Source organism: Lissotriton vulgaris, chromosome 7 (assembly GCF_964263255.1).
Source record: "Lissotriton vulgaris chromosome 7, aLisVul1.2, whole genome shotgun sequence".
In the NCBI taxonomy this organism is placed as follows: domain Eukaryota; kingdom Metazoa; phylum Chordata; class Amphibia; order Caudata; family Salamandridae; genus Lissotriton; species Lissotriton vulgaris.
In genome coordinates, this window is record NC_141695.1 from 270,318,375 (window position 1) to 270,462,553 (window position 144,179).

The 144,179-nt window shown below is 46.3% G+C and overlaps 1 long non-coding RNA gene across 1 annotated transcript; it reads left to right on the top strand.

Moving 5' to 3' along the window:
• The first annotated feature begins 2,760 nt into the window (after positions 1-2,760).
• On the top strand, positions 2,761-111,771 carry LOC147701367 (uncharacterized). Its single transcript, XR_015297177.1, has 3 exons — positions 2,761-2,940; positions 45,814-45,863; positions 111,735-111,771. It is a non-coding gene; the product is annotated as an uncharacterized LOC147701367 (long non-coding RNA).
• Positions 111,772-144,179: the final 32,408 nt, after the last annotated feature.

The following is a 144,179-nucleotide window of genomic DNA, read 5'->3' on the forward strand; positions in this document are numbered from 1 at the left end:
TCGCAGATGCTCCGCTGTTGACTCGGGCCAGCGAGGACACACGGCAGCACCTTGGAGAAATGTAGATTCTCCATGGGTCTCCGGCTATGCGCCGAGCTGAACACAATGTTGAAGGGACGATCCTGGGGCAGATCACACTTGAGGTGTAGCAGACCTCACAACAGGCCCCATCTGTGTGCCGTCATGTACACCGAGTCTCAGAGACAATCCGAGGAGCAAAATCACAGATCGGCAAATCAGTCTTCACGAAGGGCACATGATGTGCTCAGAGACATGCACACAGCAGCTTAGAGGATGTCTCCTGGAAACTTTTATCTCCCTGAGTTTCCACAACAGGAGGCCAGCTCTCATCAGGCCTTTGGAGCTTTTTCACTTTAGAGGGACAAAGCACACAGCACAGTTCCTCTTCAAGTATGCGGGACTAGGCACACAGCAGACACTCCTTTAGTCCCATTCCTCAGCAGATACAGCAACTACAGGTCAGCTTCCAGACACACAGCAATGGCAGCACTTTTCCTCAGTCTTCTTCAGCTGTTCTCTTTGGCAGGGATTCCTTCTTGATCACGAAGTTTCCTAGTGTAAGGATTTGGGGTTTCAGCTCTGATATTTATACCCCAAAAGTCTTTGTTCTTCTTGTGTGAGGGGTCCTGGACACAGTCCAAACCAGTTCTGTGTGCATTCTGCCAGTGCACATCTTCTTCCTTTGTGAGTGTGGGCCCAGGACATCAGACACGCCTCAGGAGGTGGAGCCAGCATTGTGGAAGGCAGGCAAAGCCCAATTCAGACCAGGTGCTACTCCTCCCACCACTCCAAATGCAGATAGGTCTATTAAGCCTAGTGCTGACTTGCCCAGCCTCCTGGAGCCATCCCAGCACCTGTCACTCACAAACCAGACAGTCAATTCACAAACAGGCAAAGGCAAACAGAAAGGTTGAGCAAGAAAATAGACACTTTCTAAATGTGCTATTTCCAAACACTGAATTTAAAAACCATCCTCCCTAAAAGATGTGTTATTAAATTCTGAGTTCAGGGATGCCAGATTCCAATTTTCAATCTTGCTGCTATGGGAAGGTATGCAGGTACACATGTTACACAGTGTTCCCCGTTCTGTCTTATGGGAAAGATAGCCTTTCAATAGTGAAAAACGAAATTGGCAGCTTTTCACTATCAGAACATGTTACCAACACTAGTACATGTCCTACCTTTCACATACACTGCAGGGCCCAGGAAAGTAACTTGGGCCTGTCATAGGGGTGTCCTAAGAGGAAGAAAAAGGGAAGGGTCAGGCCTGGCAAGTGTGTACACTAACCAGGTAAACATGGCAGTTAATAAACTGCGCCCAGGCACTGCGGTGGCAGGCCTGTGACACAAGCTTAGGCCTACTCCTGTGGGTGGATTTTACTAGGGACCTACTGGTAAAACAAATACGCCAATCATGGATAACCAATCACAATAATATTTTACACAGAGAGCATATGGACTTTGGAACTGATCAGCCGTGGTAAAGTGCCCAGAGTCCTACAGCCAACAACCAAAGGTCAGGTAAAATAGAAGGAAGAAGCAAATAAATGTCAGGCTAACCCTGATAAAAGGGCCATTTCCAACACCTGCCCACAGGGGTACCTTGGGTCTACTTTAGGGTGAATAATATGTAAGAAAAGGGAAGGTAGGGCCTGGCAAGTAGGTGCAATTGCCAAGTTGACATGGTAGTTAACAACTGCGCAGAGACACTACAGTGGCAGGTCTGAGTTACCTTTTCAGAGCCACTCATGTGTGTGGCACAATCCGTGCTGCTGGCCCACAAGTAGTATTTGATTTACCAGCCCCGGCAAACTCAGTGCACTTTACTAGGGACTGACCAGTGAATCAAATATGACAATCGGGGAGAACAAGTCATGTTTACAATTCACACACAGAGCATATGCACTTTAAAACTGATTAGCAGTGGTACAGTGCCCAGAGTCCTAAAACCAACAAGAACAGGACAGGAAAAATAGGAGGAAGAAGCGAAAAGTTTGGGGATAACCCTGCAGAAAGGGCCAAGTTCAACAAAGGTTTTTTTTTTTATTTCAGTAGTGCCACATATTTACTTTTTTAAGTAGTGGGTAAATCCTCTGCCATTATACTTTTTGCCAACAGCATTGCTATACTTACTGATGGCCCTGGTGTGGCAACGAGTGAATGTGGAGATTTCGCAAGATCCCAAATCGAAATGCTTAACATTCAAGGAAAGCTACTTTTTCAAACTTGTAAGAAGAATCAATACATCTCTTAAGTTGTATATGTATTAGGATATGGGGTGGATGGTTACTCATGAGCCCGTTGTCATTAACCTTACATACTACAAAAATGCAGCAAATTGCCACAGACGAGATTAAAGGGAACATTTTATTTTATTTTATGTCCTATGTGCTAATATCAATATATCCATGATAACGCATCGATTTATTTTGCTATTTAGTTACCATTTGGCTTCCTTCATTGTGGGTGACGGTAATATCCTCTTTCAAAAGCAGCACAACCACACACGAATTTGTCCCCGTTCCTTTCAGGGGCTACCTAGGCACTGCGTGTTTTTTTTTATATTAAAACATATTTTGCTTGTATGCAATGTTTTTAGGTTAGTAAGGGCACGGCAGCTTGTCCCACTGTGAACAAAACAGAACAACCTTTGGAAAGCCCCCAGGTTGGTAGTCGACGCTAGACTTACTGGCTTTGCAAAAGCCTGTTTAAGCACGAACGAGAGACAGGTGTTCCAAAAAGCCTGGCCGGGTGGACCCTGCGTGCAGGCTGCCTGGGGATAGTTCTTTTACTTGCCACACATGATTGATTGCTTGCAGGCAGCTGCTAATATAAACCTGCTGCTGAAGCAGGAAGACTTGTTCGTTGTTCCCTCCAGACGAGCAGACGGACGGGATCGTTCTATTACGTAAGACGCAGGTATGGTTACTTGTCTGTAATGTATACACAATTTTAAATACACAGCAGCTGTGTATTGTTTACGTACCATCAGGCTTTGCATATGCTCGTGTTTTCGTTGTAGTTTGATGGCTGAGATTCACATTACGGTCTAGTGATTCGAAATGACTCCTTCGAGTTCTCCTTCCTTCGACTGTCTATTGGACTTTCTGAGAGTTTGCATCTACTTTTCTCACGCAGTTCCTTTTTCCCCCCATTTGAATATGTATCAATGTTTTTTTCTCCTTTCGTACTGCATCTTCTCGATCCCTTCAGTGGTACATATTTGCTGTAGTCACCCGGTACCTCGTTTAATTGTTTCTTATCTCTCCTTCCCATAGGGTCCCCCCCCCCCCCCCTCTTTTTCACTTTATTTCCTCGTCTAATGCTATTTGTCCTCTTCGTACCTCTCAGATGCATTTCTACCTTAATTTTTCCTGCAGCAGTAATTGTCCCTCCTTTTGCCTCTTCCACTCCCCCTCGCAGTACTGAGATGTGGTAATAACCATCTAGACTCTCCTTACAAGGGCCTGGGGTAATACCTTTATTTATGGTGTGTGTGTACAAGTTTTGGAACTTGTAGTTCTAGTTTTTATAGTAAAACAAACAAGACTACAATGTCCCAGAATTCAAAGAAAAAACATGGACATGAGCAGCACTTAGCGCCCCCAAGGCCCTCGGAAATTTGGCAGGGCATAGTGCCAACATTCGAAAAAAATACCTGTGACCCTTTGCAGCACAGAGCTAGAAAGATCGTGTTTGTGTACCTGTGTGTGTTATAAAGCGGAACAGTTTCTGCAACAATATTACCCAGGACCAGGGATTTAAGTGCGATAAAAAAATGACTTGGGAGGAAGCGAGGCTCCGAAAGGGGCGTGGCCTATGCCATTAAAGGCGTGGCTTAAAACACATAGGGTACAAATCTGTGCTCACCATAGTGTGGTGACCGACTTAATTTGCTGTTTGTCATTGCATCCAAATATGATACAACAGGCAACCCCATGCCTTCAACAAGTCAGGACGATTGGCTTTTGTCAATGGTTGTTAGCTGCATAAGATAAATAATCACCAACAATGGCTTGTATATAATATTGAAAAAGCTTCCCATTTGCAGCACTGGTGACACAGGGACGATGTTGCTGCTCCTACGTTTCAAAAGAGAAGGGCAATCCAGAGAAAAAATGACTCTTTAGGATTCTCCTTCCCCCTACAATGCTCACCTGGCATGACGTCATGCCTTAACTTCTCCACTATGTGAGCAGGCACACATCGATGGGCCTGCTGTCACTGCAGTCCGGGAAAAACGGACCGCCTGTGCCAGGGCACAAAACTGAGCCCGATAGAGACCCGTTTCGAGGACCCCTTTTAACAAGCATTGGAAATGCAATAGGTCTCGCACCATTAGAGTTAGTGCTTTTAGAATTGTTTATGGGTTTTTTTTGTAAATGTTTAGCATTTTTGTTTCCTGTAGCCAATGCTAAAGTATTACAAATAAAAAAAGCCATAAACATTTCTAAAAGCTCTAACTGAAATGGTCTGAGAACTATTGCACTGTGTGAGGGTGAGGGTGAGCGTGAGTGAGGGTGAGGGGTTGAGGGTGAGGGTGAGTGAGGGTGAGGGGTTGAGGGTGAGGGGTTGAGGGTGAGGGGTTGAGGGTGAGGTGTTGAGGGTGAGGTGTTGAGGGTGAGGTGTTGAGGGTGAGGTGTTGAGGGTGAGGTGTTGAGGGTGAGGGTGAGTGAGAGTGAGGGGTTGAGGGTGAGGGGTTGAGGGTGAGGGTTTGAGGCTGAGTGAGGGTGAGGGTGAGTGAGTGAGGGTGAGGGTTTGAGGGTGAGTGAGGGTGAGGGTGAGTGAGGGTGAGGGGTTGAGGGTGAGTGAGGGTGAGGGTGAGGGGTTGAGGGTAATGTTCGCGCTATAAAAGTCGCATTAAATAAATAAATAAAAACGCCATTCGATCGCTACTCTAAAGAAAGTCTCTCTTCTCTGACCACGGCACCTCGCTCCATTGTTCATGTGAGTCTGTCTTTTGTGTCTATGACGGCAATCTCTAGCCCGGAAGCGTTACCAAGGAGACGATGGAAGTTTGTTCCTAGAAATGGAGAAGTACGAGCGGATCCGGGTAGTGGGCCGCAGGGCTTTCGGGTGAGGAGAGCTAAACTTGACGGGCGGGTGACTGAACCAATCGGCGGGAGGGATACTCTATGCTATTTGGAGCAGGGTTACGGACATTGGGTTGAAAGGGTGTTCTTTTCTGCCCTAGGGCGCACTATTTCTGATAACACCTTGACCCCGCCCTGTTCTTTAATGTGTTGTGTACATCTGACGACGGTAAAATTATTATTTGTTGAGGGATGGGTGAGACCGTAACATTATAGTACACGATATTTCAGAGTATACATTTCCCAAGTATGGTGACATTGGCCGAGGGGAGAGACCGAGAGTAAAGCTGTGATGGTATTTTGTCATCAAAATTCCACCTCCTAACGCGCTCTTTGTATCAGATGATACTATGTCATGGCATGGTTTCTCTGTTTGCCAGCTCAATACGCCGTATGACTATACAATCCATGCAGAAGAACTAGTGGCAGTAAAAGGTAAGCTAGATGTAGTGACTGGAATGCAGGGTAAGAGATCACACGGACAACATTACAATACTAAGTTAAGCTTTATTATACTTGCCCTTGCTTTTACATGTCCTCTGCTGCCACAGGCTGCTAAAGGCCAGTAAATGGAGGGAGAGCGGGCTTTAGCACGGCGTCAGTGTTGGCATTGATGGGGGGTAGGGAGGAAGTGGGGATTTAAAAAAAAATGCGACACGGCGGGCAGGGGAGGGGGCGGAGCGGGTAAAATAAACAAACGAGACGGAGGGAAGAGAGGGGAGGGGGGAGGAGAAATGCGACACGGCGGGAAGGGGAGGGGGCGGAGCGGGTAAAACAAGACGGACGTGCACGCGCTTTTAAGCTCAATGCGCACGCGCATTGAGCTTAAAAGTCACGGGCACTGCAAGGAATCGCCACGATTCCTTGCAGTGGATAAAGAGTGGATAAGCCCCCATAGTCTCGCTTGCTCGATGCGCATGCGCATCGACAGGCGAGACCTAAAAACTGCCAGTGCTGCGCACCGTTGATACCTAGCCCACTTAAAGCCCTGCCCAGGACAGTCTCCAACGTGCCGGGACTGTCCCTGCAAAAACGGGACCGTCGGCAACTATTGCCGGGCTGCCTTCAGTCACAGGAGGGTCACTTTTGCTGCTGGTCTGAAGTTCAGAACTGATGTTAGACTGTTTAGCAGCTATGACCCTCTATGTATTTGTGGGGCATTTGCTCCCTAACTGCCCCGGTAGTATTTCGCCATACTATTTTTGCTTTGTGTTTTATAGCTAGCTTTAGGCAGTGTGTTTTCTATGTCTAGTTCCAGTTGATCAGATCCCCACTCCTTCCAGTGTAACTTTCTCACCCTTGCAGCCTGCATGCCCGTCCTGTCCGGATCTTATGCGAGGTGATAGCAAATCATTACTTGCCACCAAGAACACAACCCTCCAGTCTCTCACACTTATGCTATCCTGTACGTATGTCCCTTTTGCTTAATTTAATAGACTACAACTCCCATAATTCATTTCTTTTCCGAAATGAACGCCTCCGATATGAAATGTCTTCCGGGTGAAAGGAGCTCTTTGGAAACCCTGCTCAAACATGGGTCTGAGTAGCTCAGTAGAAATCCAAGAAGGGAGGACCCAGGGAGAGCCGTGCGCGAGCCGGTCTCTCCCTGGGTAGGTTAGCGCGGGTCAATGGCCACGACAGGTGGGGTTCGATTAGAGAGGGCAGGTTGGGTAATTAGGGTCAGCGCAGGGCAGGGGATCATTGCACACTAGGGAGGCGGGCGGCGAGGTTCGTTTTGTCCCACCCACCATCCCCTTTTTTCATTTGGGCCTTTTTTGTTTTTTCCAGTGCTTTACGTGCTGGTTTCATTGTTTTTTTTATTTTGCAACGTTAAGACAGGTTGTTTTTCTTTGTAGGCGGATTTTAGTGGGGGGTGGGCAGCCTGGAGCGGGTTGGTCCATCCTCAAAAGGCAGTTGTAGGAAAGGAAGGGGTATACATAAGAGTTAGGGGCTTCTGGTTTGGTTAGGGTTAACTTGGTGGGGGGTTTATCAGTTGGTAGGAATGATCTGTTAGGCTGAGAGCAGTTTTGAATTAACAATTAAATAAATAAATAGACAAGTTGTTTTGATGTGTTATTTCACACCTGTCTTAATAAACTGGCCTTTCTTGCTGACTAAGAAGTTGTGGACAGTGACTTTCTTGCGCGACAAGTATGTGCAGAATTTGTGGTGATTGAAACATTTTGTTGTCAGCCTATAGATAATAAACGGGCACCCGAGGGAAGGAATGCTCTCAAATCTTGGAAGGGGTTTTTATCATGAAGAAGAAATGCCAAGACTATCTGTACTGAAGACGGATTCCTGCATGGGCCATGTGCTGTCTCTGCCCAGACTTGCCTCTGCATGAAGGCGAATAGACGTCTTCAGGCGCAGGTTTCATCACAACTTTCCAGGGATGTTTTTGGCAACCTTTCGCAGGCTAGCAGCACCGGGCTGTAAGGACTTCAGTACTCTGGATACTTACGAGAGGCCACGACCCGCTTGAGTAGCTGTCACGGCGCTGTACCTCGGGTTGTTACCCACACACTTAGCTAACACTTGGCACTTGTATGCAGTGCTTTAAATGGACAAAATAAGTGCAGGTACTCACCAAAAGGAGCAGTGGGCAGAGTTTAGGGCGGGTACAAGGGCAGTGCTAACGTGGAACAAGGGGCGAGGTTACCTTTTTGACCATGCCAAGGTTGTATGCATTAATCTGCATGCATTGTTAGAATTTGGGATGTATCTGTCCATTATCTCACAAATAACTGTGTATCTATGTATCTCTCCCAAAGTTCCTGTGTCTCTCTGCATAATTCAAAGGCATCAAGCATTGGCATAGCCAATAGGTCTAGCCTTTGGAACCGTATAAGTATTTAGTTATGAAGTACAATATCCTTGGTGCAACAACATCAACTGTTGCATGGCTAAACACTTATATGGTCTCAAAGGCAAGACCTATTGGCTATGCCAATGCTTGTTAGAGTAAGCCTTGACTGATCGCCCTCGATACCTCTGCAGAGTCAAATGAACAGAAGGAGCAAATTAGTATCCATTGGAATGCAATTAGACGTGGGGCTGAGCCACGCCTGGGGTGAATGGAAATACTCACTACACAAACTGGCCACGGAAAATGCCTCATAAACCCAAAATCTAATCTAAATTACAAGGGACAAAACTTACAAGATCTCACAGGAAATTAATGGCGCCAGCGGCGCCCCCTTTCCTCTTCGCCCCCATCCAGGCCACATCCTTGTCTCTTAAGATTAAATAAATATCCTGCCAACACCTCCAGGTGCATCCATCCCACAGCAGTTCTAATAAGCATGTTTTTCGATGGACGATTACATCTGTCGCATGCATGTCACAAACTTTAAACATGACGTCAATATATAATGACCTTTCACTGTAGTTGGATTAGCAGCATAAACGACTGCATACTCAGTGCCTGCGTCATTGTTGAAAATCACAGACTGCAAATCTGTCTCTCACACTTCTTCATTCATCACACTGCTAAGATCTGCGTCCCATAACATGATACCTCAGTGGTCATCAGGTACGGCATAGAACACTTCCCACATAGGATGCTAACAAAAACACCACGCATCCAACAAACACAATACGCTGAGGCGCACCACCCATACACGCAAGCTCTTCAGCACTCTACACAGGGTTAGGAAGCGCTATATAAATGTTGCAATGCAATACAACAGTAACTGAAAATTCAGGATATTCAGAGGAAGTTTTATTGGCAATCAAGCAGCAGATATGAAAAGAGAGTATATCAGAAATTAATGCCACAGAAGAAATGGTCACCTTGAAGTTCTTGTCCACAAGAGGAAACTAAATTGAAGACAACAAACTGAACAAAAGTTGAACAGAATCCAAATACTGTAATTACTATGCATTCCCTGATGCATCGGAGGCACTTTCATTTTCTCAAACAATTACATTTATCCAGGCTTATTGAATACTATATTGCCCAAAGCAAAATTCAAAGCCTTCTACCCGAATAAGCAGGTCTGGAATCCAGACAACCGAAAAACATCACAGGCTTTGAATGTATGGCGCGAGAACTTTGTTTGGAAACGAGTTCTTAGAGCGAAAATAGTGCACAAGTCTACGAGCCAGGAAGGAAGGATTTCAAGGCAAATGGTCAGAATGGGGCGCGTTACACTTCTTTCTCATAGTATGAAGGCCATTCAAGACCAAATATACATTTAGGTGTCGCTACAGCTTTTGCTCTGTTCCCTGACCGATCATTTGCCAATGATTCTTTAAAATGTACAGAGTGGCTTTGTGTTCATTAACAGAAGTATTACTTTCTCACTCATGGCTGTTTCATGCATCATTTAGACTCATATGAAGTGCTTGTATTGCAATGTATGAGGTCCGATTTTAAACCTAAAAAGCATATTCGACCATCATCCTATTTTGTTACATTTAAGTTGTGGTTTCAAACCACCAATACAAACACCACTGACAGCAATATCATCACCAATACCACCATCAATACAAATACCACCACCAACTCAAATGTCAGCAGCACCACTGCAATCAACGCTACAGTGAGAACCAAATACCACAAGCAAAACCAGGAATATCCGCACTGCCAATACCACCATGAAAATGTTACTCCCTATTAGACCACCACCACCACCAATAAAACTCCCAGTTTCAACATGAACACCACCACCAATACACATACAACCACCAACACAAATGATGGAACACAAATGATGGCAGCACCACTGCTGTCACCTTTACCGTGAACGCCATATACCACAAGTGCGGGGAATGAGATTTTGGTATCTTATCTGATCACCTAGATACCTATCACATTCATCCAATTTTGGATCGATTATTGACTGTCATTGAGTAAAAGGCAAACCCACATAAGTTAAATCAACCCCATAGACTGACGCAACTCTGAAGAACCACTTACGACTGGTAAAGTTTAAAAGTTTAATATAAAACCAGCGTTAATTGCAAATACAATCCTCTCAAGATAAGGTTCAACAAGTATACAGGTACTAAAAGAAACATAAATTCCCTAAAGAATCTTAGTCTACAAAAGAAAATGATCAAAACCAATTCCAAAATCAACAAATTGAATAGCATAGACACAAAATGAATCTGCTGCGTCATTTACAGAAAATGAATAAACAAGTTAAAACTCTCCCTACTCTGTACTAGATGACATCCCTACTCAGCAAGTTCTTTACCTAAAAAGGTGTCAGCAGTTTGACTTCCAAAGAAGTTCAAACTCTCTTAGTCTCTGATGGAAACCTATGCCGAGAAGCAGTACCCTATCTGCCTACCCATCCGCTCTCTAAGGGTCCTCGGCCTACTGCTCTCTCTCCTTGCTCACGTCTTCCCTGCTCCGCTACTCAGGCCATCTGCTCTCTGTGCTCTCTCTTCTCCCCGGGGTGCTGTCCCTAAATACAAAATCACAGTATGGGTGGAACGCCCCTTTGAGACGCCCACTACGTACACATTTCACGTATTCTCGCTTCTGGGTTTTTCCATAGTTCGTCTCTTCGAGTCGTCTGTTAAGTTGACCTTGCTTCTCAGGCGCCATCTTCGTCATCGTGCTGGTAACCTCCATGACATTCCAGTTGACACTTTCAGTCCAAAGTTTATCACCTCAAACAGAGCTCTATTCATTACAGTTGTGATTGTAACCCTTTTGGTCCTGAGAACAGTCACTTCTAAACAAGACCCCAAATTCCAAGCGTCGCTTATCTCACTTAGGCCATAAACTTTGTCCAGCATTGTCACTTTAATTTAACGAGGCCTTTGACTCTTGTCTCGCACGTACAGATCAAAGCTATTCCCCTATCCCAGTGAGCCCACTAAATTATACGCAGTAGACTACACTCTTGCGAACACTTGGTCCGTTAGGTTAAAATCACATATGAACACACCATTCTAAAATTCCTACAAACTCTTCTAGACAGTATGACTTTTAACACACATATATATATAATCAAATTAACAAATCATTGATTATAATCGAATCCATGTTACATAAAATGCAACGTTATACTCTCGTACTTACACAGTGCTATATAGTCTGCACATTTCTTCAATTTACATTTCATCTTCTTTCTCCGTTTAATTATTGCATACATGAATTCTGTTCAGCACGTTCTACTGTTCTTAAGCATTTTCACACATCTCTACATTTAGCCCAACCTATATACGGGCCTTTCTAATTCTAATGCACATTCTAGAGTAAATACAGATACATTTTCTTATTACTTAAGTTACATATGCTAACGTTACGCTACACGCGTTAACTTTACGTGATAGGCTTGTAAATATGGTACAGACATATGTTTCATTCAAATTGCGCTCTCTCACAAGCAAAACCACGAATATCAGCACTGCCGATGTTACTATATACCACACCACCACCAATAACCATGTAACCACCACCACTGATAATACTACTCCGCACTCGAGCAGTGGCAGTCAATAGGTCTGGATGTCATATTAAACAGCAACTTCACTTTAAGTGCAGGATGTGCAAATGGCGAAAGGAATTTACATCTTCACTCCGTGTTTTTTTTTTTTAAGCTGTTACAATGAGCAATAGTTAAAGGAGGAAAAGTAACACAGAAATGAGGGACATGTCATTGTCACTCGTACGGGTATTATCTGCATGATCCCACACACATCAACAAAATAGGCCTGTTTCCAAAACGTGAACAGCTATATTTTAAAACCACAGTAAAAACGCTTCTTTCTGTGCCATCTACACAAAATATTCTGAACTCGCACAACAGAATTGCCCTTCTCCGTCCCTGAAATTAGAAGGACAAATTCTTTCTTACGGGGATGGCTGTTCTAGGCAGCTAGAATACAGAATACTCTTAATAACTTTTACTGCTCCCCCTGCACACAAAGAAAGATGCTTCCTGCTGTGTAAACTACCTAGCTTGCAGCAAACTGACCCATGTTTATGCTCTGGTAATAGACTAGAAGCATGCAGAATTAGCAGCGAAATCCACAGCCGAGTATCATATATTCCGATTGCGATGTGAAAATCGTGTGGCTCAAGCCCCTTTTAGTGGTAAAAATAGGAGATGTCATAGTGATCTGAAAAAAATGGGCAGACAAGAAGGCTGAGGGGGTCTATAGATATGGGCAGACAATATATCCCTGTTATTGTTAAAAAATGATACACAGAGGCATCTATATACAAGTAGTCCAAAGTGAGGTCAGGAATTAGATTTCCTTTTAAAAGATGATGGCGGATTATTACTGCATCATGTCATGCCAGAAGGTAACCTCATTATGGAGCACAACATGTTCTACGACTGAGTCCAGGGAAAAAGGCCACTGAAGAATCTGTATTTACAATGCAGGGCACTTTTTGAATCTGGGGCTCTAGCAGTGAAGTTCAGAAGTTGTATTCATTTGTTTGGGACTCTGGCAAACATGCTGTTACGGCAAACAATGAGAGGCATTTAATTATGTGTGCATTCTCACAAAGTTGGCTCAAGCCAAGGTTGCTATGCATACAACATAATGAAGGCAGGCTTCAATATTACATGGAACAAGACCCTCTTAAAAAGCTACCATAAACAGGACGATAAGCATGAGATAAAAGGGCCAGTGCTGGAACAGGACATCCAAACGATGCATTGGGGGAAGTGACCAGGGAATAAATAAGTTATAGAAGGGTCGAAGGAGTGGGCAGAAAAGAAGGGAGATGCAGTGAGTTGTCGCTTACAAAGTAGGAGGTAGGAGCAGTCCAGTAAGAAACACAGTGAAGGTAAAGCAGTTAAAGGAATCTACATTGCTAACTCAATAGTACCAGGGATAAGAGGTATATGTAAAAACAGTGAGGTGGGAGAGATGGCAGACATCATGCAAAGAGAAGTTGTATGGTAAAAGATTGCAAAGTTCTAGCACCTAAATGCAGAGGAGAATATGTCAAAATTGGTACAAGAAATGTAAAACAACAAGGCCCTCTTTCAGAGCCACAACACCCCCGTTCCACTTTTCGACGCAGGGATATATAGTTGATCACCCAATCAAGACGATTGGGAAAACTGGCGTCTGCTCATAAAATGGATATGTCTGTGTATGTTTGTTACCAATCAGAAAGACAGCAGTTTGTCTATTACTTGTTTACCAGTATTACTGACCACAGCAAAAATGTTTTTAATTTTGCAGATCAATTTATATCGCAAAAATGCGGGTTCAGCACTATACAAAGACTACTGAATGGCAAAAGTAAATTTCAAATCTGGGACGTCATTTAATGGTAAATTTACAAAACGTTGACCGTGTCAAAAGGCACCTACCACGTGGTAAATCTATTTCCCCACTCAGTTTGCGATGTGAAAATAAGAAACGTACATCACATAACCCTTAATGCCCTGTACTGGACTTGAAAAAAAGACATGTTTATAGTGCTGTGGTAACCTGCCTGGTCATTACTCTGTTGCTCCACCAGCCCTTTTGTTCAGCCTGGGTTTACGCTGTATGGAGATAATCTCTTGTAACATCGGGTGAATGTTTTGAATTTTTTTTTAAGTTGGAACATCATTCCGAATGTCAGTAAGGGAAATGGAGGAGTACGGCGCTTGCACTTTGCATTTCTATCATACAAAGGACTGGCACAAACGGGTATCAAAGGTATGCTCATTATACCCAGCTGAAGCCAAATTTGCTTCCGCACAAAATAACCTAGTCTCCGGAACCATATAAGTCTCCCAGCATACTAACTCTCCCATCCGATTTGACTTACTATAGATGAAAAAGAGGGGAGAAGGATTTTAAAGAGGTTGCAGAGAAAGTCTGAGCTGAGCACCAGCAGCCCGGCGCAGCTCTCCGCTATGTTGCCGGCTACAGTCACAGCACACGCTCTCAGTGGCTGTCAGTAAAAACCACCCCTCTAGACAATTGCATCCAGAACTCCATTCCAACTACACGCCAGGTACCCGGAAAAACACCACAACAAACATAAAGCTCTGCTCTCACCAGCCTCAAAATTATTTTCATTGTTATTAATTACAAGTACGCCAGATGCGCCAACAAGCTGGTAAGGGAGCCAGGCTAAGGCTCAGCACCGCCGTGAAGCGTGCAGACAATAATACTGGTCCCGTGACAACGCAGGGCCCAATCGGGGAACATAGGCTTTATTAACCACCGCTTCCAAAAACTAACATGAAGAAGACAAGCGTGCGCCTCCTTCGATGGCAGCGGGGGGGAGAGGAGAGAGGAGGGGGCCGGCGCGATTCCCTCACAGGAGCGAGGGACTGACGCCCTGATAATTGATAACATTTGGTGCCAGCTGCTCGCTCCCGCGAGTGAATAGCCAGACGTGCACGCGTTGCCATTGGAAGCAATGCAACGCGGGCATGTTTTTACTGGAAAGCTCTACCAATGGCTAAAGGTCTCTTTCCTCTGCAGCGCATGCGTGCTGCGGAGGTGAGACCTAAAAACGGATACAGACCACAAAGTTAGGTGCTGGTTTTAATCTTTAATGGTGCATGTTGCATGATGAATGGAGCGCTACTTGTGTTGAAGTCTGGTCCCCCATGAGTACCGGTACTCTCTTAGATCTAGAAAAAGTACCGGTACTCAAGAGTAGAAAATGAAAATGTGCCAGTACTATGTACCGGTGAGTACCGGCCCATTTAAAGCACTTCTTGTATCTAGTAACGAACAAGCTGGGAATGGAGAGTAACTTGGGTGGAACATCTACATGCATCGCCATCTGCTACTAGCAAAATGGAATACAAGTGCTCCGAAAACAAATATTCTGAAACATTAAAATACTGTCTTTGGAGTCGCACACAATGACTCCTCCATAACACTGCAATCACAACATTTCTAACTTTAGTAGTCTATGAAGTCAGGCCTAAGTCCTTTCTTACTTTATATAATTACTCCTGGACCAAAAGCTGCGACTGAAAAGGGGGGCTCTTAGCCACCCCCGCCTGCATGGCGGCGCGGCGACCGCCCCTCCTTCGTGCCCTTCGGTGGTGGGGTGTGCCCTTCCGGGCGTGCCCCACCACCGATTGGTTGGCACCCTCCCTGACCCGGATACCATTGTAGGATATCCGGGTCAGGGGGGCGGGGGGCTGGGTGGGGGGCGTAGCAGCCCCCCGCCAGGTCCTTGTGGAATAAAGGAGTTGGGAGCGCCCAGGAGACCCTCTTGTTCCCTGGACGCTCCCACACAGTGTGTTGGCCAGATCGTCGGTCAACAATGCTGGCCTGTGGCGGTAAGGTCATGACCGGTGAGCAGCTATTTTAGGTCTGAGGGGCGGGCATCATCCTATGGAGGTTCCCGCCCAGGGGGAGGAGGCCATTGGCCCCTCCTAGAACTCCAGGGGCAAGGTAACTGGTGATTTAAAGGGGCGCGGGTTGGAGTAGTCACGCTTTCCTTAGGCTGGTAGCCACCCCGCGCGCGTATACTTATGACGTCACCGGATGGCGCAGAGTAAGGGCCCTTCTTTAATGATTAAATGGAGTTCACGGCGTAGACCGGGTAATTACCGGGCCCGGCTGCGCATGCGCACATCTCTAGGTAAGGCGCAGCTTGTAGGACCTGACACCGGTTAGCGACCTTGCCATATGGCCAGAAATGTAGTGTACAAAAATCTAGATGATGATGTTAGATTCGGTTAGGAAAGAATCTGTATTAGAGTTTCTGTTAAGGTTAGTCTCTCAAACTTGTTGACAGTATTGTATCTAATGTCCTGCTGATTTTTGTATAAACTGTGTCCATTCAATTAAAACCTTTTTTAATTTCATATCTTAATAAATACGGCCGGGGGGTCTTGTGACCTCCCGCCTTCCAAAGATAACCCTGTCTCATGTTCATGTGTCAGGGTGTTGGTGTGGTCATATAGGGGGGTGGGCGGCAGCCAGTCGCTGACCATGTTTAAATTCGGGATGCCAGACAATTTGTTAGTATGAGAAATGGTTACATTTTAGCTCGTTTTCCATAGCTAAAAAATATGCTAATTCTGATTTGTGGTGATGATAAAGTCTTATGGCATACATGTATTCCTATATGTTCTTTTATAATAAGTTATGTGCATGTTGAAACCTGGGAAGCATACTACATACCTACCTCCCTGCATTAGTGCTGAGTGACAAGATATACAGCACTTGTCTTTCGCTGCAACACTTTTCATGACAATGGTAATTGCTATGGGGGTTCATGCTGAATAAACTTTTTGAATGGCTATCTATTTCCTATACTCTGAATTAGCTAAATGCCGTGCTGGTAGCTATCCTGACTGGAGTGAAACCACCAGGAGTGCCCCTGTTATCATGGCCTATTCAGCCTGTATTTTTAGACAGTTGACACATTTTTGTTTCTAGTAGCACCACTGTTAGACCTGGCACCATTGGCGTGGGTCTCCCTTCCATTTTTTTGCTGTTGCCACGTGTGTTTTTGATGGTGTTAGATACTTAGGGCACTGTGCTACTACTGTCCAGTGCCACAGTGTAAGTGCTCCCTATTGTAAATTGATGTATGAATTGGTGATTCCATAATTGACTGCTTTTGTTGTCTTGTCAGACCCTAGTACAGTGCACTGAGTGTGTTATGTTATGTTATACGTTCTTTTAAAGTGCTCGAATCACCCGGGGGCATCTCAGCGCTTGACTAGAACTAATTCCTGAGATTGGAAGAGGACCGAATGAATTAGAAAAGGAAGGCTTTTAACTGTTTCCTAAATGTGCCATAATTATCAATTTTACGCAGGAGATCTGGTAACTCATTCCAGTATCTTGGCGCTAGATATGAGAAAGCGTTTCCTCCCGAACGACTTATCCGTATACGTGGTATTTGTAGGAGACCACGCATACCACACCTCATGTTCCTATTAGAAACATGTTTGATAAGTCTGTTTTGGAGGTATTTAGGACCTCTACCATGGAGTGCTGTGTATGTAAGGCAGCAGATCTTAAAAAAAGGATCTTTTCCTCACCGCTGGCCAGTGGAGTTCATGCAAAAGGGGTGCTGATGAGGAGCCCTCTGGGCGATTCAGAACCATTCTGGCTGCCGTGTTCTGAATCACCTGCAGCCTGTTTAACAAGGTCTCTCCTGCTCCTGCCAGTAAAGCGTTGCCATAATCCAATCGACTAATAACCATAGCTTGGATCAAGGTTTTGCAATGAGCGGTAGGCATGAAGGGGAGGATTTTTCGCAGCAAACACATGCTATAGTAGTAAGAGCGGGTTATGATGGCGATATGGTCTTTCATTAATAGGGACTGATCTAATTTTATCCCTAGGTTTTTCACACAATGAGTGGGCACTGGGGCTGCTCCCAACTGGGCGGACCACCATTGATCCGACCAGCTGTCTCTAGCTTTGCCCATTAACATTATTTCAGTTTTACCAAGGTTCGGCTGGGGACAATTCTGCATCATCCAGCTGGAGATCTCAAGTATGGCTCTGGAAAACCTTGCTTTCTCTGCAACTAAGTCTGTACCGAACGAGAACATGAGCTGAGTATCATCAGCATACGAGATGATCTCAAAGCCCAGTTCCGCTCTCCTAGCTAGGGAGGCCATATAAACATTAAATAGGGTAGGACTTGGGCAGGATCCCTGAGGGACACCTCTGTATAAATTAATTGCATCGGACCAGTATGGGCCAAGCATGATTGTTTGGGTCCTATCGGACAGAAAATTTCGCAGCCATTTTAGGGCTGCAACAGGACTCCAGTCTCTCCGCTAGCATTTCATGAGAGATGGTATCGAATGCCGCGGAGAGATCTAGTAGTATCAGAATTGCTGAACCTCCCTTATCTATTTGTAGCCTAAGTGAGTCCGTGAATGCTAAAATGGCTGTCTCCATACTAAAGCCCTGTCTGAATCCAGATTGTGATGGATCTAATAGTTCGTTTTGCTCCAGATAGTGACTCAATTGTTTGTTTGATCATGCTTTCCAGCGTCTTGCCCAAAAGTGGTAGGAGGGAAATCGGACAGTAGTTACCCAATTTTTGTGGGTGGGCCGTAAGTTTCTTCAGAATCTGCCGTACAAATGCTTCCTTCCACATTCTTGGGATTTCCCCCAATTGTATAGATGAATTAAACAGTTGGTGAATGGCTGGCGCACAGCTGTTGGCTAAAAGGGCCATCATCTTCGGGGGGGGGGGCACGGATCAGAGGGGGAGCCTGACTTAGCAGAGAAGTGCCTTTGCAAATTTTTCGAGGGTGATATGGTCAAAGCAATCTAAGGTGCTACCTGTCCTTTTCTCGAGCTCCAAGTGTTTACGGGGATACTTCGCAACCTGTGAAGTATTGGATGGAAGTTGGCATAGATTCTGATGATCTTTTCTTGGAAATAGCTGGCTAGCTGGTTACAGAAAGAGTTTCTAAGAGGGATTTTCTACATGCGAGAGGCGACACAAATTCCTTTACTATGTTGAAGAGGATTTTAGGGACATTGGCAGCATCCTCAATTTGATTAAAAATAAATTGACGTTGTTCTAGTCTTAAATTTAGATGGTAGTTGGACAGGGTTTGTTTATACTGCGTTCTGTCTAGTGTCGTTTTACTGACACGCCAGAGTCTCTCCAACCTTTTGCGTTCGGACTTTTCTGTCTTAAGCTCGGTGGTGTAACATGGGGCTGATGGACGATTTTGCAATTGAACCACATTTTTCTTAAGAATCGCTGCATATATCCTCAGCATGTGCCCAAGGCGTGTAAATCCAAATGCTGATAGTGTTATTGTTATGTTATGTAATGTTATTAAATCATTTATTAAGCGCACTAACACTGATTAGTTTCTTGGCGCTAAAATTGACAGTAACACAATCGGAGGTAGAAAAGGTGGATTAAAAAGCTTGTCTAAAAAGCCAGGTCTTCAGTGCTTTCCGGAAAGGTAAGAGATCTTGGCAAGACCGGATTTCCACTGGAAAGGTGTTCCATAGGCAGGGGGCCAGCATTGCAAATCTGCGTCCACCAGAACGTTTAAGTTTAAAGGGAGGGGTCTGGAGAAGGGCTAGGTGGATTGAACGAAGGTTACGGGAGGGAACGTATCTGGTGATGAATTGATTAATAAATTTAGGGCTTTTGCCGTGTAATGACTTAAAGATCATACAACCTGCTTTGAAGTAACAATGTTGTATGACCGGAAGACAATGCAGCTTAATGAGAAGAGGAGTCGCCGCCTGCCATCTTGGTTGCTTCAGGATCAGCCTAGCAGCATAGTTCTGCACCATCTAGAGACGCTTGAGTAAATAGTTTGGGAGACCCAGGTAGATGGCATTCGCGTAATCCAGATGGGACAGGACAGTGGCGATCACAACCTGGGTAATCGCTTCAGGCGTTAGTAGTCTCCTGACCTTCCTGATTTTTTTTTTTTTTCAGCTGGTAAAAGCATTTGGAGACCATTTGTCCCACTTGTGCTTTTAGTGAAAGATCACTGTCCACAATGACTCCAAGCGTTTTAGCCGATGGTGATGGTTGCGGAGCTTGACCCAGATCTGAAGGCCAATAGTGAGGACCCCAGTACTTAGCACTGTCCCCAGTCAGTACCAGTTCGGTTTTACCTGGATTTAGTTTCAGCTGATTTTGATCCATCCAGGATTTAATAAACCTCATGGTTGACTGGAAACGACTCATAGATTTTTCGGAATTGTCAATGGTGAAGAGTAGCTGCAGGTCATCTGCGTAGTTAAAAACTCTCACCCGTTTGTCCCTCAAGGTTTGTATAAGGGGGAGTATGTATATGTTAAAAAGATGGGGTGACAGGGAGGAGCCCTGTGGCACTCCACATGGGATGGACTGTTTAACACCGGTCAAGTCCCCCAGGCGCACCGCTTGGGAGCGGTCCTCCAAGAAGGACAGGTCCAAAAGCACCAGGGCCTGGGAAGAACGTCTATCGGCGCAGTCTCGAAGTGTGTCCAAAACTGCAGTGACCACTGCCTCCGTAGAGTGTGCAGGCCGGAATCCAGCCTGACGAGGGTCAAAGCAAGAGGACTCCTCCAAAAAATTAGAGAGATTTTTCGCCATGTGTGCCTCTAGAATTTTTGCCAAGTAAGGCAATAAGGAGATGGGCCTGTAGTTTGTCTTGCATCCAGGATCCGCCCCGCGTTTTTTTAATAGAGGTATAACCGTGGCTTCTTTGAAAGTGGACGGGACTATGCTCGACAAGAGGGAGTCATTTAGAAGGGCAAGAACAGGGGTTGGATAAGTGGAGAAGCATTCTTTCATGATACGGGGGGACAGATATCCAGTGGGGAGCCAGATTTGACTCTCGTCATTATTTCCAGGAGCTGGCCATGGGTTATGGGTTGAAAATTGGTAAGGGTGGCAGAGCCCGTCTTTATTGCCATACCGGTCGTGATTGGTGTCTTTGGTTGGGGAATGCTAGTTTTTATGTCTGTGATTTTATCACTAAAGTAGGAATTGAGTGAGTCACACAGACACTGGGTGGGGATTACTTTAGAACGGACATTCTCCAAGTTCGTCAGTTCATTGAAAACAGAAAAGATATCTTTAGATTTGTTTGAGTCTAGAATATGAGAAGAGAAATACTCCACCTTTGCTGCAGAGATGGCATTCATATATTCCTTCCTCACCCTAGTATATTTAGTTTTTCCCTCAGTGTCATAATCGCGGCGCCACAGGCGCTCAAGATGACGGAGAGCCAGTTTCCTGCTTTTCAAGTCGGCAGAAAACCATCTGTTGGCATCCGTACGCCGAGCAAGTTTAATTTGTTTGTACGGGGCATGAAGATTGCTGGCCGCTTGTAGCCAGTCGGTTAGAGAAGAAACTGACAGATTTATATCATTATCCAAAGGAGGGACATCATTAGCTAATGACTGTAGAAAAGCAGTCTTATCCATAGCGTTCCAATTCCTAGCTAATCTGCCGGCAATTGGCACAGCGGTTTTGTTGTGAGTAACACAAATCTCAAATTTAAGGATAAGATGATCTGACCCTAGGCAAGGCAAGGTTAGCGGGGAGGTCACGCAAGTGGTGTTAGACCACACGTGATCCAATATATGTCCTTTATCGTGAGTGGGGGAGAGCACCAGTTGCTTGAAGTTGAGGTTAGACAGAAGGTCAGTCAGTTCCGCTGATTGAGAGCCCTCTAAAGGATCTTTGTACCAGTAATTAAAATCGACTAATAACATAACCCTGGCGTGATCCAGAGCTAGGTTAGCAACTTGCTCACTAAAGGCCATGGGGAACAATGGCATTGAGGTGGGTGGTCTGTACAAGAGAACACATGCTATAGTCATGTGAGGAGTGGCGATTTTTAGTACAAGATTATCCATGTTGGCTAGTGTCAGACCGGTAAGAGTAGTGACCTCCAGGCTACAGTGGATAATCGCCGCAACTCCACCTCCTCCTTTCGTGCTAGCGCGGTCTGCCTGGATAATAAAGTAGTCAGGTGGTAGGGCTGCTATGATATCGGGTGCTGAGGTAGGAGATAGCCACGTTTCTGCCAGCAGAAGGATGTCCGGTTTCTCCGTGTCAAGTAACAGAAAGATGTCCATCTGATGCTTGACAAGGGAACGGGTGTTGAGGTAAAGGATAGAGAGCGAATTGAGGGGTGGATTGGACGGAGCCAAACATGCTGCACGAGTGGAAAGGTGACACCCTTGGCTAAGAATACCATACTTACAGAGCTGGTAGAGGGTATCCTTTGATAGAAGTAGATGATCATTGTTCTTATTGCACTCCATAAGGTCAGCCCTGGAGTAATGGAAGGATTGGGTATTATGAGGTGCCCCTAGTCCCGGTCGGTCGCGGACGGGCGCAGACGGGCTTTCCTTAGGCGCGCCTTCGGCGCGCAATCGTCGCGCCCGCTGCGCTTGTCCGCTGCGCTTCCGGGGAAAGCACATGATTTATGGAAGAATGGAGTGATGATCGGTGGGCGTGGCCTCTGAAGGGGGCGTGGCCTGCGGGCTGAGCGAGGCGCTGGAAGCGTTCCACGCCTAGTTACAGGACAGCGCTGAGTCTGCCTTTCGAGCGTGAGAAGTGGGGGTGAGGGAGTTTTAAAATAGCACAAGTAATAACGACAACAATGTTAAAATGAGCTGCCTCCCGGCTTTCCGCCTCAGGAGTGTGTCACGACAAATGGGAGCGCTCGCAATCAGCGTCCCTTTAAAGTGACGATCGGTGGGCGTGGCCTCTGAAGGGGGCGTGGCCTGCGGGCTGAGCGAGGCGCTGGAAGCGTTCCACGCCTAGTTACAGGACAGCGCTGAGTCCGCCTTTCGAGCTTGAGAAGTGGGGGTGAGTGAGTTTTAAAATAGCACAAGTAACAACGACAACAATGTTAAAATGAGCTGCCTCCCGGCTTTCCGCCTCTGGAGTGTGTCACGACAAATGGGAGCGCTCGCAATCCGCGTCCCTTTAAAGTGACGATCGGTGGGCGTGGCCTCTGAAGGGGGCGTGGCCTGCGGGCTGAGCGAGGCACTGGAAGCGTTCCACGCCTAGTTACAGGACAGCGCTGAGTCCGCCTTTCGAGCGTGAGAAGTGGGGGTGAGTGAGTTTTAAAATAGCACAAGTAATAACAACAACAATGTTAAAATGATCTGCCTCCCGGCTTTCCGCCTCAGGAGTGTGTCACGACAAATGGGAGCGCTCGCAATCAGCGTCCCTTTAAAGTGACGATTGGTGGGCATGGCCTCTGAAGGGGGCGTGGCCTGCGGGCTGAGCGAGGCGCTGGAAGCGTTCCACGCCTAGTTAGTGGGCTTGCAGCACTGGTTGTGCCACCCACAGAAGCAGCCTTGTAAAATGTGTCTAAGGTCTGCCATTGCAGAGCCTGTGTGCAGTCTGGTACGTTCATGCTGACTGGGCAAGTGCACCCACTTGCTCGTCCTTAAACCTTCCATTTTCTTCAGATCAGACGCCCCTATGGTAGGCCCAAGGGCAGGTTGCATTGCAAGTATAAGGTAGGGCAAGCCCTGATGTGTGTGGCATGTCCAATTAGTGAATTACAGCCATTTTCGTTTTTCACTATTGCAAGGCTATCTGTTCTCCATAGGCCAGAATGGGCAGTTAGATTATTACATTTTATAATCCTAACTGACTCTGAGAACATGGTAGAAATTTGAATTTAGTATGGCTGGACTCGGAATGATAAAATTCATCTTTTAGTGAAGTTGGTTTTAACATTGTGTTTGAAAATACCACTTTTAGAAAGTAGGTATTTTCTTGTCTAATTATCCAAGCCTGCCTCTGCTATGTTGTGTATTCCTTGTCTGGTATTTTTGAGTGATAGGGCTGGGGGATTCCAAGAGACAGAACGAGTCAGCCCAGTGGTGAATAGAGATCTGCATCTAGATGGGTGGGAGGAGTTGCACCTGGGACCTGAATAGGGCTGTGCCTGCCTTGCACAATGCCCGCTCCACCTCCTGGGGTGCAACTGATGTCTCTGCCCTGCACAGTGAAAGAAGAGAAGGAACCTTGTCAACCAAGTGCTCCAAGGCTGTGCTTTCACTCTACAATGCTGGCTCCCCCTCCTGTGGGCCGTCTGATGTTTCTGCCCTGAACTGTGAAAGGAAAGGAGTCATGTAAACCGAGTGCTCCAGAACTGGTTTGGACTGGGCAAAGGCCCCTCTGCCCTCTGAGGACAAAGGATTTTGGGACCTTGATCCCAAGAAATTAGATCCCATTTGGACTAAAAGAAGAATTCTCTGAGGAGAGGAACCTGGAGAAACTGAGGATAGACCATCCCTAAGCTGAAGTGCTGCTTAGGGATTGGCCTGCTGTGGTAGCCTGACTGCCAAAGAGATGAGAAATAACTTTGTGTACTTTACTTTCAACTTGTGAAGGATCTCCAAGAGTTTGGAACAGAGCTTGCCTCCTGCTGAAGTCTCGGGGACAACAGACTATAACCCCCAGCCCCCCGGAAGTCCTTGGGAAGTGCCTGCTGCTGTTTTGGGCCTTCTGAGCGACTGCGTGTCTCAAGGAGCTGGAAGCGCAACTCAAGAAGCGTGTCACCGTCGCTGCTACTGCTGTCGCATCGTGGATGTCTTCGCTGTAGCTGTTGTATTGCACCACATCGAGCGAAGCGTCTCGCAACGAGAAAGAAGCGTGTTGCCATCGCTGTCGCATAGTAGATGTCGCCGCTGTAGCTGTCCTGTTGCACCGCATCAAGAAAAGCACCTTGCATCAACGGAGAAGCATGCTGCCTCGGAGCTGCTGCCATCGCATCTTGGATGTCGCTGCTGTAGTTGTCGCATTGAGCGGAAGCCTCTCGCAATGTCAGGGAAGAGTTTCACACCCGAGGCTTTTGCCGTTGCATCGCTGAACCAGGGTGTCGCTGCTGCAGCTGACTTATCGAATGGAGACTACTCGCATCATCGGAGCAGCGTGCCGCATCAGAAAGATCTTCACGTCTTTATTTCTTTGCACCGGAACTTTGCCGCATTTCCATCGCTGCAACACTGTTTGTTGTGGAAGAGTCACGCATCGAAAGGTACATAGACTTAGAAGTGTCGCAGTTTAGGAACTGAACAGAACTAAACTAAAACTACCATTTTAGTATATTGTGGATTTTTGTTTTTTGTGGTCTTGTTTTAGTCTATATGAAAAGTACTTATTTTTTATATAAAACCTGTGTGGTGTCCATCTGTAGTGTTACTTGATTACTGTATGTGTTCACAAATGATTTACACACTGCCTCTGAGCTAAGCCTGTCTGCTCGTGCCAAGCTACCAAGGGGGTGAGCTGGGGTTGTTTTTGGAGTGCACCCCTTTACCCTGACTAGAGGCAAGGGTCCCTATTTGTCAGAAGTACCTACCTGTGCCAACTAGAGACCTTCAAATCTAACAACCACATATCTACCTTTAAGTAGTGGGCAAGTCATTTCCCATTTTACTCGTTGCTAACAACATTGCCATAATTACTAATGGCCCTGTTTGGGGAATGCCTGCTGGCGAACGTATGGTCAAGGAAGGTGGATAATTGTCAAGAACCCACATCGAAATGCTGAATATTCAAGGCAAGCTACCTTTTCACACCTGTAAGAAGCAATATATCAAGTTGTAAAATTATTGGGATATGGGCTGAGCTGAGCTGTTAATTATTATTAACCTATCAAGACAACAATAATGCATCTGCTTGCCCCCATCGTGATGGAAAAGAGCTTTACATGAGTGGTTGTCCTATGTGATAATATCGATCTATACATGCCACCCCACTATGTCCTTTAAAATTGCATGTTCGTTATTTAAGTTTTGGAGGAGAAAGTAAGTGGATAGAAGGAATCTAGTTAAACCTGACGAAGTTGCTTTTGACCATCCACTGGACTTGCTCCATTCACGGCACAGCTCTGCCTGGTAGCTACTGCTGCCCCTGGTCAGGAGTTTGAGGCCTTCGTCCACCCACAGGCTCCTTCTTGCCCCTCTTTTCCAGTTGTCTAGTGGTAGAGCATCACTGCTCTGCTGCTGGGCTGCCCCTTGCTCTCTTTCTGCCTTCATTCCGCTTTAATATTCCTATTTTCCCTTTCTCTTTTTTTGTTCCTACCGCAGCTGCCCCTCTCCCCCACCCCCCCCCCCCCCCAGCAGTACTACTTAATGACTTCCAGACCAAAGGCAAGCCTGTCCGCACCTGGACAGTGTCCTAAACCAGGGTCACTGCTTCTCGGACTTTCCACCACTTCAACACCAGTATGTTCCTCTCCCTCCAATCTGGACGCTGCACCTCCTGCCACCTCACATCGCCGAAGGAGACCCAAGGAGCCTTCTCCTGCAATAACTGCAACCACATCTTCATTGACTCCACATCCTCTTGCAGACCAAAAGTGTTCCCTTCCAGGCTTAACTGCATCCTGCTCCACGTACTATCCCTCCATAAACTAGTCTCTAAAATCTGGGACCTCCTTGATGCCCCCCCTCTCCTGACATTGCCTTCTTCACAGAAACCTGGACCAACCCCTGCTTTAGCCCAGGCATTGCCACAGCCATCCCTAACGGCTACAAAAGCAATCTCAAGGACCAGACCGATCGACCAGGAGGAGACCTCGTCCAAAAGGACACCCTCCATCTGACCACCGACTCGAACAGCCCTTCAACAACCATGGAATACCTCCATTTCCAGATCCAGGCCTGCCCCCATACCACCCTCCTCTACAGGCCACCCAGAGCCTGCCTGTCCTTCAGACGTCATCATAGACCACATCGTGCCCCAGGCTCTCCTATCCAGACTACATCCTACTCGGCGACCGCAACTTCCACCTGGACAATCCCATTGACTAGTACGCCATGTCCCTACCGGACAACCTCTCCAACAACGGACTCAAGCAGCTCGTCACTGGCCCGCAGCCAGGTACATGCTTGACCCTTGTCTTCACTGGGAACATCAACTACAGCCACACCACTGAACTCCTCTGGACCGACCACTGCTGCTTTCATTTCACCTTCACCAGTCCCTCAGTCCCCTACCACCCTCACTGCCTCTACCATCACAGCTGGAACAAGGCAACTGAGGAACCCCTCACCACTACCGCAACATCTCTGTGCGTAACCTCCACCAATGGATCTCCAACTGCGCCGACACTCTGGCCCCCCTCAAGAGGGCTCCTAAGCCAGCAACACTCCAGGAAACCCAGCTGGTTCACTTCTGCCCTCCATGAGTTCAGGTTAACTTGTGACTTGAAGAGATGGAGGAACAACAAAACCGCAGAAACCCACGCCACCTTCTAAACTGCCATCAACACATGCCACAAAGAAAATGACCCTCCAAGACAGATTCAACACCAACGCACACAACCGCAAGGTACTCTTTGTCATCGTCAAGGAGTTCACCAGGCCCAACAGCATGACCATAGGTGCCCCAGCCTCCCAAGACATCTAACAAACTCAGCACCTTCTTCCACAACCAGGCAGCTCTACAACAGCTTTGACACCCAAGACCCTGCCTCGACACCCATCACCACTACATGCAACCACGACGTACCCTAACAGATCGTTCTCAACTTGACCCAGCTTACCACAAAAGCTGGGTCATATCAGATCTTCCATAGAGCAGCCATCCCCATCACCCCAGAGCTTCACTGCACCATCAGCTGCTCCATTGCAACTGCTGAGTACCCTGATGACTTGAAACACGCAGGGATCAACCCCCCTGCTGAAGAAGCCATTCGCTGACCCGTCAGACCTCAAGAACCTCAGACCCATCTGCCTCCTCCCCTTACCAGCCAAGGTCATCTAAGGCCATCATCTCATAGCTCTGAGTTAATTGAGGAAAACCACATTCTGGACAACTCTCCCTCAATCTGGCTTCCAACGCACTGAAATCGTTCTCGTCGCCACCACATTCGGCATCCGCTCCCTCCTCGACCACGGCCAAACCGCAGCCCTCGTCCTACTGGACCTCACAGCTTCCTTCAAATACCCTCCCACACTGCACCCTAATCATGAGACTACACGACGCCGGCATCGGCGACAAAGCCCTGGACTGGAACTACCGGCCATACACAGCGCGTCAGACTACCTCCATTCCTCCCGGATCCTAGCTGCGGAGTGCCCCAAGGCTCTTCCCAGAGGCCTCACTCTCTTCAACATCTACATGGCCTGTTAGACCTGGCATTTCATCTTGTGATTACCCTTGACTTTTTGCCTCTACCTCCTCTATTTTTGATGCTGCAATAGATGCCCTGGGCACTTTGCCACTGCTAAACCGTGTCAAAATGTAAGTGCTCCCTGTATAAAGTGAAATGGTAATTGGCTGTCCATGATTGATATGTTTACCTTACTAGTAAAGTGCACTGTGTTCCAGGGCTGGTTATGCAAATGCTAGTAGTGGGCCTGCCATTGCCGGGCCTGTGCGCAGTTTTTTAAACTGCCATGTTGTCCTGGCAGGTGCACTCACTTGCCAGACCTTACCCATCCCTTTCTATGCGCATCAGACACCCATAAGGTAGGTCCAGGGTACCCCCTGGGCAGTGTGATGTGCATGTGAAAGGTAGGACATGTACTGAGGTGTGTGCCATGTCCTGACAGTGAAATAAGCTCCATTTTGTTTTTTACTGTGGAAAGGCCATCTTGCCATTGGGATAGAATGGGAAGGCTGTGTAATGTTTTCCATGTTTAAGATGGAAAGGTTAAGTTTAGTATGCCTGAACTCTCAATGTAATAACACATCTTTTTATGAAGGTGGTTTTTGCATTGCTGTGGATTAGAAAGCGATAGGATCTGGGGAATGTCTTGACCCAGGGGAGGAGGTGAGACCGCAACAGGCTGACCTGCATCTGGAGTGTAGGGGGAGGAGTAGCCACTATAGGTGCAACTATAATACAATTGTCCCATTTCCTGCTGAGTGATTGAGAAGCCAGACCCCCACTAATCAAAGGAAGAAGGTGTCACTGGCAGGGAGGCACCCTGAACTGATTTGAACAGGGGTCAGTGCTCCCTGAAACACAGACTTCAAAGCCATTGAGGGCTATATTATGAGAGCTGATGTCCCTTAACTGTGGACAACGGCTTTGATCAAGTGTGAACAAGACTGAAGCTACGTCATGGTCAAGTAGACCTTTGCCAAGGAAGAAAGTAAAGAGACTGAATGATAGGACTGACCCTTGCTGTCTGTTCTGGGGCTGGCCTGCAGATTGCTGTTTTAACCAAGGAAAGGCTAAAGGGACTTTGCTGTGTGCTGTGTCCCCCTGCTTGAAAGGAAAGTGAGTCTCATCGATGCTGTGTGTGTTGTGCACGGCAAGACCTTCGTGACGTTTTGCCTTATCAGGTGCACCGGAGTTAAAGGGAGTCTATCGACGCTGTGCGCGTGATCTTCGTGCAGCGTGAGACCTGTCCTTGGAGTGTCCAGTGATCGTGCACCCGAAGCTTAAGGAAGACTCAGTGTTGCTGTGTGTGTGTGCTCTTTGGCAGCCTGAGATCTTCGTAACTGTAGCAGCCTGTACCGGCAGACCCAGAGGAGCTGAGTTGCAGGCCCGATCCTGCTGTTGCCAATTCGTGAAGTTGCGTTTGAAGCCCAGCTGCTAGACGAGGAGAGGAGTGGGTTTTTGCCCACCAGGTAACGTGTGACTCCTGGGGCATGGGCTCAGAGGAAGACTCTCTCAGCCTCTCTTGTGTCTGCAGCGCAAGCCTCTGTTTCAGTTTGGCTTGCAGCCCGTATTGCCAAGGGAGTGGCAGTACAGGGGCCGGAGTCCGGAGCTGCACGTTTTGATTACATCGTACCTGTGTTGAGGGCAACTGTTGAAAGTCTGACTACAAGTCAGAAGAAGAGACGGAGACACTGCTTAAGGCAAAGTGACTTGTGCCTGAGGGTATTACGCATTATTCCATTTCTGCATAACGGAGTACCTGACTGTCGTATTGCACATTGTATCATTTCTGCATAATGGAGCACCTGGCTGTCGTATTATGCATTGCATTATTCCTGCATAATGAACAACCTGATTATGGTATTGCACATTGTATTATTCGTACATAACGAATGGCCAGATTAGTGTATTACGCATTGCCTTATTTCTGCATAATGACATACCTGGTGGCTGTATAACGCATTGCATTATTTTACCTTGCAAAGTGCCTGATTGCAGCATTCCAAACTGTGTAAAATATTAGGATTACAGGAGAATGTTTAGAAGTGCTCATTAATACCTGCCAGAACTTACAAGGGCTGGCTGGCCTAACAACCGACCTGGAGAAATAGTACAAAACCTTATATGTTGGATTTATATTGTGTGGTCTTATCGTATATTTGTTTTACATAAACTTTATACACATTTTTATAAAACTCGTTTGGAGTCTATTTGTGGTGTCATCATTTTGTTGTTGTGAGCGTGGTTGCCAATACTTTACACATTTGCCTTGAAAAAGAGCCTGGCTGCTGGTGCCTAGCTAACGAAGGGGTGAGTGGGGCTATCTAAGAAGATGACCTTCCTTTCCCTGACGTTGGAACGTGGGTCCCTACTTGGCCTTAGGTGCCTACCTCACCCAACCAGGAATCCCGGGTCTAACTAACATGGCCCCTCCTGCAGCCACTAATAGAATCCACGCACTCCACATCAACCCCTTCACCAATTACACCCAGCTGATCCTTACCCTCACCAAGAAACCTACAGCGACAAGAACCCATTTCCACAGCGGGATTAAAGCTGTGGCCACGTGGATGAAAGATTGTTGCCTCCAGGTCACCTCAGACAAGACTGAAGTACGCCTCCTAAGACCGGCCCTCTAAGCCTAGGATGACACTTGGTGACCCGCCACTCTGGGAAACACTCCCATGGACAATGGACGCAACCTCTGCATCCCACTGGACTCCTCCCTCTCAATGAACCAACAGAATCTCGCTGTATCCTCCTCCTGTTTCCACACTCTCCAAAGACATTAAGATTGAGCCCCCACAGAATCCAGAAAGACTATCACCCACACACTACTCACGGGAAGACTAGAGTACGGCAACGCACTCTATCCCGGCATCACCTAGGAACAGCTCAGGAAACTTCAAAACGTCTCAGTCTGGTCCTCGACATCCCAGCCGAAACCACATCACTCAACTCCTGTCAACTCCACTGGCTCCCATTAAATAAGTCACCTTCAAGATCCTCACACATGCGTACAATGCTCTCCACGATGCAGGACCAACCTATCTGAGTAACCACATCTCTTTCCACTCACCCGCCAGACTTGTTTGCTCTGTCCAACTTGCCCTGACGACCGTCCCACGGATCCACAAGTCAAGAACTGGAAGAAGATCCTTCTCTTACCTTGCCGCCAAGACCTGGAACAACCTGCCCCTCCACCTCATCAATCACCCTTGTTGACCCAGTTCAGGAAGGATCTCAAGAACTGGCTCTTCGACTTGACCTTCAAGCTCAGATGGATCAGCAGTCTTCTCCCTACTCCCTCCTCCGTGCCTTCAGAACCTTATGGGTGAATAGCTGTACTCTATAAATTCCAGATTGATTGTTTGCTGAGGTTCTGCTTGAAATGAGTTGGGAATTTTGGGCTTGTATTTGCACTTTCCTAGTTTTGAGAACGCTTTTTGTGATCAGCCTAATCTTGCAGACCTTTTCTCTGTGGATGCTGGACTCATCCTATCATATTGCGGATTGAGGACTTTGTAGTGGGACATTCCCATGCCAAAAGACAGTTGGCCTTTCTGGAGCATTGATTCTGCATTTGATCTTCAGAATTGTCTTTGCTTGAAGGATCTTTGTTTGGGTGACTACCACTCTCCTCTCTGGGTTTTATGAGCACTACTTCCAGTTCAAGACTTTTGTTTGGCAACCAAATACTTTCTGGGTGTTGGTGTCGTATTACTTACTGGTAATCTACATTACTACTGGTCGTATTATCCTCGTCTCATTCATCACTAAGGAGGTATTTCTACCTCACAAGACTGAAAAAAAACAATAGGAATGCTTGTATGTACGCCTGTAAGGCTATATTTGCACAGCATTCCTCTTGAAATCCTAAGTCTACACAAACAGAAGGCCTGGTTGATTGGAGGAGCGTGATGAATGGGTCGAGGATAATATGAGAGAGTAATGAAGATTATCGATTTAGTAATGACCTTACCACAGAGCCCCCAAGTCCTCGTCCCATTCATCACTAATGAGGTCTAACAAAGCAAACCCCAGCCGTCTGAAAAGCTCGGCTGTAAGGAATCTTGGGTGAGTCTAGTCTTATAGGATGCTGCCTTGTGGGAGGAGAATATGCATAGCATTGTTCATGTGTGTTGTTGTGGTGTGTGTGTGTTTGTGTGTCCTATTTGGTGCAGTGATTGTAATGACCTGGAGTGAGGTGGTCACTGTAGTATCCCCTTAAATGTGTAGTATTGCTTTTAGATGGCATCACCTGACATCAGTCTAGAATTGTTATGTTTTCTATGTGCATTCTACATTCTCTATGTGGTGGTTTTCCTGTCTCCTGAACCTTGCTAGCAAGTGGTTGTTTAAGCTGTGTCCTTGGTACTCCATAAAGTACTTCCTCTGCAACCTGTGTATCAGTTTACTTCATAAACTGGCGACGACCGGGATATCATGAAGAAGGACTCACCCTCTGCCTAATGGAAGAAGTACAATTTTTTTTTTTTTATAATATAAAAAAAAAAGAAACCAAGGATCAGCGTTCACACGTTTTCAAAGGTATTTCACTTTTTTTTTTTTTTTTTCTCTCTTATTTGCGTGTAAGATGATGGCACCAGCGGCAGCAATTTAATCAAGTGCCTTGATCGCACCTGCGGCAGTGTACAGCAACGTGTTTCCCGTTATTGATTTTTAATTGCTGTGTCTTATTCCGTTGTTTCCCTTGACTTTGAATATTTTGCTATCCTGCGCTGTAACATTTTTATCGTGTTTGGTGTCATCGTAAAGGGAAGAAATTACAGCGCTAACCTGTTTATTTTCAAACTCGAGTTGACATTCTGCCGCGTGCGTCTCTGTGAACCTCAGCCTTCGCGTGGAGCTTCAGGTTCGCGCTGACGACTCCAGCTCCGCGTCTGCTCAATGTCAACATTCTACATGACGCGCTGAACGTATTAACCCCACGCATTGAACACGCAAAGGTCAAAGCGTCGTGTAGCGACCATTTTATGTAATTGTTTTTGATTCTACCTCACATCGTGTGCGTTCAGCCTTGCACACGTTGGTTGGGAACACTAAACTATTTTTTTTCTTGTTGTTTCTCTTCCCTGATTGGAAACTGTACAATGTACATCTACATTTATTGAACTGCTGGATTATTATTTTTCTTCATTTTGCTGCCTGAAGAAATTTCTTTCAAGAAATACTATTGACTATGGTAATTACCTTTGTCGCAATTCTCAAGAAACGAAGTTGACCACGGTGACTACGTTTATTTTATTAATTTATTATTTTCAATATGCACTCAAACGTTTGACTAAGTTACCAACATTGCATTATTTTCTCTCTCTCCAGTTTTAACTGTTTTCTTTTGTGCAGGTTTCCTCGTTATTACTAGAAATGTCAAATAACATTGCTGCTCCTTCTCATTTTTTACCCACTGCTGGGGAACCTAAGGTAGAATGGGACCTGTGGTATCCCACATTCCTGGCCTATGTGGATGTAGTAGAGGAGGATGGTTGCTCAGCTAAAAGGAAATTAGCCCTGTTAAAGAATTGCTTAGGGGGCGCAGGTCTTAAGGAGTTGGAGAACTTGCCTCCCATCGATGGAGCAGGTGACTTTAACATTTTTGAGATCGTTGTAAAACAGTTAGCCACTAGATTTGGCAGGAGAATAAATGTAGTTATGGAAAGGTTCAAATTTTACTCCCGAGCGCAGAAAGACGATGAGTCAATTGAGAATTACGTAGCTGCATTACGAACCTTAGCTACTTCGTGCGCATTTGAAACAATTAATTTTGAGCAGGTACTAAGAGACCAGTTAATGATGAAGACCAAAAGCAAAAAGATACAGGAACGGCTATGGATGGGTACCGAGTCTTCTCTAAATGCTGTCCTTAATATAGCTAAAGGGATTGAACAATCGGAACTCTTTGTAAGTGAGATCAGAGGTCATGATGTTAAGAGTAAAGTAATAATCCCAGAGGTTGCCTTAGTAAAGGAGGTCCATAACCAAAGGAAATTTCCTATTTCTCAAACTAGGAAAGAGTATTTCCCTAGAGACAATAGACCCTCTGGTAAGAAAAACCCTATTATTTGTTATAGGTGCGGTGCGAATGATCACGTTGGCAATTATAAGGGTTGTCCAGCGTGGAATAAAATCTGTGTTAAATGTAAAAAACAGGGGCATTTCAGTAAAATGTGCAGATCCCCACAGAAAGTGAACTTGTTAACCGAGTTTGACTATGAAGTTCCTGAAGAAATCCAAGAAATCAACACTCTGCTATGTGTTGGTGATTCTACATGTCAAGGTTTTCCCAAGGATAAGATTTTTATTAATGGTATAGAAATCACTATGCTTATAGATTCCTGTGCTTGGTACAGCATAATTGGTAGTGATATTTTTAACAGATACTGGAATTCCTCATGCCTACTACCATCAGATATTTGTCCAGGTGGATATACTGGTCGGAAGATTGATTTGCTAGGATACATGTGGGCGGATATAAGATTTAAAAGTAATAGCATCAAAGGGAAAGTTTATGTAGCATCCAAGGGTGCTTCTATTTTGAGTTGGCCACACCAACACGAGTTGAGAATTAAATTAGATCCCAATGCTTCTCCACCTGTATATATAGTATCTCCTGCTGAGGATGAATTTACAGTTTTGGTAAAGAACAAATTCCCTGAGATTTTCTCTGATGTCTTGGGTGAATTTGTAAATTTTAAACACAAAATCATCTTGAAAGAAAATGCAACACCAGTCCGACACAGAGTCAGGAACGTTCCTTTGGCCTATCGGGATAAATTAAAAACCATTCTTTCGGATTTGGTGACTCGTGGTATCATTGAACCAACCGAGTCTTCCCCCTGGGTTTCCCCAGTAGTTTTGTCAATTAAAAGTAATGGGGAACTTCGTCTGTGTGTAGACCTCCGCAGTTTGAACACTGAAATTTGGGTGGATAGACATCCTTTACCTAACATTCATGAACTAATCTCTACCCTTTCTGGTGCTTGCGTTTTCTCAACCTTAGATTTAGCTAGTGCGTATCACCAGGTCCTACTCCATGAGGACTCTAAATTCCTTACCACTTTCATAACCCCTGAGGGCATGTTCCAGTTCCGTCGCATGCCATTTGGCTTAGCCAGTGCGGCTTCGGTATTCCAACGTCTTATGAAAGAGGTTTTGGAGGGCTGTAATAGTGCCATTGCCTTCCAAGACGACATCTTGATATATGGAAAAGATCATGAGGACCATGACAGAAATCTGGACAAAGTACTGATGTCTGTCAAAGCTAAGGGTTTGACTTTGAAGCTTTCTAAATGCAAATTTAGACAGAGCACTGTGGAGCATTTGGGACACGAAATCTCCGCTCAGGGTATCAAACCAAAACTTAATCACATTTTAAGCATAACTAAGGCTCCTGCCCCTAGTAACAAAGAACAATTGGTGTCCTTTCTGGGCCTTACCGAGTTTTATAGCAAATTTGTCTCAGATTACTCTTCCAAAGTTCATGTTTTAAGACTGTTATTAAAAAAAGATGCAAAATTTGTTTGGAAAGGTGAACATCAAACTGCTTTTGAGTTACTTAAAAAGGAGATTATTAATGCCCCTTTCCTGAGGCCTTTTGACTTGGGTAGAGAATGCATTGTGTGTGTGGACGCGAGCAACGTGGGACTTGGTTCTGTGCTGATGCAAAAGAGTCAAGGTGAGGAATATGTTGTCTCCTATGCCTCTCGTACCCTTCGTGGGGCAGAATTCAACTATTCCACTATAGAGAAGGAACTTTTGGCGTGTACCTGGGCTGTCGAGCACTTCAGGCAATTTATTTGGGGAACAAGATTCCGTTTGCGAACCGTCCACAAACCTTTGATAAGCATGTTGGCCGCTGGTGGCGGTCGTACTTTGACAGCACGTTTGGCACGTCTGGCTGCTAAGTTACAAGAGTTTCAATGCGTTGTGGAATATGTCCCTGGTCGCCTAAATGTCCACGCTGACTGTATGTCCAGATTTCCTTGTGTTTCCTTAGTTGCTACAGACTCCCCTTGCGATGTTGATGTAGTCTTAACTATTGATGATGTAAATGATGCTAAATGCAATGCCACGTACAGTGTTATTTCTGAGTCTGCTTGGCGGGATGCCATTTCTCAGGATGTTTCTTTGTCCAATGTGGTGGATTTTCTGAAGCAAGGGTGGCCTGAAGAAAGGAAACTTTCTGGCGATGTTCTATCTTTTAGCAAAATAAAAGAAGAACTCATGTTTGACCAGGGTTTTGTAACCAGGTGTGATAAAATAGTACCTCCTTCCGGTCTACGTGAAAAAATAATTTCTATGGCACATGAAGGTCACATGGGGATGTCTAACACTAAAAGATGTATCCGTGAATTCTACTGGTGGCCTGGTATCGACAGGATGGTAGACAAATGGGTTAGTTCATGTTCTCCTTGCTCCAGTAGTGATAAAACTGCTAAACCCTTGGCTGCCAAATCTGATGTTTCACCTATTGAGTACTCCATGTGCCCTTGGAAAAAGCTTGGAATTGATATTGTTGGTCCTTTGGATTTGTCCGACAATAAATCTGTTTTAATTGATTACTTCTCCAAGTGGCCGGAGATAAAGGTTGTGGACAAGACTGGTTCTTCTCAGATTGTTGAATTTCTTGATGAGGTCTTCTGCAGGGAAGGAATTCCAGCCGAGCTGGTATCAGACAATGGTCCACAATTCATTAGTAGTGAGTTTTTATCTTTCCTTGACAGGTGTGGAGTGGTTCATAAAAGGGTGTCTAATTACAACCCTCAAGCCAACGGTCAAACTGAGCGCTTTAACAGGGTCATTAAAGAGTCGATACAACTTGCTATTAAAAGTAAATTAGATTGGAGGAAGACTCTTCGTGCTTCTCTCCTCATATCGTACCTCCCCTAACTCCGTTACGGATTTTTCCCCTTTTGAGCTGTTAAAGGGTCGCAAACCTGGTTCTAAATTATTACCTTGGTGGATGAAATTAAAAATTCCTCCTGTGCCTAGTGTTGAGCCCTCCTCCTTGGTTAAAAATAAGGTGTTGAAATATCAGGAGAAGATGAGATGTAATCCTACTTGTCCTGTTGTTTCTAAACCTGGCATCAAGGTTGGCGATTTGGTGCGAGTTAAGTTCGGGAGATCTGGTGGTTCCAGGTGGAACAAATGGTCAGATCCTTGTAAGGTCATTGAAGTCTTCAGTAAAGCTGTCAGAGTGGATGGTGGTAAAGTGTGGAATTTTCGCAGAGTCTCTTTGTGCAGAACACCCAATGTGTTGATGAATTCTCTACCTTCCTCAAATCCTCCTTTAATTTCTCCTGGCGATAATTGCCACTCCACTGATGACTGTCACCCCGCTCTGTTGGACACTTTTTGTAGTGATGTTCAAATTTCCTCAAGAAACAATGATGTTTCTGTCCCCAACAATGTTGTTTCTTCTCCCAATATTTCAACTCATTCCGGTCAGTTTTCTTCTGACACTATTGTTCCCTCTCATGATGTACAGTCTTCTGATGTACCCCTAAGGAGGAGTTCTCGTGTCAGATCAACTCCTGTTAAGTTACGCGATTTTGTTCACTAGTTTTTTTTTTTTTTGTTTTTGTTTTTTTTAAGGGGGGGAGGTGTGTAGTATCCCCTTAAATGTGTAGTATTGCTTTTAGATGACATCACCTGACATCAGTCTAGAATTGTTATGTTTTCTATGTGCATTCTACATTCTCTATGTGGTGGTTTTCCTGTCTCCTGAACCTTGCCAGCAAGTGGTTGTTTAAGCTGTGTCCTTGGTACTCAATAAAGTACTTCCTCTGCAACCTGTGTATCAGTTTACTTCAGTCACGCTAGTCTTTATTCAGAATGAGTATAGAGTAGAAAAGCAAATTCTAATTTTCCTAAACCACACCACACCATGGGTTTTGAACTGAGAATTTATTTGCCGAATTTAGTAACTTGTATTTGTTTATTAGGTGGCGCCTACTGCTTGATTCCTTCCAAGATGAAATTGACATTCAATAAAAGTCTTCCGCTGAGTTTAAAGCTGTCTTCCACACAGAAATGAGTAAAGGAACAAGGACTGCCTAGGCCTGTCAGACCAATTCTTCATACTATTGAATGAAGTAACACCATGACCCAATATCCAACACATGAAGGGACAGTGTACAAATGTCCCTTTAGTAGTGGGTAGATTTAGTAGCAAAAAGGAAAAGTTGTCAATAACTTATGGTGATGACCAAAGAAGGATTTAAAGCAAAAAGTGCCAACATTTAAAAAATGTAGCTATGCTGAACTAATTCATTAGAAAGACTAAATAAAAAATAAAAAAACATTAATTGTGCTCCAGATAGACCACGTAACTGGTAGCCTTCTGTTGCCTGGGTTGCTGCTTCCCCCCCCCCCCTCCCCCCCCGCCACCGCTGTCAGAACACCTAGCGGTCGCCGATTGGGGGGGGAACAGGACTACAACACCCAGAATCCCGGCTTGTTTCCCGCCCCTACATACAGCCACTTCCACACCGCTGTCAGAACACCTAGCGGTCGCCGAGTGGGGGGGAACAGGACTACAACACCCAGAATCCGCGGCTTGTTTCCCGCCCCTACACACAGCCACTTCCACGCCTGTACGCGCTTAAGACAATCAGGCTAAGCCCGGGTCCTCTTAGGCCCTCAGAGGCCAGAGGAGGCTGGGCTGGGACAATCCCTTTCTAACTTGTGGACCCATATCGGCCATTCGAACTGTAATTGAGGTGCGGGTCATTTTTCTATGCGATTTAGAACTTGACTTTGTTCCTGAAGGTGAAACTAGTAACAATCAATCCATTAGAATGGCTAAAGAGAACTCCAAAACAGGTTTGAGGGCGGTGGGTATGGGGACTCTTGATGGTTATCTGAAACGGGTAGAAACAGCAGTTGCAAAGGTAATTGAATTAGTAGAGCGGAGCTTGTCCTTGGAACCAATTAGGCAAACAGTCTCTCCGTCCTTAATTGTAGTGGAACCCGCCCCCACTGTTGCTCCGTTGGACTGCTCACACCCCCATCCAATATCAATTGGGTCAGTAGCAGCAGTTAGTCTTACGATCTCTCCCGCCCCCCTACCTGGAACTAGTGCAGCCCCTTCTCCCATGCCTATATGCACCAGGCAGTTGAGGGCTAGACCAGACATGATAACTAATCATAGTAAAACCGTACCAGGGAAAAGGAAGGCTAAAAACAACCCACATGGTAGCTGGCAACAGGCAAAACAGCCGAGAAATAGCAACTCCGCATCTGGGTTGGGTCGAAATGGAGTTAATGTCTCCCACCTAGACAATGAGGACAGGGGGGAGAGAAGAAATGATTGTATTGATTTAGATACTGAGAACAGCAGTGGGGGAATTATGTCAGATTTTGGATGCATGTTTCAGGTCGTTTACTTCGCCCTTAGTGGTTATGTTGGAGCGAATAGAGGACCGACTTAATGTAATTGAAAAACATCTTAACATTAAGGGTCCAAAGACTGGACCAAGCACATCGGCAGCTCACTCACTAAGTGCAGTTACAGCCTCAGTTAATAATTTGTTGGGCTCTATAATCACCCCACTCCAACAACCGGCACCTCAAGTGACTCCCCAGGGTGTAGGACTAAGTATTCCATCTTTAATATCAAAAGTCACTGGAGCCACTCGGGGTGAGAAACAGGGTCTTCGGGGTCCAGTGGGGAGATTAAGCCCACCAACACAGCCTCCCAAGAGAGAATTGGCATTACACCTACCAGTAGAGCCATGCCCTTATAAAATAATCCTTGCTAATGTTCCCAAAATTGAGGGCGGCCAAAATGAACATTGGACTTCACTAAAAATAAGGCCCTACGCTACCTGTCCAATAAAACAGTTTTGGGAGAACATTTAGATAACCACTTTATGATGATTAGTAGGGTGCCATGGGTGGGTAAGACTAAGAAAAGCTTAGAAGGCGACTGTGTCGCCATAAGCTTTAGATCCCCCAGGCTGGTTGATGACATATTGAGGCAGGCTGGGTCGGTCAGAATTCAAAAGGAGTATGTAAACGTACTCCCTTTGTTTTGTTTTTTATCCTCCACATAATATTAGGCCAGTGTGTAGTGATCTATTTAAAGGGAAAGGTCCCTATGAATTCACTGTTCCAGTCTTTAACAGATTTTATACTTTTTCTAATCTGGGAGAAAATTAGTGACTAGGGACCCAAGAAGACACTATTATCCATGTCACCCCGGTTACAGCCCCCAGTGCAGCCACATCGATAAGAAAGGCCCCCCTTGTAGATGGGCGTGATCAAGGGCCTAGGGGTACATCCATAAAACTGGTAACTTGCAATGTTGCTGGTCTCAAAAAAAAAATAGATGACCCAGTATGGAGAGAATTTATTGGTGTGGGTGATATTATAGGACTACAAGAAACCTGGGACACAGGGAATATCCTGAGTTTGGATGGTTACTCGAGCTATTTTATTCCTGCGCTTCCATCTAATATGGGGAGGGCGAAGGGTGGCCTGGTTACTCTAATTTCAGTTACCATTCCCGGTACCCATACCCAACTAGATACAGGATCACGAAACTGCCTAGCAGTACAAATTTCTCTGAGTGGGGTGGGAGATGTCCTAAATATTAATTTTTATAACTCATACGAAAGAGTCACCACGACTGACCACCTGGCCATGTTAAATCTTTTTTTGGCAGATAACCAGGAGGTCAATAAAAATCAATGATTTATTATAGTTATGGGAGACTTTAATATCCATGGCTGTCCGGATAAATGTTTGTCATTAGATCTATTAGGTCCACCGGAGCAAGGGGAGACTCATTTTGAACACTCTGTACAGGGAGATCTCCTTGAAACAATTTTGGCAGAAAATGGTCTGATGCTTCCATCCATGCTGGATGAGAAAACACCTACCTTTAAAGGGAATGGTAGTCACTCGGTTATTGACTATATCTTTATCAGCTTAGCACTGGGGGAATAGGATTCATGGATATTCGTCGGTTTGGTCACATTTCAGCGACCATAACCCAGTGGTCCTCAGTGTTTCGGACCTGATCATAATGCCTGTGATAGCTCAAAATAGAACGGACAAATCTGATATTCGTTCAATAGATCAGGCCCGTAGGATTAGATGAATACAGTCATACAGGGAGACTTTCATACCAACTTAATAATGAAGGTAGGATCAGAGCTGGACACGTGTTTGAACCTGGAAGCAGGGAAGGAGGTGGTCCTAGAGGCTTATTCAATAATTTGTACCCAGGTCTTAGCAGACCTTAGACGCATGGGGAAAGCTAGGGATCCTGCTGAGAAGGGGTGGTTTGACCGAAATTGTTCATCCGCCAATAAAAAGCTAAAGGCCGCCCTGAATTGTAAGCCAGTGAATAGGGCTACTGTGGCCTTATTAAGGAAAAGTTATAATAAAGTACTGGAAACCAGAAGACCGGAGATTCGGGAGGCGGCCTGGGAAGAATTCACCTTCGTAGATGTGCTCAGGAAGAGTGCCAAATTCTGGGCTGTCATTAACAAACCCTTTTTCCATGACCCTTTTAATGACCAATTAGACTGTGGTATTCAGGAACAGGTGTGATGCTCCCATTTTAAGTCAGTCTATGATGAAGGGGATAACTGTGGGGAGGCAACTATGCCTACCCCTATTTTTGATCCCTATACTTTAACAGTCACTAAGACTGAGGTGGCAGACGCCATCGGGAAGATGACGAGCAATAAGGCTCCGGATCCCGATGGCGTTCGAGCCGACCTCTTTAAATCAGATGTCAAGACCTGGTCCACAGTTTTAACGAATGTGGGGTATGTACAGCAGGCATTCCGGACACCTGGTCTGAATCTGTTATCGTACCCATTTTTAAGAGAGGCAACAGAGGGGATCCCAGCTGTTATCGCCCTATCTCTCTCATTGACTCTGCGGTGAAGGTGCTAGGCGAGTGTTCCTAGGCAAAATAACGTCCTGGTTGGAGGATACAGACACCCTTACATGCCTGCAATATGGGTTCAGGAAGGGACGAGGCAATATAGATCAAAGCCTCAACCTTCAGCTACTAATTGGAAAATACACCATTGCCAAAAGGGTACGCTATATTTAGCCTTTATGGACCTTTCCTCGGCCTTTGACCGAGTGAATAGGTCCAAACTTTGGGGATTGCTCCTTAAGCTTGGCATTGATAAAAACATTGTGTATTTTCTCGCCGATTTACACAGGGACCTTACAGCCACAGTTAGATATGATCTCCCTAGGTAACTGCACGGGCAAGATTGGGATCATTAACGGGGTTAGGCAGGGGTGTATTTTAGCCCCTCTACTTTTTACCCTTTATATTAATGACCTGGGTGCTGCTTTAACGGAGGTGTGCAAAGATATTCCAAGAGCTGGCAAGTATTCTATTCCGGCATTACTTTATGCGGACAAAGCCGCTTTAATAGCACGCACAGCAGTGGGGTTGCAATGTTTTTTAAACCTATTAGCTAATTTTACGAAAGCGCTGGATTTAAGTGTGAACTTTTCAAAATCCCATGTAATGATTGTGGGCAGCAAGCCCAAAAGGATCAAGACTATGCACTGTGAAGGGAATGTTTTATCTAGGGGTACAAAATTTCCATATTTGGGGGTTATTTTCGACGATAAGTCCACCTGGTTGCCCCAACTAGTTGCCAAACGAAATGCCTTTGCTAGGTCTATCCTGGCTGTCTTCGACTTCGCCCGTAAATTAGGGGTGAAGCCTCTACAGGCTGTGTTGAAAACATATGATGCCAAATGCATTTCGGAGCTGATCTGTGGGGGTTCAAAAATGTAAAGGCGCTGCAGGTGGCTGAGGATAAGTTCCTGAAATCTATCGTATCCGTCCCCCGGTCAACACCTGGATATTTTGTTCACCAAGAGTGTGGGGTAGAATATCTAGTAGACCGCATAGCCTTAGCCCCGCTATTGAAATGGATCTCAATATGGTTAAACCCTGAACAAGAGCTGAATCATGAGATTCTCAGGGATTGTTAAGCCCTTGAGTATGAGTACCATTCCCTGGTTGAACTATGTTAAAAAACTAACAATAGAAATGGGTCGTCCAGAATTGTTTGATCACCCAAATAATTTACGAAAGGGGGATGAGAAATGGGTGAAAGATACATACAGCAGTTGGTATATCTAGCAAGAGAAGAAAAGGAATTATGCAAACCAACAGTAAGGGCTCACCAGTTGTTAATTACCTCCAGTGGTATAGAACCCTACCTGAGAATTGTCAATAATATGAATCATCGTTATTTATTGACTAAGTTTAGACTGAACAAATTCCACCTTCTGCTTAACGAACGCCCAGGTTGGACTAAGGGGATGGAATTGGAGATTTGTTCTTGTGACAGATTCTCTATTAAAGATACTGTGCATTTTATTTTATTGTGTAAGCATTTGTGCCCTATTTGTAAAAAGTTCATAATTCCTCTTATTAAAGACAAGGGCTTCAGACAAGTTAAACCTGTCCTTTTGTACCTACAGATGTTGTCTAATACCTGGGAGATTTTTAATATAGCAAATTTCCTGACAATAGCAATGAGACTTAGGAAGAAGATTAATTGGTTATAGTGTACATAGTGGGAAACTTATGAATTCTGACAGAGCGCTTTGCTTCTTTTTAAATAGTTTTTCAGGTTTGTATTGGTCTTTTTAATGATTTATAATGTATGTGTTTTATAATTTATATTATATATTTGTAGTTTTGTTATATTTTTAAAGTGGTCTTGACGTTGATGTACTATTTAGTATACTTTTTATGGTTTTTGTTATGAACGGAATAAAGTATTTTTGACTGACTGACTGGTACAAAATCGCAGAGTTCTGTTGCAGTCACAGAAGAACTGGGTATTTCTCCGGGCCTAGCGGAGGCATTTAATAACACATAAATACATAATTTTTTTAAAAATTTTTTTAATATAGGCCTTCAAAATCAATTGGCTTATGCTTGCTCGCCCATTGATGAACATTCCGCCTCCAATTATAATTCAGAAAGAGGGTTGTGAAGTCTATTATCCATTAAACCTACTTTTTAAATGTGTTTTTCTATGTACAACACAGAAAAGACTTTTCAACAATAACGTTTACCGATTTAAAAGATCCACATTTAAAGCTACACAAGTAAAATTCTCCTTAAAACACTACTTTTTTTTTTAACTACGGCACTCTCAAGTAAGATCATACAAATGGTATGTGCACGTAGGCAATTGTGTTATAGATTAAGGACGCAATCAATGGGGCAAATTCCAATGACTGAAGTTTGATACATGGTCATCCAGAGCATGCCTTGTGTTTCTGCCCTCTATGAGCCCACCGTTGGAAAAAAAATACCCTGAATATGATGGGAGAATAAACAGACCATATCAAATACAACACCAGTACAAAAAGAAACCAGTAATGTTCCGCCTGCAGAGCTGGTACCGAAACGGCTATCCATCAACAAACCAGCATCGGCAATGTCAATAGGTCTGACTTCAGGAATGCTGTATGGAAATATGAAGCATAATGAGTAAATAGCCTAGGAATTATGTATTTGTGAGGAAGCTAAACTGTGGAATAATATTGGTATGGGTTAAAAGGCAAGGCTATAGTTGCACTGTCAAGCCAGACATAAAGATCCAAGTAGGTTAATGACTGACCTCCTCCCATCTCTGCTGATGCCAGAGAAGGGTAAACGCCATACATGATTTATTTAAGACCCTTTTACACCATGACCATGTCATGCGTGCACCCCTGCAAGCTCAAGTTCAGCCACCAAGTTAGATAAACAAACTAAATGATAGCATGGAGGGCAAGCCCATTTTTTGTGGCCATGAACAACTTCTGCCCAATCGAAAGCTGTAATCCTGGCCGCCAATATGTGGGCAGAGCTAAAGCCCCTTCTCTAATGATGCTCACATAACTGTCTGTGAACATGCAGCGCTGTCACGCCAGACCATAAATGGGTTTCAACCACTCTATTCTAATATTCCCTTTTTTTTATACATTTATTTTTTATAAAGTGACCCAATGTCACAATCCAGTTCAGCTTGTCCTTGATGCATGAGAAGGCCCTCTTTCTCACCAAATCTATTGGGTTACAATCTGGGAGTAGCTGATGACGATGTCCTGAAAGCCAACTTTTTGACTTCCATGATCATGGTTAAGTCAAAAACTATGCTTTTGTCATGCTGAAGACTAGATGTCGTTTCTTCTAGTAGTTCACCCCCAGGAGCCACTGATGAGGTGATTTCTGCTTTGTTCATGGGTTCCTCAATTTTTTTTTTTTTCCTTCCAAGACGTGGGCCATAGCATTTGAAGGAAATAGTCCTGGATTCTTTTATTTCTGGTGGTGTTCACATTCACACCAGACAAACATTTCTGTCATTTCACAGGGCCCTCATGCGGTTAGACCGTTTAAATTCCATGGCATCTAATTGGGTCTGTTAGCAGGACTTCAGTGCCGTCCCTCTGCCACAAATTCTGTGGCGCGAGACGCCAATGACGGGTGATCGCCGTATTGCTCTTTGTCACTGTTCAGATCCATCAACTGGATGCCAGATTGACGACTCCTCCCCTATGACCGCAGTTACAGTAATGACCCCACGAGATAATCTGTTAATGCCACTACTTTAGCTAACTCATATTTTCTATTGGTGTCCCCTCAAGATATATTTGTCACTTTTCACCTTCATTATGATCTCGTCTTCACAATGATCTGCTTTATGTCTATCTGTATTGGGGTTCTATATACAATAATCCCCTGGAGAAAAAATTGATACTGTCCTTCGATCAAAAGGTTAATAAACGAATGGCTCTCAGGATACAAGCGGGTTGCATTAGAAAAGTGGCTTGGTTGAAGGAGGGATATCAGTGGGGCAGCTGTGTGCTAGGTTACAGAACCCTTGGTAGCCATTTCTACCTTGTCTCTTCCCCTCAAAGTTTTTTTTAAATTTTACAGGTAGCATGCCATCTGAATAATGGTGCCAGTTGATGTTTCCTATGTGCGGGACATCCAGAGGGCTAACCTGTAGACCAGATAAAAGCGATTTCAGTATTCAAGTTTGAAGTCTTTTTAATGCTGTTAGAGTGGTTCCTAATTCACAATTTAGGTATGTGAGTGACGAAAATCAATATGGGCTTATGTAGGAAGTAGTTGTGTTGATTTCAAGATTTCCTGCTTCTAGTTATCTTTATTAATTGTGATTATTTAATTGCAGGGCTTTTAAAATGGACCGAAGAGGATTCATCATCCTTGCACTGACTGCAGGTGAGTGAATACCAGTATTGGATTGTGGGGACATTACTAGAAATTTGAGTTTAAATGGGGGAGATAATCCAAACAGTTTGCCAAAAAAACGAACGCACACATATGCTCAGGTACTTTGTGCAAATCCCTTTAATTCACTATGTTCAGCAGCCTTCCAAACAGCCACCACATGTCCACTCTGCGAAATGGACAGGATAAACCTCTTCTGCCTTCCTCTTTGTTAATGCAGCCTTTTAATATTCTTACTAACCTTTTCGCTGAAGGTATCTTGAACACGTTTAAAATCGCCATAAACAGAGTCCCATTTGAAACTGTGGAAAAAGGGGATTTAAGAATTTCTAAAGAATTCCCGGCCTACCAAGACAGCTTCTTTAATTGGATCAAAGCACTTCCATAGATTAGCAAATCCTAGAACACCAACCTGTATGCCCTAAAATACACAGCACTGCTGTTGAGCACCTTGCACTGAGACTGGCTCTCTCATCCTTCTTCTTAAACATTCTGATCACCTTAACTACATCTTTATTTCTAGTTCTCATCATCCAAACCACTGTGGTGTGTACCAGGGCTATGTAAATGTCAAATTTATTTTCAGCATGCACCTCTATAATAATCCTAAGGATTTAAATCCTTAAACCTTGTATGCTACAGTAAGGGGAACCACTCTGATGCTGCTGAACCACGAGCCTCATTTAGGTGTCAGTTGCTCTGCATTCTGCTCGTGCTTCTCTGCCATCTTTGGATGGATACCAATAAACCAGCTGAACCTATAGCAAGACCACTTATTCCTCTTCAGATCAATGATGCACATGGAACTGGTGATCCATGAAAGTTGATACTCCACTAACATCACCGTGCGCTGTGATATGCTTTTGAATAATCTAGAATTCTAACTTTTAGCCTCCAGACTAACAGTTGTAAAAAACGTCCTTCCACTGACCTCAAATCCAGTTCTTCATCCATGAACTCTTCTGGATTTTCCTCGCTGGACACAAGTGACCATCAAACTTGCACTCCCAGTATTTTAGTTTGTTCCACTCAACAATGTGTTACAAATGTTCCTGTGTCTGAAAGCAATGGACCAAACATCCACAGCCCATCTCTACATAACTGTGCTTTATCAACCAGTTAGGAGTGTCAACAATGCATTACTGGATGGGCTTCATGTGGAGTAGATTTTTCCTAACTCAGGGATAATATCCTTTCACAATTCAATCTAGATAATGCACTCAAAGACGCACCTTAGGATCAAAATCACAAATTGAATGTTAGAGCGGACACCATTGGGTGGTGTTCGCCCAAACATTTCCCCTTTTACTGAAATCGCTTGTGCTCTCTCCCTAAATCATTGTGTTAGACCTGGCATTTTTGGCAGGTCTCCCTCTTTTTTTGCTTCTGACCTACTGTGTTTTGAATGTGTGTTGCATTTTGTTTTTTGCTGGTTTTAGAACTCTGCACTCTTTACCACTACTAAAGTGTTCCCTGTGTACATTGTGGCTATTATTGGTTATTTCTGACTGGCATATTTCATTTACTGGTAAGTCCCTAAAAACACTAATTAATCCCAGGGCCTGTAAATCAAATGCTACTAGTGGGCCTGCAGCACTGATTGTACCACCCACATGAGTAGCCCTGCAACCATGTCTCAGGCCTGCCACTTCAGTTTTAAGCTGCCATGTCGACCTGGCAAGTGCACCCACCGGACAAGCCCTAATCTTCAATTTTTCTACATGTACGGCACCCCTAAATTAGTCCAAAGGGTAAGGTGCAGTGTATGTGAAAGGTAGTACATGTGCTGGTGTCTTGTACATGCCATGATAGTGAAATTCGGCTAATTTTGTTTTTCACTTTTGCAAGAACTAGCTTATCATTGGAGCTGTGGGTAACCTTTTTGCAAGTGGACATTTCAAATGGGAAAATATAGTGAGTTGGGGGCCTAGAATTAACACTGTAAAAATAACCCTTTTTATTGAAGTTGGTTTCTAAATGGCGGATTTGAAAATGCCACTTTTAGAACGTGTCAAAGGGGATTGTGACTCGTAGCTTACGCGTCTCTAAAGGATTTGCACAGCTTTATGCACATTTGTGTTGAATTTTTATGACTTACTCACTCGTAATTTCATCCATTTTATTTCAATACTTTATTCATTTTTTTTGTCCGTCACGTCACAGAAAACAAAGTTCCATATTTCACGCTTGTTAATTGCTCTTGGATTGTCCATCCAGGCTTATCCATAGTCTCCCATCCGGGCTTATCCATAGGCATGTAAAGAGAACTTCATCAGTCCGTTACGTATCTTTACCCAATGCATTTTTGTCTCGTGTTCGACCTTCCTCAGGGTTATCTACAATTATTAAGAATGCATGTCAGCCCCACATTTTTTTTACAAATGACTGTAAATAAGACACATTTATTTTCTCAAACCCAAAAATCATAATACATCCTTCTAAAATAAAGGTTTACTCCCCGCTGTTTACCTTCTGTGTGACATTATACCTACATTCACAACATCCTCCCCCATGGTTTTAAACAGAATCCGTTTCCGATATAGATGTAATAGCCCATCCTCCTCGCATTCCGCCAATTGGTTATACCACGTATCTTACTCTCCCCAACTCCCCAGATTGTACCTGTAGTCCATTTGTTGTGATTCCAAGAGATAACCTGTCCGTGCAGAACGCCATGTTGAAACCCGCATTTTTGCAAAACTCCCTGTTTGTACTACTCCCACGTGACTCACTAGACCCTCAAAGGACCTAACCAATGACCTTACTAAATCCCCAAAATGTTCCTCATCAGCCCTCTTTGCCATAAAAACAATAGTGTGTGCCTGCATGAGCCCTAGGCTGCCAAAATGGCGCAAGAGAAAAGGACAGGAATGCATCTATTGATAAATATAGCGCAATCCTGCCTTGTCCCTCTGCTTTTCTACTCTGCCCTGCTCCACTACAGTCATAAATATGCCCCTAACTTTGAATTGTAATACTTGGGAGCAATCTCCAAGCTACAAGAGAGCAAGCTACAAGCTACAAGCCCTGCTTTGTTCTTTGTTCTCAAACGGAATGCTGCAGCATTCAAGAAGCACAGAATCTGGCATGATCACATTGAGTGACACAAAGGATCCGCATCCTCGCGTACTATTTTGAAAGTCAAGCTTTTCCAATAGTTTAAGTCTACAGGTAGAGCTTTTTGACTGGTGTTAACCACAAGGCGTGAACAGCATCACGCTTTGACCCTCATCCACACCCTATTGCAGTCCGTGCAAAACATGCTTCGAAATACTTTCTACTTCAAACGTTGACATTGGTGCTTCCTGTTTTTTCTAGTTCTTGTCACTATCTTGTCTTAACTGTTTATAAAAGCGTTATTGCGGTTTCTTTAAAACTATTTTATGTGCAATATTGTTTCTTACATATTTCTTGGCTGATATTTTTCATTTTTGTAATTTGATTCGGCGATTTTCATTGTATTTTCATAACGCATTGTTTGGTAATGCCTAACTATAACCAATTTCGTGGGGGCCTGTGGGGTCTTGCTCTAGTCACCAGGAGATTCTGAATAATTTTGTCATGGAGTCCGCTAAAATAGTGTCTTCAATTTGAGGGATCCCCTCAAAAATGAAAAGGCAATGCTCCACAACCAATGAGCGTTTACTGTTCGTCGATGCTTGCACAATGCTAAAGTCATTTAATCTAATCTTTTAAGGACCCTCAACAGTATTGGTGAATTACGATCCCGACAACCACTCTTGTTTTGTAAGCTGTTCTATTCTCCTAAAACCTTTAGATGGCAGAGTGCTTTCGGTGTAGCTGAGTGTTTTTGTTTGCTGGGTCTTGCATGCCTGCACTGGCTAGCATGATAACAAAATTTGCTCTATTAACACAGAACTAATGGTTCCGCTTGGAAAAGTATGATCCCCGCACTTATCAGATCTCGGTTCGTATTCTATGAAATCCTGAGAAACCACCATGGGTTACACTTTTCAGGAGTTGTTTAAACATGCACGTAAAGTTTAAATATCCAAGTAGTTTGTGAATATCCGACAACCCCAATTATCAGTTCAAGGTTAGTTTGCCTGTGGATTTATAAACAGGCACTTATAAACTTGAAGTTTGACATCAGTTTCCTACAGCTTAGGTAAAAGTAGTACATTTAAACCCTACCCCGTCACAAGAATTATTTCAAGCATTAGCCTTTTAGTACGCGCACAATGTAACACTCACTACCCCTCCCTCGCCCCCCCAACTTCTGACATCTTTTCTGTGCCCGCTGGGGCCCAAGAACTTCCGCGGAATCAATCCGGTTAAGTTGTCCAAGGCATTGACTTTTATTTACATCAAATGATATAATTCACCACAAATCACTAGGAGAGAAAGTATTGTATTCTACTAATATGTACATATCATTATTCTCAGAATCGGACTTCAGTGACATCCACATGTTCAAGGCAGTAAGGAAAATTAGTCAGGACATTACAGTTGGATCTATAGCTTTGCCGTACACATGTACTTTAAAGTTCTTGGCCGACTCGGCCGACACTCAGCTATGCCCATTGTGCCAGCAGAACCCAACGCAGTACAGCAAACATTTGTATTACTTGACAACCAGGGCGTTGCATAACGATTCGGCGGCCCACTGGGGTACCTGAACACAGGCAGCCTGCCCAAGATTCTACACAGTCCATATGTTGCAGGTTAGGGCAGTAGAGTCCAGGACCACCAGCAGGTCAGTCCCCTTCTCCGATTATCCTCTGCACAGTTCCATCCTACCCCCTCCTGGGGTCCATCCAGTCGCTGAAACCTCCATTGCTGCACATGCCCCTTTTGCTGTTATCTGTCAGTGCTCCGCCACAGGGAGAGAAGCTTCCTGGCGCACTCTTCCCCCCACACCCCTCCCACATCCCCCTTCCCCTGGCGCTGACTGTGCTCCCCAATAGCCGCCAATGTAGGCTGGATAAAAATCGCTGTCCCTTTGGCAGACAGATGCACAACGTCCTGATGAAACCACTCCCCTATACCGGGATGTAGCAAGTTTTGCCGAATTGTATGCATTGCAGAACTGGCTAATATGTTCTTCATTGAATGATTCAGCTTTCTTACAGATTGATTCATGGCCTTGATCGGGGCCCCCCTGGCCCACTCTATCCACGGAATAACCTCCGACCACAATATTGTTACCTCTGATAAGCACTGTCTAAACCTAGACATGGCTGCATATAAGGCCTCTCACCCCTCGCTGTCCAAGTGCACCATATCACCGCCAGTGTGTATGACCAAAATGTCTGCTCGAGGGAATGCTCCAGATTGTAATGCTTAGTCAAACTGATGAAATAGCTCCTGCAATTTCACATTTCTCACCCCCAACCAATGATGTATACACACCGCAGCCTTTTGTGCTTCCTACAGACTGGATCCGCAGAATTGCTGCTCTGCTCTGCAAATGAAGGAATGCCTACACCAACATCTGGGAACTGGGCTATGTGTGTGCGCGTCGACAGAGAAAGGATTACTGTTAGAACCATGACTAATGGGTCCGAGCATCCTCCCCTGTCTACATGAGATTGAGCCTCCTGTACTGCTAAAAACATGCTGACCGGCAATGCCCCACTCTCTTAATTGCTGTTGCTGGCAGGCCAATTGCCGCAGCAGTGGTTGCAGCCCCTATGCGAAATTAATGGATAAACTGTGAGGAATCATCACCCAGGAATGCCAACGCCTGCCTACACACATTCGTGAACTGATATTGCGTCATTGGTGCCCCATCCTGGTGTACTAAAAGCCTGGTGGAGGCCACCACAGGGCGTCCCTTGAGGTAATCCCTTGCCAATGCCACTGGACAGAAAGCGGTGTCATGCGCCATATGCAATTTCATCCATGTGCCTTTACCTAGCGGGGCTGTTGTAGACCTACAGAGATGAATTGCCCTTACCATACCTCCACAACTCCAAGCTCCCTTCCTCCCCCCCACCCACCCCTCTTTTGATGATGCTACCAAATCCGATGCGCAAGGCCCCAAAGAAGGCCAGCTCGTAAGCAAGACTGAATAGCTGTTTCATACTGGGACCGGTACACGCTCTGCAAAGCCCCCAAAAGCCTACCCAGCCTCTTTGTTTATGGGTCAGCTTCCGGTAAAACCTGTCTGGGTGGGCGCTTGATCGTACAACCCCATGCTTTCTCGTACATATGTTTTGTCTTGGGTGCCAGCGCTGCTGCGATTAGATCTGTGGTAATGGGGCACCAAGCCTCCACAACTCCTCTGGGTACTCCGTCATCACTTTGTCCACCTGCAGCCACCGTGCCCTGAACTCTGCCAACTTAGATCGAGACAAAGCGTCAGCCACTGAATTAGAACTAATATTGTCATCACTATTTGGATCCTAACCATGTTTTATGTATGGTTTAAAGACTGTGGCCTAAATAAACTATGTTTTTCTCTCTCACTGTATTATCGACACCTGGTAAAGATTTTGCAGAAAAATGCATGTTAATCAAAAGACATAGGCGAATGAGATACATCAGCAACCGCAACACCCAGGAGCATATCGTGCTCTGGTTATTGATGGCCATAACCGCAGACATACTGTCCAACCAAAACATAATTCTGGTGTTCGCAATTGATGCTCCCCAAATGGGCAGGTTGACAATAATGGGAAACAATTCAAGGTAATGTTGCGCATGAGCCTGGACGCGATCCACTCTCCCGGCCAATACTGCATGCACCACCTGGAGCCCAACACTGCCCCAAAACCAATGCTACCTGCCACGTCTCTGTAGAGGGCCATGTCCCTGCTTCTCTGGGCTGGTTGCTGCCATATTGGTGTTCCGTTGAAATTATCTAGGAACCCCATCTATTTCTCCAAGTCCTCCCTAACTTCTGCAGACAATCTGGTGTAGTGGTGGTTTGCTCCTAGGCCGGTCATTGCTCGAGCTATGTTCTTTGAAAAAACTATTCCCATGGGAATAACTCCTAATGCAAAGTTAATTGCCCCACCAAGACTTACAGCTGATGTAGCATTACCTTCCTGGCTGCTAAGCAGGTGGTAACCTCATCTCTGAATGCCTTAACCTTCTCCTGTGAAAACCTACATTCCCCAACCATGGAGTCTAGCTCAATACCCAGGAAGCACAAACAGGTGGTGGGCCCTTCGTCTTGTCTTCAGTCAACGTAACTCCCAGTGCCTGAGCAAGGAGTTGGAAACCCAGCAGGCAACTCCCACATGCCCTGTCCCCGGGGGGACCCAGGAACAAGAAGTCATCGAGGTAATGCACATTGTCTGACACCAAATCCTTCACTGACCATGCAAGAAACCTGCTGAATGTCTCGTACACACCATGTTATGGAAAACCCCATGGGCATGCATAAGTCAAGGAAATACTGACCCGAAAACGTGAAATCGAGCAAGTGAGTATGCTCCTGGTGGACCGGTAACAGGCAAGGCTGACTGTCTGATTTTTGCCATAAGGGCCCCCCTTGCCTAATCTCTTCAGTTTTTTTAATGGCCTCATCGAAGGTGGTGTAGCGAACTGCGCAGAGTTCGGGGTCCAACCAGGCAGCAAACGATATCCCAGTTAGTTAGGTAAGAGAGGTTGTGACTTAAGCAGAATTTGCCTGCCTCTTCTTTGGAACGAAGCCCAGTGGTAAACATACCAAGGATGCGCACAGTGGAGAACTAAAAGGACCCACCACCCTGCCTGCATGAACCTCCCTTATAATCTGGTCCCAAACCAACTAGTGCTGCTGCACAACTGATTATTTGAGACTGATGTAGGGGGTGCATGGGAAGGAATGTGGAACCCGTCCCTGAAACCACAGTACAGCATGTGTGCATCCTCGTTTGAATATTTGAGTAAGTGCATGAAAACATGCAGGAGAATTGGGAAAGGAAGCTGCGCTCCATTAGTTGGGTAATTGACTTTTTGGGGTTGTTTTTCTGCCTGTGCTTGCTAAGCTTTTTGAAACACTTAAACTCTGGGTGTCCTTGACCCCGGCAGAAAGCCCACAGGTTTTTAACTTACATGCTGCCCCCTTGCTACATTCCCTCCTGTTGTAGTGCCAGCAGGCCAATTTTTTGTCTCCCAGACTTCTGTTGAGGCGAGAGGACTGAGCCGCTTTCCACTTTGCATGACCCGTATTGAATTCTGCATGCCAAATATTGATCTCCCTTTGGTCCCATGCTATTTCTGGCCTAAAACCTTTAATCTGCATGAACTTAATGTCGTACTGCAACCAGGCTGACCCTGGGAACTCGGATGCCTCCCATGTATGAGGGACATGTACCCAAATAATTGCGGGGCGAACAATGGTGTTTTCTTGGTGAGGATTGCAGTATAAATGGCAACCTGTCACCCAGTTTCTCAAAGACCACTCTAAACACACTGTCTTGGGCTTTGAATTGCTCTCCTTACCAAATTTGTGCCTAATTGGGACCACCCCCTCATGGATCAAGTCCAAGACATCCACCAATTACCCTTTTTGAATTTTTTCTTGTGTCTCGGCCGGAACATGCCATGCAATTGCTGAAGGAGGGGCCAGTACCAAGGAGGTCAACCCAAATAACAAGGGGGTCACGACGGGAGTAGATTGGACTACGCTTGCCCCCACCGTTGCCAGAGTGGTAGAAGGAGGAGCCACAGGCCACCCCCCCCTGTTTAGGCTGTTCCTCCCCCCACCCCCCTGAATTCCTGTCACAGACACCGGACCGGGTGGAGATGGAACTGATGCCCCCCCTCAACCGAACCGGCGACCCCCCCCCCCCTTGTGTTCCAGTAGACATGCCTGGTCCTTTAAGCTGGCAGCACCTTTGCCCCCCCCCCCCCTTTCAAGACATTACCGGGGTTGTTGCAGAACCGCAGTGCTCCCTGCTGCTTCTGTTACCACCGGTGCTCCCTCTACCTGTGGTGAACCCACAGATGCCACTGAAGTTGCAATCACCATTACGCTATGCCCCACTGCGCCCACATTCATGTTGAGGATGGGGCCCTGCACCGCATGGTCCGAGGTGCGAGCGGCCATGTCCTGAGCAAGTGACTCACCCCCCACTTTGGCCAATGCTGTAGACTGCGCACCGTGCTTGTCCTCTGCCCTCCCCCCCCCCCCCCCCCCCCCCCCCCCCCTATAACGAGCTGGGACTTTCCTCTGCAGCTTTGGTGTCTCCACATCAGGCTGTTGCTCCGGCTCGCCTGCCAACTTCTGTAGCGCAGCCTCCATTCCATGTCGCTTTACCGCCTTCCAAAGCTCATTCAGAGCGTAGAACTCCTCATGGGGCGCAAGCTTTCTGGGATTTTTACATGCATGCTTTGGCGCCATGCCTTGATCTCTAACAAAAGACCGCATGTTAAACTAAGACTAAACACTTAGCAAATTATGCGCTACATCACACCTGCCCACACAGTAAAACCCAAGAATTCAACCATTTAACCTGATGCACGCCACTCGCTAAGTTGAATAGCAAGGCTTGCCTAAAAAGGTGATTTATCAGACCCAAGCGCACGTGTGCAGAGAAAAGCGTGCAAAGGTGCCATATAAAGAAGCTTTTAATCATTCCTACGTTTTCTTGGGTTTTAACCCTTACAAAATAAGAAGTAAAAAATATTCCAAAAGATGTCCTTCATTATACCTACCCTCCTTTTTTCTACCTCACCCACCGAAAGCGGGAATCGAACCCCTGACTGCAGGCTCCATACCCATATGCCTGCAGACTTGGTAGATGCCTGTTTGCAGTACAGCCATGATACTACCTCTCGAGTGTGTTGCAACTTGTTTGGAGCAGCCAGCGCCCACTGTGGTACCGTAGTACCAGGCAAACAAAAGCGAGGAATCCCCTAATTGAAAGCAAAGAGGGGTGGTCCTCCTCTGAGCATTGCGCTGTCGTCCGCAGAGTGAAGGCACATTTCCCGCCATGGGAAATGGGAACTCCCCAGGGTGAATACCACTCCACTATTGTGGCCATGCCCATTCAGACACGAGCAGCTCTCATGCCAGAACAAAGGCTCATTCCTGCTAAAGGAAGCACGAAAGCCCCCGGGTAAAGACCACACTCCACCATTGAATCCCCGCCCAGCCAGTCTAGAGCGGCCCTCATGCTGACGCGGCAACCGCAAACGCATTACGCTTCCTGCCGCCAGTCCTGATCACACAACGGCGGTAACCTCCCAACTCAGAGCATTGAATGCGCGCTGCTACAAACTCTATTTAACAATACAGATAAAGAGAAAATTGTGTTTCTTGAGCCCCCATTTTTGAAAGTTAGTGCTCTGAGCATTGTCAATGACCAATGTTATAGTACTGTTTTTAGGTCGAGCAGACCTACGCTCAATGCGTGAGCATTGAGGTGTCTGCTTCATTAGGTCGAGCAGACCTACGCTCAATGCGTGAGCATTGAGGTGTCTGCTTCAGACCTATTGTGGCCCGTTAGTGAGAATGCCTAAAAACGGGACACCAATCTGTTACGAGCAGTTTTCCCCGCGGGAGCGCGCGTCTGACCCGCGCTTGCGCAGATCAAGTCACAGCCCCTGCTCGCACACAGCCAGCCCCCACCCCTCTGCATGCACGCATACACAGGCGCGCGTGCGCACACACACACACACACACACAGGCGCGCGCATGCACACGCAGGCATACGACACACATACAGGCTCAATCACACACAGTCACGCACGCGCGCACACACACACTCCCCCCCTCCCCTCCCAGGCATACACACAGGCACGCACGCACTTCACTTCAGCCCTGGGCCCCACTCACCGACTGCGCTCTTCCGGCGGGCTCCGCGCGGCGCGGCTCGTCTCCTCTTCTTAATCGGGCTCGCGGACCTCGGGAGGCGGGACTTCCGGTCGGCCGCGACCTGATTCGCCGGCCGGCCAAGAGCTTCCGGGTCGCAGCGGGCAGCGCGGCGGCTTCTCTCATGCTGGAAACCGATTGATAGCAGCTCCTGGATTAGTTCGTTTTGTTCACTTTTTGCTCTTTTAAGTAAATCAGGCACGACTCGCCTCTGTGGCTTCCGGGAACATCGATTGTTCCTGATAAATGCCAAGGTGGTTCTGGAGAATCTTCTGAACTGAAAATTCTCATCACGGACTGCCGTTCCCTCTCCTCGCACCCAAAATGCTCTGGTGCTATGGAAACCAGCAACAATAACCTAGTTTAGCTAAATGCTACATCTGGGGGCTCCGAGATGTTAAGTGTCGGAAACAGGTATGTTCTCACGAATAGCAAGCAGCGGTCAGGTATCATCCGAAACATAGAGACACGGATACAAAGATGCTAATTTGGCAATTGGAGCCTTTGGGTAAGAGTGAAGACTTACTGTAGGGCTAACCGCATTGATGCAGGGGTGGGAAGGTTTCTTACTTTAATTACTTATTTGATGTTTAATTTAAGGGTCTGTAACACACTGTCCATAATACAGGTATACACAGCTCACTAACCAAAGTAATCAATTGGACTTCAAGAGTGTGCGCTGCACTCCGAGGCAGATAAGCGCTAGAAACTCTGAATCAAGGCCTGGAAGGAGCCAGCTGCATAGAGTCCTCACACGTGATTCCTGGGATAAGGGAGTACTGCAGCTCGGCCTTTTATGAAGACACCAATCGGACGGTGTCCTGCGTCTCTGGGGTCTTTCCCTGCACATTTTAAACCTTGATAAGTCGTTTTTGTTATCACGTGTATGTGTGTGTTTGTTTTTGTTGTTTTTTTTTAATTTAAACAAAGTACTTTTTTCAAAAAGGTAGTAAAACTAAATTTGACAGAGGTACAGGTTTATAAAGTTGGTGCCCCGAGACCTGCTGTGTGTCTTTGAATTCGCTTCATGTAGTTTTCTTGATACTGGAAAAATTCACAAAAGATGTTGTTGAGTTACTAATTTGGCGTCTACTATGTACACATTGTATGATCCTTGGTTAATTACTTTAGATGGGAGTCCACTTTGTTTCGTCCTTTTATAGAACTGGGAAGCCATAGAATATATCGATTTTGCAGGGTGTGAAAAAATAAAAACTCTGACTATAGAAGTCTTGTCACTTTGCGAGCACAGTGCTTGGAGCGTCAGTGGAAAGGATACAAGAGTCATTTGTACTTGGGTAGATAGAACAAGACGTGTTATGTACATATCCTAGAGCTGAGCTGCACACCAATAGGCTAAAATCAAGCCAGGTGCAGATGTTGTGTGTTGAGGCGCAACAGCAGGGGAAGCTAAGGTGGCTCACAGTACCATCACTATTTCCCTTTGGGGGTGCATTCGGATAGTCTTCCACCTTCCCTCCCTCTGGAACTTGCTGCTCTGTTAGACTTGGAACACACAGGATCATTAGAACCAGCTGTTAGACTGGGGCTACGTATGAAGTGAGACATCCCGTAAGAGAGAAACACTGTCCAGGTAGCAAGGGCTGCAGGTGAGTGGTACACTATACTGAGTCTCGCACAGTGCTTCAGTCAAAAACGTGTTTTAAATACATGGCCATCCAATTCTTGGCCTCTTTACAGAGAGGGCACAGGGCAGTGGTCCGGTATTCAAGTTGTAATTGTGATTATGTGAAAATGAGCATGATGGGTCACCCATCATTGGGGTACACAGTCTTTAAAATGACGACGAGGTGAAAGTTAAAGAAAATGCGGTGCTCGCTACATAACAGTAATTCCTAACTTTTACGCCCTACCACTTTCAAACGTCACTAGTTCTCACAGCTAGCTTCAGTCAAAGACATCACCTTAGACTTTTTTTGTAAATGACACAAAGTGACAACCTTCCACCCATATCTGCTGGTCAGATTTTGAAATTCTCACAATGCAGATGTGAAGTTAAAATGTGGATGGGAAACGTCGGACCATGTTATTCAAGCCAAGTAAAGTTGGATTAAAGGAAAACAGTGAATTTTATTTCTGTATATGACCTTTCCGAAAAGTCATAGACTTTTAATTGATCCATTTTGCACAGCCATAATGGAGGAACAATTTGCAACATAAAATAAAGATATCATCATTAGTGTAGTTTCCAATATAGTTAAGATGAAAATTTACATTCATCAAGAAGTCTGCTTTCTGTATTTAGTATTCTGCAGAGCGATCCATATGTGTTACTGGCTGGGAATAGGAAGCCTGTGCAAGGGAAATAAAGAAGGAGGGTGATTATTGATAATAGCGAATGTGCAGAGCATAATATATTTGTTAACAACATTGAGTGTAGGCCAGGACCATGACTCCTGGGAAGGAAAACATTCTGTGAGTCCTTATGCACCGCCTCACAATAAAAAATGATAATAAATAGCATATTAATCTCTGTGTATCTACATATATGGTTTGTGCCATGGTATATTTGTCATGTGCGTTTGTTTTAACTCCTGTATTTAACCAAAAGCAGGACGCAAAGGGTTGCATTTGTGCAGCAAGAAACACGTACCACTGGGTCTTAATTGTTGTCTTAAATATTTTTTAGAGAAAAAATGCATGTTAGCAAGCAGCATAGTCCAAATAGAGGTTGATGAAAACGCAGTAAATGGAGTAAGTTTACACTCCAGTGTCCTCTGTAAAGTGTACTGATTAAGGGCGTAGGATCAGGTGGGGGCTCAAAGGGGAGATTGAACTCCTCCAGATGTTTAAGAGGAGAGGTGCAAGGGACAATACCGCCACCTACTGACTTTGGAGTGGAAACGGCAGAGTAAACCGTGTATGAACATGATTCTGAGGAAATGCTGGACACCACAAAAGCCTCTTCTGAGTGCTATATCCTGCTGAGTACCCACTGTCCATTAATTATAAAAAAAATAAGCCATTGTTATTTGTAATATCAATACATCTAAGTCACGTAAATACAACATATATTGCATTACAAATGCTATAGGTGTCACATTTGTGAAAGTTAAAACTATTGGCATTGTAAATGACAAAGCTATTAATTTTGCTATTTTCAAAACCAACACATTAATAAAAAAATTGTCATTTACAATACCAATAGCTCAAACTTTCCTAATGCGAGACCTATTGCATTGCAAATGCTTGTTCTTTTTGTATGCAGTGGAGTGATGCAATTTGCATAGGGCTATTGCCATTCATACAACCTCTTTTCCTCGCTGAAGAAGCAAACCACCATTTACAATGCAATAGTTCTTGCAATGACATGGTTTTGAGCTATGGGCATTAACAATTTTTTTTCTTTCCTTGGTGAAGCATTAATCCAGTAATGGCGTTGTAAATGACAGTGTCTTTTAACCCCTGTTGACCACCGCATACAGACCGACATAGAAACCGTATTACAAACGGGCACACATGCCTGCACACGCTGGGAAACACACGCACCCCATGAGACAGACACACTAATACATAGACGCGCACCGAAACGTGCTCTCACACAGGCACACTGAAGCTTTGGGTCTGAATGGCCCTGTTCAAATCTGGCTGAAGCCTGGTTCCGCTCCAGACATCATGATGATGATGATGATGATGATGATGATGATTCTTCATCTTCATACATTATGCACAATGCCTTGAATTGTATTCTCTGCGTGACTGGCAACCAGTGTAAATCTGAGAGTGCATGGGAGGCAAAAGAACTGCACGATCGCCGTAATGCTATTTTTGCAGCGATGGTCTGTGTTCTCTGCAATCTCTCAATCTGATATTGTGGCGAGTCTAATAGAGGATTACAATAGTCCAGTCTGCTGAGGATAGTGTTCCGAACTATCAGTGTTCTGACCTTCAATAGATTTTCCAAAATGCTCTAATCAAACTGAAACCGCTTCCAACTGTCTTGTTGACATGTTTTTCTAACGTCAATTTATTATCAAACCTGACTACCAGATTGCGTACAGCATTACTGTGAGCCAGTGAAGTACTAGAGGGAGTTAGCCAGAAGTTAGATGGAAGTGTAGAGGGGATTCTTCCTACTGCACAGTGTAGAATCTGTCTTCTCTGATTTAAATTGAAGAGTTCTCCCTGAGCCAGGTTGCTATATCCTGCAGACATGCATGAAAGTCTGTTGAAGACTGATTACTCACCCGCTAAAGACAGGAGGAGATGGGTGTCATCTGCATAGTTCACTAAATTAACATTATGAGATCTAATGATGTCAGGTAGAGGGCTCATATAAATGTTAAATAGGATGGGGCTAATTGCCGATTCCTGCGGGACACCATGCAGTATGTTGGAGAACTTGGACCGAAAGCGGGGAGTGCTACTGTTCATTTGTTGAAGTATGAATAAAACCACTTGAGGGTGGTGCCCATCACTCCCACCTCTTCAAGCCTAGACAAGAGAAGCCCATGGTTTACTGTTTCGAATGTAGCAGACAGGTCAAGGAGAACTATTACGGGTGACTGTCCTCTGTCTACTCTTCTCTGCTGGTCATCCATAACGGTCACCAGGGCAGTCTCCGTCTCATGGCTTGGGCGAAATCCAAATTGCACCTTGTCCAGAATTTTATTCATTTCTCAAAACTGGGAGAGTGCTTTGCTAACCACTCATTCCAAAATCTTAACTGGATATGGTAGGAGGGAAATAAGTCTGTAGGCCTTTAAACAGGCTGGGTCAAGTGACGCTTTTTTCAACAGAGGTGTCACCAATGCTGTTTCCAGCAGACCGGCACAGATCCATTCATCAAGGATTGTTTACAGATTTGCCGGAAACCGTTCAGGGGCCAGCTCCTCCCAAATTTTATGTGGCAATGTTTTCAAAGGGGATCCTGAGGATACTCCCACGGCCATTTTTTTTAAATCCCCTGCAGAGCGTGTCAAAATGGTCTGGGATTATTATTTCACCCTCTTCCTCCCCCCCCCCCCCCCCCCCCACCCCCACCAGCTCGTCTATCAGAAGGTAGCTCTTTGGACGTACCACCCGAATTTAAGCCATTGATAATGTTACTGATCTTATCCTCAAAGAATATTGCCAGTCAGTCACACAATTCCTGACTGATTATTCCAGAATGCTCAAAGAATGAGATTGTGCCCAGAGTATCTACAATCCTGAATACATTCCTAGTGCTGTTTTGTGCCTTCAGGATAGAATTTGCAAAGTACTCTGTCTTTGCTACCTGAATTTCTTTTCTATATTCCGCTATGGCAATCCTCCAGGAGGGTTTTTCCCCCTCCGTATAGGCCCTACGCCATTTCCTTTCCGCTTGCTTGCAACCAAGCTTCAAAGTTGTACGTTTTTCATGAAGCAACAGGGCTGATGGGTTGCCAAGTTTTTTTGTTTTTTAACTGGAGCGATTTGGTCCAGCCTGATGGTTATTTTATCACAGTAAATTGCATAATCCTCCTCCACCATCTTATTTATATATCACCTCTGTGGGCACAAATACTGGGGAAGCCGTTGCCTTCTTCAAAAGGCCCTTCCAATTCCTGCTTTGGAAGTTCCGGTCATTCTTAGAGCTTGAATTATTCAGTCTAAGGTTGTATAGCTGAAAAATAATCCAGTGGTGGTCCGACCAGCACAACGTAGGGCCTCAACTTGTCCCATTATCTGTTCATTAGAGAACACTAGGTCCATTATCCCCTCCCACCCTCTGTGTGGACTCCATAATCTACTGTTGTAAATTTAGGGTTTCACAGGATTGAAGAATATTATATTCTGAATCTAATATCCCATTAGGCCATAGATGGAAAGTAGTCTCGAATGAGTCCATGACGGTTGCTCAGAACTTCAAAAACCCTTGTTGAAATAAAGGACTAGCTGTTCCAGGGGGCCTATAGTCGATTAAGCCAGTTATTAGTTGTTCTTTTGGGTCCTTTATTAAAAAGCCCAAAAGTTCCATGCCCTCCTGCTCATCAATAATAAAAGGGGAAAAATCCCAGTTCTTTAAAAAAAATAACCCACCCACCGCCTCCGGTACCACCCAAACTAGGTTTATGGAAGGCTTGTATCTGGATGGAGAGGACAATCCAGGATGTGTCCATGTTTTCGTCATGAACAAAACTTCTAGTACATACATGTCTATGAGCAATTGGGTCTCCATATAGTGCTTTGGCAGGGACCTGACATTAAGCAGCCCACACCTCAGACTATCTCTTTTTACAAAGTCTGATTCCGACCCTGCGGGCTCCTCTAGTCTAACCCTGCCTTTCTTACCCCCACTGCCCCAATCTCAAGCAGCTGTTCCCTCAGGTAGTAGTACCTCCCGTTTTCCAGGAATGGGCAGCATGGCTGGCGCTGTGCATGGACTGGCGCAGATGGGCATGGCTTAAACGCGCCCGCGGTCACAGCAGTGTGTTGCTATTATGGATGTGGGGCTGAAAGACTAGACCGGCAACCTCAACATGGGCGGGTTCACTCTAACACGCGAGCACAGAGAGGTCGGAGAGAATCCGGTGAAGACAGAAATCAATTTTTAGCCTAAGATCAATTTTATTTTAAAAACAATATGGTACAATTTTAAAAATCATGAGTAAAGTGCAGAATGTGCAGCAGCAGCAAAACGGTCTCGCAATATCACTCACCCAGCACTTAATGCACCAACCAGTTGGTTACTGTGAGAAACCATTGATCAAGGGCATAGGCCTGATCTGTTTATTGTGTAAAGTTACTATAAAGGCAGAAGGCCTGACTGGGTGTGGCTTGCGCATACAACATGATTAATGTGCTCTAAACTAGCTCCACACTCAACCCCGGTTATCTATTGCTTATCCTGGGGTGAGCCCAACATCCGTCACCTGGGAATACCATCCCATGCTTCCTGATCATCCCGCTGTGCTTGCAGCTCTAAATGCCACTGTGAGCGGTGCTTTGGCGGTGCTGTAGGCCTCGTTGACTGGGCTTGGGGCCGGGTCTGCAGCTGGCATTGTAGGATTACTGCTTTGGGTTGCGGACTCAGAGGCAGAATAGAGGAGGACCTGGCGGTTAACCCGACGTTGGGACTGTCGTTCATTGGCCAGGGATGCCTGGAGGGTAGGTGCACTGCAGAGCGGAGTCACTTCTGTCTGCCCCATGACACCAATGGAGCGTGGATTTCACGGACTGAGGGGCTGTTATTGGAGATTCCAAGTGTGTGGTAGGTGGGTCCTCCCTGGTGCCGCCCCGGGGGCAGCACTCAGCGTGAGTGACTCTTGCCTCTGGAGTAGACACACTTCCCAGTGACTGGCACACAGCCGAGCAGAAGTGACCGTGGGACTAGTGTGCCCGTAAATGGAGGTCGTTGTCGCTCCATGCAGCGTGGAGGAGAGACATGTGCCAAGCTTGCCTTTGAACAGGCCTGGAATTGATTGGGCCCTACCCATGAATGCATTTTGCCCAGACAGTGCTCCCTAATGGAAGGTTAGGACATAGTGGTATTGAACTGCTGTTTTATCCCCTGGGGCCCTTCTGATACCTACACTGTTTTAACTTAATCCCTGCTGTGCTGCAACATTAGGGCTGTTCACCCGGTTCACTCCCAACTTACCACCTGCTGCATCCTTCTGTGAACTACTACTCCTCTCTATCCTGGCTGCTACACTTGGTAGAGGGTCCTGTTGTGCTGCGGTTGCTTGAGGCCGCTTGTGCGCTCATTGATGCTAAATGAAGCAGGTACACATGCTCTCCAACTACCATATCTTGACGGCTGCTACAGTAATACTGGCATGGTGCATGGCTTGCAGTAGGAGTTGAAGCTCCATGGCTTGCCTCTCTGGCCTCCTCACAGCTCCACTGCAGTTTTTGTATGCAGCAGCCACGTCTGTGTTCCTGAGGTCCCAGGGCTACTCGTGCTGCCTTGTGCAGCTCTTTGTGTGGTGCTGGCAAGCAGGTCCCGGCCAGTGGAGTTAAGTTGTGTAGCACAGATTTTCTGGAGCCAGAAGCAATTGGGCGTCCACATCCTGGCACCCAAGGTGCGCCGCACGCTCTTGAAGTTCTCCCCTGAACAGGGCCGCTTACCAGGCGACACTGGTTATGGTGATGACTCCTCTCAAGTGCCTTCTTTAAGCACAAAACCTATTGCTATCCTTGCAGCTGTGGACAAAACTGACAGTACACTGGAAATGAAACATGTTCCCTTGGAAATGTAAATCAATGTGCCCCTCTTCGTTATACGTGCCTTTGACAGACTACAGAAGATTTCCTTTGTTCCAAGCGAAGGTCCAGCTGCAGTGCGCCGGGGCCTTCACAAACCAGTAACCTGAAACTGCTAATTATAACCAGATGGCCCGACAAAAATAAAAATGTGCTTCGCGACAGCCGCAAAGCAGACGATCCTGTCTATATCTACAATATGCCTCTCCAAAGGTTTACATAGCTTGATGGAAACTATTTCTTGTATTTTAGTAAGAATGTGTTTTCCAGATATCCGTGGACAACTGCACTACACGGCTGAAATTGCAACTGACATGCACAAATCATAAGCTAAGCAAGTAAGTCACATTTCTTACTGAAGCAACTACACCTCGAAACCACCGACCACTGTTCGATTCCAATATTTATTTATTTATATTCTTGTATAGCGCCTGAGTCTATCCCCGAAGGGATATCTCTGTGCTTGCGCTTCTATCCGAAAGACTCAATCATGATCATATACTGTTAGCAAAAGTGTTTCTTAAGACTGGGTGAATAAGTAAGTTTTAAGATTTTTCCTGAAGGATTCTAGATTGGTGATTTGCTTCAGCATGGGGGGAAGTGAGTTCCATAGAACAGGGCCTTTATACGAGAGGGCGCGACCTCCTTGTCTAGTTCTTCTAAACCTTGGGACCTGAAGTAGTTGGTGACTGCTGGAGCGTAGAGTGCGTCCAGGGGTGTATGGTACAAACTTTTCCTTCAGGTATCTGGGTCCCGAGCCAAACAGACATTTGTGTATTGTACAACACGTCTTAAATTCTATGCGTTGCCTTATCGGCAACCAATGGAGCTGATGTAGAAGAGGAAGAGAGGGGGTTCTGGGGTGAGCATTGAGGACCAGCCTCGCCGCAGTATTCTGGACCACTTGCAATTTCTTTAGTTGTTCCTCGTTGGCCGCGATAAGCAGGCCGTTGCAGTAGTCCATCCTACTGATTACTAACGTCTGGACTAGTGTTTTCCTGTGGTTATCGGGCAGAAATGGAAAAACACGCCGTAGCAGCCCGATAACGCGGAAACATGCTCCTGTAACTTGGTAGGTATGTTCTTTAAGCAGGAGTGCTTGATCCAGACGTACTCCAAGATTTTTGACAACTTGTTTTGGGCTAGGGACAGGTCCCAACTCCAAGGGCCACCATTCTGGGGACCATAGGAAAGTAGCCCCACCAAACAACATGACTTCCATCTTGGCTACATTGCATTGGAGGCAATTTCGTGCCATCCAATCGGACACTACTCTCATCCCATCTGCAAAAGATTTTTCAATTGCGGGCGTGAGGGTCTGGAAGGGGAATAAGAGTTGGGTGTCGTCAGCATACGACACCGGAGTGAACCCGTATTTTCTTACAATGTCCGCCAAGGGGGCCCCGTACACGTTAAAAAGCGTGGGGCTTAGACATGAGCCCTGCGGCACTCCCTTGGTGAGCTCCCTTTGGATGGAATTATGGGAGCCCATCTTGACTCCTTGTAGATGACCGGAGAGAAAGCTTTCCAGCCAAGACAGAGCCGCCCCTACTATGCCCACCTCCCTCAAACGACCGAGAAGTATTTCATGTGACACCGTGTTAAAGGCAGCGGATAAATCTAACAGCACCAGAATCGTTGATCCCCCTCCATCCAGTGACATCCTGATGTTATCGGTCACTGAGATGAGGGCCGACTCAGTGCTGTGATTGGGCCTGAATCCAGATTGAGAGTGGTCCAGGCCCTCCGCTGTCTCGATGTAATTTGACAAATGGGTGTTCACATGCCTCTGGGTCATTTTGCTAAGGTATGGCAGGAGGGAGATGGGTCGGAGGTTGAAAAGCGCAACATTCTTCCGGATAGGGTTCACCACCGCTTTTTTCCATTCCCCAGGCATGTGCCCTTCCCTGAGGGAATGGTTTATTATATCTTGGATTTGTGGTCCAAGAAGAGTACATCATTTTAGCTGGTAGGAAGTCGTCCGGGGATCCTGACTTTATGCGGCTGATGAGAGAGGGAAGGTCTGATTCACGGACTGGTGGAAAAGTTGTCAAGGAGACATTTCTTTGTGTAGATGGAGAGATGGGAGCACAAATACTACTTTGATGGCTGGAGGCCTTCAAAATTTTCTCATAAATCAAGTTGATTTTATTTTCAAAAAACAAAGAAATGTCATCACATAAGGATTGGGAAAAGTCATCTGGGCTATCACAGGCTGTTGGTTTTTACAAATGCTTGTAATATTTTATATAATTCCTTAGAGAAATTGCCCGCCTCTGCGAGTTGCTGAGTGAGGCTATTCTTCCGCGCCAGCTTTATGTTTTTAAAATAATTGGAATGAGCTTCTCGATGTGCTCTGCTATTCTTCTGTGCGTGCTTTCCTCTATTTTTTCTCTATCTTTCTACAGCCCTGCTTCTCTGCTCTCAGTCCCTCAGTATACCATTTTTCTTGTTTACTTACAGGGAATTGTTTATGCAGCTTCAGGGCGGCCAGTTTATCTATTGCTGCAGTTATGGAATCATTAAATTTAGCGAAGGCACCTTCCACATCATCTGTTGCCATAAGGTTAGGCCTTTTCCAGACCCTCTGTAGCTCCTCCACCGTTACCCTGTGCCACTGTCGACGACATACTGGTGGGAGAGTGTTCTTTTTAGGATGTTTATCCACTTCCAATAGGCAGAATTCCAGCAAGAAATGATCTGACCAATCTAGCTGGATGGTGGATTGGCACTGGATTTTGGTGCAATTTGAGAAAAGTAGGTCTAGAGAATGGCCTCCTTTATATGTAGGCCCGTTGTTCTGCAACTCCAGACCTAAAGTGGACAGGTGAGCAAGTAAGGACTTAGCTTCAGGAAGCTCTAAGATATCTATATGAGTGTTAAAATCGCCAAGGAGCAAAAAATCTTCATTGGCTCTAAAATGAGGAGCTAAGAGCTCCAGAAGAGAGAGTAAAACCTGAACTAGGTCTTGGTGGGCGATAAACTAACGCTCCCTTCCAGGATGCTCTTGTGGTAGTAATAACTCTAAAAACAATTATTTCTAATTGTGGACTACATTTTTGTTCTAAAACGGTGACTTTCAGATAATCTTTGTATACAATGGCTATTCCACCGCCTACTTTATCTGGACGATCCATATTTAAAAACCTATACCCTTGGGGAACCCCTAAAGCTATAGCAGGTGTTGTATGGGGTTTGAGCCAGGTCTCTGTAAAAAAAAAAAAAAACAAATTGGGATGTCCAAGGTCACTCCTTCAACCTATATACGTGACTAGCCAACTGTGCAATGCATGTAATAGACAACATCTTACTCTTGCTATTTGATCCACGCAGAGCAAATCCAAGTTCCCCCAAGGACTACTATAGTTTTATGAACAGCTGCAATAAATGCTGACTTATTCATGTTACTGCTTGAGGGGGACTGCAGCACAATATGAATATTGATCAATAGCTCTGCGGAAATGTCGATTTCCACCTGCAAAAATACATTACTGACTAAAGTCAGAGGACGTTTCTATTATTCAGGCACAGCTGGCGACCAATCACAGGAGTTCCCACCGCTTCAAACATTCCAAGAATGGTTTCTATAACTAAATATTCTGAGATTTAAAGCCCGCTTTGCTGTAGATTGTTCATAGTTGCTATGAGGGCAGCTGACCTCGGATGCTGTCCTGAGTCCAGATGGACTTTTCCAGCTTACCTCTTTACAGAGCCATTAAAAACCTTTGCGGAAGGTTCTAATTAATGAGAAACAAACCGACTTAATGAGGCAATGCAGACTTGAGAGGAGACCCTGAAAACACAATTGTCAATGTAAAGAGGCGGTTTGCAAACATAAGCTGCCGCCAGCCAGGCAATCACAAACCAGAAGAATGACAGAGCAGCAGCCCATTTCTCTCCATTGTTTGATCTAACAGCCCGGCGAAGAAATTGGACACTAAGTGCGCTTTAGAAAATCTGCAAATGAAATAAACAACTGCAGCCTGTGGCTTCAGCACAATGCCGATTATAATTGCCAATTTGGAACTATCGATCCAGCATAAACGGTGGTGGCCGTGTGTAGTGCCCATTGTAATTACTTCATGAGTAGAATTGAAGCGCATCTTCACAAGAAATTTGAAGCACCCGAGCATCCCTACCTTCTTCTGATCTTTCAGTTTTTTACTAACTGGATTTTGCCCTTGCTTGCTCATCTCCGTTGATCCATTTATCACATTCGCCCGCTGTCCTTCAAAGTGGAGTCTCTTCAGCGAGGCAGCCGGCTAATCTGAGGAGCAGAAGAACTCAACACGCCAACATGCCGGTCTTTCCATCACACGCCTCCTCTGAACTTCCTCGACTCACCAGTGATTAAAAACCACATTGATCCGACGGAGAAAGTAAACTTTACAATTCCCTCCCGAGACCCGCTTCATTCGCATCGCGATTGAACACGGCTGGCACATCACACGACATAACCCCTGCACTTCCCCACGGTATGGGGGAGTGCAGGGGTTATCTACCCCAAGACCAATACCCCAGGCATCCCAATAACTTAGCCAACCAGGTCGTAGTTGTTGTGGTGGTTGTTGGCCGCAGTTTTATTGGGATCATAAATCATATCTGGGTCATATACATGTCAACCCAATATCCCATAAATTATATCTGGGTCATAAACATGTCATACAACATATCTGGTCATAAATCATACATGCCGTTTTCATTGTCATAAATCATATCTGGGTCATAAACATGTCAATCATCATATTGTGCAGATCAATATCGTGGTACATTCAGTTCGTAGATGGCACGCCTACCAAACCAGTGCTTTCGTTGATCCTAGGTAGTCCTCATTGTCGTGTTACCTCTGGGACCACCATTTGACTGGTCACCCACGCCCTTTGCGTGTAGGGAGGGGTAGCATCTCCAAGGAGTTAGGCCCAACTCGCTACCTTTTTGTGCCCTGCCGTCCGGCCGGGTCTGGGCCGCGAGCGCCGTCTCCGTTCGCTACTCCCCTCCTTGGCCCGGCCACCTCACCCTGCCGTGCGGCATCCCAAAATGAGTGGCCTACTTCTACACACCGCCCTGTTGGTGTGTCTCCTTAGCCATCCGTTGTAACCATTCCCGTCACGCCGCAGGGGGGCGCACGTCTTCCTGCGGCTCCCCCCAGCTCCCGTGATTTTTGTGGCTTACGTGCGCAATTGCGTCACCGGACGGCACCTCGCTGACTCTCATCCCTCCTTCCGCCAGCCACACTCGGTCGTGGCCGAGAGGGTCTGAGCGACCTTGGCAAACCCCAATGTGAGAGCCGGCCTTGTGGACCTGCGTGCAGCTGTGCTTATTCCTTCATTTGTGAGGCCGGCCCCCCTTTTTCACGCCGAGGTGGGTGCAGGATCTGCGCTCGGGGCCACTCGCACCCGGCGCGACAATCACCTCTGGTTTCCTTGCGGTATTCAATGGCAACGCGTGCCTGGCAGCCCTCTGCCTTCCACTCCACATTTATTTTTATTTTTTTTTAAATCGCTGCTTGGCTCTGTCTGCCGCGTGAGAGCCGCCTGTGTGCGTGTTTATCATCACATCCCTCTACAAATCGATCAACCACTATGCCGCGTTAGCTGTCTGCCTATACACAGCCCTTGCCTGGAAGTTAAGCACCCTGTGTGAGCTGAATATTAACGGGGGCTTTCTAGGCACTGTGGCCTTCCGAGATTTTGTGCGTTACCACGCTTAATAATGAAATCTGACGGCCGTAGGTGTTGTGTTATTCGCATCTTCTTGCTCCACAGGGTACCGATAAGAGCTTCATATCTCTTCTTTTTCTTTTTTTTTTTTTTTTTTTTTAAATAACTCACGGCTTGCTGCAAGACAGTAGGTAACTGACGCATGCGCAACCAATATATCAAGTTCCTCACGCGATATAATCTCACTCGGCTGTTGTTTTTTGACGCATCGCTCTCTTGCTTGCTAAAGTAACGTAGTTAGGCCCCAAGAAAGCCTTGCCTACTTTAAACCCTTTAAAATGCCCGGCGTTCCAAACACAGTACCACTGGAGCACTTGCGGTGGTGTGCGACAGTTTGCTACCATTCTGCCGCTCTCAGCCATGGCTCTGGGTCGGCGGAGGTCATTAGCAGTGACTGGTTGGATCGGTTGTTCAGATTCATTAGCATGACATAACCGAACATGTGTATTTTTGAACGCGCGTTCACCTCGCTGCTGAAGAACAGCGGTTTCATGTTACCCCCACTATGTATTCATTTTATCGACCCCCAGATGAATGAGAGGCTGGGTGGGCCCGCCGGGATTTGAACCTGTGACCATGAGGTCTAACACCGGCTCCGGCGATGGGTACAGAAATCCACTGATACACCAGATGAGGCCTCTACAAATGTGACGCTTGGGAACAGAGGGCAAGGAAAGTGTTCCGATATTGCGCCCACTACGTGGACTCCCGCATGTGTTTTACATCCGCTGGACTCAAAGGCCCTTTGTAATGTTAGAACTACAATTTCTCAAACATCTTTCACAGTGAACAAACACTTTAACCTGGTGTTTCCCCTGTGCTGACTACCGCCCCCAGTGACACCTGGTGATACAGGCTTGGGGATCCCTTGGCAGCGCTGTGTAATTTCGGCTCCGGGTGCCTAAAACCATACCAACTGGACCAGCCCCTTCGGACGGGCGCCAGAAAGCTGGGAAGCGCGGCGATGGTAGATGGCGCGCGCATGCTTAATTCTACTACTATGTCCTGTTAGATGATGCACTGTTCGGACGCACGCGATTTGCATATTGGGAGTTGCCCCCCCGCCTCCTTGCGAAGCGTTTTGTACCTTCTACTTATAGCCCGGTGCTTTTATACAGCGCAGGCTCGACCCGAAGGTACTAGAGCGCCTTCTATGAAAACCTGTTACATTACACGTGCAAACGCTCGTATTATGGCACGGGAACTGCTGCTACCCTGCCAAGTGGCTTTCAACACGCAGCATTATTGTAACCTGGTACATGAGTTACTTGCCTTCCTAAGTGTCGTGATGGTTTTAACCCTAGCAAACCTTGTTTTATTGTCCCCCTGTCAATTGCTGGCTTAAGGAATTGACATTTGCATTTTTTGCTCAGTTCTGGGAGAAATACTCGCTCACCGTCACATGTCCCTACGGTTGATGTGTCGTTGTGCATCCTCTGGGTGCCTGTAATGGTGATGACGAGGGACTGTTTCCTCATTTTGCAATGGGATAGTTGTTTTGTTACACTGCATTCTGTGTGCGCGTGTCGGTGCTGCAGTCGCCTCCTCAGAAACGTTCCCTCCCCCGAGAGGATGCTGACGCCGCCCTTTTCACTGGCCCAGTGGCGAGTATTTCACAAGCTCCTGCGGATTCCTTTGATCCGCTGTTCCTCCCCCTCAGCAGCACTTCGCGCTAACCTCACAGAAGTGTTGCCCCTGGGCCTCCCCCTTTTGCACGCAGTTTCGTGTGGCAGCATTTTTTATATTCGTTTACGCGCTGACTGTTTCAAAAGAACTTCCCTTAGTCCCACCGGCTAAACTCAACTCATTGGTGGGCGCCGAGCTTAGCCTCGAGGCCCGGGATCTTTGCTGAGGCACGAACTCGGACTCTAAGTCGGTGGCTCTTCCCCTTACGCCACGTCCGCCCCATGCCGTTTGTAAAGCGGCAGTGCCCGCACCGTGTACAGGTTGGATTTAGAAAAACGTACATTTGCGCTGCACATGCTCCCCTATCAGCTAGGTTTCTGGTCAGGAGGTATAATAAGTGGCTGTAATTCTTCTCCCACTAGTGTCATCGCGCCACTGTGGAACGCGTGAACACCATTTTAGTAATGGCAGTAGGGCATCGCAGTTTCTACGTGCCGTAATTGCTTTTACTTAAAATCTACACTGCACTTCTTATCGCAGGAAAGAGGCGAGCACGCTGCAGCGTGGTGCCAGCCAGGAGCCTCGAACCTGGAATCTTCTGCTTCGTGGGCCGGCGCGTTATCCATTGCGCCACTGGCCCGGTGCCCTATTAGAATTAAGAGGCCGCCCATGCCTAATGCGGGCCCTGGTAAAGCGAGTGGGCATCGCTAAGGCAGAACTACTGGGTTAAGGCCAACAGCGTGCCGCCCGTTACTTCGAGGCATCGTCCAATCAACCACATGAAGCCATTTTGGACGGGTTATACCTTCTCAGCTGGGGCCGTGAGCAATTCAATACCTTTGCTTTTAACTGTAGTCCAAAGATTGCGTGTGTGGGTTACTGGCGTTCATGGAGGCTTCACCCCCGTCACCCCTCACAAGTATGGTGGACCACATGACTTTAGAGCCTCACTGCTGACTACGGCCCTCGCTCCCTTACTTTATTTATTTATTTAATTATTACTATTATTATTATAGCGCGGACTTTACCCGAAGGTGTCAAAGCGCTTCACAATAGGAAGGTTAAGGATACATGAGAAGAAAAACACAAGTGAACCAATTTACCAAAGCAAAAACGCTCGCCTTACTCGCTGGGATTCCAAAAAAGAACTTTATCTGCGGACCTCCCGCTTAGCTGCAGATAGCGCAGCAAAACCCACCTTGCCACCACAGCTCGTCTCTGGAGCTGAGCGCCTCCTCCACTGATGTCTGTGGAAGCCGGGTGACGTATGTTGGGACTCCGGACCCGTCTCGTCGTGGCCCTTTAAGTTCCGGTCGCGCATCATGGTAGCCGGGCTTCTGGCTTGCGCGAGGTTCGAAGACCCGGACAGACCGTCGGGCCTCCACAAAGGCTGCGCCTCGAGGGACCTGCGCCGATATCGATATATGCGGGCTCTTCCCTGGGCCTGCGTTGTTTCTTCCTCCTTCTCCCCTGGTCTGCTGCAGAACTTCAAGCACTCTTCTCTCGCCCAGTGGTCGCCCCCGTCCGCGTGGGTTAAGGCGCCGGCCCTTGAGCCTCCCCCCCCCCCCCCCTTCGGGGGGGGTGCGGCGGCCTCTGCAAAATAGGTAAACGGGCCTAGACCACCAGCCGTCTGTGCCGTTCTTCACACCACGCAATCTGGGGAAATGAAACAAGTGCTCAGCATCTGTTTTCACTCCGCTGCTTGTTTATATTTGCATTACGCTTTCACTTTCACTTTAAGTGAAAGTGCAATGCAAAAATAAACACGCGGCTGAATGAAACAGAAGGCCCCTAAAGACAAAGTGCTTCAGGACCGCCGTGAAGCAGACAACCCAGTCCGGAAGGGCCGTCCAAAAGGGAGAAAGGGCAGTGGTCCAGAAGCATAATTTTCAATAGTAAGCCAGCGTTTAGCATAAACGCTGATGTCCCCTAATGAGAATTATGGGGATGGGGGGGGCTTCAATTCCCCTTCTGAAGTCTCCTCTCACTTTAGGGCTCGCCGAGCGAGCAGCACATGCGCTGCAATGTTAGGCAAGACCTGAGAATGAGAAATGGGTTATGAGCGAGAGGGAATGCAAGATTAAATAAAGCATGTGAAATGTAAGCAGGAAAAAGATGGTTACCTTAACCCTCTTACACTTATTCAGAAATCAATGAGTGTTTTTGCCTGGAAAAAGTGAAGGACACGACTACAGGGCTCAGGTATGGACCTGTTTCAATGCCCTTTGCTTATATCCTTAGAAAACTAAAGCTGTATGGCTTAAAAGACCACAGCCCTGCAAATAGACCTGGTACACATTTCATAAACTAAAATATGAAAAACAGCCGATAAGGATCACATTTGGTTTTTCACTCTACGCATCAACCAGATATTGCAGTACCTCCAGGAATGATGCACTTCCCCACATGGGGAAACCAAAGTTGTTCAAAGAAAGGTGAGAACACTACAGTAGCGCTTCAATGGCAAACTCTGTAAAGTAGCGCTAATCATGGGTGTGGTTGCGACTACTGTCTTCCTTTCTTTAGATTTTCTTTTTCGTATTTTAGACTTTTTTTTTCTTTCTCTCAGTACTGATGCTGCACTACTATGGAATAAAAAAATGTCAGAAAAAGACGTATTTCTTTTTTGGATCTAAACCGTGGCCCAGCGCCATACCCAATATGTCAAATCTTTGCTGTTGCTCAATGGGTGGCTTGGAAACAGGTGTACAATTGTTGTTGCTAAGTGATAGCTCTCTGAACGCCCCCTGTTTTTTTTTAATACAACACGAGGCTGCAGTGAGGCGCTAACATTCTGGAAGCCCAAGACCTAAATATAGGGAGTGCCTTAAAAATTGCACAAGCTCTCTGCTATGGTAGAACGTTGGCGCTGCATATAGCTCCTTTGATAATCTTCCCCGAAACTGACTAGTAGGAGGACCCATTGTGGTCCCCTGAATGGACACTTTAATTACCTGCAGCCCGGTCAGGTCTTTTCGTTCTAGTAGGTTGCCGTAAATCTGTATCTCTAGTACTCCAATGAGTCTTCACACAGTCCTTGACCACATTCTTGACAATATTATTGTAATTGCTCTACACCTGAGCTGTTTCCGCACTACACAAAGTACCTGGACTTCTTTTTGGCCAGTCACTCAAGATGAAATTGTATACCACCGTTATATCGAAAGTTGAAATAGGTGGGGTGCATAAGAGATGTTACCTTTGTTACAAGATACGATAGCCCCTTGTTTATCTACTATGCTGTTTAACTACCTTTGCACTAATTTAATGAATATTCGAAAAATTAACAGCCCAATCTTCTAACTTTTTAAACCCTATTTTTAGCTCTTTATCGTTTGAAATTATTTTGTAGGTTTTCTCCAAGTGCAGTCCATGGGCATTGGAAGATTAAGTGATCTGCCAAAAACCACGTTGTTGGCGCGTGGTTCGAACAGGGATCCTTCACTCCCGGGTCCGCAGCTGTGACCGCTGTGCCACCCCACCCTCTTAACACTGGAGTCTGGCTATGTTCAAGGTCTTTGTCAAATTTAAGACAGAACTAGTATTTAAAGGTTAATACCTTTTTACATCCGCATCTTCACTAAGCTTTTAGTTCTATAAAAGAGTCTGCACCAGTAAATTGAGCTTGGAAAAGACAGAATAGAGAGACCATTATTTCATCTATGATTTGAGCTTTCAAAGGCAGTTGACTCTCAAAACCTATAATTAACGTGGCTCTACCAAAAAGGAAATATGTGCGCTGGAAAATTGGCACGGTGTTTGTGAACCGCATGGAAAACTGATTCGCACTGAAAACTAAAGACAAAGACACACAGAAAACGATAAACAAGCGATCAAAGAGTTCTCTCTACGGTGTGTGTGTGAGCAGGTAAAAATAAAGCATTCTGCTCAGCACAGATGATCCAATTGGAGTTAATTGCAACAGCAGCGAGGCAGAGACACTGGTATGGCATTTTAAACTATCAGCACAGCTGTGACTCCGGCCAGGCTGGAGCCTGATGACTGATTGCGAGGGGGAGGGAGAGCAGAGAAAATACACAAGAATGAAAGAGGCAGCATCCGTGCGGTGCTCGTGAAAGGGGCACAGTGCTGAATGTCCACAATTGATAAAAGAAACAACCCAGCAGGAGCCGCAGTAAAATAGGCAGTAGCAACACAATTGTGGCATTAAGAGGAGGTGGGAGGAAGAATGCTATGTTTGAATGTATGCCGCTAGGGTCCTTAAGCTAAACACAGACCAATTGTAACAGAGCAGGAAACCCCCAAATAAATAGTACCCCCAAAGAGCATAGTGGAATGAGACCATACTAAGTCCTTGCACTGCGGGAGGAAAAGAACATCGAAAGGTGGGACAAAGATGCGGAACTGACCACTAGCAAGCAGGGATTTTTTGCAGGACACTGACATAGACAAATAAAAAGCAATCTCAAGAAACGGGATGGACTTGATACCCACAGATCGATTACAGCAGCTCTCGAAGACCTAAAAATGGTCTGGCTTTGCAGGAACTGTTTATCTGGATACTAACCCCTTATAAAGGCCCTCTAATAGCCACTAACCCCAGTACGAAAGGCTATATGACTCAAAGCTCTCACTGAGATCCAGCTCTCTTAATGACATCTCACATGCAATTCCCGCAGTAGGTGCGCCCCCCCCCTCCATTACACATGGTGGGTATACCAAACCAGTCATTTGTACCCACCAATCATCCAGAGGCTTGATTAAAAACTAATGTTTTTTTGTCCTTGCTGAAAAAAAGACAAACCAATTTCTATTATCAGTTATGACTAAAATAGGTGAAATACTCAGCTCAGTGACTCCCAATACCTCAAGAGTAACATTCGGGATGCTGGAAAATCAGGCTGTAGACCTGTAATGGTCAGCTGGCCTGCCTTGGTCCCGTGTCTTTAAAAAAAAAAAAAATAAATAAATATATATATATATATATATATATATATATATACGAAACTCAAACGCTACCTCCAATCCCAACTCGGATCAGCGAAGCAAGCAGGAGACGATCCACCAAGTCGAATTACAGGTTCTTTATTGCATTTCAGCTGGATAAAAGGGCAAGACGTGTTTCCGGCTTGGACAGCCCTTGTTCACATGCCAATAATATCAGAATGCATTTGGGTAAGGGCCGGCCTGTCAGCCTCCTCTTTCTTGAATTATCTGCGGACTTTGACACGGTTGATCACTCTTATGATCAAGGTGTAGTCCGGGACATCTGAGACACAACGCTCGCTTAGTTTACCTTTTTCTTAACTGGCCTCAGTTCATCTCTCTCCCTGGAATCCTTCAATTGTTGTCAGTTGTGTGTTCTTTGTCCATACTATGTAACATTTACATCTAGCCCTTGTAAATTTAATTTGCCTCTTTTGGACTAAATTGTGTGACCTAAGCTGATGGTACCCAGCTTCTCTTCTTGTCAGTATACCCTACCCACCAACTGGACAATGCTAATGTTTGTTACTTTGTAACTTATTTAAAACTATTGACCAGACTGCAGCTACTTTAGAAAATGGTCTCTGGCTTACACAGATTTGATCATGTCACCAAGGCTAGGAAAGTTACAATGGTTCACGTGTACAAAAAATTCTAAATCACTATCCGCTAGATTAATCAATGTCCTGATTTGCGAGTCCTTAATAGCGATTATTAAGGAATTGCTATTAAGGACTTGCAAATCGGGATTTATGTAGAAATCGCAAAAAAAATTGCGATTCCTACAGACTCCTTATTTGCGATTAGCAAATTGCTAATCGCAAATAAGGATGCGATTTCAAGGGTGCCAGGGGTGTCCAAAGGACACCCTGTAGCACCCCCTCAAATGTCAATGTAGACTGATGTTGCGCACACACATGTCCAAGGGACGTGTGTGTGTAACATCCAACTTAGAAAAATGCACTAAAGTGCATTTTTCTAAGTTTTCGCTATTTACCACGAAGTCAGACTTCGCGGTAAATAGCGGCCAAAAATAGCGAATTCGCAATTTAAAAATGGATAATGAATTGCATTTAAGGAATCTCAAATAGAGATTCCTTAAATGCAATTCCTCGCAATTTAGCGATTTCGCAATTAGCGATTTTTGCATTTGGGATGAAGAATCCCAAATGCAAAAATTGCGCTCGCAAAGGGCCAGGTTCTCAGAATCTGGCCCTTTGCGAGCCTATTTTTCTTTGATGAATCTAACTGTATGTGTAGTTCCCAGAACTACAGGAACCGGTGGCATCCAGTGACTTAAGTTTCAACCTGTTCTCTTCGCTCAGCCCATTCTATTTTAGCCTTTGAGCCTCAATATAGATATGGGGAGCAAGTATTTTCTTTCATGGCCTCTCAACCATAGAACCCCCTTCATCTTCATGAGGATTATTGCAGATCACATTTGTAAAACACACACATTTATACGTTCATACTTGCTGTATTGTATACTTTTATCTTTACTTTGTTCTCCTAGGTGTCTGCTTCTTTTTGTTAGATGGACTTGCACTGATTCTTGTTTCATGTATTCATCCAAAGTTACTGCAATTACTCTTATGTTGAAACTGTCCCTGAACATGCACCGACATAAAGTATGTGACTGCACATTCCTCAGAGCTGGATGCCACACATGGTCTGGCATGCTCATACAGAGCACAGTCTAACCTTGAGCACACAAAGGTGTTTCTTTGAGCACAGAGCTCACATTCCAGACCTCTTTCTGGCAGCTTTGTAGATGATTCAGGGGCCTTCGGCTCCCTCCCAGAGAAGCATTCTCGAAACTTGGCATTAATCTGCTTAGTGAAAAGAAATGTAAGTGTTGTGTATACGGGTGGTGCGGGGTTACTATTGCATTGGAAGGTCCTGTCTGTATAAAGTGATTTGGAATGGCACAAGAAAGGAGTATGCGCCCAGTATAAAGTACACAGGGAGGCAACTAGTCTGTAATGACTTTATTGAAGAACACAACCCGAGCGCGGTTATGGAGAACAGACAGGAACCAACTGCTTGGACTTGGAATCTGATTGCTATAGTGACAACACTAAGGACCTTATTTATCATGTAGTTGAGTCTCCCTCGTACATCGCCCGAAGAAGGCATTCCATGGGAGGTACGTGGGTTTTACGGCAAAAGACCCATGGATTTTGATGCATTCCAAGATTTACCATGAGCTGTAGACCTGGGAAAGAACCAAAACTGCTACACCTCCCCAGGTGAGTCAAAACGTGGTGAGATGTTTATGCCTCAAAGGATTGTTTTCTGGCAGGAAGGTGTCACATTCTTCACAAAAACAATCCTGCTTTCAATGCAGGCACGCTATCACTAAGATGAGTGTCTGGGTTGGCACCAGGCAGCAAATTGTGCACACTGTTGGGAAAAGACAGCAGTGCGAGGTATTATGTTACATTTGGTACATTCCTGTCCTCTTTCTGTCACAGTGCAGGAAGGAGGCTTGCTGTAATGTGTGACATAATGATAAATGACCTGGAATACCATAACATTATTTCCATGCTCTACAGGCATAACATAGCCTCATCCCTGTTTATATCCATGTCTGAAATGGGGGTCTCTAGTTGGTAGAGGTAGGGACCTTTCTCAAAATAGGGAGATGCTTGCTTCTAGTCAGGTTAAGAGAAATACACCCTTCAGATAACCCCTGCTCACCCCCTGGGCGGCTTGGCATGAGCAGCCACTTATCCCAAAGGAATGTGTTGGGCAATAGTATTCACGATGCATAGTAATGCAGTGATAACACCACAAATGGACACCACACCAGTTTAGAAAAACAAAGTATCTTTATCTAAATTTAACAAGACCAAAACAACAAAAAACCAACATACATGTATTAATAATATGACTTAAAAAAGGTTTCAAAAAATTTCGGTCAATAGAAAACCATGGATGCATTATTTCTCCCAAAGTACCTGTAGGTGTGTCAAAATTCACAAGGCTAAACAGCTGCAGAGATGGGAAGCGTTGAGAAACCAATGTACATCAGTTTCTGAGACCTTAAGGGAGGTGTTGCAACAGTTCAGCTGCGCGCAGTAGAAGTGATACATCAAATACGGTCTGCAGGGTCAAGTGATGCGTCAACTCCAAGACCGTTCTAGTCCTCGGGTGATGCGTTGGGTAAACTTGCTGCACAAGTGTGATGCGTTGAAATCTGTGATACATCCACTATCAATGCAGTTCCATTGAGCAGCGCTGCATCGGTTTCTTCAGCCATGACCCCTCAATGCGTCGGTTCTGCAGCAGTGAGGCAATGCATGGAGTCTTCTTGCACAGTGGTGCTGTGTTGTCCAAACAGCCGCAAGAAGAGCATTTGCATCTATTTCTTCAGGTTTTTTCTTTTCTTTCAGCAACAGGGACAACCTACGGAGGCCCACAACTCGAATAGGCATCTCCTTGCGGGTCAGAACTCTGAGTTCAAGGGAGATAGGGGTGAAGTCATTGTGTCCCTGAAACTGTAGAACAGGAGTCTAGCACACACAGGCCCTTGCAGATCTTCAAGCAAGTTCAAAGCAAAGTTCCAGTCTTTGTCCACTCCTTGGCAGAAACAGCAACTGCAGGCCAACCCCACACAGCAAAGAGACAGTACTATTCCTCACAGCTCTTCTCCTTGGCAAAGGTTCCTCTTGAATCCAGAAGTGATCTAAAGATCTGGGGTCTTGGGTGTAATACTTATACCAGAAAATGTCTTTGTTCTGTTTGTGCAAGGGTCTCTGAGCCCAGTCCACACCAGTTCTGTCCTCACTGGTGGAGTATGGGGTGGAGACCGCATTCTGGGAAGACAGAACTGGTTTGGGGGGGTGGATACCGCATTTGGCACGGAAGACAGGCCCTATTCAGGTGTAAGGAAAGCTCCTCCCACTACTCTAAATGGAGCCAAGTCCCATTCAGCTCAGCGCAACTCCAGTTGCGTCTCGCAATCTTTGTGGGTGGGAGGGGTGGGGGTTGTTGCATCAGGGCTCGGGGGAGGGGAGGTGTTAAATGGAAATAAAATTAAAAAACCTATCTTACCGGGACCCGTGCCGCCTCTGCTACTGGGCCTGGTCCAGCGTGTCCTGTTTTCCTGCTCCTAAACTGGACCAGGCCTGCTCCCTCCCCTCAGCTAATCTCAAAGCTGCACTGCAATAGCTTTGGTGTTATTGGTGCAGACAGCGCATAGCCCGGTGCCTGTAGGAAACTGGGCCGGACTGGGTACCGAAACCAGCCCTCCTTACTGCTTGGCCGCCTCCCCTCCCCCTTGGGAGAGGGGGGAGCCAAGCTGGTTGCGAGTGCCAGTTTTGGCCAATTTTGTTACAGGGGGCTGATATTGCAAACCCCGGTAACAAACTGCCCCCCAGGGGCCCAAAAACAGCCCCCTCCCTCGTGGCCTACAGGGGAAACGCCTGGTGCCCACTACAGCCAGTCCGGCCCTGGCAGGGAGGCCATTTTCTCTGTGTTGGCTGCAAGCTTTCTAAAAGTGGCATTTACAAACACACAATTTAAAAACCATCTTTACTAAAAGAGGTGTTTATTAAATTCTGAGTTCAGACAGCCTTCACTTTATTTCTTTATCTTGTCCTCCTAATGGGAAATTAGAATTGTAAAATGTTACAAAGCATTTCCCATTCTATCCTACGGGACAGACCCTTTCAATGGTCAAACTTAATTGGCAGTATTTCACTGTCTGGACATGTCTCACACAACAGTACGTTTCCTACCTTTCACATACATTGTGCCCTGCCCAGGGGGAGTACCTTGGGCCTAGAATAGGGGTGCCTTACATGTAAGAAAAGGGAACGTTGGGACCTGGCAAGTGGGTGCATTCGCCAGGTCAACAGGGCAGTCAACAAACTGAGCACAGATACTGCATACCTTTTCAGGGCTACTCATGTGGGTCAGTGCTGCCGGCCCACTAGAAGCATTTGATTTGCAGGCCCTGCCATACTCCTTGCAATTTACTAGGGACTTAACAGTAAATCATGACAATCAGGAAGAACCAATTGTAATCCCAAATTAGAAGGAGCACTTGCGACTGCTGATCTGTGTCAAAGTGCAAGTGCTCAAAGCATCTAATCCAGCAAAACGAAATCCAGCACAGCATCAAAAATACAAGAGGTAGATGCAAAAAGTCAGGGGAAACCATGCCAAAGATGCCAAGTTTAACAATCCAAAACCCAAAGTTGGCTGACGAACTACAGTAAAACAAAAATGAATTTTCTGGCTTGTGAAGTTTAAAATGTAGCCACAGCATGTATCTAATGAAGCTCAAGAGCTGGAAAATCATCATTGGGCAGGATTTGTGGGGACTAACTTTGACATGTGCTTCATCTGCAAAGATTTTGCACTGTGATGGGTAGCTGTGCCTCTTTTGTTTTTATAGTGTTATTTATTGGTGTTAGATCTGGGGGTTTCTAGTTGGCAGAGGTAGGTACCAATGTCCAAATGGGGACCCTTGCTTCTAGTCCGGGTAAGGGGGATACACTCTTTAGATCACCCCTGCTCACCCCCTTGGTAGCTTAGCACATGCAGACCGGCTTATCAAAGGCAATGTGTAAAGTATTTGTACCAAAACTCACAGTAACACTGAAAACACCACAAATGGACTCCACACTAGTTTAGAAAAATAAAGTATCTTTATCTAAACTGCACAAGACCAAAATGACAAAATCCAAGATACACTGTTTCAAAATAGGTCTCTAAAAGGAGTTCCAAAGGGCTGCACCAAAATAATCCAGTTGCGTCACTTCCAGCCAAAAGTACCTGTAGATGCGACAAAGTTCCTAGCGGCAACTGCAGCGTCGAAAAACAAGTGATGTGTCACTCATGAGACCCTGGGGAGGCGATGCGACAACCCCACTGCATGCAGCGGGGGTGTTTTGCGACGAGTCCCGTCTGTATGGGGCACGATGCGATACCTTGTATGGATATATTATTTTTGAAAGTAGGGGACCCCTATATATTAGACAAATTTTACTTGCTATACATAGGGAAGTAACTTAGGTTGAAAAAGGTCTATAGCCAAGTACTTAAATCTCATAAAACCAGTGTGATGTTTCTAATGGTAAGTTTCCAGTGTTTTAAGTGAAAAGGTCACCAACAGAGCCAATTTAGAAACAAATTATTTCATTTATTTATTGTAGAAATTAGTTCCAAAAATATATATATATCTTTTTTAGTATTATTTTTGTAGATTTTTAAAAAATTGATTTTTTCTTATTTTTGTATACAGTTTGTTAAATCATTGATAATTCATATACATTCATTCTACAAATACTTTTAAACACACAGTGAGTAGAAAAAGACAAAAGATGTTAGCAATACGGCAAGGTGGATCACGACGCGCGTTTCGGCCAAGTAGCCTTCTTCAGGTGGCCGTGTATTGCTCTGAAATTTTAGAAAAATATTACATATAAGACTCAGACACTATAGCACACTGGACCATATATTACACACAGCTATTTACATTATCTCATTAATACCACGCAGTTTATGTACATTTTTTTAAAAACAACAGAGAAACGAATATATAGTTACATATTGTCCACAATAGGTGCATCTCATCATAACTCCATACCATCGTATGTACAAGTGAAGTTATTGTATTGATGTTCAGAGATATATATTCTATATTACCATCCTAGATAACACTGCAGATTAAGTTTATAAACTTCATTATTGACATCATTTTGACACCATATTGGCACCATTTTGACATAGCACTTTTATGTGTAACAACCTTATCTTCTATATCCAGATTTGTAAATTTGACATAGCTTTTCCTTACTTTTACCCTTCTTTCACGTTTTATAGTAAGACAGGTACAATCATGGATATACTTAAAAATTATGCGACCTGAGAGGTCCGGATATTGGTACTTACACTAGGAAGGGTTGTAAATATATACAAAAATCACTTACTTGGAGGCTATTTTAAGGGGTCTTCGAATAGCCACACTTTACTAATTGATGCGTTTTCTATTTCTGTTTAAAAATGGGTACCTATTGATGAAAGAATAAAAAATTGCCATGTAATGACTGGATGATAAGATATGTAAATTGCAACGGAGATGGGCCGCTGATCGTAGAGAATCTACCTATAGTATCACGATACTGCCAGAATAATTGGAAATAGCCGTCCCAACGATGAGTGTCCGGGTAGAAAGCTGTGGATAGATATAATGAGAAGGTGCTTGAATAGTGTTTCTATTGAGGATTGAATCACAATAATTAATGGTATTGATCATTGGTTTATACCTGATTTTATAATTTATTTGCTTCTTTGATTATCTTTTATCGTGGATAGCTTCTCTTTATGAGTAATTTGCTGGATAGGGTAGTTTTCAGGTGGTTTTCACTTGGGGGTTGATTTCTTTAGCAACGATATTCTACATATAACATAAGATAGACATCGTTAGACGTTCACTGGGTGATATGTAATACACTATAGGTACGACATAATACAGCTAGTTTAGTTTGTTATGGCTGCCTGGAAGCCAAGGATATATTCTGGTTTTAAGATGGATTCAGGGCGAGAATTCTGTGTATGCTAAGCGATCTGCTATCCTGTCCTATGACAAGTATTTCCAGGTATTACAATATCTAATTCTTTAACGTGGTAAAGACCGAACGATAGGTGCAGTTATATCGGCTATCCGGTTCTAATTAAAAGTCGGCAATATTAAGCGCTATGTGAAGCGTGCGATCAGATGAAAGGTCGAGACTAATCATATTTACCTAGGCAGTCAGGAGTTCAGGTGGACAAGAGGCTCGGTACTATCTTTTTAGGGTCCGTTTCTGGGACTGCGGAAAACAGAAGTAGATATGCGAAGGAATGCGTTAATAATCACTCGACAGTTCTTTAACGGAAGAATGCGTAAATAATTACTCGACACTTCTTGAATAAATATACGTGGTCGCGGGTAGATAGTCTTACCGATTCACAACGTTGGTGGCAGACAGAAGCCTCTTGGTGTTAATGCTGCATCTCGGCTGGTCTGGCGTGATGTGTGGTGGCTTGCTGGATGTAAACATTTGTCTCTCCAGCGGCGCCTATTATATATAGGTCGTTTTGATTGGGTCAGGCATAGGTGCAATATCAGACATAGAAAATGGACTAGGGTCGCGTCACTATGACGTGGCTTAGAAGTGCTCACCTCGGTAAGAGATGACTAACCGATAGGTTTGTGAAATAAAAACTCGGCACGCCTAGTCTATGGAAGTAGAAGGCGGACTAGAAAAGGGGTTTAATGTTAAGCTACATACCAGCCAGGAGGCTATAGATGACTGACCAATAGGTTTATTGAATCGAAACTCGACGCGCTTAGGCTATGAAAATAGAAGGTTAAGGAAATAGAAGGCGGACTAGAAAAAGATGTTTTTGATGTTAAACTAAATAATAGCCAGAAGGCTATTGCTATGTAAATGATGTATAAAGTATTATTAGGTGTATAATGGCAATAATACATGTAAGATGTAAGTTGTAATTGTACATAATTAAATTAAATTAATGACGCTGAAAATTACGCGTCTAGTATTTTAGATCAAAGTTCTTCCGTTTTGGTTATAACCCAGTCAATCGCGGGGTAAACAGTTTTAATTTCTTTTGGGTGGCATGCATTTCAAATGGATAAGATGGGATGAAGGTCAGGGTATACAATTAAATAGAAACACTATTCAAGCACCTTCTCATTATATCTATCCACAGCTTTCTACCCGGACACTCATCGTTGGGACGGCTATTTCCAATTATTCTGGCAGTATCGTGATACTATAGGTAGATTCTCTACGATCAGCGGCCCATCTCCGTTGCAATTTACATATCTTATCATCCAGTTGAAGTATTTCGGGGTTCCCAAGGCCTACACGCTCCAGAGATTACCCACTTACACAAGAACTGTTGGCACGGAAACTGTAAAATGCAAAGAACCAGTTTATTAGGACCCCATGGGGTGGTGGTACACTCAAACAGCACCCTTCGGTAATGCAAGAGGTATCACACCGAACACCGGTGTGACCCCGTTTATATACACTTTTGGGGCAATAAAAGTTTAGGCGGCACAAGTTTAAGACACAATTTAGAGACATATATGGTCATGTTTTGGAATACTGCCAGCCCATTGGAGAGTTTCAAACCCACTGGTCAGTTGGCGGCGCATTCCTGAAGGTTTACGGGTCAGTGAGAACTGCGCATGTGTGGCTTGACCAGCACTAAAAATAGCCTGTTGCTGGGCAGATGAGAGTGGTCAGTGGAACGGACAAAGGACTAAAGGGCACGTCGGCCACGAGGCCGCTCATGGTCTAAGATGGCCGCTGGAACATTCAAAATGGCGTTTATCGTATATAGCCAAGTTAAGAAGCGAAACGTGTAGGTTCAGCTAATCGCTAATCCGATCGGGCCAATTACGACAGACGACCCTTTTAGCGTTTAGCTGAATCTACCTCATAATGAACATAGTCTGGATGTTCGTCCTCGATGTCTATTAACATAATTTTTGTCACCTCTTTGTGTAGCATCATTTTATCCTGAGTAAGAGCTCGTCTCGATGGTAAACAAGCTGATAGACACGTTGAGCATAAGACAGGGCCACATTGAATACACAAGCATATAAAGAACATTGCTCCCACAAGTATACAAAGAATCGTCAACAGTTTCCAGCCCCAAGTTGCAATCCTGGACCAGAACCATCCAGAAAGTGTCCAAGTTCCATTGTCCGGGTGTATTTCGGCAGCGATTTTATGCAGCTTGGAAATCGCATCATACACAGATGGAGAATTATCAGGGACATAGACACAACAGCTGCTTCCGATGATTCTACATGCCCCCCCACGGTCAGCTAAAACAACATCCAGCACCATCCTGTTTTGGAGGGTGACAATTCTAGAAATCTGCAGTTCTTAGGTAATATTTCCCAGGGCAACAGCAGTGTCATTCGCAACAGCCTCGACAACACGAGTCAGCCGTCTGATTTTCCGGCTGTTCAATGCAGCCCCCACAAAGGAGAATAGTCCCAGATTGAAATCCACATACTGTTGTAATGCAGTGTCCGTTTGATCAATGTCCTCTAGGGCAACAGTTCGTTTAACTCTGTTCAAAACAAAATCGTGGTACAGAGTATAGTCGTTGTGGTACATGAATACAGGAGGTAGCACAAACGATACATAACATGTGCCCAACCACCCCACTGGAAGCTGATGGTACCCCTTCGTTCCACAGATGAAGTAGGTGTTTCGAGATGCAACAAATGAAATGCCATTCGGGCTATCAAACGTGAGAGTAATATTACATTCGCTTTTCCCCACTGCAATCGTACCTTTGTTTCTGATGCATAAATCGGCTTTCGTGGCAATGACATTTATGACATGAGCACTAGATACATTCACATTTCGCTGATTGCTATATATTCGTGGAGCAGATACATTATCAGGCCTGTACTCTTCCCATTCAAAACGTGTACCCTCAGCCCGGGGAAACCCATCCTTGTCATGGGAGCATACTTTGTTCAAACGGAAAAGCACCCCCCCTTTTGTTGGCCATCTTAAGGTAAAGAGGAGGGTGTACCAAGCATTGCATGACCCATTGTGCGAAAACGGGAGTGGAATAAGTGGGGTACCCCCTCTCTTCTGGTGCCCAGGCAACATTCCACACACCCAGCAGTTAGAGGTATTGGTCATATTATGCGTGTGGTGAAGAATCTGAATGAAGCTGTTATTTAAGTACGTTTGGCGATGGCGTTCTTCATGGAATGGCAATGTAAAATGGAAATGTTCAGACGGTGCCGGGGTAGTCGGCAGCAAGTGTTCTCGTACAGGCACCACGAGTTCAACTACCCAAGCAATAACAGCTATTACCACAATCGTGAAAACAAAAAGAAAGGCACCCAGTATTTTCTTATCACGCGATGCCGGTGATGCCATAGTTCAAAGAAGTCTGTGCAAAGTCTCAAACGATACAAATTGTTCACAGTTTTTCACAAATAGTCTTTGATACACGTACGTGTATACCCTAAAAAAAAGAAAAATGCGGTGCTGAACTCCGAGGTAGCCGTTGTTTTCTTCTCCGGGCCAAGACGGGTGTCGCTACTCTGGCAGAACTGATCCCCCCCCCCTTGGAATTCCCGGTTTCCGTTTCACAAACCTGGAGCGGTTACCAACCAGTCTAAAAAGGAACAAAAATCTTCTTTATCGCGGTCGTAGATTGTAGCGCTCTCTCCCAGTAGCAGATTGGTCCGGGAAGACTCCCTCCACTTCGGCCGATGTCACAGCTGGGCTCTTTTCTTTCTCCAAGATCTCTTTGCAATCAGTCAGCACAGCAGGAGTCACCAGGTCCGGAGAGACACGGCGACAATGGGTCGAATGCACCCACCGCTTTCTGTTTGTCACTCGTACTGCGGTGCGGGTCGCCAAGAGGACCTGCTCGGGGCCTTTCCACCTGGGCTCCAAACTGCTTGCTCTCTCAAACTAGCGGATCATCACATGATCCCCAGGACGAAGATCGTGGCCTTCTCCAGTGGAGTTATCAGGGAGCGCTTCTCGAACCTGTTGATGAATAGAGAGCAAATCATTTGTTAATCGTGCCAAATAATCATTCATCATAACACAAGGCACATCATGTATTAATCGCGGCTTGGGCACCCCCCAGATATTCATGGGGCGGCCAAACACCACCTCATAGGGCGTAAGGCCTGTTCGTGAGTGAGGTACTGATCTAAGAGAGAGCAGTGCTAGCGGCAATGCATCTGGCCACTTCAACGATGTAGACACCACGATTTTGGCCAGCTTAAGCTTCAAGGTGGCATTGTACCGCTCGACCAAACCTGCTGACTGAGGGTGGAATACAGCGTGGAACTTTTGCTGAATCCCTAACCCCTTCAGTACATATTCCACAATCTTCCCAACAAAATGGGGCCCATTATCGCTCCACAAAAATTTGCAAACTCCAAAGCGAGGAAAGAATTCCTTAAGCAACACCTTAGCTGTTGTCAAAGCCGTATTGTCTTTCGTGGGGTAGGCCTCAACCCATTTACTAAAAGCACACACCACCACTAGGACATACTTCAGGTTGTTGCAACGCTCGAGTTGAATATAGTCCATTTGAAGCACTTCAAATGGTGCAGAGGGTGGAACGAACCCTCCTTTCGGAGTATGGGTCCCCTTTCCAGGATTGTGTTGCAAGCATACCAGGCAGGTCTCCACTACTCTCTTTGCAGTGTTCGCAATCTCGGGATGCTCCCAAACTCGTTGTAAAAGCCGAGTAATTGCAAGAGCTCCAACATGGGCCAGTCCATGTGTCATCTGGACCATCGCCTGCAAGTAAGCCGCAGGCAATTTCCACTTCTCCATGTCTTTGCTTCTCCAACAACCCTCGTCATCTAGTACCCCATCTACTGCCCAAGCCGCAAGTTCAGATTCTGTAGCTGATTTTTGAATGTCCCGTATCTCTGCTCTGGCATCACTCCACCTTTCAGCCTGTGATTGTACCACATACATAGGGGAGCTAGTTCGGGACATAGCCGTCTGCCTTGCTATGCTGTCTGCAAAGGCATTTCCTTGACCCACTTTATCCGTGATCTTTTTATGGGCACTACACTTCACTACCGCTACTTTCTTAGGGCAAAGCAACGCATTTAGGAGATCACGCACTAACTCTCCGTGCATAATGTGCTCCCCGTGTGACGTCAGAAACCCACGTTCCCTCCAGAGGAGCCCGAAGTCATGGGCCACTCCAAAGGCGTACCGGCTGTCCGTGTATATGTTCACACATAGGCCAGCACTCAATTCGCAGGCTCTTGTCAAGGCTATCAGCTCTGCTGCCTGAGCCGATTTTTGTGGTATTCTAGCTGTTTCAACCACCGTCTTAAGAGTCGTGATCGCATATGCTGCAGAGGTCGTACCATCTGGCAGCCTCAAACACGATCCATCAACCCACAGTTCCCCATCCACATCAGGAAGTGGCACATCCTGTAAGTCAACACGACCCTTTGTCTGTTCCTCAGTCAGGAAAACACAGTCATGATGTTTTTCTTCCTGACTTTCCTCGGCCGGATAGGGCAATAAAGTCGCGGGGTTCAAAGTAGCGCATCTTTTCAATGTTATGTGAGGCGCTAAAAGCGTCAGCTCATATCCTGTAAGTCGTGCGCTCGTAAGATATTGGGTCTTTGTTTGGTTTAACAGGGCATCTACTGCATGCGGAACTAACACCAACAATTTGTGTGATAACACTATGCCCTCACTCTGTCGTATGGCTACTGCTGTTGCCGCTACCGCCCGAAAACACCCAGGCAACCCTCGTGCTACAGGATCCAAAATAGCAGAGAAGTATGCACATGGTCTCTGCTTATCCCCGTGTAACTGCACTAACACTGACAATGCGCACCCATCATTCTCGTGCACGTACAATGTGAAAAGTTTCGTGTAATCTGGTGTTCCTAGCACAGGTGCAGAACAGAGAGCCTGTCTCAACTGCTCAAAGGCTTTCTGACATTCGTCTGTCCACTCAAGAGGCATCGGTGTAGTTTTGGACAACAATGCTAGCAAAGGTTTTATGATATGTGAAAAACCCATGATCCATTGTCTACAAAAAGATGTCAACCCTATGAAGGCACGCACATCTCTCTGCGTGCGGGGGACTGGTGTGTCTAAAATTGCCTGAATTCGATCAGATGTTAATGCCCGCCCCTCCTTAGACAACAGATGACCGAGGTAGGTCACCTGGGGTCTACAGTATTGAAGCTTTTTCTTGGAAACCTTATGATTGTTTTGTGCCAAAAAGGAAAGCAACGCAAGCGTACTCTGTTCACATTGTGCATAGGAGTCGGCGGCGAGCAGAAGGTCATCCACATACTGGATGAGTGCCACGCCAGACTGTAATGTAAAGGAATCTAGTTGGCGTTTCAAAGCCTGGCTGTAGATGCTAGGGCTTTCAGTATAACCTTGGGGAACACGACAAAATCTATACGATTTATTATTGAGCGTAAAACCAAACAGATATCTGCTATCTGGGTGAACAGGGATAGAAAAGAACGCATTCTTTAGATCAATAACGCTAAAAGTGGTGGCTGTCGGTGGAACCAAAGTAAGCAAAGTCGTGATATCAGACACCACTGGGTATTGGGGAACGACAATTTTGTTTACTTCACGCAAATCAATAATAAATCGATAGATCTTGCCATCTGAATCTCTTTTAAGAATCGGTAGAATAGGGCTGTTACAAACATTATAAGGGACCTCCTCCACCACCCCTACGGAAATCAAATCCTGAACAATATGCGTCAGTGCAATTTCACCTTCCTTCGAGATCTTATACTGTGGCACTCGTGGTAGGGGGGCCCCTTCCTTAACAGTAATGTGTATTGGTGGAATGCGCATCTCTCCCACATCCGTATCTGATGTCGCCCACAACGTGTGCGGCAGAGAGGCCAGAGCGGGAATATCTAAAATGACACAAAATCTGTCAGGGTCAGGGCAATCATCGGGGTCAGGGTAGTTGTCATTCAGAATAACCCGCACTCCCTCTGGAGCGCAGCGTATTGTTGCTCGAAAATATTTAAGCAAATCAATGCCCAAGATATTATCTGGGGTATGGGGCGATAACAAAAATTGGCCAAAGCTAAAGTATTTGTCAATGCATAGTGCAAGGGGCTTGGACAATGGGCTGGGGGAGGGTGTGCCATCAAACCCTACACACGTAATCATTTCGCCAGACAGGGGAGCCCTCGGAACCAAGTTTTTCGACAGAGCGCTACGAGTAGCTCCTGTGTCAACTAGAAACTGATCAGTAGAACCCAAAATACCCGCTGTTACATATGGACCTTGCTGATCTACTGGCACTTCAACTGATTCCTTACCCCATCCTACGCAATCCTATGCATGCACGTAATCCTGATGTTCCACATTCTCTCCTTCCGAAATCTGATATTGATTCCGTCTATCAAACGTATTTCGTTCGTCCTGGCCACGGCCCCTCTCCTCAACCTGTCTACGATCACCTCCGCCACCTCTCGTTCCAGTATAACCTCCTCTTGACCTTCCACTACCTCGACCACGCTGACCACGCTGTTCGCGAAGTACCGGACAATCTTCAGCCCAATGCCCAAACTCCTTACAATAAGCACACTGATCCTCCGCAATGTCCGTACGACCATACGATGCATTTCCCCCACCGCGTCTACCTCTATCATTCCCTCTACCCTGTGTTCCCCGAACCTGTGCCAACATCTCCTTCATTTTCAATTCCTTCGTCTTTTTCTCTACACTTTCTTTAGCTTCCACCTCCTGCCGCTCATAATACTGAGCCATAGTTAACAAGGACGCAGGGGTCGCCGTGGCCCAGGAACTCTCACTCGACTTCAATCGCTTAGCAATCTCTGGTAGGAGATTAGCTACATACTTATCTACAAACAGATGCCGACCCGTATCGTCTGTTAAAGATTGACCACTGTAATCATGAAAGGCCTCCTCGAAGCGTGTAAAGAAATCAGAGACCGTTTCATCGGGTTTCTGCTTGCACGACGTTAACATGGTCCAATCAATCGTTTTGGCGGGAACAAGCGTTTTCAATTTATGCAAAATAGCTGCCGGAAGATCTAAAATTAGTGGACAAGGCTTACATGCCGGTTCCCTATCTAAATCTGCAGCGTTTATTTCTTTCCAGGTTCCCCCCAAGATCGTTTCATCATTAGTCTTACGAATTTGCCTCCACATATCAGGTGGTAAAATTAGCCCAAAAAACAAATCTATATCTACAAGAGTCATCACACAAGACGATATAGCCCCTTCCACCCCCTCATAAAATGCCGCTGGGTTCTTTCGGAGATCAGGTAGAGAATTTTTCAGTGCCATGACATCTGCCCTATTCCATGGCGTATATACCCAATTATACACAAAATACCCTTTCGCATCCTTCGACAACTTATCATCATCCGTACCTTCCCCTTTTGGTGGAACATACAAAGGCGCGGCTTCACGCATAGGCATAACATGCAACGCAGAACTCTTATCTGAACCACGGAGAGAACACTCCTTAACCGCCCCGTCATTTCCCGGCTCGGACTCTTTTTGCCTCCGTTTCCGTTCCTGCCTCAAATGGGTTGTCTCGTCCCGCAGCTTGATCAAGTGCTTGAACAGGTCGTCAACATCTGAAAGATCAAAGTCACCTTTAGCTAAATTTTCACGATACACCGACAACACCTTTGGCTCTAACGTATCAGAAAGATCTCGATATGCGCTTACAACTTCATCAGCCAAAGAAGACAAAAAATACATCACTTCAAGATCCGTCCACCCTGCTTTCTCTGAGATCAATTGATCCTGAGTAACACTATGCTTATTCACTTTGCGAGCCCAACTACGTAAATGAGCGGACCTCTCCGCAGTAAACCTGAGAGCCGATACCCCCTTCTTGCCCGACTTATCCCGTCCGTCATCATCAAAGTCCACAGCTGGCGCCGTCGGCGTAACATACGGAGGCGGTGACCGATCTAACAAAGAAAAATCATCAACTTCATTATTAAGGACAGGATAAAGTGGTCGGCGAATAGGAAACTGACCAGCAGTTTGCAAATTACGTTCCCGTTCCTCCCTTTCATTCTTCTCCTGAGCCTCCTTTTCCTCAAGCTGTAAAGCCTTATCCCGAGCAGCCTTGCGCTGCTCTTTGTCCGCCAAGGCAACCTCACGCTTCATTCGTTCACGCGCCGCTTTCTCCCACATTCGCACACAATCAAACATGTTTTGTCTGGACCTGCGCTGAAACATACATTGCTCCACAAATTGGATTTTACTCAAATCGTATGACCCGTGTAGGGGCCATTGCAATTCGGAATCGGCCTTAGTGTACTTATGCCACAATTTACTGTACATAATAGGGGGGAGGCCGAACTTGATATACATTTCCCTATTTGGTGTTCCCTCTGGGGGAGCCGGCTGTGATTCCGCTAACCTAATCGAGGCGCCTTCTCCAAAACAACACATTCCTCGGAGTGTGCTAAAAACAGGCATGTTCGAAAAGTATCACGAAAACGTGATACCAGCAAAATGGCACTTACAATTCTCCACACGATTGTGCCGCTCAAGGGAAAAAAACAAAGTTAGAGAAACATCTCTACATGCCTGCCTATGTGAAGTGCACTACACATATGAGTTCAAAGATCACAAATTCACAATGTTAGCTAACTCAAATCAAAGTTCATAGAATTCGGCAAGCGTCCTCACCGGTCACAAAGCACAGATTTTTCAGTAAGTGTCCGAAGACTACCTTACCGAACACAATTCGTAGGACTTCAGTAAGCGTCCGAAGACTACCTTACCGAACACAATTCGTAGGACTTCAGTAAGCGTCCGAAGACTACCTTACCGAACACAATTCTTACCAAATACTCAACTGTCCAGGTTCCAACTGCCAAGGTCTTGTAAGCCAAATCAGCCAAACGGCACTCTCTCAGTGATGCGGACACTTCGAAAACTCAGTCGGAGACCGGCGCCACCTGGAAGGTCAGATCGGAAGGAAAGGAAAAAACACTGTGGCAGCCAAGACTCTGGTCACTCGTGGCAGCGCGCGCCCATGGCGGATTTCCAAGCCTTCGTCACGACCTCTCCTTCGGGCATCCGAGTCGCCGATGAGTCCCTTCGTGGTCGCCAATTGAAGTATTTCGGGGTTCCCAAGGCCTACACGCTCCAGAGATTACCCACTTACACAAGAACTGTTGGCACGGAAACTGTAAAATGCAAAGAACAAGTTTATTAGGACCCCATGGGGTGGTGGTACACTCAAACAGCACCCTTCGGTAATGCAAGAGGTATCACACCGAACACCGGTGTGACCCCGTTTATATACACTTTTGGGGCAATAAAAGTTTAGGCGGCACAAGTTTAAGACACAATTTAGAGACATATATGGTCATGTTTTGGAATACTGCCAGCCCATTGGAGAGTTTCAAACCCACTGGTCAGTTGGCGGCGCATTCCTGAAGGTTTACGGGTCAGTGAGAACTGCGCATGTGTGGCTTGACCAGCACTAAAAATAGCCTGTTGCTGGGCAGATGAGAGTGGTCAGTGGAACGGACAAAGGACTAAAGGGCACGTCGGCCACGAGGCCGCTCATGGTCTAAGATGGCCGCTGGAACATTCAAAATGGCGTTTATCGTATATAGCCAAGTTAAGAAGCGAAACGTGTAGGTTCAGCTAATCGCTAATCCGATCGGGCCAATTACGACACAGTCATTACATGGCAATTTTTTATTCTTTCATCAATAGGTACCCATTTTTAAACAGAAATAGAAAACTCATCAATTAGTAAAGTGTGGCTATTCGAAGACCCCTTAAAATAGCCTCCAAGTAAGTGATTTTTGTATATATTTACAACCCTTCCTAGTGTAAGTACCAATATCCGGACCTCTCAGGTCGCATAATTTTTAAGTATATCCATGATTGTACCTGTCTTACTATAAAACGTGAAAGAAGGGTAAAAGTAAGGAAAAGCTATGTCAAATTTACAAATCTGGATATAGAAGATAAGGTTGTTACACATAAAAGTGCTATGTCAAAATGGTGCCAATATGGTGTCAAAATGATGTCAATAATGAAGTTTATAAACTTAATCTGCAGTGTTATCTAGGATGGTAATATAGAATATATATCTCTGAACATCAATACAATAACTTCACTTGTACATACAATGGTATGGAGTTATGATGAGATGCACCTATTGTGGACAATATGTAACTATATATTCGTTTCTCTGTTGTTTTTAAAAAAATGTACATAAACTGCGTGGTATTAATGAGATAATGTAAATAGCTGTGTGTAATATATGGTCCAGTGTGCTATAGTGTCTGAGTCTTATATGTAATATTTTTCTAAAATTTCAGAGCAATACACGGCCACCTGAAGAAGGCTACTTGGCCGAAACGCGCGTCGTGATCCACCTTGCCGTATTGCTAACATCTTTTGTCTTTTTCTACTCACTGTGTGTTTAAAAGTATTTGTAGAATGAATGTATATGAATTATCAATGATTTAACAAACTGTATACAAAAATAAGAAAAAATCAATTTTTTAAAAATCTACAAAAATAATACTAAAAAAGATATATATATATTTTTGGAACTAATTTCTACAATAAATAAATGAAATAATTTGTTTCTAAATTGGCTCTGTTGGTGACCTTTTCACTTAAAACACTGGAAACTTACCATTAGAAACATCACACTGGTTTTATGAGATTTAAGTACTTGGCTATAGACCTTATACCTTGTATGGATTCCAGGGCGCAGGTTCTCTGGTAGAAGCGTCTCGCACAGGCACGATGCGACTATCTTCAGGGCGGCGTCTATCTTCGGTGCAGCGGCGATGCCCAGTGCAGCTTTGATCTTCTCTTGCGGCCCCTCTAGGAGTTGACTCTGCGATTATGTTTGCAGCGACGGGATGCGGTCTGCAAGCGGTGCAAAGGTTTCTCACAGTGGTGACAGGCTCTGCGATGATGCTCGCAGCAACAGGAGCCTTCCCGCAACGGGCGATGCGTTTCGCAAGTGAACAATGTGTCTGTTCGTCGCAGCGCCTGTTGCCGCTGCAAGATCTTCTCGGCGACTGGAATTTTCTTGCACTGTCGACAATGCGCTCCTCAAACAGCAGGTAACCAGTTCCAGAGGCCCCACAAATGGCTCAAGCACTCTAGGAAGGGCAGAACTCACTCAGCAGAGTTCAGTGAGGAGGTTGGCGGTGAAGTCATTTTGCTCCTGGGAATTCTTAACAGGAGGCAGCTCTTCTCAGGCCCTTGGAGACCTCTTCAAACAAAGGGACACAGCGACAGCAACATCCTTTCCCTCTCCTTGGCAAAAAAGCAACTGCAGGTCAGCCCACAAACACACTGCAGGACAGTCCTTCCTTTTCAGTCAACCAGCTTTCTCCTTGGCAGAGGTTGCTTCTTGATTCCAGGACTATATAATTTTCTGAGGTCTGGGCATCCCTTTTTATACCATAATTCTTTGTTCTCTGAGGGCAGAGAGGCCTTGGCCTAATCCAAACCAGTTCTGATCAGTCCTGGAACACTTTGTTTACCTGACTCCTTTTCTTTGAGAGAGAGGGGCAGGGTCATCAGCCACCCAGCAGGAGGTGGAGCCAGCATTGTGGAAGGCAGGCACAGCCCAATTCAGGCCCAGGTGCTATCCCATCCCACCACTCAAGATACAGATGCAGCTATTCAGCCCAGGGCTGACTCACTCAGCTCCTTGGAGCCAACCCAGCCCCTGTCACTCACAAACTAGACAGTCAATTCACAATCAGGCCAAGGCACACAGACAGGCAGACAAGAAAACAGCCACTTTCTAAAAGTGATGTTTTCAAACACAGGATTTAACAAGCATTTGCAATGCATTAGGTCTCATTTACAAAAGTTTAAGTTATAGGCATTGTAAATGACAATGCCTTTTATTTTGGTTTTAAAAAGCAAAACATAAATAAAAGGCATTGGTATTTACAATGCCAATTGCTCAAACTCGCATAAATGCGAGACCTGTTGCATTGCAGTTCCTGTCAGGCAGAAGAATTGGGCGCAAAGGCATCATGTTTCCTGTAGACTGAGGCTGGAGCGGAGAGGTCTGTTTTGCCTGTGAGAGCTTGCAAACTACACTGAAAACTGAACATTTTGATTCTCTTCTGACTGTAGCCAGGTTCTATGCCACCTCTTGCAACCTGCTTTAGAATATAGACGTGCCGAGGGGGCTTCAAATTTGCAACAGTACACACCACAGAATTAAAACATTATAAATATGTAAACACAAAGACCTATCAATCAAAAAATAACATTCTGCAATTAAAATACGAGTGAAACTAAAAAGTCTATGTAAGGGTGTAAATGGTAGCAATAAGGCCCAATATTAAATAAAATACAGTCATGCCTCCTGACTGTTAATAAGGAGCCTTGGACAATCTGCTCAGGAGAGTATTCTACAAGTGTGGATTTTACCAACTTTCTAATAACAAAACAAAGTGCCTTACATGACCACCACACACTTTTCTAAACACGTCACTGAAGTATGATACAAGCGAACAGTGACCGAAGCAGGGCTGTGAATTACTGTGTCTGGCTGCCTTCCTTCCTCGTAACAAGCCATCACTTCCCATAAAATTCCATGAAACAAAACATGGTGTCACAATCTCAATCACTTGAGGAGCCAATTTTTGGGGCTAAGATGATATGTATATTCATCTTTCTCTAGAGTGGAATGCCCGAGAGCATTGGTGCTTAATGTATGTATTTTTGTATAAAACTGCTCCCTAGTTGAGAAGCAGAGTAGTCTAAATAAATGTGATCTAGATGAGATTCAAAGTGTGTCCCGAACTCACCTGGCATTGTGTTAAGAAGTGCGGCACTTCTGTACTGGATGCCATGTATCTGACCTGCTTTGAGACTGCCAGGGTTGTCAGGACAGAAGTGTTCTTCGTCCGCCCAGGAATGGCGACGTCCTGTCTGAGCTGTGGTGGGTAAGATGAAGCTCTGCCTGTGCCAGACAGATCATGTGGGCTAGGACAAGAAAGTGCATTCTGGGAATTGTAGTCAGGCTACAAGTCCTTCCAATAGCGAAGGGACTAATAAGCACAGGCAGTTGTATTAAAACTAGAATTGTGGATAACTCACACAAGGGACATGTATGTATTACATATGGTAACGCAAAGCACACACAAATGGAAAAGGTTAAACATATCTGTACTTTACACAAATGAAATTCGTTTACTGCATATGCAGATAAAACACCCAAGTGACGACCCTTCAAAGACCATCTTTAGCAAGCAGCACAGGGGATATTTACTCTTAAATTCACTCAGCTCGGATAGGAACGGTGTAGTGAAAACGTGATGGCCGAGAGGCTGGTGCAGCAGCTGGGGGCTGACAGAGCAGCAAAGTGTTTTAAATTGACCACAGCGGTAATGACCCGGTTACTTACTGGTAATCTTCATTACTCCGAGTCCTGGTCTTCCTCGCCACAGTTATCACTAATGAGCATGCTGCTCCCACAGAAACTCCAAGCAAAAGTTAACATACTAGTCTCCCTATCCCTCCAAGATGGCCCCCAGTGGCAACCACCAATCCCATAAAAGGATACAAGATCCACATCACGACCTGTAAACCAAAACCGCATACATGAAGCCAAAACAAAGGGCCGGGAGGGAAGGGAAACTATACTATGGCGAGGAAGACCAGGACTCGGAGTAATGAAGATTACCGGTAAGTAACCGGGGCATTACCTCCTCGTCCGTCTTCCTCGCCACAGTAATCACTAATGAGCAGATACCAAAGCAATTTCAGCTTCATGGATAGCAAACTCAGCCCACGCGCGGCAGGCAGTACAACAAAAAACGTCAGTGACCACAACGGAGGGATGCAGCTCCAAGAAACCACTGAATACGGAACAAAGATGCAAAGGCAACTGTTAGACGGGACCTGGAGGGTCGGCCGAGGACAAGGGGAGAGGCCTCCAGGGAGAGCCGTCTCCAGCGATCGTACAGACAAGTACCTTCCCCCCCCCCACAGACGGACACCACACAAAGATAAGGTTTAACGTTCTTTATAAGCAAATCTTGAAGTACGGTAGAATGGTACAAGGAGGTCAGGACTCAGGGGTCCCCTCGATTCTAGTCTCTTTGATGGGAAAAGGGGGTAGCAGGACAGTCTCATTACCAATCGGGTAGTTGCGATGGCACGATGGTTAGCTCACAATCCTCTAGCTCGGCGTTCTAGGAGGTCGGGCCGCGGCAGCGCCAGCAGGTCCCAACGAAGATGGTGGTTGAAACGGGCCGCGGCAGCGCCAGCAGGTCCCGACGAGGATGAAGGTTGCAGAAGGCCGCGGCAGCGCCAGCAGGTCCTGACGAGGATGAAGGTTGCAGAAGGCTGCGGCAGCGCCAGCAGGCAGGACGACGGTTCACAAGGCAGGGCTGCGGCAGCGCCAACAGTCCGTCAAGGATGAGTTCTTCACAGTGTCTCTCGACTCCAGGATACAACTGCCTTCCTGCTCTGGAGCTGCCCCAGTTATAGGACTGGTGCCCTTTGATGGCCTGACCCTCGCACTTGGAGGTCGGGAGGTCCGGGATGAGGGAGTCCAGACACCCAGCAGGGGGGTGGAGCCAGCGCCCGGGGAGGCTGGGGACGATCGGCACCTGGCGGGGGAGAGCCATCGACACTCCTCTCTCCCATTGACCTGCCAAGTGGTCCGTTCACCTCCTGGGTGGATGGTGGTGCCGGGATGTTTGGGCCTGGCCAGGCCCAGGTTTGGGGTCGAGCTGAGGCCACGCGGCCTCGTGGTGCAGCGTCCAAGATGGCGGCTGGGCCCGGTCAATGGTGCTGACGGTGGCCCGGGCCAGTGATACAGAGATGTTCGGGGGCAGGCGTCCCGGAGGGGACGGGTTGCGGGTTGCTTCTGTGGGTAGCACCTGGAGAGACGGTGTCCGGGCTCTGTCATGCGGGGAGGGAGCGAGCCCTTCCTGGGGCCTGTCCAACATGCATCCCCCCCCCCAGCTGAAGGCGGGGAGAGTCACCCATCCTCTTGGGGACTCTCCTCGTCGAGGCGGAAAAAGCGTGACAGGCCATCCGCGTTGGCGTGGTCTTGGCCTGGGCGATATTCCACAGTGAAGTCCATCCCCTGCAGGGAGATGGACCATCGCAGCAGTTTTGGATTCTCCCCCCGCATCTGCATTAACCATTGCAGGGGGCGATGATCTGTTTGTACCCGAAAGTGGGTACCGAAGAGGTAGGGCCGGAGCTTCTTGAGGGCCCACACTACTGCAAAGGCCTCCCGCTCGATGGTACTCCAGCGCTGTTCTCGGGCCAGTAGGCGTCGGCTGATGAAGGCCACTGGTTGGTCGACTCCCTCGGGGTTCAGTTGGGAGAGGACGGCCCCAATGCCATGGTCTGAGGCATCAGTCTGGACGATGAACTCACGGCTGTAGTCGGGGGCCTGGAGCACCGGGGCGATGCACATGGCGGCCTTCAGCTTCTCGAAGGCCGCTTGACAGTCCAGGGTCCAGTTGACTGTTTTTGAATGTTTCTTGGATGTGAGTTCCGTGAGGGGCCCGACAATGCTGCCATAGTCCTTCACAAACCGCCGATAGTATCCGGTGAGCCCCAAGAAGGCTCGTACCTCGGTTTGGGTGACGGGGGGCTGCCAGGACTGGATGGCAGCGATCTTGAGTTGGAGCGGGGCCACCAGACCGCTCCCCACTTGGTGTCCGAGGTAGGTCACGGACCATTGGCCGATTTGGCATTTGCTGGCCTTGATGGTGAGGCTGGCTCGTTGAAGGGCCTGCAGGACTTCTCGGAGGTGGCAGAGGTGGTCTGACCAGTGGCGGCTGTATACCGCGATATCGTCCAGGTAGGCGGCGCTGAATTCTTCGAGGCCCGCCAACTAAGCATGGGCGAATTTTGCGAATCTCGCGTTCGCGAATTTTGCGGATTTGCGAACTCGCAATCTGCAAAATCCGCGAATTTGCGGATTTTTTTATTTTTTTTTGTTTGCCACTCTGTCACCACTGCCACTCTCTGACTACTCATGCCACCCTCTGGCCCACCCATGCCACCCTCTGTTTCATCACAGCACCCTCTGGTTGTCCAGTCAGTGTACATTATTGTGGCAAAGCAAAGCACACCTTCCCTGCCTCAAGTGACCTGAATTAATTTGGGGCTGATTAATGTGTCACAGAATATTTTTTTAGCTGGCACCTGCTTCCTTAGTGCTTCCCGATTAGTGATCTTTTGCACTTGCTAAGTGCTTTCATTGTTGCAAAATGAGTTACAACACCTGCCCTGCCCCAACTGACAATAATGAATTAGGGGCTGATTAATGGATTTTAACTTCCAGCCTGGCTCCTGCTTGTCTCCCTTAGCTGTAATTCAGGACCTTTGTGGCATATGTGTAACTATTCTGAGGTTCAGAGCAGGGTCACATAATAGTTGCAACTGGCAACTAAACTCTGGAGGGGCCCCTCAGGAAGCACTACAGGAAATGGCTACTAATGATGAGCCTGAACTTTTGAACCTGGTAAGTAGTTTCAGTTTTGCTAAGATCGTATTTCTGCAATTTAGCGCTTATTCGCGGGCCGCGAAGTTGTACTGGGAAGCCGCGAACTCACGCGAACAGTGCGAGCAAGCCATAAAATCCGCTGCTCGCGGATTTGCGGATTTTGCGGGAGATTCGCGAATCTCGCGGATTGCGAATTTACCGAAAATCCGCGAGCGAAACGGATTTTCCGCCCATGCTTACCGCCAACACCTGGTTCACAAGTCTTTGAAAAGTGGCTGGAGCGTTTTTCATACCGAATGGCATCACTGTGAACTGGTAGTGCCCATCTGGGGTGGAGAAAGCGGATCGTTCTTTGGCCCTGGGGGTGAGGCCAATCTGCCAGTAGCCCGCTGTCAGGTCGAAGATGCTTAGATAGCGGGCAGCCCCCATGCGGTCGACCAGTTCATCCGCCCGGGGGATGGGATGAGCGTCGGTTCGGGTGACAGCGTTCAACCCCCGATAGTCGACGCAGAACCGGAGCTCGGGGGTGGTGCCCGGGGCGGCCGCTTTGGGGACCAGTACGACTGGGCTGGCCCAGGGGCTGTCCGAGGGCTCGATGACTCCTAGGTTGAGCATCTTGGTGACCTCTTCTGGGATACAGGCACGTACCCGGTCTGGCACTCGGTACGCCCGGTGTCGAATAGGCGGACTGTCCCCGGTGTCCACGTCGTGAAGGCACCAGGGGGTGACCCCGGGGGTGAGGGAAAAGAGGTTTGCAAATTGCAGCAGGAGGGTTCGACAGTCTTGGTGCTGCTCCCGGGTCAGGGCATCGGAGAGTCGGACCCCGTCTACTGAACCATCCTTCTCACGGGTCCTCAGTAGGTCGGGGAGGGGCTCGGAGTCTTCTTCCGCCCCACTGTCTGTAGCCATCAGGAGGCTGAGCTCCGAGCGCACGAAGTGTGGTTTGAGTCTGTTGGCGTGGAGGACCCAGAGGTTGTTTCAGGGGGACTCCATGTCGATGAGATAGGTAACAGGGCCCTTGCGTTCGACCACCTTGAAGGGTCCTGTCCATTTATCTTGCAAGGCACAAGGTTCAGTGGGGGACATCACCCACACCTGCTGACCAGGTTCGAACTCAATGGAGGAGGCATGTTGATCGTACCATTTCTTCATGTCCTCCTGACTGGCCTCTAGATTGGCTTTAGCGATCTCCCTGAATCGCCTGGTCTGGTTGCGGAGGGTCAGGAGGTACTTGTAGACGTCTGGAGGGGTTTTCAGGTGGGCCATTTCCCATTCTTCTTTAACTAGGCTGAGAGGCCCTCGGACAGGGTGTCCGTACAGGAGCTCGAAGGGGCTGAACCCGAGGGACTTCTGGGGGACCTCTCGGTAGGCGAAGAGGAGGCACGGTAGTAACACGTCCCACTGGCGGCGTAGGGGCTCCTCCAGCCCCATAATCATCCCCTTAAGTGTGCGGTTGAACCGCTCGACCAGTCCGTTTCCTTGCGGGTGATAGGGGGTTGTGAATCGGTAGGTGACTCCGCACTGCTGCCAGAGGGATTTCATGTATTTCGAAATAAAGTTCGTGCCCCGGTCACTGACGACCTCCCGGGGGAAGCCCACTCGCGAGAAGATCCCCATCAAGGCTCGGCCTACCACTGGTGCTGTCACTGTTCGAAGGGGAATGGCCTCGGGATAGCGGGTGGCGTGGTCCACCAGGACCAGGATGAATCGGTGCCCTTGTGCTGTTTGGGGGTCCAGGGGCCCCACAATGTCTATTCCCACTCGTTCGAACGGGGTGGTGACAACGGGGAATGGTTGCAGGGGGGCCTTGAGTTTTCGGCCGCTCTTTCCGCTGGCCTGGCAGGTGGGGCAGGCCCGGCAGTGGTTGGAAACGTCGTTTCGCATCTTTGGCCAGTTAAAGTGGGTCACCAGACGGTTGTAAGTTTTATCTTGCCCCAGGTGCCCAGCCAGGGGGACATCGTGTGCCAAGTTCAAAAGGAAGTTTCTGAAGCGGAGGGGCACCACCAGCACTCGACTGGCCCCCAATTCTGCGATTCTTTGCTCGCTGTACAGTAAGTCGTTGTCCCAGTAGATCCAGGGCGCCCCCGCGGTGTCTCCCGCGCTCTGGGCGAGGGCTTGCTGTCGGATCCCCTCGAGAGAGGGACAGGTCTTCTGCTCCTGCCGGAATTGTTCTTGGGTGGGCCCCCCCTCTTGACGCCACTGAGCCAGGTCTGGAAGGTCCTGAGGCTGAGCGGGCTCTTCCTGGGTTTGTTCGGGGGGGTCAGGATGGACGGTGTCTTCCTCTGGAGTTGGGGTCGAGCTGAGGCCACGCGGCCTCGTGGTGCAGTGTCCAAGATGGCGGCTGGGCCCGGGCAATGGTGCTGACGGTGGCCCGGGCCAGTGATACAGAGATGTTCGGGGGCAGGCGTCCCGGAGGGGACGGGTTGCGGGTTGCTTCTGTGGGTAGCACCTGGAGAGACGGTGTCCGGGCTCTGTCATGCGGGGAGGGAGTGAGCCCTTCCTGGGGCCTGTCCAACAGCAACAAATCACCAACCTCAAGTTGGCAACGACAAAATAAGGCAAGATGAGAAGACCAAGAGGCAGTCCAGCAAAACACCCATGGAAACAACCAGAAAGGTGGGCCAAGAAACAGCCACAAAACTAGTAGAACTCCCCCGAAGCAGATGAGAGGGAACCACCCACTGAAACAGACACCAAAAGGAGTCTGTTTCAGTGGGTGGTTCCCTCTCCTCTGCTGGCGCTGCCGCGGCCCAACCTCCTAGAACGCCGAGCTCGTGCCATCGCAACTACCCGATTGGTAATAAGACTGTCCCGCTACCCCCTTTTCCCATCAAAGAGACTAGAATCGAGGGGACCCCTGAGTCCTGACCTCCTTGTACCATTCTACCGTACTTCAAGATTTGCTTATAAAGAACGTTAAACCTCATCTTTGTGTGGTGTCCTTCTGTGGGGGGGAAGTTACTTGTCTGTACGATCGCTGGAGACGGCTCTCCCCGGAGGCCTCTCCCCTTGTCCTCGGCCGACCCTCCAGGTCCCGTCTAACATTGGTGGCCAGCGGCGCGATCCGAACCAACGTGTACCGTACAGAGAGTAACTCACCCCACGATTAAACCACAGTGACAACCAAAGAGAGCGGATCCACAGAGAAATTCCAGATGGAGAAATTAGAAGAGTACAGCCATCGAGAGCTAAAACAATTTTGCATCGAACTAGGCATTGCTACCACCGGTCTGAGCACGAAAGACGACTTCAAGCACGCCCTAGAATCTTGGGCAGAAACCGGTGCCGTCAGACCCCGGGACCAAAACGCCGAAGCACCATGAAAATCATGACAGAAGCCAGTTAGAGGGGAAATACCCACATACTAACAAGCAAACTAAGAAGTGACCATATCACGCACAACACCTCCACTAGCCTCCAGAAGGCGTGCAGCATACATCGCGCTAAACCATAGCAAGACTGTATGAAGCCACGCCCCCTCCCTGCCGGCAAATGAGCCCCCGAGTCAGCCGCTGGAGACGTGGAAGCCGACAACCACGAGGAAGGAGGGAGCCCCCTTGCAACAGTAAGAAAAGAAGCAAGGTACGCCGAGTCCATCAAAGCAGGACCATGCAGTACAGCCAAGCCAAACATGCATGTGGGAGGGAACGAACCGGTGAGCGAACCACCAGCCCTCACTCCCCCTGCGTAGGCATGAAATCAGTGAAAGAACACAGTCCGCTAAAGCAGGACTCTGTAGTACAGTAAAAAGAAACAAGCATGTGGGAGGAAGGGAAGCCACATGAGACACACCAGCCGCCCCCCCACCCCACCGAGGCACAAAAACAGGGAAGATGGGCCATGTCTGCAAAAGCAGGACCCGGTAGCACAAACAAGAGACCGGCACAGCAGTCCCCAGTGACCGCTAGAGCAGGACAGGGGAAAAAGCCCTAAATTGCCAACCAAGGGGGCAGTGAAGCAGGCAATACAAGCGTGAAAACCAACCCCTCCCCCCATCAGAATGGGGCCCAAGAGTCCTCTAAAGCAGGACCGCCGCCGCCCCCAACTCACCTGTAGAACAGGAACAGGAACATGAACAGCACTCGGAGTAGTGCAGAAACAAAAAAACAGGTTGTGATGTGGATCTTGTGGATCTTGTATCCTTTTATGTGATTGGTGGTTGCCACTGGGGGCCATCTTGGAGGGATAGGGTTACTAGTATGTTAACTTTGTTTGGAGTTTCTGTGGGAGCAGGATGCTCATTAGTGATTACTGTGGCGAGGAAGACAAACGAGGAGGTAATGCCCACTCTGACCACCTAGGTCACGCAAAGCGCCACTTGTTAGGCCGAGAAAACATTGAATGCAGGCCATTCGCTGAAGTGAGCAGAGCAGGATCAAAAGATGTTTTTAACATCAGGCTGCTAAATTAAAAGCTCGTAATATTACTATCCTAATTTTTACATGGACCAGTCAGCCACTACAAGTCCTGCACTACGCAACAGACATTCTGATCGTTTCATAAGGATCTTTTTTTATCATCCTGCCCCTACTATGAATAGGCGACCTATCTCTCTCAATTTCCAGTGAATGCCGGTGCGTGATTGAGGAGGCGCCAACATAATTAGTGCAGCGTGGCGGGCAGCGACAAACCAAAGAAACAGAAGTGCAGCTCACCATGCCACAAACTCGAGAGTATACTGTTTTCTGCATTCACTGTGATGACGTCACTGTGGTGTCGTACTACACCCACCATGTCACGTGAATGCCGGGCCAGCCCGTCCACAGCTAGCAGCGTTGAGATATTGATGAATGCTCCTTACTGCAATTCATTGCTTTTGTCTCCCTGAACAGCAAAGCCTGGCTAGAGCAGATCAAGAAAACGTGCAGACCTGTTTTATGACATTCGTGGTGAACATAAAATAAACACTTCAGAGCCTCTGTACTGAAGGGCCCACTACACACAGTAATTGCGGATCACCAATCGGAGATATAGGGGCTTGTGCAACATTCTCCTTCCCCTGTCCTTTACTGATCTACGGATAAGAGGTGTTGTATTTACAAGTCCGTAAGACTCTTATCTTGCTTCAAAGGTCAGCCAGCCAACAGGCGGTATCTTTATCAGTGTTTACAAAAGCTACACCGGCTCGAGTCTCCCTGTAACACTGATCTGCGTGCTTTTCGTGAAAGAAAAAGAATGTTAATATTATGTTCGCCCTCCCCTCGGCGCGCCCAGCGCCCTTTTTGTTTATCATGATAGAATCACTAGTAACAGTGAACACTGCCCTCTCTGTGTCTGTTCACTTCCGTCTGTGAAAATATGGTGAGTTTCGGCAGATTTCAGGCAACTCGTACATCTGAATTTCAGTTCTGATACACATTTGTGGATTTCAAGTCTAGTATCCGTTTCCATTAACACGAGCATCTCCCGGGTGAACATGGAGCCAGATGAGCGTTCACAAGGCATTGTGAAAACCAGGCGAGCAGGAAGAAGAGGGGGGCCATGCCCCCAACGACAACCGAAGCTTACACTTGCCGGCAGGGTCTCACACCTCTGTCAGGGAGAGGTAAACAACAGATGGCACACTGCAAGCAATTAAGTGCCAGGAAGCAGATGAAAACTGTAGTTAGGGGCCCCTGCCTTGGGACTAAAAGGAAGTTACCAATGGAGCAACAGCCAACAGAAAGCAAGAAAACCACAGCAATGCCAGATATAAACCAATCACAAGGGGCAGGAGAAATTGCACAAAGTTGAAGCCAACTTACAGATTACTTTAGTCTCGCTGAGACAGCGCATGTGCTGCCAAACACAAGACCTAAAAACCACCTTTCCTAAAAGTTGTGTTCTTAAATTCTGAGTTCAGGGATATCAGACTTCAATTTTCTATCTTCTTCCTATGGGAAGATATGCATGTGAACCTTATACACAGTATTCCCCATTATAGCCTATATCTATCTATCTCTCTCTCTCTCTCTCGCTCTCCACCCCCGCGGTGTTGGGTGCTCTCATACCCACACAGAGACGGACTTTGCCAGGCAAGCCTTTTTTTGGTACTACGATCACAGGAGAGACCCAGGGAGTGGGTCCTGATGTTCTCTCAATGTCCGCCCTAAGCTGATCCTGCAGTTCCTCTTTCACAGACGGTTGAAGGTGAAATTGACTTTTTCTGTGATGTTGTGCTATGGGTGTCACTGGTTCTTTTATATGCAGTTGAATTTGACAATGAGCCATTTTTCCGAGTCCATTAAATAGTTTTGGGAAATTTGTGACCTATATCAGGTTCATCATCAACTGATATAGTATTTCTACTGGTCTCAATCGTTCCGCCGTAGGCAAACTGAGAAGACAATCTGCTTCAGGACCATCAATGACATAAATGCGGGCGGGAACAGTCCTGTCCTTGTGTGTGGGATTAGTCTGAAATTGTCCTAAACACGGGAGAGGTTCCTTTGACATCCATGTATATACCTGCACAACAGCTTTATGCAGGCGTGGCTGTGACTCCATTTGATTATATTCTGCAACAGACATATAGTTGAAAGATGCCCCACTATCCAATACGAACTTGTCCATTTGAGTGTCCATATAAATATGTAGTTGCGGGTATTTCTTCAGTCTGTCAGGATCCGCGACCAGGCAGACCTATTCATCACTGTCTTGCGATACTGGGGACAGGGACCTCGACTCACAAGATTTTGATCAGTGTGAGTTGTATGTGCCATGAGACTGGTGGCTGGACCTTGAAGAGCAAGTAGAAGAATCTCTGCGGTCTCACAGCCTTGGCATGATATCGAACAGTGGATTGGCTGTATGTATCTCTGTATGTCTTTGCGAGGTGCTCTGCAAGCGTTTTGAAAGTGATTGTCCCGGCCACACTTCTACATCTTTGGCCTACTGCAGGGCATGTCTCTGTGTGAGGTAAGTCATATCCACAACCATAGCATTTAAGCTGGCGCTCCTGTCGGTTGTCAGTCCGACTGTGACTACGACAACGGCTTGTGTGATGAGACTGCACTTTGGGTCTCGATCGTTGTTTTGCAGGGGAATACCTATCATTTTTGCGAGATTGGAGCCTAAATGCCTGTTCTCGTTTTTTGCCGCTTGCATTCGCTTGGCATGTTCTTCCGCCTGATAATGTACCCGCGTCATTTCTTCAATCTCATCAAGAGTGGCTTTCTTCAATAGACGTCTGCGTAAAGACTTGCATCCTTCTATGATTTACAGGCGAAGGGCATCTTCGGTCGTGAAAGAGTCAAATTCACAATAACGAGCCAAACGTCTGAGGCGTATGATGAATGTGCTCATGGGCTCATCTTTCTCTTGAGATACTAGATTGAATGTGTATCTTTCATAGTACATATTTTTTTGTGAAGAAATCTTCGATTTAGAGTGTCAAGCACATTCGCGGAGGACGACGCAGCATCAGTTTTTTTTTTTCATGATCTGACAAACATCTTTCCCAATTAGATTGCACTGCGCAATCAGTTGATGATCCTCCTCAGTTCCATGAGACCCTTTCATGAAATCTTCGAAGTCCTCTAAACATTCCTGCCAGCGAAGGCCCATGCCTCCCCCAGATATGAGGATCAGGGGTTCTGGCGGACGTAGAAACGGGACTCAAAGCATGCCAAGTCGTTGGCCTCCAGTCTGTGATGTAGACGTATGTGACTCCAACCTGTTACTGGCGCCAGCGGAGGTGTGATGCTGCCTGGACATTGGGGGCCCAGACATGATGATTGAATGTGGGCAGTATAATTGAGCAGAGGATTTGGCAGACCTTGTCTACGCACAGTGAATCTCACAGCGCCTGTCACTTGGTGCAATTGCAGTAATGTGACAATGTCAGACCTTGAAGGAAGATGCTCAGTTCGCAAACAGTAACTCAGGAATGCAATACTTACTTGACATGTGCTTTTCACTAGTATCATTCAGTATGCACAAAGGCAGGCAGCAAGGAAAAATCAAGGAAAACGTGTGATCCACTCCTCCAAGTGATACTAGGCAGACATTACACTCCAGAATACATGTAGTACCACATTTGCAGTGACAATTCATGAAGGACAGTACTTACAGTTCACCACAGCAGTTTGAAGGCATTTGGAGGGTCATAGAATGCAGTTACAGCGCTTGCCTGAATTAAATATGGCCACCGGGCAATCCTCAAACGAGATTCGCTGAGGGACCTGATCTCAGGATGGCCGCTGTTGAGAGCTCGCTCCTCTCAAACTCAGCTAAACTCATAGGCTCCACCACATGAGAGCAGGCAGGCACTGACCCCTATTGGTGCTTGTGGGGAACCAGTGACCGGGTCCTGGACAATTCTCCGCCAAGACTTACGGTCAGAACAGCACATCAGGCACCACGCAGCCCGGATCCTGCACGACAGGGGTGGGCTCCCGGCTCGCATCTACGATGACACAGCAGGGGACACGTGACTGGAGTGGGCTCCCGGGTCGCAAACAGCATAGCTCCTGGGCAACGGAGCATCTGGCAGGACGGCAGGTACAGCAGGGGCACGACGCGACCGGGGTGGGCTCCCCAGGTCACAAACTGCACAGCTCCAACGTAACAGAGCGCTCCACAGGAACGACTGCACCAGGAATGTGCAGCGAAGGTCCACGACCCCACGTCACCAGCTGTATTGTCGCAATAAGCACACAGATGACACTAGTTATTTATTCAGTGGGAGCTTTATTGACACAGCGTTCTCATTCCTATATTCCCTGCTTCTTTCTTACCCCGGACTCCTCCTGTTCCCTTTTCCATTGCCCTCCCACTTTGAGATCCCTGGTGCCGGTCCTAGTGCCCGACCCAGCTACAACATTACACCTCCAATCTTCTTTTTTTATTTTAATTTTATTTTTTATCGGTTTGTCTCTGGCCCAGCTATGATTCACCTTATTATCCTTTATGTACAAAGACTTTGTAGTTGGCAAATAGTCTGAATTCCCATGTCCTTCTCTTCAAATCCTAAATGCTGCCGGTCTCCTCCTTCCTGATTTCTTGTTGATGCCACCACTTCGTCGGGACCTGGAGTCCTGTGGCTTCCATCTGTATCCTTCCCCCTTCGTCAGCAGTGTATTGACCTCAGACCCGTCCAGTAAGTTGTTGCCTTTTGTCACTAAATATTTACCACACTCTAAACCTTCATTTGTAGTGCCTGTACATTCTGACCATCCCAGCATGTTTATATTTTGACCATTCCCTGTTTTGCTCGAGTACCAGGTTTTGTATGATGTATTCTTCTTCAGTGTTTGTTCACACATCTATCATTGTGAAGATCGCGACGTTGTCTTCTGTTTGTATTTTGTACTTGATCCAGTTTGCTCTGATCTGGGCCCTTTGTATGCCCTAAGAAAATAAAATGAATGAGTTGCCGAGCTTGCCAGGTATGCCATGATGACCAGTTCAGAAGTGACCCAGTGTGAAAAGCACACATTTCCTTCCACCCTGTACATACAATAGAAATTGTGAGAAGCAACCGCTATTTTCCACGTTATGATGAGCCGCATAACTGCCCTTGCCTTGAAACTGTACCAAATAGAAATGAAACGCAAGATGCATGTTTCTTAATAGTGAGTTTTATCTGTTTTCTATTTTCAGTGTTCACCTTGGTCACTGGAGATGAATCGACAAAAGGCAAGTACAAATAAAGGGAAGCAGAACTGTAAATGGTTTAACGCTTGCTTTGAATGTGTCTTTAATAACACCATGTCCTGGTTCTACTCGTGCTACATGCTAGTCATAGTTGAACCGTTCCAAGTGTATTTGGATCCTTGCACTGAGGTGCATGTGGGGCTTCTCGGAAGGGGAGTTAAAATGAAGTTGGAGTTCATTATTGTGAGGGTGACTACTGCCCTTTTAGTAAGATGGGTGAGCATTCACTCTGTATGTTCACATTGTTGCTTGTGCCCGTATGTCACTCATTAACTAATATGTAAGAACAGCTTTCTTTGCACCTTATGTCATCGGGTTGTTGCTGCACTCTGACCATAATATGCTTATTGCCAGCATTCCACATTGACCGAGAGAACACTTCTAGGCCACGAGATATGGTTTGGGTAGAAATCTTTGTGTGTGCATGGGAACAACAAGAACTAACACCAGTAGCTGTCCGAGTCCTATTCAGTTTTGCACTTTGTGCAGCGCAAAATGCGTCCTCGCGTCCAAAATAATGCTAACTGCTGGACTGACACTATGTGTATAGAATGGAAATCATACAAATGTCACCATAGTCTTACTAAATAGGATTAGCAATGAGATTAGTAATGTCAAAGCATTTTAACATTGATCAAAAAACACTGTACGCATTCACTTATCAATAGAACTTTTTAGATGAATATCACGTCTGTCCTTCCTTTTCAATCATTCGGTTCACAAAGTGCAACCCATGAACCAACCCTAGAGGGTGGTGCACTGCCAGGGAAAGATCAAAAGCCGAAACCTTTGAGTGCTTCAAAACTGATCGTGAACATTCGGGACGCTATGGCTTCGTAAACCCAGGAACTTAGTCTTAGCTCTGGGGGTGCTGCTGTAACTCCTACAGCCCCCCTCTCCAACACTCCTTGAATCCACTGATTGTGCTCAAGTCAAGTCATCCTGCCGTACTTTGGCAGGAAAACGTATGCAATTAAAAAGTTCTGCAGCACTTTATTGGGCACTCCTAGAGAAGAGTGACCACTGCCTCCGGCGTCTCCGCCCCCCTCCTGACCATTGGCCGCCCCGCTCCCGCCACCCAGTTGACCCGCCCTCCCGGCTCCTCACTTATGACGCCCCCAGAGCAACCACGCAGCGGACGCGCGCAGCGGGAGCGCCGATTGAGGCCAAAGGTGCGCCAAAGGTAAGCCCGTCTGCACCCGTCCGCGCCTGGACCGCGCCCAGTGCCAGGACCCCTGGCTCCCGCAGACCCCAACCCGCCCGCCGGACCTACAACGCCACCGAACTCTACGCACTCAACGCCGGTCGAAGTCCGGGCTGCTACCGGGCCACCCCGAGACGCACCCACGGACCGTTCTGCTGCCATTCCTGCAAGTTCACCTGCATCAGGACCTGCACTACCCCGGCACCGATCAAGCCAAGCCACATCAGCAACCACCTCAAGTGCATCCTGCTCAACACCCGCTCCATCCACAGACACGCCGTCAAGCTCTGGAACCTGCTCAACACCACAGCCCCAGACGTCGCCTTCCTCACTGAAACCTGGATGAACGCTTCCTCAGCGCCCGACATCGCCATCGCCATCCCAGACGGCTACAAGATCATCCGGAGGGACCGCGTCAACCAGACAGGAGGAGGCATCGCCATCATCCACAGAAGCACCATCCGCATCACGACCAACTCCGATGACACCCTTGCACCCGCCGAACACCTGCACTTCCAGATCCACATCAACCCCAAGAGGCACCCTCATCTACAGACCCCCGGGACCACACACACAATTCAGCGAAGACATCGCCGACTTCATCAGCCAACACGCCCTCCCCTCCGCTGACTACATCCTCCTCGGGGACCTCAACTTCCACCTGGAGAACAACAATGACCGCAACACCACCACCCTGCTGGACAACCTCGCCAACCTCGGTCTCAAGCAGCTGGTGACCACCCCCACCCACTACGCCGGACACACACTCGACCCCGTCTTCTCATCCAAAAAGGACCTCACCTTCAGCCACGCCACCGGACTCCACTGGACGGACCACAGCTGCGTCCACTTCAGCTTCAGAAAGACCACGATCCACCACCACCAGCAACAGGTTGCACGCAGAAGCTGGAACAAGATCACAGCCGACCAGCTCGCGACTTCCCTGAGCATGAACCCTCCCACCAGCACAACGAACCCAAGCCAGGCGGCCACCAACCTCGCAAAGTTGATCAGCGACTGCGCAGATGACCTCGCCCCTCTGAAGACCCCGCCTAGCAGACCCTGCAGCAAGAAAGCCCCATGGTTCACCGACTAACTCAGGAGCTCCAATAAGAACTGCCGAGACCTCTAGAAAGCCTGGCGCAGAGACCCAACACCGAACAACATGGCTGCCCTCAAGCTCGCCACCCGAAAACACCACCAACTGATCCACGCCACCAAGAAGTCTGCATTCAAGGAACGGCTGGACAACACCGCACACAACAGCAAGGAACTCTTCAACATCGTCAAAGAGCTCTCCAACCCCAACGCCGTAAACAACGACATCACCCCTTCACAAGACCTCTGCAACTCCCTGGCCTCCTACTTCCACAACAAGATCGCGGACATACACAACAGCTTCAGCACCCACCGACGCAAGCCACATCCTGGTGCTTCCAGAAGCGGTCGCTCCCGTGCTCCCTGCTCCTCTGTGGTATCGTTGGCTGCATCCACTGCTTTCTCGCTTTGCAATTGTGTCATCTAGCTGCCACTTGCTATAGCGCTACACTGATTGAAGATTGCTTGCCATAGCGCTATATTTGCAAAACTTTATTGAGTGCTTCATTTTAACTGCTGAATGTTATGCGCAGGCTCAGGCTCATTGTCTAGTGTTCATAGCCTTGATCCTAATCAAGCATCGCTCGCTTGTACACATTGAAAATCGTAGCGCTTTGTTGTGAGAGTGTTTACAGATCCCCCATTTGTCTGTGTGCCCCTTCTTGTTCCCGATTTGTTTTTGCGGCCATCTTGTTGTTATTGTGATCCGGAGCCCCGTCCTCTCAGCCTCGCTCCCGCCTCCCAGCTGACCCTCCCTCCCACTGACTACATAGCCTGACCCCCGCCCTCTCTAGCGCTGTGACCGTCCTGCTGCTTCCAGAAGCGGTCGCTACCGTGCTCCCTGCTCCTCTGTGGTATCGTTGGCTGCATCCACTGCTTTCTCGCTTTGCAATTGTGTCCGCTAGCTGCCACTTGCTATAGCGCTACACTGATTGAAGATTGCTTGCCATAGCGCTATATTTGCAAAACTTTATTGAGTGCTTCATTTTAACTGCTGAATGTTATGCGCAGGCTCAGGCTCATTGTCTAGTGTTCATAGACTTGATCCTAATCAAGCATCGCTCGCTTGTACACATTGAAAATCGTAGCGCTTTGTTGTGAGAGTGTTTACAGATCCCCCATTTGTCTGTGTGCCCCTTCCTGTTCCCGATTTGTTTTTGCGGCCATCTTGTTGTTGTTGTGATCCGGAGCCCCGTCTTCTCAGCCTCGCTCCCGCCTCCCAGCTGACCCTCCCTCGCCCCTCCCCACCCACCATCCTCATATGACAGATGTATTTGCGCGCAGCGGTCGCGCCCCATGCACGCCGAAGGTGCGCCAAAGGTAAGCCAGTCTACGCCCGTCCGCGCCCAGCGCCAGACGCCCTGGTCCCCGCCGTACCCAGCCCACTAGACTCTCATATGATTCCGCAACTCTCCTCGCCCTCAACTCCGGACGCACACCACAATGCTGCGTAGCCACCCCTGGACGTACCCACGGACCATTCGCCTGCCTCCCCTGCAAGTTCAACTGCATCAGGACCCACACCAATCCCCCTTACTCCAAACACAGCTCCGATTCTAACCACCTGAAGTGCATCCTGCTGAACACCCGCTCGGTCCACAGACACGCAACTGAACTCTGGGATCTACTCGACACAACGTCACCGGACATTGCCTTTCTTACAGAAACATGGATGAACACATCATCAGCACCCGACATCGCCATAGCCATACCGGACGCTTACAAGATTATCCGTAAAGACCGCACCAAACAAACAGGAGGCATTGCCATCATCCACAGGAACACCATCAAAATCACGACCAGCTCCGACGATAATCACGCAACCGCCGAACATCTCCACTTTCAAATCCACACCAACCCTAGGACCACACTTAGAGGCACCCTCATCTACAGGCCTCCAGGAACCCGCACTCAATTCAGCGATGACATCACTGACTTTGTCAGCCCACATGCCCTCGCCTCCGAGAATTACATTCTTTTAGGAGACCTCAACTACCACCTTGAAAACAAACACGACAGCAACACCTCCACCCTTCTGGACAACCTGGCCAATCTCGGACTCAAACAACTTGTTGACACCCCCACCCATGTAGCCGGACACACGCTCGACCCTATCTTCACCTCCAGCAAGCACATTTCCTTCGATCGCACCACAGCTCTCCATTGGACGGACCATGGCTGTGTTCACTTCAGCTACAATACCACCCTAACCCACAACCTATTCCCCGGAGAAACTGGAACAAAATCACCTCCGACCAACTCCTCACATCACTCAACCAAAACCCTCCCACCCTCTCATTGGACCCGAACCAAGCGGCCACCAATCTCAAGCAATGGATCACCCACAGTGCTGACGAACTAGCACCCCTGAAAAAGCACCATAACAAACCAGGCAACAAAAAGGCTCCCTGGTTCAATGAGGACCTTAAAAAATCCAAGAAACTATGCCGCACCCTGGAGAAAACATGGAGAAAAAACCCAACCACCGACAACATGGCCACCCTCAAGGCAGCCACCCGCAAACACCACCAACTGATTCGATCCACCAAGAAATCAGCATTCAAGGATCGTCTCGACAACAACGCCAACAACAGCAAGGAACTTTTCAACATCCTCAAAGAATTCACCAACCCCACCGCAGCATCTAATGACATCACTCCCTCCCAAGACCTCTGCGATGCGTTATCCTCCTTCTTCTACAACAAAATTGCCGACATTCACAGCAGCTTCGAGAACACTCCCAGCGATCAACCCTCCCCACCTCCCTCAGATCCTACACCGCCAACTAACTACCTCAGCGCCTGGAATCCAATCACCACTGAAGACACCATCCGCTTAATGAACTCAATCCACTCTGGCTCGCCAACCGACCCCTGCCCCCACCACATCTTCAACAAAGCTGACTCCATCGCACCCCATCTCCGTGATGTCATCAACTGCTGGTTCAATTCGGCCCCTTCCCAGAAAGCTGGAAACACGCCGAACTCAGCGCCCTCTTGAAAAAACCCACAGCAGACCCCTCCGAACTTAAAAACTACCGACCCATATCCCTCCTCCCTTTCCTCGCCAAAGTCACTGAGAAAGCCGTCAACAGCCAGCTCGCCGCATTCCTCGAATCCAACAACTCCCTCGATCCCTCTCAATCCGGATTTCGAGCCAAACACAGCACCGAAACTGCCCTCATTGCAGCAACAGACGACATCAGAACACTACTGGATAACGGAGAAACAGCGGCCCTCATTCTACTCTACCTCTCCGCCGCCTTTGACACAGTCTGCCACAGCACCCTGATACAACGCCTCAGCAACATCGGCATACAAGGAAAAGCCTTGGACTGGATCATCTCATTCCTCACCGGGAGAACTCAAAGATTCCGACTTCCCCATTCAACTCAGAGGCGACTGAAGTCATCTGCGGAGTACCTCAAGGATCATCTCTCAGTCCCACCCTCTTCAACGTTTACATGAGCCCACTCGCATCCATCGCGCGCCAACACAATCTCAACATCATCTCTTACGCCGACGACACCCAGTTAATCCTCTCCCTCACTAAAGACCCCAACACCGCCAAAATCAATCTTCACGAAGGCATGAAAGAAGTAGCCGAATGGATGAAAGATAGCTGCCTAAAACTCAACTCAGACAAAACGGAGGTGCTCATCCTAGGATCTTCACCCTCTGCCTGGGACGACACTTGGTGGCCTTCCGCTCTGGGCACAGAACCTACACCCACAGACCACGCACGTAACCTTGGCTTCATCCTAGACTCCTCTCTTTCGATGTCCATACAAGTCAACGCAGTCTTATCCTCCTGCTTCAACGTACTTCGCATTCTCAAAAAGATCTTCCGCTGGATCCCCCTCGAGACAAGAAAGACTGTAACCCACGCACTGGTCACGAGTCAACTGGATTATGGTAACACTCTATAAGCCGGAATCACAGCAAAATTACTGAAAAAACTCCAACGCATTCAAAACGCATCAGCGAGACTCATATTGGACATCCCTCGCCAAGATCACATCACCGGACACCTAAGAGACCTCCACTGGCTTCCCGTCAACAAGAGAATCACGTTCTGTCTGCTCACCCACGCACACAAGGCCCTCTACAATCTAGGACCTGAATGCCTCAACACTCGACTGTCCTTCTACTCACCCACCCGCCAACTAAGATCGTCCAACCAAGCCCTCGCCGCAATCCCGCACATCCACAAATCCACCATGGGTGGCAGATCCTTCTCCTTCCTGGCTGCCAAGACCTGGAACTCACTCCCCACTCACCTCCGCCTTACTCAAAACCACATCTCCTTCAGAAAAGATCTTAAAACCTGGCTATTCGACAAATAATGAACCCCTTCCCCAAGCGCCTTGAGACCCTCTGGGTGAGTAGTGCGCTCTATAAATGACTGAACTTGAACTTGAACCAGCGCCCCCCACCACCACCCTCCACGCCTGGACCCCGATTAGCACCGAAGACACCATCCGCACGATGAACTCCATCCACTCCGGATCTCCGACAGACCCCTGCCCTCACCACGTCTTCAACAAGGCCGACGCTGTCATCGCACCCCACCTGCGGGACATCATCAACACCTCCTTCGACACCGCCACCTTCCCGGAGAGCTGGTAGCACGCCGAACTCAGCGCTCTACTAAAGAAGCCATCAGCCGACCCCACCGACCTCAAGAACTACCGCCCCATCTCACTGCTCCCGTTTCCTGCAAAACTAATCGAGAAGACCGTCAACAAGGAGCTGGCCGCCTTCCTCGAGACGAACGGATCCCTTGACCTCTCGCAGTCTGGCTTCCGGGCCAACCACAGCACCGAGACCGCCCTGATCGCAGCCACCGATGACATCCGAGCCCTGCTTGACAAAGGAGAAACAGCGGCCCTTATCCTCCTAGACCTCTCCGCGGCCTTCGACACTGTCTGCCACCGCACCCTAGTGCAACGCCTCAGTAACGCCGGAATCCAAGAGAAGGCACTGGAATGGATCATCACGTTCCTCGCCGGAAGGACACAGAGTCCACCTCCCCCCGTTCAGATCAGAAGCCACCGAAGTAATCTGCGGCGTTCCTCAAGGCTCCTCACTCAGCCCAACCCTCTTCAACGTCTACATGAGCCCCCTTGCGGCCATCGCACGCCAACACAACCTCAACATCATCTCCTACGCCGAAGACACCCAGCTGATCCTCTCCCTCACCAACGACCCCGCAACTGCCAGAGGCAACCTGCACGAAGGGATGACAGAAGTAGCCAAGTGAATGATGAACAGCCGCCTGAAACTGAACTCAGACAAGACGGAAGTCCTCATCCTGGGATCCTCACCCTCCGCCTGGGACGACTCCTGGTGGCTCCCCGCCCTGGGCAGCGCACCCAAACCAACAGACCACGCACGCAACCTGGGCTTTATCCTGAACTCCTCCCTCTCCATGTCCAGACAAGTCAATGCCGTCTCCTCATCGTGCTTCAACATCCTGCGCATGCTACGTAATATCTTCCGGTGGATCCCCACCGAGACCAGGAAGACGGTCACCCAGGCCCTCGTCACCAGCCGTCTGGACTACGGCAACTCCCTCTACGCCGGGACCACCGCCAAACTCCAGAAGAGACTCCAGCGGATCCAGAACGCCTCAGCAAGACTCATCCTGGACATCCCCCATCACAGCCACTTCTCCGGGCACCTGAGAGATCTGCACTGGCTCCCGGTCAACAAGAGAATCACCTTCTGTCTCCTCACCCACGCACACAAAGCCCTGCACAACCAAGGACCAGCATACCTCAACAGCCGCCTCAACTTCTACGCTCCCACACGCCAGCTTCGATCGACCAGCCATGCCCTCACCACCGTCCCCCGGATCCGAAGAGCCACCACAGGAGGAAGGTCCTTCTCCTACCTGGCCGCCAAGACTTGGAACTCCCTCCCGACCCACCTTCGCCTGACCCAGGACCACCTTGCCTTCAGGAAACAGCTCAAGACCTGGCTGTTCGAGCAGTAGCGGACCCCCCCTCCCCTAGCGCCTTGAGACCATCCGGGTGAGTAGTGCGCTATATAAATGCATTGATTGATTGATTGATTGATTGATTATTTGAATCACAGCTCCAGCTGTAGACTTATTCATCTGTGCACGGTCTCACACTGTGCTCTTTTTTTTCCTATTAATTTTTTTATACTTAAAAAAAAAATGTTTAAAAGGGTTGTCCCCGGTCAAACCCAGAGTCCGGCAGGCTCTTATTTATTGTGGCTATGCTGGAAAACCACTGCCACCTGCACACCTCCCCATGCAACTGGACCTGTCCTCACTGGTGCGGCAGCCTGCTCCCTGCCCATTCGCTGCAAGTAGAATGGGCAGGGTGTTCTCCTGCTGCAATGGCTACATCGTTTGTCCCAACCAAGAGCATGGGGAGCGGTGTCAAGGCCACCACCATTGGGGGGGGAGGGGGTTGACTGTGCTCCCCTGTCTGTTTAGATATGTTGGGGTCTTGTGCCCCTTTATCTGCCCATAGGCAGATGGGGGAGGGGACCCTTAAGGGCAATTGAACCACAGGGTAGGGGGCCACATGCATGTCCAATAGACCCTAAATGTATTAAATTGGGGATTCTGTGCTGACTCCCCGACTGTGATGGGCCCTAGCCCTCCCTGGGGTTATCTCTAATATTCCACCAGAACCCAACCCACTTAATTGCTCAGGGGGGTCGGGGGAAGCTGACTATCTTGAGCTCCAAAGGGCTGATTTTGACCATCTTGGGCTCCTGTTGCTCTTGATGGTGAGCCCTAGTGTTGTGGACCCTCTGCAGCAGGCCTCCTGGCTTAAAAAGGGATTTACTTTGCAGAGAGATGCTCCTGGAGAAACCCACAGGTTCTGGGGTCCACTGTAGGCAGTCCTGAATCTATCCAGCTAGTCATGGTGTTATCACAGGCCATGTCCACAGTACAACTCCAACAACTTCTTAACTTTAGACAAGAGTTTTTAAATGGGGATGGAAAGATTTGGAAGCCAGGCACAACTGGGCATTCTTAGAGTGCCACATCACTCTTTCACCCAAACCTCCTGGTCAAGATTGCACCATCAAGAAATCCCTGTTAACATCTTCTCCAGTGGCCTTAAATCCACCCCTAGCTGACATCACTGCCAAGGACTTTTCACCAAACTTCAAAAGAGCCTCCCCTGTGTTGGCCTCAAATGTCTGTGCTTCCGCCTTTTTCCAGGGGGCTATGGATCTCCCAACCCTATTACATTGTGACAGCGATTTAACAGATGCAAATAATTTTCACATCCCTTTCCTCAGGAACTACTCATTTTGTGTGGGGAGGCATTTGTTCCCAGTACTGGGTAGCAGAGTAATTAATTTGGGCCTATCCAGATGGAAAAGGGCCTGGACTCTGATCCAGAGCTGAACCAGAGAAATATGCAAATTCTTGACGACCCATAAGGTGTACATGCAGCATCTTGAGACCTGCTGATTCAAACAGGGCACAGATGTTTCAACCTGGTCTCACACCATACATACTCTGCGGGACTAAAGGAAGCAAAACTGAACTTTAAGGCAGATTCCCCTCCCATGTGTACAAAAGTGCCCCTACAGACAAAACAGTAAAACCTACTGACCTTACCTATGAGTGCCCACTAACATTTTAAGGCCTTTCCCAGGTCCACATCTAAACTTGCAGAATCCACTTAGTGTAAGGCTACCTGTGCGCAGTTACCAAGCTGTGCACAATGGAAGTCTTGCATGCGTAGCCTGCGCACATGTGCCAACAGGTGTGCTTGTAACCAGCAAAGTACCCTTACCCTAGCTTCATAGCAGCAGACCTATTTTAAAAGTTAGATGGAATAGATAACCCCAGTCCATTTACCATGTGATTACTGTGGATGAGGCACAACTAGTGCGACACACCCACAGCAAAAACGACAAAATGGGATGATGAAAAAGCAAATCTGGTCACACCAAAAGGGCGGAACCCAGTTACAACAATCAACCTATTGGTGGAACGAGCTGGGCTTGAGCATGAAATGTATCCATAGCTGACCTTATAGTTTTCTTACTGTGTGAGTATGTAGTCTTTGGTTTGAGGATCATTAGGTCCAAATCGGCAAAGCTTCATCGAGGGTCCCTACTTCTACATACCTAGTGCATGAAATGCAAGCACATCTGTGCTAGTCTGCAGACTAACATTGTGAGCCAAACTCAAACGCCTAGGCACACAAAAAATAGAATCAAGTGCATGTGAACACGGGTATGTACAGAAACAAAAGGTATATTTCCAGATGGAAGGAACAGTCTTGAAATGATGTTGATAGGAAGTTCAATCTTTTAATTTCTTGTGAAAAACAATACACGTTGAACAAGGCAGCCGACACATGTTTTGTCACTTTAAGGAGAATTGCTCTGCGACTTCTTCAGGGCGCTCAGTTGGTGATACTTCCAACCCAGCCGGGATGACGCGGGCAAAGTATAACGTTCTGGAGTTAAAACAGTTTTAAAAGTGAACTGCATAGGTCAATCATGCTGAGTAACTGTGCTTTGCATGTATTGCTGAAAGGCTTTAAGGGCATGGGGCAATCTTCAATGTGGCCAATCGTTCGGATCAATTTTAGTACATAAAATCTGGTCTTAGTTCAGAATACGTAACGCAGCCTCCACAACAAGTCACTCTGTTCCATATATATGCTGTGTGTGTGTGTGTGTGTGTATATGTATATGTATATGTATATATATATATATATATATATATATATATATATATATATATATATATATATATATATATTGCAGTTTCATGTATATTTAGATTTCAACGCTTCTAGCCCGAATGCACAAGATCTGGCACGAAATCAAAGCATCACTCAAACGCTAACCAGATGCTTCCTTTTAAAATCTGTTAAAACTGCATCCAATGAGACCAAACTCACAATACCCTTCGAAAGAGAGAAAAGGTTATTTACCTACCTTTCTAAAATACATATATTTGTGAATTCTATTTTTGATGTTTGTACTGTGACACAGCTATCCAGTGCCAGAGTGCATGTACCCATCCCCTAAATAGTGAAGTTGTGTTCATTTTTTTTTTTTTCTTTAATTTTTATTCAGAAAGAAAAAAGATTTAGGTTACAACACACCATGTATAAGTGTACACTCAGTGGCTTAAAACATCCGGTTTAACACAACAAAAAGAAGAAAAAAAAAAGAAAAAACATTTCAGAGTTAATCATCTTTTCAAACACTGTCCAGTGAAGTTGTGTTCAGTTAATTTGTGTATTAAGCTCTCTAGTAAGACCACTCTAAATTGGTGAAGAAAGTGCACAAATTCACAGGAGATAAATGTAATTATTTGACAGCAGTGTGTATTCAAATGACCCACATTGATAAATATATAGCTGAAAAATGTGCCATTGAGCCACAGTTTGACAATTTTAATCTCCCTGAAATAACCGTGCCATTGCATTGTATGGAAACCTATGTATTTTTTAATCTATTTATTATTTAATTGGGGATTAAAGTGGCCCCTAAAATCAATACCAATATGGCATTCTCCAGAATGGAAATAGCGTGTTCTCTCAGTGAACACAATACTGAAATGGTGTTTTAACTGTGTAGGTAAGTCTAGAGTTTCCCTGGACAAGCCTAGTTGTAAGAAAAATCTATATTTCATACCTCCAGTTATTTTCCAATTAGTTTCAAATATCTAATTTAATTGTGAAACGAGTATTGTGATGTATATTTAGTAGAAAACTAACTTTTAGAAGGGGTACTTCGAGTTGGCAAAGAGGTGGCCATGAACTAGTTTGCCTCTTACCTCTTTTCCAAAGGCCAACTCTATATTCCTTGCTGTGAGTTAAGACCTTGCATTTTGAGGGAAATGACTTGGCTCTTGGGTACGATATGGCACGTTGCGGTCAACAACTGACTTTTTTTAAAGCAAATTTAGTAATTCGGAACAGCAACTGGCAATAGAAAGTACCGCCTTAGATGTCCTTTTGAACTACCTTTTTTTATTTTTTCTTATTTTACAGAGTTTATATAGCGCTAACTTGACCCGGTATCGGGTTTTCGAGCACTTTAAATAGCACCAATTGTTACATGAGGAAGAAATCATTTTTGTTAGGTATGGGGAGATTAAGTGATTTGCCCAGAATCACAGGATGTTCAGTGTCATTGCGGAGACCCGAACCCGGTTCCCCCGATTCGAGGGAGACTGCCCTAGCCTTTAGGCCAACTCCTCTCCCTACAGGATTGAAAAGGACTGCTACCCAACATGTCCAGGGCCATACTAGACTTTGGAGAGCTGCACCCTTGTAGACTGGCACCGCAACTGAATAGGGTAGTAGCGAAGTGAAGGACCAATGGTCCTCCAGAGGAAAGAAGTGGATAGCCCACTTCGATTGGATTTAGAAATTCTAATGTTTGCCATAAAATAATCTCGGAGAAGCGAAAATAAGCTGGTGAGAAAATAGTTGGGATTTGGTGGAGGGAAATCTTCAGTCACTGGCTAGTTCACAGGAGAAGATGGGCACCACACCACGTCCTCAGAACATCTTTAAAGAGAACTGGCTTCCTACTGAAGGAAGAAGGCTTTGGTACTACTGCTCACTCCTACTGGCACCCAGGGACTTGAACTGTTATTCAAAGGGACAGGGTTTTCAAGTGGTTAGCCTCTTGTTGGATGCTATAATAAAAAGAACAGAAAACTAGTGACTGCACAATGCCCAGCTGTCCATTGGGGAAGACCTCTAGGAAAAGAAAGTCTATCCTAAGGATGCAAGATGCAGGAATAAGCAGAAGGAATCTAGCAATCAGTTGGAGAAAAGTGGGACTTAATAATAATTGTGTTTATACCTCTAGAGGACTAGGCCAATGTGCTGAGGATTGGTCATGGTGACTGTAGCAACAAAGGGAAGGAAGTCAGTATAGTTCTGGTGAGTTTTTGCTGTGCTAAAAACTGGTTCTGCAAGAATTTTATTAAGGTATCTGACCTGTAGATCCCCGTCAGGCCACAGTTTCAGCCTTGTACGGTTGGAGGATTTTGAGAACCCAAAAAAATAAAGTCTGTCGTTCGACCAATGAGTGCAGTAAATCTATCTCCGCAGTGGAGCGACATTAACAGCTATAATTCAGTGTTCTAATTGGGCCCTACAACCAGTGGCTTCGGTAGGAGAACAATAGCAAAGTATCAGACTGAGGGAACCTCTCATGGTTCAAATTTGGACTTTTACTGCTGAAAGAATTTGAGCTCTAAAAAGCTACTAGGTAAAAATGTTGACTGGTCTGACCTGCTTTGTAAACAGAAACTCATGTCCATTACAGTCCAACATGTGACCTTGCGCCCCAGTCTCTGCCAACGATTAACAAGTATAGGAGGCTGGCTCAGTATAAAGTGTCCACATATGGTGAGGCTTTGTGCACTGAGTCAAGGAAACCCTTAGTGATAGTGTTTAGGTCTCTGATAACCAAAGGTCTTAAGGGGTAGCTGTTTAGAGCAGCTCAGGCTTATTCAGGAGGGTACAAAGCCACATAGTCCATAAGCTCACATAAGAGAACCACATCAAGGTAGTATAAACATATTTTCTATTTATTAAAGACTAACATTGGTATATCTCCTACCTGGAGATATCAAATATACACACAATACTTGAAAACCAGGTTAGTGGCATAGGAAAACCCATGGGCCACGATGGGGGAATCAAACCACATGCTAAAAGAGTGGAATGGTCACCAAAACCAGACTAATACTCAAGGATGGAGGACCCCAGGGAAAGCACTGAACCACCAAAGGTGAGTAGCCAGAGACGATAAGGCACCCAGGTGCAGAGTGGTTACACCGGACCAAACGCCAATAGAATAACACATTGGTAAGTTGTGGTTGGAGTTGTACTGTTCTAGGACCCATCCCAAAAGACCCCCGAAGGAGCCACTTGGATCAAGGAAGGTTGGAGAGCCACCCCACCCGTGATTACTCCGGAAACTAGGATACCTAAACCATGGAGTCTGGGTGAATTGGTGTTTGAACCGCTCGTTGATGTCAATGGAGGATAATGGAGGGCCAGCAGCTACAAAGTCCCATGGACCAGGCCGGCGGAACCAGGACATGCAATCCAGACAAAAAGAACCTGAATGCAGAGGGTATGGAGTCCAAACCACCCAGAATAGACCAGGAAGCACAGGAGCACCATGCCAGTGGTTGTCTGAGGTTCGTGCTGTAACACGGGAGGCTGAAGTAGCAGCAGAAGAGGTGGAGACCAGGCGATTATGCAGTAGCACAGGAACCCTCCATGAGCTGCCCCGGTCCAGTCGATGAGTGCAGGAAGGTCCATGGCAGGTAGGACCATCAACCAGCCTTGGCAAATGGAAACTGGTGAGAAAATGTTGTGCTGCAGACCAGCGAGGTCTGTGAGATCAACGCAGCAAGGGTAAGTTCTAGCCAGCCCTCACCACACCGGAGAACCATCAGGAATCAATAGTGCTCCCTCAAGGACTCTCTGGCAGCAGGCATCTGAGTCGGGAATCTTCAGCAGCACACAGGAGATATAGGCCCAAAATGCAGAGTATGCACAAAGGGTGGGCGTAGTTCGCGAAGTAGCGCTACGCGAAGATACGCGAAGTGCACTTCGCACTACGCTAACTTGTTGTAGCACTACGCGAGCTGCGTAGTAGCATGTTCGCACTGTGCAAGAAGTGTTTTCAATGATTGCACAGTGCCGGATGCTTGTCCGCACTGTGCAATCATTGAAAACGGCATCTTGCACAGTGCGAGCTGTAGTTTTCTGCTGCTCGAGTAGATTATTACTCGAGCTGCAGCTTTCTCAACGCGAACTGGTAGTTTCTCATTGAGAGCGGTCGCGAGCATGCGCAACCACTCACAATGAGAAACCTCACCTCCCCGTGTTGAGAATCTTGCTGGGATGTCATTTTGCTTGCTCGCGAACATGACGTTCAGGACCGCGATCAAGCAAAAAATTAGCTCTGCACTACGCTACGCTGCACTACGCGTGTTTGCACTGTGCTACGTGATGCTCGCGTAGTGCGAAGTTGCGTAAACTTCGCAAACTCCGTGAGCGTAGCGTAGTGCTTCGCCCAGGCCTAGTATGCACGCAGGACGAAGTTCTTGGAGCTGTGCAATGCTGGAGAATGGGGCTTATTATAACATAAATATCTTCCATGAAGAAAGCCAACAAGTCTAGGCAACGGCAAACAGATGTGGTGCATAGGGAGGCGGTTCCGGTTGACTAGAGAAGGATTGCAGCAGGCAAATTACAGTGAAGACTGCTCAGCCCTCTGTAGAACCAACAAACCACCTACTGTGTTGCAGAGCTTGGTGATGTTTGTGGGATAACAGGATCAGCAAACCGGTCTCTGACTTGGAAGGCCCTCCGGAATCAAGAAAGGGATTCCTTCACTCCAAAGAAGATTCCTTCTGGCTTGGAGGTGGCATGAGACCCCACGCAATTGCTCCTTCTCACTACCTGCCTCTCCAAACCGTCAAAATTTGCCTTGGCGTTCCTAGCATACCTTTCAATACTCCTGGCCACTCCAAAATGACCGCCAGACCTGCGCAGTCCCGCCATTAGTCGATCAGCGCTCTAGCCTCCTTCCTAAAGAACAGGTCATAACCAACCACCATCCTCACTGGGTGTACTATACCGGAGACAGGTAGGTGCAGACACACGCCAGCACCGTATGTACCATGGTAGTCTGCCTCCACGGCCGGCCGACTTCTCTTTTCAAACCTCTTTCCTATGACCACCAGGCCTTCATACCTGTCACTTTAATTTCAGATGGGCATGCTTTGATGTGGCACCTCCGCACCACCTAATTTTGCAATATTCTGGTTTATTCCGAATAAGCGCCATGACCTAAGTCATGCTGCCTGTTTTAAAATCCCTATAGTATAGCACTACATCTGATGACACCACACGTTTGTTTTGCGAGCACGGTGTTGAGGTATAGTGCAGATTTGTTTTTCTGTCAAATTGTTTACTATATGTTTATGTATTCATCGCCATGAGCACATTGAGGCACAGGAAACCATGGGCATTATTACGTGTAATGTATGTCTGTATGTACTGTTTGTTTGCAATGTCTGTCTCAAATTCATGAAGGAGATGGTCATTCCCTCCCACAGCTCTGCTATAGGGTATTATGGTCTCTGACAGCAAGCTGTTTGGTGGCCTATACAGTGTGATACATGCAACCGGAGTTCCTCTAGCCAGCACTGGTGAAGCCATGATATAACCTCAATCCTGTGACTATTTACATTTACAAGGCCATGTCTTGGATAAGTACTGACCATGCGTACCAGTGTCACATGGGCCACGTCTCCTACGGACATCACTGTGTCAGCTGTACCTTGGGGCACCCCACCGTGGTACTTGCTTTTTGTCTTACCAGTTTTTATCCAAGTCTGCCCCTTTACATGCCTTTTTTATGGCCTTTTTATCATACTATATGGTTGGGGTACCAAGCTATGGGTCCATGACTTAGGGACACCACTGGTGGATGACTTTATGCTCTGCCAAGGTTTGTAATCCTCTTTCATGATGTTACTACCTGTAGGGAAGAGAAAACATGTGTCAGAGGGGCACCACATTAGTGTGGATAGTTTGTCCACTATGTTTCTGTCATGATGAAGCGCCACCGATCCCTATGACCATAATAGGCATGAAACATGTTGTCACACTTGTAAAGGGGTGACCGGAGTCGGGTCCCTCCCTCGAGGCGATGGGATACTCCTATGAGGTCACAACACTTAGACTACCAGGGTTCCTTTAAAAGGCTGAGGCCACTCACTTTCCATAGGTTTCTTTTAATCCCTGGGAGGGCAAGTTTCTCATTAAAGTATAGTGCAGGATCTCCCTTACCAGTTTTAACCTTTATTAACATCCCCCCACTTCAAATCACAAATCACCTCACTTGCAATCATCATACGACAGCCTCTAAAAAGATCTCTGCCAAATTGATTCTTCGGGTGACCCGCAGGGCATTGCAGTGTCGGCCCGACTAGGAGCACTGCCCTGTGATGAAGCATGAAATCCTCCAGGGGATGTATGAGGGCAAATTAAAACAGTCCTGCTGACTGTCCCCATCCATAACTCTGATCCAGGCGCTTTACACCACTGGAGACCCTGCCTCTCCTTTTTTCCTAGGAACATTATTTCTTTGACTCTTTGATGCCAACCATGTCCATGTTCGAGGTAGCCATTATGTAGCTGAACATCTCAACGTGCCACTGTCCACTATTTATCTTTAAAATGGTTCTCCGAGCTTACAAAGCCCAGCAAATGGAGTCTGGGTTTGTAGGGGTGCTTCTGCTCATGCAGGGGTACACACACACTTAGAATTACACACCCTGACCTTGGACTGAAGGGCCTACTTTAGGGATAACTTATGGGCTAAAAGTAGAATGACTGAAATATAACCAAAACTAAAGTGAAAGGTACAAGCACTGTTTCATGCAAACTGTGACAGTTTGCATTGGCTCCAATGGGTGGCATAATAGATGCTGGAGCCCCTGGTGTACCAATGCCCTGGGTTCCTTAGAACCACATATTAGGGACTTATCGTGGTACCCTATTATGTCAAATGTGGGGTGTACAAAGTACTTACCAGCAAATTTAGAGTAGAGCACACCGTCACTGGGGTCCTGGTTAGCAGGATCCCAGTGAACTACAGTCAACATGCATTGAATCCAGGCAAAAAGTAAGGGTATCTATGCCAGAGAGATTATACATTCCTACAACAAGCATTCTACATTGGTGTGTTTTTTATTATAGTTTTGTTTTCATTAAATGAAAGAAATCCGTGCCTAACTTGACCAGATTTAGGGAAATATTTACATGAGGGGGGAACTCCTATCCATCCCAACTAAAAAACAACTTTCTTAAAAATATCTGGGAAATGTGAAACTATCCTTTTCAGGGTACACAGTCAAAATATCGAGTTGTAAATATCGACCTACCATAATATCGAGTCTGAAATATCGAAGGTGCATAATATCAAAGGCAAGAATATCGTAGGACAGAATATCAACCCAAGGTAAGTAATATCAAAATACTTAATATCGATGTAAGTAATATCGAAGTAAGTAATATTGATAGCATATATATCGATGTTACTAATTTCGATGACACTAATATTGATATTTGTATTATTGTATAGTTTTTTATTATGTATGTGTTATATGTTTAATTTAAGTATTTAAAATAATTACTATTATATGTGTATAAATTTTATATAATAATAAATAATTTTATAAGTAAATTTTATGTTTTTGTACCGGAGCGGGTTGTGGGTTTATAGGGGAATAGGGTGGGAAGTAATTTAATTATGGTAAATTATTTAGTAATTAGTAGGATTAAATAATTAATTATAATTAATTGGTAATTATTTGAAAATAATAGGAAAATAATTTTAATGAATTTATTAATTGATATATATATGTTCTGTAGCAGGTTGTGGGTTTATAGGGGAATAGGGTGGGAAGTAATTTAATTATGGTAAGTTGATTAATAATTAGTAGGATTAATTAATTAATTATAATTAATTGCTAATTAATATTGATTAATTGGGAAAATATTTAATTGATTAATTGATATATATTTTCTGTAGCGGGATGTGGGTTTATAGGGGAATGGGGTGGGGAGTAAGTTAATAATAATTAATTAATTAATATATGTTTTTATAAATTTATATTTAATTTATTGGGAAATAATTAATATTAATTAGTTAATTAATTATTATTATTTTGTACATATTTAACATTATTAATTAATTTGTAATTAAATAATATTAATTAGTTACATTAATTAGAGTAATTTATTGATATATAATTTTTAATTACTGTTAATTAATTAATTGGGAAAAAATAATATTAATTATAAAATTATAATAATTACAGCAAATTTGCTAATATATTTACTTTTTGTTATTGTTCATTAATAATTAATTGCTAATGAAATAATATTAATTAATTTTGGGTAAAGGAGTATTTCTAGTGTTTAGGGTCAGTTTTGAGTTTTTGGGTAAAGGGTTTATTTTAGGGTCAGTTTTCAGTTTTTGGGTAAGGGGGTATTTTTTGGTTTCAGGGTCAGTTTTCAGTTTATGGGTAAAGGGGTATTTTTAGGGTTCAGGGTCAGTTTTCAGTTTTTGGGTAAGGGGGTATTTTTTGGTTTCAGGGTCAGTTTTCAGTTTATGGGTAAAGGGGTATTTTTAGGGTTCAGGGTCAGTTTTCAGTTTTTGGGTAAGGGGGTATTTTTTGGTTCAGGGTCAGTTTTCAGTTCTTGGGTAAAGGGGTATTTTTTGTGTTCAGGGTCAGTTTTCAGTTTTTGGGTAAAGGGGTATTTTTAGGGTTCAGGGTCAGTTTTCAGTTTTTGGGTAAAGGGGTATTTTTTGGGTTCAGGGTCAGTTTTCAGTTCTTGGGTAAAGGGGTATTTTTTGGGTTCATGGTCAGTTTTCAGTTTTTGGGTAAAGGGGTATTTTTTGTGTTCTGGGTCAGTTTTCAGTTCTTGGGTAAAGGGGTATTTTTAGGGTTCCGGGTCAGTTTTCAGTTCTTGGGTAAAGGGGTATTTTTAGGGTTCAGGGTCAGTTTTCAGTTTTTGGGTAAGGGGGTATTTTTTGGGTTCAGGGTCAGTTTTCAGTTCTTGGGTAAAGGGGTATTTTTAGGGTTCAGGGTCAGTTTTCAGTTTTTGGGTAAAGGGGTATTTTTAGGGTTCAGGGTCAGTTTCAGTTCTTGGGTAAAGGGGTGTTTTTTGAGTTCAGGGTCAGTTTTCCCTACTGTTGTACTCTCTGGAGTAGGAATAGAAATTTTTAGCCTTACGCTATCCAACGTTTTATTTAATTAATTTTTAAAATATCAAATATTTATTTTATTTTTTATATTACTTACATTTTATTTATGTTACTCTTTTATGTTTGTAAATGTGTTAGTAAATTAGAATATATTTCATTAATTTATAAATTCGTAAAATAATTATTAATACTTATTGTTCAGTGTATATATATTACATATTTATTGTATATATTTAATTAATGTATTCTTAATATATGTATTATTTATTGCTTTTAAATATTATTAGATACTTTTAAATATGTTTCTTTTATTTATTAGTCTTATAGACTTAATTTTACATTTCTATATTAAAAAAAAAACGATATTTTTAACATCGATATTTTTTACATCGATATTTTTTTTTCGATATTTTTGTACTTACCATGTTGTACATAGGATGTCGATATTTTTGCCCTCGATATTGTTGACTCGATATTCTTGTAGGTCGATATTTTTGTAGTCGAAATTCTGTCATAGATCCCCTTTTCAGCATGATACATCAAAGATAGAGTGCTATATTACGGGGGCGGGGGCAGTCTTTATCACCTGCTTCATTTTTTGTCTCCATTTTTGTAGAGTGTTCAAATACCAGAGAGTATCTTGGTACTGATTAGAACAATGGGATGGATGGAATGGTAAAACTATTCTCAAACCTATGCAAATATGCATTGACCCAGCTCCTCCTGGGAACAGTCCAGCCTGACTAGTTTTTCCCCTTGATGACGGGCCATCAGCAAGGTATAGCTTTATTACAGTGGCACAGTGGGCAAGAGACCCACGTCTGGGAATGCAGATTACACTTAGGGTGTCAACTGATGAGCTCATAGCCAGTGCAATCCGATCCTGGGTTGCATCTGTTCTGGTTCAGGGTGACTATTTTGTAACATTGGACTGGACTGTTCCCATTGGAGCAGGGTCAAGACTGATTTGCATTTAGCTTGGTCGAAACTAAGGTGGCCTGGTGTGCAATTTAACAATGGACTTTTTTTTCAGGTCGTGGACCCACTGTTCGCTTCCACGTTCATGCCAAGAAAAAGGTGGCCCCCAGGGCTTTGCTTTCAGCTCCATGCTTTTTAATCTTTATGTTCAACCTTTGGCGGTCCTGGCCAGGAGCAGAGGGCTTACTATTGTATCATATGCTGATGATATACAGCTGGTGGTTGTTCTCTTAGATGATACCGGGGGGTAGTATCCAAGTTTCAGGATGATCTTACGGCTGTTGCCGAGTGGTTGACTGATAATTGTCTCCAACTGAACTCCAGCAAGTCAAAAGTCTTGCTGGTATGAAATCACCAAGAGCTAAGGGGGGATCGGTGGTGGCTGGCCATATTGGGCTGTGCACCTACCCCTAAGCAGGTAGTGAAAGTTATTGGTGTCTGGGTCTACTCTGACCTCGGCTTTCAGTATCAAACCAAGAAAGTTGCAGGGACCTGCTTTGGCATACTCCAGGGGCTTAAACCATAGCTTTGGTATTTTGACCCATACGTTAGGCAAATGATTATTCTGGCCTCCATTTTATCTAGACTGGATTATGCCAATGCAATGTACATGGGGGTAAATAAGTCCAAAACCCTGATACTATAGCGAATTCAAAATGCAGCAGCTAGAACCCTGCTAGGTCTCCCCAGAAAATGCCCCACTTCTAGGGCAATTCGCCGGTGCATTGGCTGCCTGTTGTCAACCGAGTGGAATTTAACATCCTTTGCACTGCATATAAAATATTGAAATCTTTCTCTCTAGCCATCCTGTCCAATCTGCCACCGCACTATTCCCCTTTGTGCCAACTTCGCTCCATGGGAAAACATCTGTTGACTGTGCCTCATGCAAGGAGGGCACGGTCGGATGGGCGCTCTTTGTAAAATGTAAATGTAAATGTGTGTGTCTTGTAAAGCGCACTGCTACCTGGAGGCATCCTGGCGCTATAGCCTGCTGGGGAACCCGTCCTGGCTTTCCATGTGAGATGCTCCCTCCTGGGTATCTCCAAGGTGAAACCAGGCATCCCTGGCGTTTGTGGGGGGCCATTGTGGAGATGAGGCAAGCTAATGCCCAGAGTTGCCGAGTGTGATCCCTGGTTAGAGTAGGCACCGAGGCGAGAATTATAGAGTCCGCTGACCCTGGTTCACGGCCCTGCCGCGTCGGGGATTGAACCCTGGTCCCGGGCCGTCCTCTGCTTCTGGGTCTGCCGCCTCTAACCAGTGAGCCACACCACTCCCATCTACTGGCTGCCAAGCTTTGGAATCCTCTGCCACTTCCTATTCGTGCATTGGAGAACAAGATGGGCTTTCGCAGGGCTAAAAAAAAAAACATCTGTTCCCCACAGCCTAGTGCCTTCTTCTGATTTCCAGGCTCTATGTTCTGCTTCAGCACTGGGACGCCTCTTCGCTGAGGCAGCTGTGCGCTATACAAAGCATGCTAACATAACATTACACTGGAATGCTACCCTGAGCAATTGCCAGCAGTTAAACAAATTGCAAGTATTCCTCCCATAAACCTTGTGTTTAATGCACTGTGATGTGGAAAAAACTAGGAGGCCAATGGGGATTGTTAAAAATGGTGACCCTTGCGTCTAGTCCGGGAAATGGGGATATACTTCTAAATCCGGCGTTGGTGCTGGGGTCTATGAACATTTGCGTGTCTGGGCGGGGTGCAGTTTCACAAAGTGGATCATGTGGACCTAGCCAGGGAGAAGGTTTTTTCAGGGCTGCCCAGATTTTGGGCGGTGCCGTCTAGGAAAAGAACATTATTTTCGTGAGTCCCCTCACTCACACAAAGTTGCCCTTAGGTGACCTGCTTCATCATTGGGGCCATCCCGAGCATCTACTGCTTGGGGCGTGCTAAGACTTGCGAGGGATACGTAGGAGCACTATTAGTGAAGCTATGTGTAGTGCAATGTGTGGTGTGGAGTGGTGATGAGTGATAATTAAAAATACCTAGCTAGTAAGCCAACATTTTATTCTTGCCTCTAGTTGGTATGTTAAAAAGGGGTTGGATAAGGGAAATCTAACGGTTATGTTGTCACAGTCCCTAGTATCCTGTCGACATGTTTCAAGATGTCCCCTACACCTTTTCTTCAGGACAACATGAGGGCCAGCCCCATGTATGCCACTCCTTTGATTCAACCTAAGTATTAAGGCAATATCATATAGACACACCTAATGTGTGTATCTGGTCAATATACATACGGTTAACGTTGTACCAATAGTATTTTTTAGTGAGCAATATTGTGCCCCATGGTCCACCTGGGTGGAGGGGCATGTAGATGCGGTCAAGCCAGGGACACATCAGGTTGAACTACCGGAGCGCTGCCTAAGACAAAGTGTACAGGCCTATACCAACTAGAGGCAAGAATAATCTGGGCAGCCCTGAAAAAACCTTTTCCCTGGCTAGGTCCACATGATCCACTTTGTGGATCTGAGTGTTACACTTTACATTTCACGAGGCACCTAGCATTAGCCTCCCTCTCCCTCTTTTTTATAAACTAAAATAGGTACCAGGCAGCTCCTAACCGATCGATGAGCTCATCCGCTCTGGGGATGAGGTGCGCATCAGTCCTGGTGACTGAATTGAGCCCTTGGTGGTCCACACAAAACCGAAATTCTGGCGTGGCACCGGGTGCAACAGCCTTTGAAACCAAGACCAAAGGGCTGTTTGAAGGTCAATCACCCATAGCACTAACATCTTGGAGACCTCCTCCTTGATGCAAGCTCTGACCCTGTCAGTCACTCTGTAAATATTATGCTTTACTGAAGGACTGTCCCCAGTGTCCACATAATGGACAAACCAATGAGTGACACATGGGGTCAGAGAGAACAGAGCATCACACTGTCCCATCGATTGGCGACAGCCACTCTGCGGTTCAGGAGTCCAGGCGGGAGAGAGATACACCCACCACTGAACCATTGTGCTCCTTTGCAGACAGGGGGGTCAGGAAGAGGCTCAGTCTCCTCTTACATTCCAGCATCTGTTGCTAGGAGCATGCCCACTTCAGACCTCTCCAAGTGGGGCTTCAGGCAGTTCCAATGCAGGACCTTTAAAGGGTTCATAAGAGACTGTAAGTCCACCAAGTAGGTGATGTTACTCTTGCAGTCCATCACCTCAAACGGTCCGTTCCACTTATCCTGGAGCACACAAGGCTTACCTGGGGCTGTGACCCATACTCTTTGTCTAGGCTGAAACTCGATCAGTGGCATTCTGCTCATATCACAGTTTCATTTTTTCCTGGCTGGCCTCAAAATTCGCATGAGCGAGTTCTCTGAATGGCTTAGTCTGGTTTCTGAAGGTCAGCATGTAGCTATAAACACCCTGGGGAGGTTTACTGGGAACTTTCTCCCAGCCTTCTTTCACCAGACTCTGAGGTCCTCTTAAAGGATGGCTGTACGTCACCTCAAGGGGACTGAACCCTAAGCACTTCTGGGTTACCTCTCTGTAATCTAACAAAAATCATGGTAACAGGACATCCCACTTACACCACATGGGTACACCAAGACCCATAATTGTGCCCTTCAGGGTCCGGTTGAATCTCTCAACCAGCTCATTAACTTGGGGGTGGTAGGGATGGAGAAATTGCATTTAACATTGCACTCCTGCCACATGGACTTCATATACATCGATATGAAGTTGGTACCACGGTGAGACACCACCGCTCTGGTGGAGCCCACACGGGAGAAAATCCCCATCAATGCACAACCCACCGCGGAGGCTGTCAATACGGAGAGTGATGCCTTCCGGGTACCAGGAGGCATGGTCCTCCAAGACCAGGGAGCACCTGTTGCCCATGGCTGTCCTGGGATCCAGAGGCCACACAATGTCAATACCCACCCTCTCCAAGGGGGTGCTGACCACAGGGAAAGGTTGGTGAGGAGCCTTGCACTTCCTCCAACTCTTACCACTTGACTGGCAAATCTTGGAAGACCTACAGTGAGTATCGGAACTCTTGTGCCTTCGGGGCCAGTAAAAGTGGGTGACAAGCCTCTCAAAGGTCTTGTCTTGCCCCAAATATCCTGCCAAAGACACATCATGAGTAGGGTTGGGCGTAGTTTGCGAAGTAACGCTATGAGTAGCTATGCGAGCTGCACTTCGCACTACGCGAATGATTGCACAGTGCCGGATGCTTGTCCGCACTGTGAAATCATTGAAAACGGCCTCTTGCACAGTGAGCTGTAGTTTTCTGCCGCTCGAGTAGATTCTTACTCGAGCGGCAGCTTTCTCAACGCGGACTGGTAGTTTCTCGCCGTGAGCATACACAACCACTCGCAATGAGAAATCTGACCTCCCTGCGTTGAGAATCTCGCCGGGAGGTTTTATTTTCAACGCTCTTGATCGGCAACTTGATGTTGCTAATCGCGAACAAGGAAAGTCTCGCTGGGATGTCCTTTTGCTTGCTCAGGGTCCCCAACTTGACGTTCACGAGCAAGCAAAAAATGTCCGCTGTGCGTGTTTGCACTGTGCTACGTGTAGTTCGCGTAGTGCGAAGTAGTGCAAACTTGGCAAACAACGCTAGCGTAGTGCTTTTCCCAGGGTTAATCATGAGCCAGACCCAGTAGGAAGGTTCTGAAGCACTGGAGTACTACCAGCACACAAGCCTACCCAGGCTCAGCAACCTTAGGGTCGCTTTACAGGAGACCATTCTCCCAGTAAATTCAATGTGAGCCAGACAGATCACCTGCTGCCTGGTTTGCAGCCTGTTGCCATAAACCAACAATAGAAGGGCACTTCTGCTGCTCCTGGTAGAATTCCTTCTTGGTAGGGCCCCCTTCCTGCTGCACATGGGTCAGCATAGGCGGGTTCCCCATTTCAGCCACTTGTTCCCATGTAGACTCCAGGGCATCCCCCTCCAGGGTTACCTCCTCCTGGACCGAGGGAACTTCACAGGTGGTGTCTGACACCCCCTGCTTCTTCTCTTTCTGGAAGCACCTGGGCCACTCTTTCAGGCTCAAGGTCCTCTTGAATGCCATTAGTGGCTGCCGTTGAAAAGGTGATCACACATGCTTACTCAGGCAGACCCAACATCTCTAAATGAGACCTCCGCTCCACCTTCTCCCAATGGGAGCTCCCCAAATCATTGCCTAGCAGACAGTCAACAGGCATGGCTGGTTTCACAGCTACTTTCAAGGTATCTGAGACCCCTCCCAATACCTCCCCCGCTCCCACTCAAGGGGAACCTGGGCCACTTTGCAGTAGCAGTCTGAATTATCAGCAGCAAATACTGGGCAGAATATGTTGGAGACCACCTGCTCCTCAGATACCAGCTGACAACTGACAGCTATCACACTGGCTTTGGTGTCGCTTGGAGCCTCCAAACTATGGCCATTGATGGTCACACGCAGCCTGTACTTAGTGTTATCAGGCAGATGAGCTCTGGGACAATCTCACTGTCTCCGTTGGAACTCCTATGAACAGGCTTATATGTCAGGATCCATGACTGCTTCTCAGTGGGAGGCTGGTAACTATTAACTTGGTTCCCTTGAGGATTACTCTGGGGCCCTTTTTGGAACTCCTTCTGTTTACCCTTGTCCCCCGCACTCTTCTACTGGGGATCCTGCCCACCTTTGGCTGAGTCTCCCACACAACCTTTTTGGACCCAGGTGCTGACCCAGCGGTTCGCCTCCACAGTAAGCTGACTGCCAGAAAGCTTGCTGTCACTCAAGTGCTGGTGTAGCTCTGGAAAACAATTATCGTACAAGTGCTACCATGCAAGCAAATAATAGAGCCCAAGCAAATCATTCACCTTGCTACCCTTCACCCAACTATCCAGTGCTCAGCAAAAATAGGACACATACTCCACCCAAGTACTTTACTCCAGTTTCTTGCAGTTTCTAAATGTTTCTCTTTACAGCTCTGGGGTCAACCCATACCTTCATGGACCAAGCGGCCCCACAACCCTGCTCCCCAATCCTTCTCAGGAACACGGTGGGACCTTATTGCTACTTCATAGGCCTTAAGCCACTGCCCAATGTCGTCATGCTTCATGAACTATTTAACATTTTTGGGAATGTATACCTTTCCTTCCCCATGCACTGATGGTGTGCTGCCACAAGAGGGATTGATATCTAAATTCTTTGCTTTGCTCTAAAAGCATATTCTTTTCCTCCATGGCCAATTGATTGCTCAAACTCCAACCACTTATTCTCTGTCACCCTGGCTCCCCAGCTTGAGCTTAGCAAGCTTTAATTCATGCACTCTGCTTCTCTCCCAGTCCTCCAACTCCTCTAGGGACATACCTTTTGAAGAAACACCGCTACCCACCCTGGAAGGCAACTTCCTCCTAGTCTGGCCCAATAGCCCCTCCTGCTGCCCATCTAAATTATCTCCCTCCACCATAGGCTCCTCCAGTATGCTCACTGGCATGCCTTGATTCAAACCAGGCTCTCAGCGCCTTTTGGTATTCCTCCTTTCTGGTGAGGCCTCTCACTGAGATTTCAAATTTTCTGCAGACAGCTTTTAGTTGTGGCACAGTGTAGGTATCAACCCTTTCCTCTTCAAATCTGATACCCACAGATGCATTGGATGCTGGATTACTCATGGAGAAAATTGGCAGGTCTCAATGTGCAAAAAATTCCCAGGAAAAAAAACTCTACCAAATGTACGTGGTTGCGTAATAGGCTGCAACATACTGGTAGTGTACACACCAGTATGCAAGTCCAGATCTTCACTGCTGACCAGTATGTTAGAAATGGGCGTCTCTAGTTTGTCCACAAAGGGACCCTTGCTTCTAGTCTGGGTAAGTGGGATACACTTCTAAAATAACCCCTGCTCACCCCCTTGGCAGCTTGCCACAAACAGACAGGCTTATCTCAGAGGCAGTGTGTAAAGCATTTTTTAATACGGTAAACACATTACAAATCAATATTATACCAGTTTTCGAAAAATAAATCTTAATCTATCTAAACCGAACCAGATCAAAATGACAAAAATCCACAATACAGTAATCAAAATATGAATTTCAAAATGTATAAATAGTTCTGTCCATTTCAAGCAACACTTTCAACACAAAGTAACTTGGATACGTCTCGGTCACAAACAAAACAGCCACAGGGAAGGCGATGCATCAGTTCCTTCGCCCAGGGAAGATGATGCATCTGTTCCTTATGTACAGGGAAGATGATGCGTTGGTTCCTTACTTCAGGGAAGGTGATGCATTGTTTTCTACTGTGTGGGGACGTGATGCCTCAGTTTCTTACTGTGGCCTCAGTGTTCTTGTACACTTGGCGCCCCAGTGCGATATGTTGCTCCCAGGAGGTGAGGCGTCGCTTTGCGAGGCTTTGCGTTGTTCGGCGTCCATGATGGGGGCTGTGTGACAAGGCTTTGCAGCGCCCAGAGCTGGTTCCAAGAGGCTTTGCATGGTTTCATGATACTTCACAATGGTTCTTACATAGGGCAGCTGCAAACCCCACTTCTGAGGCCTTTTGACTGCAGGAGACCCCTCAGGCAAGGGTAGGACTTGCAGATTGAAGAGTCCTGCAGCACCAGCAGAGTTGCAGGAAGTCTTTTGTTTCACTGAGACTTCTTAAAGGGAGGCAGGCTCGATTTCAGGCCCTTGGAGATCTTATTCAAGCAGGGGACACAGCACACAGCAATGTCCTTTCTCCTTTTCTTGGCAGAAACAGCCACTGCAGGCCAACACTAGATAGCAAACTGCACAGGGGCTGTATTACTCCTCAGTTTCTCCAGCCAGCTCTTCTCCTTGGCAAAGGTTCCTCTTGAGTCCCAGAAATCTAAAAGTCTGGGGTCTGGGCCCCTCTTTTTATACACAACTCCATTGTTCTCTGAAAGCAGAAAGTGTCTATACCTAGCCAAACCAGTTTTGTCCTCACTGGTGCAGCTTCCTGGCAGGAGGTGGAGACCCCATTGTTGCAGGAAGACCAGGTCCATTCAGGTGAAAGGAAATCCCCCCCTCCTACTCTAAATGCAACCCAGGAATTTTCAGCCCAGCCCGGACTCATCACACTTCTGGAGCCACTGCCCCTCTCAGCCCCTGTCAACCAAAATACAGATGTACAATGCACAAACCGAGCAGAGGCCCACTGGTTGGTTAGGCAAGAAAAATACTAACGGTCTAAAAGTGGTATTTTCAGACACAGAATGTAAAAATCACCCTCACTAAAAGATGCACTTTAACATTCTGTGATCAGGCATACCAAACTTTGTTTTTCTACCATATTCCCTGGGCCAGTTATGTTTATAAGATGTTATAAACAAACTCCCCATTCTGTCCAATGGAAACTGGTTGCCTTGCATTAGTGAAAAACGAAATTGGTAGTAATTCACTATCAGGACATGCCACACACGTCAGGCATGTCCTACCTTTCACACACACTGCACCCTGCCACATGGGTACATTGGGCCTACCATAGGGGTGTCTGATATGTAAGAAAAGGGAGAGGTAGGGCCTGGCAAGTGAGTGCACTTGCCAAGTCTACATGGCAGTACCAGACTGCACCCAGGCTCTGCAATGGCAGACCAGGGTTAAATTTAGAGCCTGCTTTTGTGGGTAGCACAGATTGTGCTACAAGCCCACCAGCAGCATTTGATTTACAGGCCCAGGTGCACTGTACTAGGGACTGACTAGTAAATCAAATAAGAGATCATGGAAACCTCGATCCATAACAGTAATTTATAAAGGGAGCACTTGCACTTTGGCACTGCACAGCAGTGACAAAGTGCCCAAAGCATCTAGACTAGCAAAACCGAGTCTGACATACAGCAAACCCACAGGAGGTAAAGGCAAAAAATGTAGAAGAGACACACACCAATGGTGCCAGGTCTAGCAGGGATACGTATATCTTCCATCAAAAATGGAAACTTCATTCTATTGTGATGTATTTTGCCCTTTTGACTTCTGGACCAAAAACCCAAGATTAATGAAATTACGTTTTCAATGACATGGTAGGTAAGGGAATATTGTGAGATGGAAGTAAAAACCACTTGTATCACAGAGCAGACCTGATAAATGCTGGGGGGTACAATTGTGATTCCTTGCACAGAGCAACTGTTTTCAGAAAGATTGCAATATGTTTATGTACCTGGTAATAAGGGAATAAAAAGCTTTAAATTGAAACTATTTACGAAAATTCTGAAAGATGATGAGTCCATAGTAAAAGCATATGGCATAATCCCTTTCACAAAGAGCATATGTCTAGCAAAGAGCAAGATTAAATGCTGTATGTTGCAAGGTTTTCTAAATAGCACCATGTTCAGCCACAGTAGTGGTGTTTAAAAGGATTATTTATGTGTTTTCTCTGATATATGTTCTATTTGAGGAGGGTGATGCTTATAAAGTGACCAGTATGAGGATATTTAAGTCTTTGTACACATGTCGTTCATATTGCTTGACAATGTAAGAGGGCAGGTTTAAAGTTGGGCATTTTTCTTGCAAGCGGCGATGTGGGTTGTGAGTATTTAAGATGTGAGCATTGCCCAAACAAGAATTATTGAAAAGGTAAAGGGGCTTGAAATCTTCCTCAAAACTTTGGATTGCTGTCCCTAGTAGTATAGATCTTGCCTGTTGTGTTTGTGCAAAACTGCCTCTGTGCTGCCTGTGGAGTATTGTCCCACCTTTCTTGTGTGAAACCACATTAATTATACGGTTAGAGAAATGGGGCAAACCTAGGAGAATGCAAAGTGTATGGCAGAGTCAGGAAGGAGCTAGACAAGTTTTTAAAACAAAGTTTTAAAGATAGTCTTGAAGTTGTAAGGGTCCAATGTTAGGGAAAGTTGAGGGGGGCAGCATTCATGTTTTTTATTCCCAACAACAGGGAATGTTTTGGAATATGGAGAATGCTGACATTTGCCCAAATTGGTCGACGTCCTGTATAGTGCCTACCTTGAAATACATTCTAAATGTCTTAGCCTGTCTCTCCACTTAATTTGGGGAAATGTCCTGCATCAACTAAACTCAAAATCTGCACTCTATATTGAAAAATATGACCTCCATGGACAAAGCTTAGGTTCTGCATTCTGTTGGGAAAGTGCATATAGACATTGTCCCGGATAGATTCTGGTTATTGTTTGTAATTCAAAGGAGTATAATTAGCTAGGTCAGGCAATACCTAATTTGAGCCGGTTCTTTCCGGTGCTCAGCACTTGCCCTTAATTGTCAACACCGACACTTATGGCAGGCAGACTGTCATATGGTGGGGCTGTTTGTCTTATTTAGAGCCAAATACCTTAACAGTTCATTAATTTAATCTACATTGAAAATGATTAATACCTGCTGCCAAAGCCATTTCCATTGCTTTAGGGGGAAAGGTGGTGTTGAATAGTCAGAATTGTCAAACTTGTAGGAGTGTGAGGGTTAGTAGCTGTGTTGAAACTATAATTGGCAGCGCTGAAGGAGACATTGGGTGGTTCAATCGGACATGGACTCCTGACAGGGCCATGGCACTTATTTTAGACCAGGGAATACTGCGCAGGGATAGAAAATGACGACAAGCATGTTTGCTTGTTACCTTTGAGGGTATGTCTGATGTTGTAAGATGTAGCTGTGTGTGTTTGTGTGTGTGCGCACGCCCATCTACCAAGATGCAGATTCCTTGCCAATTGGTCCACAAGACTCAAGCTGTACCTCACTTGTAAGGCCTAATTAGTAGAATTGCTTAGGGTTGCTGTACTCCAATAGGAAGGGGAGCTAGTCTGGCAGTCTGCTTGCAACTCTTCTAATTGGAGAAGCACCACTGCTCATTTCCATGCAGCTGGTCTAGAGTGGTACAGTAGGCAAAATGGATGGACTGGAATTCAGTCAAAGACTCTCAGTGGCTGCGACGATTTTAAGCATTTCATTTACATGTTACTGTTTCAATGAGGCAGGCAGGCGTACAGCTCCATCATTCTGGTGCGGGCAAAGTTTAAGCAAGAATGGGAACTGGATCCAAGGTCGAAGAGGGGGAAATAAAGTAGGGGAACTGTGGGCGGAGAATCAGAGGGTGGGAATAACCCAAGGATTGGATCAGTGGGCGGAGCCAGAGGTGTGGCCAGAATGGTAAGTATCCCAATTTTTAGTATTTGTTTAGCATTTCACTGCCAAATTTATTCAACCAATGGATACTCACGATTAAATAAGGTTTTAATAAGTTATTGACATTAAAACACATTCACAAAGTGGGACTTGCTTCTAATCACAGAATGTCACAAATACGATAAAATGTGGCAGCACAAGACATTTGTTGCCGTGCCATGGAGTTTGTCATCAGTACTTCTACATTTTTCCACAACAGCAGTTCAAACATGAATGGCAAAATATCCTAGTTTGAAAATGATTTCCATATAAT